The following is a 144,179-nucleotide window of genomic DNA, read 5'->3' as shown; positions in this document are numbered from 1 at the left end:
GGAAAAAAAAAAAAAGGAAGATAGAAATGACATATTAGCAATGAAAAATGTTACCAAGAAATATATTTTTGCTTGGCACAAAAATGAGGCTTCTTTTTCATTGCCAAAGTAAAGTCAGATTACTTTTCAGAGTTATGCAAACCTCAAAGTTTTGCCTGGAGGAGATCCTGAAAGAGAATTTGAGGAAGGTTCATTCCAGTTCCTGCTATTTGATCCACAAAGGAGAAATACTGCTGGCGTTAGGCTCAGCACGCCCTGGGATGCTATTGGCCTGTCATCTTTGAAAGAAGAGAAGTATTGCTGGTAGAGATCAAGGCAAGTGGTCTCCACGCGTGACTTCCAATGAGTCCCAGACACAGGTTATGAGAAAAAGAGACCTTCACCAAACAGGATTCAAAATCCAGTGTGAAGTTAGTTGGCTATTTTACATCAGTGCCGCTCTCATCTGCAGTATTTTTCATATTTCAGCTCCAGTTACGGATCAGGATCCGTTCGGGCATTTGATAAACATAACAAAAACATCGGTTTCTGTGCAAAGAGCTAGAAGTGACCTTTCCTTTTTTACAGTTTTTAGTACCAGCATGGCAGGCTTTTGACAGCAACGGAACATATTGTGTTTGTTTAGCATTCCAGTACTTTACTGTGTGACACAAAGATGGAAAAGATGCTTTTGGCACTTGCATACTTGTATCATGCTATAACTTGCCAGCAGGAAAAGAACAGAAGCTGAGCCTGCAGGGACAGCCTGTGTTAATGGACTGTTAATCCAAAAAGAGTTATCAGTTACCTGTCAGACAAAAAGAATTTTGAAAACATTTTAAGTAGCTTCTCTGCTTAGCAATTGCATAATGAGCACAAATCTGCCATTTTCTGCAGCCTTCTAAACCAAAGTAAGTCCACTGCACTTAGAGCAGGAGAGCAGCCTTTACACTTCCAGGATTGTCTTCATATAACATTAGTGCTCCTTAAGCAAAGCAACATTTCCCCAGAGCACTGACCCCTGTAACTCTTTCTTCTCCCCGACAGAGTGGATCGTTATCGTGTCCCTGACTACAATTTGAGAACAATCTGCCAAATGTAGAGACAAAGAAATCATTTAATCCTCTTATTTCCTTTTCATCATGCTTTTAGAATTATCATTCTTTTCTGATTTGCCTTTGTTGTGGTGTACAGCACCGACTGTAACATTGCCTATAGTCACATCATCCCAGGAGCGAGAGCGAGAAGAGATCCATTACTGCTGGGACACTGAATTCACCTCTGCCACTCGAGAGATTAGTCTCTGGACTGTAAGTTCTGTAGTGTTTTACAGAACACAGATACATAGCACTGCACACCTCTTCTTTCTGTAATATAACAGAAGTGGGAAGGCTACCTGAGAGAGAAAACTTTGAGAAGAAAAATTCTCTGACTCCTGTAGGACGGTGAAAATAGTTGAACAAATCACAATATATGACTTGAACCCATCCTAGAATGGGAGACAGACATATACTCTGTCTTCTCTCTCGTTTCTTACAATGAAATCTCAATATAGAGCCGTATGTGACCTTTCACTATGAAAAGAACCCATGGAAGAAAACTTCAAATGGTTAGACATTTTTGATCTTTTTTTTTTTTTTTTAAACCTATCAGAATCCCAGGGTTTGTAAACCTCCCCTCAGCCTCAGATGTCATCTTTAGGTTTTTCAATTCTGTAGTTTTCATATTATTCCAATAAAAGGAGGAGATTTTTCTTTTGCTGAGAAAACAAATGTAAAACAGTAGAAGCTCAATGACGTGTGTCACAGTGCGCTTCTGTGAAAAGCAAACTTGCAAAAATTTCATCCTGGGGTTCCCTATTTATTACCTTGCAATTATTTCTCAATCAAACCTATTCAGTTTAGCACTGAAAGGATATTTTTGCTACTACCTGTCACTGAGAGCTCAACAGAGGTAAAGACTGATATTTTCTGGGTCATGCTATCTGAAGAGATCTGATAATGAGAATGTAGAAAAAAATCTCCTTCACAATATGTGAGCCAGAACCCCAGTTACCTTCCACTTCTACAGGACTGAGAAAACCCCCTAAAGAGTAGCAATAGGTTGTTTAAAGACCAAAGTAAATAGATCTAAGTAGATGCAGGAAACAGATCAGTGTCTCATGATGGCAAAATCTGTACAGTCAGTTTTTGACAAGAGCCCCAAGCTGGGTCTCCTCCAACAAGAGTATGTCCACCAGCTGTTTGTTTAAGCCTATAAAGATGCAGATTAACTTCGGCCAACACAGGGCAGTGATGTATTTTTGTATATCCTAGAATCTTTTATTGTTGGGGGGCGTGACTACATAGTGTTTTTGTAGGCGAATATAATTCAATTCCACCCGTATCCCAGTCTCTCTGCAGTTTTTTTCCCTCAGAATTACTCCCATACCAATCATGGCTGCATGACCTCCAGTTTGCTTGGATCGGGGGGAGAGAGAGGCCATGTATGCTAGTAAAATATGACGCAAATACATGCTAGAGCCTGCAGCTAGAGTCCAGGAAAAGGCTTTTGACAAAACAAAAAACGCGATGTGGTCCAAGACCTCTACAGCTCCAAACTGTATTACTGCCACTACTTCGGACCACTGCTGTGATGGGTTTTATAGGGATGCAACGACATTAACTAGGATTGTATGTAACTGTGGTATTTTCCTAAGTTGTTACAGATGTAGATGAGTTAAGTCAAACCTTTTCATAGCACTGGACCTGCTTTGTGGGCACGGTGCTCCTTCAGTGCGATTCCATTTATTCTCATTTTCTGTACTTTTGGCTGTGTTCATGAGGATTGGGACACCCAGGAGCTGAGGGAGAAGCGGCTGCCCTGTTTTTCTTTAATTTCTCCTTGAGCCTGGGGCTGCAGCAGAAGCTGCCTGGCCTCGCCACACGTGTTGCTTCTCATGGAAGCTCATCAGCTGGGAAGGTGTCAACCATGTTACAACCAAGGGGCAAGTTTATTAAGAAATGTAGAGGGAATAAGAAATTAAACGACCTAATCTGGAAGAATTGTGTGTACTGCTTCTGTTATTGAAATGCTGGAGACAGGCCAAAAGACAGATAAAAGAATAATACAACCTCTGGAAAATTTGGAATAATTTGAGAAGCTAGATCTATTTAAACTTCCAAAGGCGACCTGCCACTATCTAGACCCCAATCTAGAATGAAATGGATAAAAAAAAATCTGATATTAGAAGATATTTTTAAAACATGTCAGATGAAGCCATATGAAGATTGAGAGACTGGAAGCTGAAGCTACATAAATTCAAACTGGAAAAAATGTGACAACTTTTACTCGGTAGCAGTCAATCACTGCAAGAACTTCTCATGCATAGTTTCCTCACCACTTAAATTTTTTAAACAAAAGTGGATGTCTTTCTAAAATATACCCTTTTGTGGAATAATGCAGTCTGCCCTGTACTACATAGGAAGTAAAATATTCCCTTCTGGCCTTAATCTAAAAATGATTATAAACTTGTTATATAAAGTTACTTGTTCCTATAGGACAAGTTTGTCCCCTTCCCACTCAAGGTGATGATATTTTCAAGACATCAGATGAAACTAGCCAAGACAAGGGGTGTTTGACAAAAACGTGCTGTTAGCTTGACATCTGTGAATCACAGCTGTACCTGTGGGGATGTTAGCAAGGAAATCTTGAGGCTGAGATCTTAAAACACACTAGGTAAACAGCCAGTGCTGTGTCACAGGTGTGCCATCCTGGTCTGGCTTGGAGGGGACAACCACCCCCTCTGGCCCTTCCTCTACCCCACCCTCTCCCACTAATAATGGGGAGGCAATTTGCATTCACATTTACAGTGACTATTGTGTGGACCCAAGCTCATTTTCACAAACAAAACATGCCCTATCCATAGGTGCATTTTCTTTCCTGCCTTGCAGATGGTGTTGCAAGAGCTTTGCAGAGAAGTTACAGGTGGTCTTTGCACTCCCATTGGGTCCCGCTGTAGAGTCCCATACAACAAAGGCGTGCAGGTGTTTCCCATATCTTTGTGGTTATTCCTTTTGAAACGCATCTGTTGAAATGCATCTTGCCTACTGCTTAAAAAAAATATTGCTTGGCAATGCGGAGTGTTTACCTTAGCTTTAACTGCCCACCCACACTGAACCAGAGGGCGTTTTATGCTATTTAGAACAGCCATGGGTATAATGCGAGCCTTTGAACAGCAAGGCTTCCCTCCAGAGTGGGAGGCTCAGAGGAGAAAGGTGACCCAGAGATGTGGTAACATTTTTCACCTTGACTTCACTTTCCAGAAGGGCAGCGCTGTAATAGTTGGCACCAACTGCTTTACCACCTGCCGCCTCCTCAACATCCCAGCAGAAAACTGCACAAAACCCAGCTTGTCTTTAGGTAATTGCACTTGTAAAGTAGAAGGAGGTCACTCCAGCATTACACATGGCATCTTATTAAGCACCTCATGGTACATAAAATTAAGACAAATGAAAGAAAATTTCCTAAAACACTTCTGTGGTCACAGACTGTATAATTGACTTGAATCTGGTAAGGTTTTCTGGGCTTTGAGTCCATACTTCCCATAACCTTTTGGAAAAAAATTGATTTAATTTCATTTTCCTTCCATAATAATTACTGATCTCCTGTGAAGCAATCAAAATAAACAAGCGATCGAAGTTGGGCACAGGAAAACAGACCCAAAATACATCTAGTCTAATGTAGATGGAGGCTGTACGCAATTTGCTACTGAATTCTTAACATGAGCTAATAACTAAGTTGGACTTGCAAAGTGGTATGGAAAGGACGTGGAAGTCAGAGGGTTATATTGGACAGTACTAATCTACTTCGCACTGTTAATTTTACTACAGGAGCAGCATAAGGGTTTGGGTTTTTTTTTCCTCCCAAGATACAGTTTAGAAACCACTGGGAGTTATTTGGATGCTGCCTTCCAAATTCAATGCTTTTATTTTTTAATATCGTCATTCACTGCATAGGCCAGCCAAATTCTAGCCAATTCCTTTAGAAGCAGTGCCCAAAGCAGGCAGGACCTCACTAGCACCTAATTGCTTTTGGAAAATAAACATTTTACCTCATATTTCCAATGCTCTGCCTAACAACATGGTAGGTCCTCTGCTTCTCATGCATGAAGAAAGATTAATGAGGACTTCAGTATCCACCCCCTCATCAGTCAGCCATCTACAAATAAGTGGGAAGAGTTGCTACCGGGTGTCTACCTCTTTCCGTTGCCTAATCTAGCTATAGGATCCGTACTTTTAAACAGTTAATGGCTAGTGCAATAAATCTCATCTCTACTGTGAAGTTTAAAAAGTTTTTTCACAGAAAAGTTTTGCACAGAAAACAGCACTGGTAACTATAGAAGTCTACCAGTGTGCTCCTGACCTGGCTTGAAGAGCAATTCTTTAAAGCTTCCATAGCACAGTACTCTACACTTTTTTTTTCCTCATTGCCTGCTAAAAAAGGAAGCTCTTTATATTTTTGGTACAATAGATTCCTTGAAGTGTGCTTTCTAGCCAAATGCTCTGTAGAGCACATTCTTGCTATTCTGTGCAAAAATTTTATTTCGTTTGCTTCCAGTTCAGTTAACTCTAAGGAGCAGTAAGACCTAAGAATGACGATTTTTAATGTACTGGTATGTACCTAAATTCCCTAAGTCTTTTATGATTTCCAGTATTGTAGTGGCAGTAATAGAAATTTCCGAAGAGTTGCATATGGGCCATTCTAAGCAGACAAAAATTCTCCCAGTTGTGCTAAACTGTTGTAGGCTGCTACCACAGAGCAGTGGGTCTGGTCCATATTCCTTAAACTAGGCTACTAACTAAATGTATATACTTAATTACATTACGTGCCTGAAATGTAAGCTTTCTTATGTATTTTAGTATTTTTCGTATCCTCAGATAACATCCTATATAATTTCTCTTAAGAAAGCTCAAAACTCTTGATGTGTGGTGATAGATTAATGAATGACACTCTAGTTTTCAGTCTCTCTTATTCATATTTTCCCCATAGGTACCTTGGTCTTCATGCCACAGGTACTCAAGCAGTTTTCATCTTTCTTCTGTTTTCTTACTTCAGGTATAGTAAATGATTTTATGATAAGATACACTGTCCTAGTCCCTTATTTAGAAGCTTACTTAAATGTACTTTTACCCAAAAAGTACAAGTCAACCACATTCAAACTAATTGACCTTAAACAAATCCAGCATGTTTTAACAAAGTTGTTCTGTATCATTGTTAATGAAATTTTGGAGGGGCAGGGAGAAATAATGCACTGCACAAAATTTTGAGCTACAGAACCACACACTTAACGCCTCCAGCTATAAACACGTTACCTCATTTCTAACAACTGGTGACACAGGGCTGTACCAAACGTTATGCAGGGCCATGTGATTACCTATTCAAGCAAATGAAAGGTAGCGTTCATAACCAAAGGCTCTTGACCTGATGATGACCCACTTACTCCCTTTCTTAAGAGACTTTTACGATGAAAAAAAAAACACTAGAGTGCTTGTTTGGGTAGTTTCTGCGGAGAGGCAGAGAGAACCTCGTTAACCTTGAAAGAGATTTTCCTGAATCTAAGAAAGGCTCCTTCATATTTTTTGGATTCATTATACTGCTCTAGTTAAATTAACCAGAATAGCTTTCAGATGCCTACGCAGTCATTTATGAACAACACTGGTCATTCTGTCCTAAGATGCACTAAAAATGTGGAATGGCTCTTTCTATAGAATGAAAGCAAACATAATGCTGAGCAGTCTAGATGAACAGAGAAACATGTGGAACAATATAACCCAAGGGTTACCTCAGTCATCTTAAATATTGCAAAATGTGTTTTGGATGTCTGTGATGGGAAAAAGAGCAGAAGACAAAGAAACTGAAGAACTATCAGTGGGGAGCCTAACTCAGGTAAAAACAAATCTAATAGGAGAAGTCAGAACTGACTTCACTGTAAAGCCAGATGATTTAAATCTTCTGCTTTAAACTCCACAGATCTCACTGGTGGAACAACAAGACAGGAAAAAAAAATGAACGAGGAAATATATGAGTTAATGAGGTTTGAATACAAAGTGAAATCAGGCATCCAAAGGCAGTGGTGTCATTGAAAATGGCATTTTTACACGTGTCACCTCAGAGGACATCCTGTTGTTATTTCTGAGTGAGCCACCCAGGGCTTGTTTCACAGAATGAGCACGTACCTCACAAAAATCCTTTCCAGTAAAATGCGATGAAAATAAAGTGAAGTGCTCCACCAAAGGAGTACTGATGGACACCAACTGAGGTCCACCCCACACAAGGCAGTTTTAGCTCTGGGCTGATGCCACCCAGGTCCACCTGCACCCGGGAGCCACCCACACTGATTATTTTTGTTTGGGATTTTTGACTGATGGGCGCTAGGAACAGGAGGTCTCTGTTAAGGCAAGTGGGAGACAGAAAAGGAATGAAGCAAAAATGTAAGAACCTTAGAGGCTTACAGTAAAGATTTAGTAGATAAGAACGGAAAAAAAAAAGACAAGAAAACTCAAAATATTAAAACATATCAAAAGATCTATAAAAAAGGATATAGAGACATTGGATGGTTCAAGTTGGTGCCTTTGTTCAAACTTTGGTAAGAACAATGTCACTTAAATGATATAAAAAGTATATTGTCTAATGCTATTGAAATCAGTCCAGCTGAAACTTCATGCTCAGTGTTGAGAAACTGTGAACATATTTTTTGACAAATACTGATAGAAAGAAAAACAAAACTGAAATCTGGGTTGATGTTTATCATTACTAGAGAGTAACATCACTTGGAGGTCATCAGCATAAAATAAAAATAGTCCGTGTAGTGTTACCTCAGAAAATTTAGTTTATTTATAATTGCACTTAAATTTCACCTAAGTCTTTAGTATAGACACCAAATTTGCCTCCCTAAATGCCAAAAACATAAATGAAATGTTTTCAAAACAATTTTTGAAATAGTTGGGACAGAAAAAGATGATCAGTAATCAGACAGTACAAAACCAAAAGGAATGGTGAGAAATTTGAGAAAAACCCTTTTCTCAAAGAGTTTTTAATTTGGCATTATTGCCTAGTCACCCAACCATGAGCCTCGAAGACCAAATAATTAATAAACCAAAGTCCCTTGGTCTTTCAAAGCCCTTTAACTTTGTGAAGGATACATTTCACGTTAAGTCCTCTACACGATGATGTTACACTCACGTTGTATTGGAACTAGAGCAACATTTTGCTTTTTCCCCATTTCTGAGATTTATGAAAATAACAGCTGGATCTGCAGACTCTTACCCTCCCACGAGTGCTGGCCTCTTCAGCAAGTTCTTGTTGCTGTCTTGTGTTCAGGGAGAGCCTTAGATGTACAGGCTTATCTTAGTGATTTAAACACAGCTACCTAAGGATGTGATGGATTTCCTTTATTTGCAGTCTTCCAGTCAAGACTAGATGGATATCTAAAAGACATGTTGTAGCTCAAACAGAGAGAGGTGCCTGATGCAGAAATTACAGGGTCAGATTCAAAGGCCTATGTTATGGGGGAGGTCAGGCAAGGTGAGCTTGTACTTCAAACCAGTGCATCTACACTATAAATTTCAAAGATGTCTGTAAAAGTACAAAATGCACAAGGAATTTCATGCAATGCATTTACCTTTTTCTTTTATCCCAGCTGTAACCCAAGGCTTTGCCTTTCCACCACATTGTTTTTAAAGGAAATTAATTTCCCTGCTCACTGGTTTTACTGAAATTATTTAAAGCAAATTCTCAGCTACAACTTACTTGAGCATAGAAACTTTCTTAACCCCAAAGCTCTCTCATTTCAACACTTCCCTCCAACAAGAGCTCCACCTGAAACAAAAATAATTTCTCTCCCTAACCTTTCAACCCAGAACTCCCTATTCAGCTCTAAATGTAACCCTAGGGAAGAGGATTTCCTTCTCCTTTTTCTTCAGATTAGATATTTACTCACTTACCTGTTTTCATCTATTCTTTCCTCAGACTCTGATCCTGAAAGCAGCTGGTTCACAGGACAGTCATGGAGCATCACTGAAAGTGAGGAGGGTCTGCCTGTGGGGAAGCTCCTTGAAGGGTAGGTCTGCATTTGGGAAATCTTCAAAGAAAGGATAGAGTGGATATACACACACATATAGCACACTGGCGTTATGGAGCTTCTGCCTGTCCAGGACCTCTTGCTGCTATAGGAATATAAAATTTAAAACTCGTTATATGGTGTTTACTACATGGGTGTGGAGCAGAAGTCCTCCATAACTGCTCAGGCTCCTCTAGCCTTCTCAGTTTTCTATAACTTTGTGGCTTTTTCTGTCTCTTGGGGAGGGGTTGGAGAGAAGGAGGCAATAGGAAGTGGGTCCACTCCATCAGACTAGACATATTCAAAGGTGATAACTAAAGGCTGAATGAACTTGGCTGTTACTGTCCCCACCTAGAGCCAAAAGCTGCATTTCATTACTACTTTCCTCACCTAGAACCAGTCTTTGCTCTATAGCCAAGAGTATCAGCTCAGGGGAAACACTGACAGTGTCCTATTAGTACATCAGCTTCTTAGGTCCTAACGTCTTATGAAGATCAAGGCAAGGACAGCATGTGCCACATTTAACTTCTGTACAGCTGCAAAGGAAGTGTAGGCACGCAGCATGTTGGGTCTGATTGCAGGGTCATTTCTGGAACCTGAGGAAGCTTGAAAAGAGAAGGAAACAGCACTAAAAAAAAAAAAAGTCTCCTGCTTTGTAACAAAACAAGCCGAGGAAGTACCAGGTTATTGTGAAACAGAAGCAGCTGAAAAATAGTAAAAGAACTGATACTTGCAGTATCTAGAAAAGAGCTCATTCAAAATACAGTGTTGGTGGAGAACTGGAAACTGAAGTCATATAACTCCAAATAGAAATGCGATCATGTTGGCTGCCTGCAAAAAATACAACTGCAATGCAAATCTCGGAAAGTGCGAGCTGAGAAAGCCTCGGTGGGGGTGCCAGCGGCTGCCCAGATCTCTCAGCACCGGGCCTTTATGAGCTGAGCACTTTACTGAGCATGTTTTCTTTAATATTTATTTTCACAGAATCAGCCTGATCTCATGTTCCAAGAATGAAACCCTGGCATGAAAGTGGCATATCTGCTAGTTACTGTCAACATTTGATGTGCAATCAGGGAGCAAACAGGATTTCATATTGTGGTAAAAACTGAGTTACTGTTTGCTTTAATTCTATCTTCTTTGTGTCAGATACATTAAAGTCTCATAAAATAGTAAAAGAATTTCATTCTTACTTGGAAAAACAAAAAAAGAAGGTACTTGCTTGTACAAGTTCAAGCAAAATATTGTAATATCTAGCTAGTAATGAATAGCTTGAAACATCCCTTGCAGAAAATATAGTAAAAGACCCCAGTGATTTGGTCCTATTAAGGAGGGAAAGAGCACACTTAACTGTGAACGAACTACACTGTAGCAAGAGGAAATTCCTCCCTAAATTAAAAATAGGCAAGGCCAGGCCAAGGTATCATACTGAGCGGGTACAGCTAGCTGTCTAACTCTCACCAGCTATAGAAACTATGCCCTGCATGAATAACCCAGTTCATCCATGTGTTTTATTGTCCTCTACTCTTCTGGACAAAAGATCACAGGAGATCACGTTTCAAACCATGATGTCCCAAGTCTGGGAAGAACTGAGCTATTGGGACTCCCAGTGCTCTAAGGTGGTGGCTCAGAACGACCAGGATTTAGTCTTAGACTCACAAATAATTAATGACAACCACCACTGGCACAGAACTTCTGTAACTCTTAGAGCAGACACACCTGTGGCATATCCCACCCTGGCAGGGAAATGGAGCTGGTGACCTAACAGTCTTTTCCACCTCTAACTTCTGGGTTTTTATGAATTGTCAGTCACACCTAAGTGTGATATTGCTATAAAATCCCAGCCGTGTAAAAAAGCTGGCAGAAGGCTTTGGCTGTGCAATTCTGTGGTTTTATGCTTAGCTGTGTCCGAAAGACTGAAAGGAGGTAGAAGACTTTCAAGGATCAATGTTGACAGTTGCCTTCAGATATATTCAAAGACACAAAATCCAGTTGCATAGACAGCAAACTCACCTGCAGTTTGGGCTGTAGGACAGATGCAACTTTGAAAAAAAAAAAAAAAGGGAAAAAGAAAAATAGAGCCAACTCCCTCTAAGCACCACCTGTATGGAGGAGAGACTGATATGGCTTTGGTGTTCAAAAGGTTGGCAAGGACTTCTCTGTGTTGCAGGAAGTCTGGAGAGCAAGGCAAGGGAGCAAACACAGACCCTGTACCCACTTCTGGCTCTCTGCTGAGAGACGACCACATAAGCCAGTGGAAGTGATTGAACATGGGTTATCCATGACACCTACTTGGCCACCACTACCCTAACACTGGGGCAGATCTCATTTTCAGTGCATTTTTCTGCATAATATGCTGCAGTAGGAAAGTTGGTTTTTTTTTCAAGTACAATAACAGTTTAAAACAGCAATAAAAATATGTACGAAAGAGAGGCAGAACTGTTTTCTTCTCCCCCTCAAAAATCCTGTAACGGGAAAAGCAAACGCTAGAAACTGGGTCTTCAAATGTCTTCAGTACTCTAAACCTGGGACTGTCCTTCATCTGACTGTGTAATCATCAAACAGATTTGGTTGTATACTGTATATATGTATATGCCATCTGTATTTTTCTGGAATTTGGAAGTGGTTGTTCTACAGCATGATTTAGAACATGCTATAGAAAAGTACCACTCAAAAGGTAGAGCTGGAAAGCAGAACTCCTGAACCGTCTGAGGTATTTTAAATGAGGTTTTGGTCCAGGTCCCTCTCCACCATGTCCTCATGTTGGGAAACTCTATTCAGAGCTGACATGGCTTTCCCAGGTGTTTTCTACTGGGACAGAGTGCAGAGTGTGCAGTTAATCATGAGTGCATTCAAGTGTCCTAAGGTCTTTGGGTGAAAGCTGTTAATAGACATTGAAAAAGTGTTTAATAATCAGAGCCCCATGTCCTGAGCGCAGGCTGGGTTTGCAGAAGTTCACACACCTCTTAAGAAGTTTAGGCCAAAAGGTAAACAGGCTGGAGTCAAGCTGAGATTTCAAATGACAGCTGGGACTCCCTCCCAGGAAAATCATGGCAAATGCATCCAAAGTCTCAGATCTCAGAAGGTGCATAACACCCTCCACCAAGAGAAACACTCATTCAAATCACCACTAAGTGATCTCTACCCAGGGGCACTCAGCTTGAGGGCTTTATTTTGGTTTGAAAGGAGAATGCATACTGAATTTCCAGGTTCACGACTACATTGTAGGGTGCATGCTGAGTACTGCTGCTGTTATAAGTTGTGGCAGGCACAAATTTACTGTGTGCAGTTGCTTACAGTTGGCAAAAAAATACTTTTTTTCACAACTACCTCACTTTTAAATAATTTCTGTTGAAAATACATATAATGACCATCCTCATGAAAAATCAGCATAGGGTCTTTCAAGTAACTGGAAATGCATTGGCAAGTCAAAACGCCCTGTTCTTCCTCATTTGCTGTATGCTCTCATAAAAAGAAACTGGACATATGAAGGCATTTTTCCTCTGGAGGAGGAGGAGTGAGGATGAAGACTTTGCCTCTCTCTCTTTTCAGCTGAGGGTGAGACAGATTCAGTAGGTTCTTCTCACAAATACAGACAAATGCAGCGCTCTAGTCCAGTGGGATAGTAATGAAATGGACACTGTATTCCATGCTATTACACTGTTATGGCATAGCAATCAAGCTGTGAAACTCACTTTAAAAAAAAAAAAGTATTTTTGCCAAAATAAAGGAAAAGATTATTTCTATTTGTATTTTATGAAAATAGAGGCAAGGGGAGAGTTGCCTTGTGTAAACTTTTATTCTTAGAAGAAGGATAAAATCACCATAAATGAAATTCATACCCACTTTAACAATTTCCTAGGGTTTTTTCCCCAGTTTTGTCTCATGTTACTTTAAGACTATATTTGCAAAATGTTTTTGTATTATGTAAAAACCTTGGACAGGATTTTTTGCCTCTTATTAGGCAGGAATTACCCAAACCTTCCTTGAATGGCTGAAGACAGGTTTGCCTGCAGGTCCATAGCAGTTAGAGAGAAGATAAATAAACTTCTCAGTTCTCCAGGAAGCAGGCGTGGGAACAGACTATTACCCTATACAAATTAGCATATATGCAAGGAAGTATCTGCATAAGGCTGGCTTTGAGAGTCATGTCTAAAAAGTACAAAATTCCCCTGATATTGTCAAGTTAGAAGTTCCCCACACAGGCAGCACCTCATCCCACCAGAGCAGGGGTAAAAGCAGTCCTTTTCCTTTCCCAAACTGCTGGCAGCTGTCTGGCTGTCCCACTCTGCTGAGCAGGAACTCTCCTGCAGGTCTGCAGCAGGGCTGGGACAAGCAGGACACTGGCCTTGAGACAGCAGGACTGGGGGGCCAGGGAGGCGGCACGGCCTGGTGCGAACATCTCAGGTGCACAAGGACCTCATGGTCTGTGTCCACTGTGCTCTGCTGCAGGGTGGAGGCTCACTGCTGCCCTCCTCATCCTCCTGGTTTAAATGCTTTTGAATATTGCTTGCATATATTTTTTTAAGTGTATCATATATGCGAAGACCTTCTAGCAGCCTTCCAGTACCTGAAGGGGGCCTAAGTAAAGCTGGAGAGGGGCTTTTTACAAGGGCATGGAGTGATATGACGAGGGTTAATGGTTTTAAACTGAAAGCGGGTAGATTTAGATTAGATATTAGGAAGAAATTCTTTACTGTGAGGGTGGTGAGACACTGGAACAGGTTGCCCAGAGAAGCTGTGGATGTCCCCTCCCTGGCAGTGTTCAAGGACAGGTTGGATGTGGCTTGGAGCAACCCCATGGCAGGTGAGTTGGACCTAGATGATCTTTAAGGTCCCTCCCAACCCAAACTGTTCTATGATTCTATGATTCTCTTGTACACCAGCTGTATACAGTCTTTATATCACTTTAGACAGTGCAGCAAACTCCTTAACACAATGCTGAACCATGCCACGGCACTGTTTTGTTTTTTTTTCTACCATAACCTGATTAAGTATTAAGGGAAGTTAATCATTAAACAGCTAGTTGTACATTAAGACAGACTCCCTTCTTTGTCTTTCAGCATTATTAAATGCCTTCTTTGAAATGCCACATAAAAGTGATAGATGCCCTTTCTTTAAAAGTCAGGCATCTAGTCAAGTTATGTTTTATATTAGTTCAGTGACAAAGAGCCCTCCTTGTTTAAATATAGAAGCGTAAAGCAGATAAGGTTAAGTAAGCTGGCTGCCGTGAGAGCGCCAGGTCTGCTCCCTGCTCAGATAAGCAGCTGGAGGGGCAGGGGAGTATTCGCTGTGCAAGATTGCACCGTATGAGTTACAGCCTGGAGACAAGGGTACGAGGCGAAAACAAATTAAGCCGAGGCCAAAGATGCAAATGGTCAACTATATTTGTGATAACACGATGGAAGGCTGTTGGCATTTCCTAAAGACATTTTCGAAGATAGTTTCTGCTTCTTAAAACAGCTTCAGAAACAGAGTAAACTCTCCCCATGAACACCGAAAAGGGTGTGCACGTGTGTGTACACATGTGCCTGAGCACGCTTGCTTGCATGTGTGCGGGCGTTTAATCCTTCTAGTTAACACTTGTGATTATAGAGCTTCAGGAGTGCTTTCAGAAGTCATGTCTTCTCCTCAAAAACACACATGCATGCACAGTGCCAAACAAGGGATAAATGAACAGGGAGGCAGAAAAGCAGGACTGAGCAAGACAGTAAGCAAATCCCCTTCCCGAATCACTAGAAAAAAAGGTTTCTCCCTAAAGGAATGATAAACTATATTTTTGCTTACCAGCTTTTACAAGGCAAAACCATTGCTCAGGGGAATAAACTCCCACTTTGTGTGCCCCCCGTGGAACCATGGGGCAGTCAAGTCAGGGCTCAGCTAATGTGTAATCTATATTTACATGTCAAAAAAACCCTTATTTAGGTTCTTGATTTACAATCCCTAGTTTTCATAAAAGTCAGTCATTCCCAGTGAAAGAATGCAGACTAGATTTATAGGATTCTACACTATGCCTTAAATCTTAATAGCATTTTTAAAGCACTTTTATGAGTCATTCTAAGCAGTTCTTTCCCTCTGTTTTCAAGACATTACTGTGTAAAAACAGATCTAAGTCTTTACCTTAAAAATAAGATCATTTTAGCCGACCATGCTGGCATCAACTCTACTGCAATGCTAAACATTATCAGTTATGTCCTTATAAGCCTCTGTTTTCAAGAGTTCGTTGCGTGAATGTAAAATGTGCTTTGTACTGAGGCTTGTCTGATAAGATCTCAACCTGCATGAGCAGGGAACTTGTTTTTCCCTATCACAGTCAAAATAGAATAAATCTCTGGAGGCTTCTGTAAGTTAGATGAAGGTAAAGGACCTGATTCGGTGCCTTCTCCCCCCCCACTCTTTTCTTTGAGAAGTCTGCTTGAAATATATGTCAGCTCAGGTTCAGTCTAGTTAAGTGTAGAAATATCCCATGTACATTAATCATATGCATACATACAAAAATGCTGGCTGAGCACGTGTTTGCATCCATGCACGGACACAGCAATGCAGTGACAGTTGTTAAGCAGCTCTCTCAAGAACTGATGTCCTTTAGACAGAAGTTTAAATATTATTGAAGAAGTAAGTAGTTAAGTGAGTGTAGTGTCCTAAAATGGATTTGTAGAGAATGAGTTTCTTAAACATTTTTTTGAGAAAACAAGCAGCAAGTACATCATGCTAATATGCTGTTAGAAAATATAAATATATGTGCTATAGTTACTAGTAAGATCTTTCAGTGGGACTACTGACAGCAAGCACAACATTTAGGCGATATATTTGCAGAAATTATGTCCTTAGTTAATGATACATTGCATAGCACAGAGATCTTCATATCTTATGTAAACCATTGCTGCCAAAATCGCCTAAGTCACAATGGTTGCATCTTTTAGAAGAGTCCTAAGAGAGTTGACTCCACCTGACAGAAACAACAGTAATGGGGACCAAACGAGTATCCCCAACATCTCCTTGACACAAGCCTCCTCTGTGAGTGAGGCTTGTGTTCCTGGCTGCACAATAATTCACCTTCAACGAGAGAGATGGGTGATATCTCCACACTGAATAGTCAAGAGCCTGGAGTGATCTGCTCAATTTTGGGAGAACCAGGAGCTGTGGAGCCAAGAAAAACCAGTTCACCTACCTCTCAGCTGATGCAGTAGTCATGAGTCAGCCACGGAAGAGGTGAGTATTAGTGACACTGCCCACAGCTACAGCAGACATTGTGCCATCGCGGGAGGAGGCAAGAGCTCCACAGAGGCAGCTTGGCCAGGAGCTGGGCACTTAATTTTCAAAACCTGGGTAAGATACGAGAGGCAAAAACAAACTATCCAGATCACTTTCTTGGAACAGGTATATAAATTCCAGCAAAATGCCATGTTAAGTACATAAAATTCCCCTAGGTTTTGCCATGAGGGTCTTCAAAATTCCTTTTTGGAAATACACTTATAAACATTTCAGAATCCATTTTATGGCTCAGACTAAACTTCAGTGCTTTTATTTTATGTTTTATCTTGAGATCTTTGTCTTTTCTTCATGATGAAAGAAACTGAAAGGGTTTGGGGTTTGTTTTGATTTTTTTTTTTAAAAAAAGAATGTGTTCTAACCTATGGTTACTTAATCTGAAATTGTTCAAAATGATTGGAAAATATCTGTTATGCACTGGGCTATTACAAGCTAGACTAAGTATATATCAAATACTACCAACAGAGAAAGAAAAATAGGTTGTGAACAGCAAACATTTCCAGTTAATTATAAATATGCTTTAAAGTATCCTGAATAACATTTCAAAGCACTTAGAATATTATCCCACTAAATCAAGCATTTACTCTGGATCCAGTCTTGCAACCTTCAGTAACGTGAGCGGTCTCATCCATAGTAACAGGATTGTGAAGGTAAAGACCACTCACTTGAGTACACACTTTTTAAAGCCTGTTTTTATTCTCTCAAATGCTTTAAAATTAAAGTTTTCCATTTACAACACCATTTGGTATGAAAAACAGTTTTTAAAACATCAGTCTCCATTCCAAGATGATCAAACTTTACAGGGAAAATCAGTCATAAACACAGCTATTACCATGGTAAACATTTAGATTTGTCAATAGTCTTGCTTCAATTGTCAGAAAACAAATTAATTAATATAATTTTTACGTGTAAATGATAATAAAATTCCAAAGAGAACATCAAAATATACCATCCCATCGTGACACTTTATATTAAAAGTACCTCATAGAATCATAGAATGGTTTGAGTTGGAAGGGACCTTAAAGATCATCTAGTTCCAACCCCCCTGCCATGGGCAGGGACACCTTCCTCTAGACCAGGTTTCTCCAAGCCCCATCCAACCTGGCCTTGAACACTGCCAGGGAGGGGGCAGCCACAGCTTCTCTGGGCAACGTGTTCCGGTGTCTCACCACCCTCACAGGAAAGAATTTCTTCCTCATATCTAATCTAAATCTCCCCCTTTCAGTTTAAAAATGTTCCCCCCTCGTCCTGTCACTACTTGCCCTTGTAAAAAGCCCCTCTCCCGCTTTCCTGTAGGCCCTTCAGATACTGGAAGGCTGCTAGAAGGTCTCCCCAGAGCCTTCTCTTCTCCCGGCTGAACAGCCTCAACTCTCAGCCTCTCTCCATAGCAGAGGTGCTCCAGCCCTCTGATCATCTTCATGGCCCTGCTCTGGACTCGCTCCAACAGCTCCATGTCCTTCACCTCCTCCTCAAAGAATTTATTTATCAATAGCTATAAAGCCTAAGGACTGGTAAGTGTTAAAATGTAAATAATATTTTGGATACATGCATGTCATTTCTAAAGCCACAAAAGAGGACAGTATCAACAAATAAAAGCAAAATTCCTACCTCCTACATTCCCACCAACAAATAAACACTGATATTTTTATACAATCTATGAAGCTAAATTCTAGAATAATAAGAAAGAAAGAAAGAAAGAAAGAAAGAAAAAAGAAAGAAAGAAAGAAAGAAAGAAAGAAAGAAAGAAAGAAACCAACCCTGGGGGACTTATCAACAGAGCTCAAACTACTGCCAGACATCCAGTATCGATAATATATACATACTTTAACAGGTATCAACATGAGATGTGATTATACAATATTCAGAGTTCTTGGCTTTGGTCAGCCAAATAGCTAAACAGATGCTTAAAGTGGCACATGTGAAGAGCCCTACTGAAACACTGTGTAACTGCGTGCCAAACACTTAAGCTCTGAACACTGCTACTCTGGAGCAGATTTTTGCTGCTCTTCAGCTATTTTCAGTGTTTGAAGTTGAAACTTGGGTGCAGTTTCTGTCCTTTGCTGTATCTTTGCAGCATGGGAGGTGAAACAAATAGCAAAACTCCTCTGCTGTCCCCTGTGCAGACCAGACAGCGAGGTCCACGTCCTAGCCTGAAAACTCACAGCTGGTAGCTCACAGAAAGCACAGGCTTAAATCCTCTGAAACCCTGATCAGCTGTTCTGCGATGGGGAAGGTACCTGCAGCCTCTAGGAAAGCTCCTTGAGTCTAGACAGGGACTAGACTGCAAAAGCTCCATCTGGCACTAGGAATCAGCTGCTCTTTTTTCCTGCGCTACCTCATGGACTCCATCTAACAGGCAGTAGCAGAGCACCCCTGACAGGTAGGACTGCGCACAAAATATTGCAAAGCAAAACACTGGCAAAAATTCCTGTCTGCTCTCCTCAACAAGGGTCCAACCAACAGACTCCTACTCACTTTATCTCCCAGAAATACCTTATGTTAGTTGGAATATCTCCATCAGGGCTGATTGGGCAAATACTCTCCCAAAACAGAGTGCTCTATGACAAATCTCTGCCTCCAGAGACCAATGGTGTATGTCACCATCTTCCCACAGAAACAGAAGTGTCTCAAAGGCCACTAGTGGTCACATTTGTCTCATGATGTCAAATATCTAGAGTCAAGTGGCTTAACATGCTGATAGAAAAGCTTTCCCTCGTAAGGCTGGTGGAGCAGGTTGCCCAAGAGGCTGTGAGGTTTCTGTCCTTAGAGGTTTCCAAGACCAGACTTCAGGATGCCCTGCATAACCTGATGGGACCCCAGAGCTGACCCTGCTCAGAGCAGGAGGTTGGACTAGAGCTTTCCCGAGGTCCCTTCCAGCCTGAATTACGCTGGAGCGCTACAAATCCATTCTCCCTCCTTCGTCCTCCCTCTGCCCCAAAAGTTAAGATTTCTCTAGGAATATTTTCATTTGTGCCTTAATGTTTTCTTCATAAAGCCTGCTGACACCAAAGAAAAGCTCAGTTTAAGACAGAATTACACCTGTATGACTATTAGCTATCTCATACGTACACTATTATTTTGCTGCTGTCAAAGCCACAACCGTTTTTCCCCCAAAGCGAGAGCTGCCAGCTGCAGCTTCCAAATGACCGTTGTAATGAAACGCAACGTGTCATTTATAGAAGCAGGAAATGTTTTTCACCTCCTGAACTTTCCAATAGCTCAGGAGTGTATTTTTTGCCTCTTAACAAAATCTTTTAATAGTTCAGATGTATAAACTATCTGGAGGAGTTTATGGCTGCACACACTGGAATACCTGGATGCCAATTGAAACTCAAAAGGCAACAACATCTTTTAAGCTAAACTAGAGAATGTATTTTATACGGACAGTGAAAATATTTTATACAGACAGAACACTTGGTGTAAGAGACCATAAGCCAGTCACTTAATCAACCTGTGCTGTTCCTAGCATATGTGTTCCCGGGTTTCCTTACAAACAAACCTTCCCTGGTGTTGATTCCAAAATCTCCCTTAGCAATTTTTACTTTAAGATGCTCAATGTCAAGGATATTATCACATGATCTGATGGTTTTCATTCTCATTGTTATCTGAAACATGTCTTGTTTCCAATCTGATTTTTTTTTCCGTCATGCGTATAGCATCCAGCTGGAGCTTGTACACCAACAGACCTTGTGCTAAATAGACATGTTCACATGCTACCTCAGTAACCCACACATGTGAGGAAACGTTATCTGACAGCTTAGGAGTTGTTCATTAAACATTGAATCTCTTGACCACTAAGAGCTGAACATTCGTTTAGTGGGAGATAATTAGCATTGACAAGCAGGGGCAAGTTATCAGCCACAGACACAAAAATGCATATAACTTGTTGAAGCATGAGTTACTCTTGCTCTAGGATCGCATTAGCTCACACATTCCTCTCTTGAAAGCTTCCTTTTAATAAGTATATACTGTGTATGCCTTAAAGCTAACCCTCCCTTTTTGGCTTCATCCAGTTTGGAATATGAATAAACCACTTCAGAGAAAATTTTTCTGGAAATGATGAGAATAGTATTGGCTAATGCCTTGTACTCCCTGCCTTAACTTCATGTCCCAATTCTGGCTCAATGTCTGGTGATCTGGTTACCTTATTGCATGATCATAAGCAGATATTGCAAAGGTCATTTGTGAGATACTGAGTCAGCAAAGATGTAACAGGGTTTAAGCCTGAGTCTCCGTCCCAGCTACAGAAAGGCTGTTGAAGGAGATGGGAGGGGGAGAGAGAGGTCAGGCAGGGGATTTTGGATTAGGAGTGACAAGACAGCAGGAATTCATTCTGCAATAGTTTGGAAAAACAAAAGGTTATATGTGGATTTTTGCCCTAAAAAAAAAAAAAAAAAAAAATGTATTAGGAAAGTAAATAGTTCTGGATATTTAATAGCTTGGTGGCCAGCTGCACACTTGGTGGACAGGCTCTCACAGCTACATATGGCCTCCAGGCTGCTGACTTGACTCTGATGGCCTCATCTGACCAAGTTCCATCCTAACCATGACAATCTTAGCTGTAAGATCTGCTTTTGGAATCAGATGCACTGCTATGAAAATTTTAGTCCAAACAAATTGCATTTTGTAGTGAAAATGAAACCTTTTATTCACCTTTCACCTTCTGATCTGCTCCAGGTGAAGTCTGGTTACAGGAAAGATGACTTCTTTATCTGGGCCACGGGATCAAACAAATCAAACAAATTCAACAGAAATGCAGGCTCATGGACTGATCAGAAGTTATGACTACTTTCCAGAGCAAAATGTAAGAGGTAATAACTTGTTTTTAGAAGATGGTAAAGAAATATGTGAGACTTTAGCAAACTGAAATGGAAGAGTCACTTTTTGATCAAATAGACCTCTATAAAACTCTTAGTGTGCTGTGGGCCAGAAGCTGTCTGAAAGTCATGCAGCTTCTGTCCTGCCGAAACTTAGAAGAAAAAGTATAAAACAACACTGTAAATCAAACACACGTGGACGGCAAACATTGTTCCTCCATATCACAGCTACCACAATAAATGGGAAACGTCACAGTATGTTACGGACATCCCTGACAGGAGAGATTATTTCTGTTTCCTCATGTGACAGGGTAAAATTCTGGAGTGAAGGCTTAGTAAAGAGCAGCTCTTAGGATTTCTTTCCCCACTGACACACAACAAAGTTTCATTGACTTCAGCTGACCAGAAATGAGATTACCAAATACCTCAACAAGGACTAATTCATCTTTTTGTGCCTGTTAATTTTGTGATTTTTTAATTGAGATTCTGATTTGTTACCTTTTTTAGAATAAAAAAGTCAAAACATATGAACAGATTCTCTAAATTAGGCCTGGGTCTGCAGAGGGATCAAAGGGAATCTAAAGCAGTCATCACCTTAAATAATTCATAGTTTGGTTTTGTTTAGAGGGTTCTAAATTTGGGCTCAAACAAGTATAAGGAGCAACTCCCAATAAAGTCAAATCTATAAAGATCATCCTCGACAACTGTAATGTATTCCACTCACAATTTGTTTGTATGAATACAATTTCACATATAGAGGAAAAAAATGGAAGTCAACAGAGGAAACCAGACCTGGTTTAGGACAAGGTGTTTTACTGGATAAGGTGTTCTACTAAATGCAATCTTTGTTTTTCATCGGTATTAAAATAAGTACCACTAACCTGTTGTGCATTTGTGTACACAAGAATTAATGATGAGAAACACAAGTTAACTGCCTGTATTAAAAAAAAAATAGCCTCAAAAAGCTTGAGAGGGGTAGATAATCTCTGAACAGCAAAATACCAAGACAGTACTCAGCAAGCTTCAAAAAGCTCACCAGGCCCCGCTGACCTGTCTACATGGAAGTTTTTACTGGAAAAGTAAAAATTTGTTGCTTTTAGTGCATATGCCATTTTGGTGAATTTTGTGTATTTTTTTTTTTTTAATCAAAGTTGAGCCAGACAGCACTGGAAGAGTCAAGGAGAGTTTTCTATGTACGAGTTCTTCCAACTACTTTGCCTTGCCCTAAGATGATCCCTGTTGCTTATTTTTAGTGAAATTGTCCTGTTTTTCAGGAAGCCAACCTACCTTATGTCTGTTTGGAAGAGCCTGACCAGTCTTCTCCGAAGATCGTCCTGCTTTGGAAAACTCATCTGAGCAGTGCTGGGTGTTTCGATAAGAAGAACACTGCCACTAATGGATCAGAAACAGCTCGTATATTCAGAGGTGGTTGACATTGCTTTCTTATGTTACTAGTTTGTTATGGAACCTTAATTTCTTCACCTTGGGATGTTTTAGGTAGCATTTAAGTTTCTGCGTTGCAACCTGTGTGTGAATCAACGGTGGCAAACACGTCATGTTCAAAAGAGACGCCCACTGCAGGATACAGTAAAGGTTCAGTAAATACGACCACTGCAGTATTTTCTCATCTCATGATCGGTAACAACCGATTGTACAATAAAGTACATTATATGGTTTTCCATTTGTTTGTCCTTTCAGTGCTGCATCTGCCACTGGGCTCCTGTAAACTCCTAGTCTGTTATGTAGCATTTTTTAACCTGCAGATTTCAGAGAATTTGCTATAGGAAGACAAAAATCACCCTCGCTTCACAGACAAGTAAGCACAGGAGAAAAAAAAGCAAGTGACTTTCCCACACAGCAGCTCAGGTACTGAGCAAGGTGTAGAATCCAAGCTCCTGCTTCCTCCTGCTCCTGCCAGGAAAGGCTGGGGCATTGCTTTTGAGATTATGCGGTCAACAGTCCTAATGAGAAATCTTCCTACAGCAAACTTTTTATTGATCTTTGCTCAGTTTTACCTTGCTTAAACTCCTGTCCTGTTATACGTAACCTAGATCAGTGAGTCCAGCCTTTCAGACGAAATTGCACTGTGCTGTAGGCAGAAACTAAGCACCGCACCAGAAGTGCTCCTCCAGTCTCTTTCTTTGGCTTCACGTCTGACTGACTTAAAACATGTGTTACAATTTTCCTGGAATCTTAAAGTTTAATTTGGAAGACGGTCACGTTAAAAAGATTCTGACGGGTACATAATGTGAAAATATGATAGCTAATATAAGTTGTTGATGTACCAGCATGAAGACATGACAGCTTCTGCTTAAAAAAAAAAAACCCAAACAAAACAAACAAACAAACAAATCCATCAACAAACAGTAATGATTCTGCAATGGTTCCACTCAGTTTGAATTCATGCTCTGGATTTCACTCGACAGCATGGGACAAAGTGAGTCTTTGCAGCATCCTGCCAAACGCGCTTTAGATTCTCCATTAAGCGGTCTGTAAACAGTATTTAAATTGAACCATATTCCTTATAGATATCAGTCACAACTGCCACTGGAAAGTTTGTTTTATTCTCTGACCAGCAGTGTTGAACACACAAGTAATTTGCTGCCTCATAGAAGGGAGCAGTGAAGGTTGCCTGCTCTGAACATCTAGGACATCATGCAGAAATGGAGAGCAATGTTAGAGACACGAATTTAGCTTTCTTTACCAACACTGATACCCATTTAAAAAAAAACAACAGGTCAACATTATTTATCTCCAGAAATATCACCAGAATGTGTGACTAAGGACACATTAGAGCAATCACTTTCTTTGAATTAGCAGCATGGGGAATATTTTTAGTGTATCCATGTCTGGATTTTTCTGCTTTGGGTAGGTACCTTGCCTGATATTACAAAAGATTGCTTGATGAAAGTCTTTACTGCAGGAATCACTGCTGCTGCAAAGTTCAGAAATGACTTTCAGAAACTGAAATTTGATCACAATAAAATCTGCGTTCAGGTCTCAGAGAGACAGCGGTAAAATGAAGCCTTCGTGAAAGTGCTTCGAAGTGGGAAGGAGATCAGCAAGCCATTTGGCAAAGCTGACACGCAGCGTTTCAGCAGGGGACTTCGAAAGAAATAATAGAATCACTTTGTTACACAAAGGCACAAAAAAATGCTGAATTTCACTGCGTGCATTGTTTTAGAAAACAGCCCTTTGTACTTTGCAAAGAACTGTAGTGGACAATGATTAAACCGTGTAACCAGGGGGAGAGAGCAGTGAAAACCTTGGGGCACGTACACATCCCACTGTGCCCACACTTTACGCCAGCAGAAAGCAAGTCCGCTCCGAGTCGGGAGCTGGGTGACCCCGATAGCTCAACGCTACGTCCGAAGCCATCAGCTTTGCTGAGGGAGTTGGACCTGGCTGGCACCCAGCAGCTCCCTGGCTCTGACATGCAGAAACACCCTCAGCTTGACTTCGTGATGAATGGCTGGAAGCTGAAGCTGGGCTAATTCAATCGGGAAAATAGAGCACACAGTTTTTTAGCAGATGCTGTAATTTTAAATGAGACCCTAAATTCATCTAAGAGGGCATCTAAGAGATGGCCTCCTGCCTAACAAGCAACCGTGGGGCAGATGCAGAATCACGTGGCATCTTGGAAGACAAGCTGGCTTTTCTACCTTCAGAATTCACATATATCATGTACGAACTTCATTTTATCCTTTCCCACTGTCCAGAGATGTCAGAAATCAGTTTAATTGCGTAGACTGTCAAGACTCCCTGGGAATTATGTGTATTTTCTCTCTCTCTCATACAAAATCCATCTTTGCTCTGAATAATTACTGCCAGAGCTGAATCAGAACCTGCCAAAGTTGCAGAAAAGAATCCAACCCTTTTCTACAAACTTTCAAAGCAAAAAACAGAATTTGCTTTGCCTTTTTTTTTTTTTTTTTACATGCAGTTATTTGATTCTCTTTGAATAATTTAGCATGAATGAATTTAGTGAAGGCGTAGTACATAAGAAATCTTTGGGCAGATCCTCAGCTGGTATACAATTGGCTTCAGAAAAGCTATGCTCAGTTACATCCTGAAGATGCATCACAGTGAATTTGAAAAGCTCTCTTGGAGATTATTCACCTCATGTGAATGCAAGTGTTCCCATCAGCTATCTCATTTTAAGGATTTTAGCTATTGAGTCAGAGGACAGACAATAGTATGGGATTGAGCCCAAGTAATTAACTCTTCACTCGGTTTTATTACTGAATCCTGCACTGGACTCCCACAGAGAACATGTAACACTGTTAGTCAAAGAAAACAAAGCAAAATTGTAAATAATTAAATTTTGGAAGACAAAATTACACAGTAGCCCATGATTTGCACATACAACATTTTTAAAAAACACAAAACCAAAAGGACATTAATTGAAACCTTCAATCCCAACAAAGTATTCGTTCTCAGATAATTACTATCATCAAATCCTCTGCCACAGAGACACTGACAAGAAAACTATCTTCAAAAGTTACCTACGTAAGCAGCATGGAACTCGAGGAAAGAGTTGGCAAGGATGAAACCCTACAGGGACGTGAAAAGAAGGAAAGATTGTGGAAGGAATTGAGCCTTTCAGCATAAGTCATTCCTCTGTGAAGATACATTATCACTTAGAAGACTCTGAAACAGGAAAAGGATGGGGAAGGTTTTCAAGCAGAAAGCTAGTTCCTCTTATAAATAAGAAAACAGTGGGTAAAAAAAACGAATAGCAACAAACTGGATATTGAAGTCACCAGTCAGCCACACAGGAGATTAAAAGTGAAATTATACAATTTCTTACTCATGGCGCATGAAGTGCTATAATATGAAAAAAAAAAAAAGGAAGGTCGTCTGCTATTGAGATTCCTCCATTCTTCCCAGCTGAGACGCACAACATTAAAACTGTCACTGTCCTTTGCTCCAGTCATGCATATTTTGGCACTTATCCAAGGATGAGAACAGCTCTTGGAGCACAGCAATGTTCAGTCCCTGCCATAGCCGTGCTTCCTAAATGTTGGGTTTGGTTTATATTAGTGGGGAAATGACACGTGCTTTTTAATGTACACAAGATTGGCCAGTATCCTAAACCACTTTCTCGCTCTCTTTAGACTGGCTAAGAAGCTTTAGACTGACAAATAAATACATTTGCAAAGATCTCCAAAGTGCTTTTTTCCTCAAAACCAATATTGCTACAAGCCCCAAAGAGGGGTGTCCATCGGTACTGTACGTTGTGCCAACAGCTGGCCCAGGGAAACGCTCCAGTCCATGCACTATGGTTCTTTCCTACTGATTACTTATTCCTACATACATTCAGATAAAGATGTCTTGACAAGTTTTTACTGAAAATTCTATATGACAAAGGGCTATTCTCATCATGGATAATTTTGTCAGTATATTTTTAAATGCTTTTAACATTTGCATAGCTAGTCAAATGTCTCTACAAACAAATGTAATTGTTGAAATATTGAAACAAAACAATTTTGACTTTTTTTCCCCTTTTTTCTCATCAAGTCTAATTTTATACTTTGGAAGACAGATATATGCTTGATATACAGAGAGGTAGCTCTCTGAAAGTTATATTTAGTTACTGTGAAAAATATTCTTACTCTAGTAAGGCCAAAAATACATACAATATAGAAAAAGTTAGAAGATTTTTTGTTTGTTTTAATTTTTCTGATTCTCAGTATTCTGAACATTACGCCAAGTTATATGGGTGGGTCCAGAATTTGTTAGTCATTCCTATGAATTTAATGCAGAGCATCACACAGTTGCACTGCACATTATAAACAAAAATTGCATACGTCTTACATCCATAGACCCTTTCAGAAGTCTGCCTAAAGAGACAAGATGTTCAACTACCAGCATCGCTCTGAACATCCATCACAATGAGAGCTGGGGAACAGAGACAAAAGTTACTTTAAACTCTGGAGAAAATTGCTTCAGCTTCCTCTGCCACAGGCTCAGAGATGCAGAGACTGAGCAGACAAAATCAGGAAAAAAACTATTCCCTAACTTGCATTTCTTACTGCTGCTGGTGCAGGGGAACTGCCCTGATTCCCTGTCTGCAGACAGCCCTGCTTCTGCTGACCACAGCTCCCCAGGCGTTGCACTGTGCAGGCTCTTCTCCAGGGACACAAGCTGCTGTCCCATCCAACACGTGCGTGTATCAGATACAGTGTTCAAGCGGTGTCCACGTGTCCATGCATTAGATACAGTGTTCAAGCTTGGTTTAATTAGTCTTGTGGAAGTCTCAGTAAACTGTTTTTTAATCAGGCTGCTTGTCTTCATGAGCCTTTGGGCCTTGCCAGCAGCCAAGGATGAATCGTGACATTTATACTTACCTGTGAATAAATCTACCGAAAGGCCCCTTTAGAAGTTCTCACCAACAGAGCAAGAAGCCATCAGAAATATAAATGCTAAAAAGAAAATGAAACGGACTCTTTCAGAGCAGATATTCCTGATTCATACGAGGATAAATGACAGAACCCCAGAAACCGCCAGACCGATAAGCACAGACCGGGGGAATCGCTGTCGCCCTGCCAGCAGTGCCCCAGCTTTGCTGCTGGGAGAAGGAAATTAATTTCTCAGGCCTCTTATAATAGGACAGCTAAGCACAGACTGCATCAGTGAACCCAGAACTGCTTTTGGGAGGCAGTTCCCCTGACATCGCCAGCGTTTACATCATCTTTACTCCGTAAGCAATTTATCACTCTCCTGGGGTGCAACTGCTGTCAGTCTGAGCCAGCTTCCAACTAGACCTGCGAGTGAAAGATTCGGTAATGCTCATTACTCAGAGCATCTTACCACCTCCTCAGACGCCTGGGCAAACAAGTCCAAAGCGAGCACAGCTCCTGAAAACAGAGTGAAAGCAGCCCTCAAACCCGTGGGGCAAGGGGGCACCTCTCCTCCCTCCCCGCGCTGTGGCGGGGCCAGCTCCAGCCAACAGCCGCAAAAACCAGCCTCCCACAGACAAGTGATGCTCTTACACACTGCCGTCCCCCGGTCCCTCGGGCAGGCACCAAACAGGACCCCACAGGGAATTAAAAGCTGGGAGGAGGCCATTTCAATAAGGACCAAGAGCTCCGTATATATAATCTGTTCTTAAATCCCTAGATTCAGGGTGTGAGCATGAGCAGGTCTGTGCTTTAAAATAGAATTACTTGCTTCATAAATTAAATCATCTGTATTTGAAGAAAGCACCAGCCAATACTGACCTTCATGTTTGTCACAAACCCTTCTTCTGTAAAGACATTGCACAGTACGTGTCCTCAGGTTTTTTGGTGCATTTTCTTCCTGATAAGCTACGCTCTTTCGTGAGAAATGGTGTGAATGACATGCAAGATACAAATATACCTCCTTTCATCCCCAAATCCATAAAATTCCTAAGCCTGCAACATGAAAAGGGCAAGGAAATTAAGGGGTTCTGGAGAGGTCAGAGGACGGCACAAATTCCTCGAAGCCAGCAATTTACTGTGGATTATTGGCACAAGCGTCCTCTGATGCTCCAGGTAAATGCAGAAACAGTTTACTTTCGTCACCTGAAGCTAGGATACACTTGCTGTAATTTCTGTGTGCATCAGATCCGCTCTCAGTATTTTCTAGAAAGAAAATCTCCCCTGTATTATAAATCATGAGTAATTAAGAGGCAATCCTTCAACACAGAAATAAACCGAACGAGACTTGACCACAGCCAGCCACCAAGTTTTAAAGCAAACTCTACCCTGCCTGCATTAGATGCAAAATAATGTTTTAAATTGTACTTTTTAATGCATTTTCAAGCATTTCTTACTTGTCAAATTAAAACAGATTTCAAGTGAGCCGTGGCCTCGTGTTTAATAACAACCCTAGCTCCTATTCCTGATTGCCTTATGAGAAAACTGAACACTCTCAGTGTCCTTCTTTCCCTTTCCAAACAGCCTGCAGCTATTTATAAATGACACTAAAATCCATAACTGAGCTATTGCTCCTGCTTGGGTAGTGCCTTGGAGCTGCCACTCTTTAAGGACTGAATATAAGGAAAGAAACCCCCAACCCTTTGGTTCAGGTTATTTCACTGTGCAAGTGGCTGTCCCCCAGCCTCTGCATTTGCTGATCTCTGCTGCCCTCTCCTGCAGGAGCTGGAGACTCGCCTTCGAGGATTTTAATGAAATAACACGTTATTAAGGCTATTAATGGTGACTCCTTTAGACCCTGAGAGGATGAGGCAGAAGTTTTAAGATTAGGGAAAACTGAAGCTGAAAAGGGAAAGTGCTGATGAGAGCTAATTGAATGGAGTGAGGGGCAAAATAAAGGAAAAAAAAACCAAAATAAATAATAATAATAATAAATGAAATAAGAAGAAATGAGAAGCAGACTAGCTGCTTTTCTGCTGTGACTTTCTGCTCTTTATTTCTCCCCTCCAGTCTCAGCATTTCATCATTCACTGACTTCCACTCTGCATACTGGGTGTGGTATTTTTCATTCTTTCTACCTTTTCTGTTATTGTTCATATTTTCTTTGAATAAAGGCTGATTGCCTATGGAGTCTTCTTGGGATAATAATTTGTAAGACTGATTTCACACTACCTCTTAGGTTCGAAAGCTGAAGTCACATAAGATACTATCACAAAGCACTGTAATTTCACAGCAACACAAAAATTTTAAAAGTTCATCAAAAATGAAAATGTGGTGGAACAGAAAAGAGAAAAATGGACCTCGCAAATCATTTTGTGGCTGAGGAATTTGCCCGCAAAGCAGTCAGAAAGGATAAACAGATTATTTCAGTTCAGTTCAAAGAACGTGTCTTGGCTTTTTGATGAGACGGTTGTGGCATAAAATAATAACAAACCTCCCTACACATTGGCTTAGTCCTACTGGGAAAAAAAGTTGCTACCAGAAAACATCATATCCAGGACCAGGCGACCACTGACAAATTACCTTCCTGCTCTCTTTCCATATAAGCCAGGCTGCTTTTTCTTGCAACACATTGATCTGCCTTTCAGCTTGCTGTTAATCAAAACCAGGCCTAACTTTGGAGAGTGGAAAAAGAAATCAGATGCTGAGGTAAACCACAGAATAGAACTGGAAGAAACAGCCAGAAAGAAAAGTCTCTTTGGCTTGATAAGTATTTAAGAACTATTTTTCTAGAGGGAAGGAAGAATGAAAGCACTCCATTTTGTTCCAGTTTGAAAAACTGGCTATGCCTGCCTTCTTTTCCCAAATGTAGGAAGAATGAGCTGGTTTGTACAGTATTTTGCATGCGGCTGATCCTATGCAGTTGTGTAACATACGAAAAGCAAAAACCCCATGTTGATAATTTGCAAAACAGTCCTCTCAGATTGTGGAAATAAAATTTTGGGGGTGTCAGGAATTAAAAACCAAGCAAACAAGTACTTCAAATTAATCAGGTGTTCTATGTGCTAGAGAGGGGTTGTACGCAAGCAACCAAAAGTCAAGATATAATACGTCAATTACTGTAGATACCAGTTAAAATTTCAGATGCAAGAAATGACTAAAATAAGAACATGGTAAGGTAAAAGAGACTCAGATATTTGCAATTTCATACTTTGTTTTTTTTGTTTGTTTGTTTGTTTTTTCCCTTTTAATGACTTCCAGCTACTGATGGTGCACACCATGAGCATCTACCTCCAATGCAAATGAGCAAATGATTGTGTTGGTACCTTCAAATACAGGTGTTGCAAGTCAAATTTTGTAATTCAAAATAACAAACAAACCCCTCACATATTACTCTCTCCCCAGAGGTTTCAATCAAGAGTGCGGTTTCATGTCTGCACAGGCAACCTGAAGCCAGACTACCCTAACCCCAAACCCTCACATCTGCATTCACCTCTCTGTGCCTTAGCACTCTGTAAGCATATGGTGAACCAGGCCAGGGAGCCGATCCAGCAAAATGTTAAACTAAAAAAACCCACAAAGACCTTAAAACAAACACAAACCATTATTTTCCAGCCAGTTCAGCCTCCAGACATCTCTTGGGACTCTGCCACACAAGCAGCAGCGCAACATAAGTGAGAACATGCAGAGACGAGCGTGGGTGTGAGGGAAGTGGACATGGGCATGAGAGCACGTCATTTACTGATCCAGCTCACCAGGGACTGACTTAGCCCTGTGCTTGTGCAACTACACAGCTCCTAGCTGAGCAGATGGACGGTACACGCTCCTTTATTCCTGAAAAAGACATTAGACATAGCCAAAGCGCCGTAAAGATATGCCAGATTATTCAAAGAATTAAGAACAGAACAGAAAAGGCATTTGGGGGAATTCCTTATCAGTCATGGGAAAAAAGACTAATTAATACTATTTATATTCAAGAGAACTGGCTTATCTCAACTTGTTCAGGAGAAACTGCAGAGTAATGACGGGGTGTTCTTGGCTCAGCGGAGATGTGGACGCTCAGAGAAACCTTTCTTCAGCACATGGCTTTGGCTTTAGGTTGAAACCTTTCCAACCAGGGTGATTCTGCCAAGTCTCCTCTCTCCAGCCAAAAAGCACGTGCTAACAGCACAGCTCAGCCCTTTTTGTCTTTGGCCCCAAACCAGGGAGCAGAGCAACAGATACGTAGCAATACAAGCATCAGAAGCCACTGACCTCTTTAATTAGGAAAAACCCCGCCTTGTCATCCTGAGAAGCCAAGAAAAGACTTTCTGATTTTGTTTTCAGTTGTCAAAGGCCAAAAATAATTCAGAAGTTGTAAGGGTGCTTCTGATTATGATGAAAGATCAAATTATTCTTAAAATATGAACTTATGTTCATATGACTCTAAACATGCATAATTCTCTGGTTTCAACAATACTTCCTCTGGCAGGACAAGGAGTGGAAATCCTGTGCAAAAAGGGGTCTAAAGCAGCTGTACTCATAGCTGTGTACAAGTGCCCACGATGCCCTTATCACCCAGAAATGAATTTGAAACAGCTTCTTTGCAAGTATTTTCTCTGGCAAATGGAATTCTGTAAAGTGGACAAGTAACAGTCTCTTCCCAGGGTGATTTTGCTGCCATTCATCTGCCCATAACTTCTCACTTTGCTCTTCATCTTCTTTGTAAAAAAAAAAAAAGTGGGGGGGGGGGGGGGAAGAAATACTTTCTCCCAAACATAAGAAAACAACATCAAAACTCATAAAAATCAAAACAAGTGTTCAGAGGTGGAGTCCTGAGGACTGAGACTGGAAGATAAGACCAATTTCTTGATGTGGTGAATAAGAGCACAGTGATGTGATCAAAGCTGTGGTCTTGGAAAAATTACACCTGCAGCAGCGGTCTTGCTAGTTTTCCATAACACAAGATAATGCCAGGGCTGAAGCAAGAGAAAAGAATTACACAGTAAATCCAGACGACATACAGAGCCTGGAGAAGATGCATTATATGGAAACCAGCAACAAAAATTTCTGACGTAACTTGGATATGAAGACTAGATACTAGTCCTGCAAGTAACATAAAACACCAGATTAATTTACTGCATTACTACAGACAGAAACCAAAAAGGGTAAAATGAGATATATCTAAATAAGTGGTAGATGTAGAAACCTAGAAAAAGAGAACATGGGTACTTGACAATCACTGTTACGTGCCATATTGAAAAAAAAACAACTCAGTAGTAGAATAACTTGAGTATTTGGAAATGTGCTGAAATGAGTTAATATTTTAGTTCTATTTAAGTATTGCTCAGAAGAGACAGGTATGTGGAAACATGGTAACCTTTGCCTTTATGTCAGTGAGCCTCTCGATCCTGCAATCATCAGTGATGAGAGAGCATCCCTCTGAAGAGGCTAGCAGCTTCACCAGAGGGGATTATGAATACTATGCATTATACTGCCAAGGAAGAGTGACCCATGAAGACATACACTGTGCACATTTTTTTGAGTCAAGATCTGTGCCTGCTTGTTACAGGCTACTGTAAAATTTCATTCACAAACAATGCTAGAGAAAATATTTTCAAAGGGGCAACAAAGTAATATTATTAGTGAGTACACGGTTGGATTCAAAAAGCAGGTCTCGCAGCAATGAAAGATTGACTCACTAGGGCCATAACTATGAAACAAGTGTTTGAAAAAAATGCCCACTCACAAAAAAAGCACAAAGATGACCACCTTTTTGCAACTGAAGTATGTTGCCTGTAGCTTTTTATTAGTTACAACAGGTGAAACAGGAGCCAGACAAGTCTAATATAACTCTATTATCTCCTGCTACTGTAAGGTGAAAAGTAACGACAAAACACTGCCTTTTTTTTTTTTTTTTTTTAAAGTACCTGTTGGCATCTGGTTTGAACAATATGTAATGCTATCACTCAATAACCCTCTGGAAAGCAGACACTGAAATGGAGTTTGTCCGTGGGAGCCGCGCTGAACTACAGTCATTATTTGCCAAATGAAGTAGTGGTGACAATGACATGGAAAAAAAAGTATTTTCAACTTATGCACCTGAATCCCAGAAACAAAACCACTAACTTGAGCTAATAAAGTCACTCTGAAGAAGTATTTAAATGCCTTTACCACCCACTGAGTTTGGAGTCTGACAACTCTTGCTTTACCTCCAGCATCTGCTGCCCTGCTCACAAGCCGTTCTGCAACGTGAGTGATTGCAATCCCCTCCCATCATCCACGATTCCTCCTGCTGCTGCTGCATTAACAGGCAAGGAGGAGAAAACAGGAAAGTAAAGGGGGAAGTTTAACCTATGAAAGGGGATCAACAATTTCAATGAATACCATGGAAATAAACCTAGTATCATAGAATAGAATCATCTGATCATCTCAGGTTTGCAAGCCTGAAATCAAACTCCAACTTCCCTTCCTCCAGCAGGCACGGGGGACACCCCTTACCTGCTGTAATTGCATTTTGAACATGTTAGTTGGTTCACTTCTCTGGTTAAACATGGTTCTTTTCTTCCAGAACTATTGTGTCCAAGCTGGAAAGCTATCTAACAAACACAACGAATTAAAAGCAAGTTAAACACAAATAAATCTAGAATATTCAAAGAATTAAAAAAAAATCTAGATGCTCTAATTCAGATATATTTATATGTTTTCTATTGTTATTCTGCCAGAGCAGATGGAATCAGATGGATGAGGTACCAGTTGTAATCCCTCATAAGGTGTACTTACAACCTACACCAATACGTTGCATTTTACTCTTTTCAGCATTTCACACGTTAGTTGTCTGGTCATTCCATTTACAGCTCATTAGAACTTAATTTGTTCAGACGGGTGGAGGAGACAGCAAAATAAGAGCCCTGAAAAGGTCGGTGTTCTCTCTTACAGGAGGCTGGAAGCCTTCTGGTAGCTGATTCTTTAAAACAGACTGTATCTGTGCATTGCCAGTCTCTCTTCATTGCTTGTTATGGTTAAAATTTGCAGGAAGTAAATTAGTGTCTTAGATTTAACTTGTCAGCATGTACTTTCGTAGGATCTCTTCATTCATTGCACATCATAAATACCTGTCAGAAACAAGGCATTTTTAAAAAGGTAGACCTTGTCTTTTGATCAAAGAAGAAAAATACAATACTTTGCACATGGACAGCAAAGTTTAACTCTATGTACTGCCAACATCTGCCCCTCCTTTAGGGGAGCTAGGTTTCAGATCTGCAAAGAAAGTTTCTACACGGGTAGCACAGAAAATAAATTCGGTGTGTCCAAATCCACCCCTCTGCTTCAAAGAAAATTAACCTCAGATCTTATTAAGGTCCCTCTTCTCTCTTTGAATCCACAGGTGCAGACAAAATACGTTTTGCCTGTGGGGTAACTTCCTATTTCTATGAGATCCCACCTACACAAAGCAACATACGACATGCCAGCAGCTTGTGCTAGTAGGTATGAAGTTTGAAAGCCTGAATTGTTTTTGTAGCTTCTTTTTGGGAAATGAATACGTACTGACTTTGTTATTTTGTTTTTTAGTACTACAACTTTTGGAGAGGTGAGCGCACAGTTCCACTGCATCTCTTTATGAATAATCCTGTATTACATGTCACTTTTAATCAAAATGCCTTGAGTATCTGAAAATACACCATCACCATCCATCCCGATTTTGTTTTGCCATTCTCCCATTCCTACGTTTTAACAAAAGCCTTTTAAAACGCTTTTTTCCCCAGACATTAATAAAAGGACTTTCAAAGACTTTTCCTCTCCAGTTCAATTTAAGAATTGTCAAGTTCTCCCTTCCCAATTTGTTAGTTTTACTCATTCTTCTCGGAAACTTATGCTAAGCTTTGATGTCTGTCGCCACCTGCCTCTATTGAACGACGAGGCAGAGACTGTTCTTTCTATGTTGTCTCTGTGCAGCAAATTGCTGCGATATTCTCTCATGAATACAGCTCAACGTGTGAAATATTTTGCTAAGGCCAGAGCACAACCAATTCAAGCCTATTTGTTTTTCTCCTGATTTTTCTGACTTAATACAGGAATTTTCGGTGTCAGTTTTCACTAGTCCTCATACAGTGGAATGATGAAACATGACATCTTAGTGAAATTACGTTACATGCCAATACTTTCTAATTTTGGCTCTTTCCTTTTTAATTCTGCTTAACATTCCTGCCTTCCAGCAAAACCAGATGAGATACTGAGGAACTATCACAGCTGTGGCTCTTATCTTCAGTGTTTAAGTCAAAACTGAAAAACTTACTATCACGAAGTCCCAATTCAAAAATACTAATGGGTCAGTATCAGCCTCATAAAAGGTTTAAATCCACAAATACAAAATGTTTACCCTGAACTCATTAATGAATTTTCTTACCATATTCACACTGATGTCAAAGTTGTGCTGAATTCTTCTGAGAAAGCAATAAATAAAATAATTATTTTAAAAAAAAAAAGCCCTTACTTTTTGCAAAGCTGTTATTATTCTACTGCTCAACAGCAATTAAACTTACTTGAGCTTTTAGAAAACAATTTTGTACAGCTAGTGATCACCCAAACCAAACCCATTTCCCATTAAAGAATCTGTCATTGTCCTTGTTTTCTGTCTCTAGGGTCTACTGCTACAAAACATCATCTCTTAGATTATTTACTCACTGAACACATCAACATTCTGGACCAGATTTCCTTCATGTATAATATATGCCTCTATCTGTCTGCGAAGTCTCTAAATTGGCAGACTCTTTGCATTTTAATGACAGTAAATTATAAGTAATTTGCAATATAGTACTAACTATTTTTACAGTGCAATAATTCATTTTGTAATTTTCCATAGATTATTCCCCCCGAATCAAATACATGTATGTGTGTATGTATATATATACACACACACACACACAATATCTATAACTAAATTTTTGGAGAAGTACTTCAGAAACTGATCCAAGTTAGGCAATTTTAGATGCTGTTAATCAATATGATTAATTTACAGAGACAGCCTTTATTGTGAGGCACACCATGCTCCAATTAAAACTCTAATTAGGGTTTGCTTATACTGAAACTAAGCTGCTAGACTATTTTCTAGACCTTTTTAACAGCTAGAACATGTACATCCATTATCATAAAACTGAAACAATTTGGACTTTAAGAATCACATCAGGAATTGAAAAAAATAACCCCATTTTCATAATTAAGCACTACCACAAAAGTCCCATGATAATATTTACCATAAGCGTCTCTCATATTGTAAAACCACTAGTTGAATGTGAGCACACAGATATAGAAAGAAAACATCTGCAGGACTGAGTGAGCTTCACACAGCAAATGTACAAATTTCAGAAAGCTTCACTGAAATGAAGACAACTTATGCCTCCTTGTAGACTCAATTGTATACATGGGTTTTTCTTGCTCATACAAGTCCAAAATGATTCATATAACATAATGAAAGGGGTAACCATCACTAGTTATGCTATAAGATGTTCTCCATCTAGAAGCTCACCATCTAGACAACCCAAATGTCCAAAATACTCCTTATTTATGAACAAAGGTCCTGGCCTTTTGCAAATGAATCTTAAAATAGCTACCGAATAACCTGCTCCGATAATCAAACATCACGCTTAATTAATATAAGAATCATGTTCAAAGGCACATGAATAAAGAATCTCTATACATTGGCTTGCAAACCCAATTCCTCTACCGCTTTTTCATTGCCAAGAATGGTCAAACAGAGGTTCCAGAATTACGGCTGTGTTACAGACTTCGCTGTTGACAGAAGCTTCAAAATGCAAAACCTGGCAAATACAGATTATAAACTTCAGCTGCGACTTGAACTATTCACAGTGGTTTGAGGAAGGAATTCTCAAAGGGATTTAAAGGGGTTAAAATGGTATTTATTGAAAAAGTTTTAAAATTCATTCAATTCACTTTGTACGTTCCAAACTCTCAGGCTTGTCCTTCAAACATACGAGAAGCTTCTCACATTTCATTCTGTACAAGCCAATTATACATCAGATGTTTATCTGTATTTTAAGCCCAAGTGACAAAACCATCCTTAGAGCCAAGAGGAATGTTATGCGAACTAGGGAGGAGAAAAACACGACTTCACTACACGGATCGCAGCATTGCTGAATGCATTACATACTTCTGAGAAGTTGATTATCTACATTAACGCAAAATGTGCAACGCTCGCTGGCATCAGCTGAAAAGCAAGAAAAAGTCACTTATTGCCTACGGGGTAGCATGAAAGCAGAAAGGATGTGTTTTTTTTTCATCACTTATTTCCACGCTTTTAAAAAAATCAGAAAGTGCAGGCAACATCCTGCTCTAATTTAACCTGTACAAATTTTATGTTTGCTAGTAAAGGTTGGGAATTAATCGTACTCAAACCCAACATTTCATTAATACTAATATGGAAAACGTGACTAACATGTACAAAGGATAATCACTTCCTCTACTAAAACCAGCCCTGAGCATCGTGCTGATCCAGAAGGAAAAATAACAACGACAGAACCAGCATTCAACTCCAGTGCAACAGATGGCATTTTTTTATTGAATAAAGACACACAGAGATTTTAAAATTTTGTTTTTATTATTGTAGTGTGACTCCATTATTACCTAAATAAACTTTTCAATCACTTTTACACTCTATTTTAATCATAAAGGTTTCAATAGGGAATGCCACACAGTATTCTGCAACCTTCACACTTAAAAAGTACATAGAAACATTCAGTATTAAAAGGCCTTTGCAATGTGTTTCTTTTAAAAACTTTAGATTTATAAATCCAAGTGTATATTAAAGCAGATTTTTTTTTCCAGAGACCCACTGACAAACAATTCTACATGATCTGTCAAAGAACAAGTTTGCATGTGCTTACATTAACTCTGTAGTAGCTTTGTCCATGAGTACTGCCACCAAAAACAAGAGCAGGAACTGAGAAGTGTTGTAGTAGTCATTGTGAGCCAGAATTTAGCCCATGTTAATTACAGTTAATTCCGCTCAACTCTGTTGCTCACCAGTTAAAGCTTAAGGCAAATTTAATTGTATACCTATTTTCCCACACTAAAGTAACTATATAAGCATCGTTCGTAATACATTGGACAGGAAGTATTTTATGGCGTATATAAGATGTGGCGAGAAGAAATAAGATACATTGCAGTTAAAACATTTCTTTTTCTATTTAGAGTAACGAAACTCACGTTTTCAATTTGTATAAAAACCATCATTACTGAAAAGCCTAACCTTTCAAATTTTATCAGAAATGTTATTTTACATTTGAATTAAAAGGTTTATGGAGTTAAAGAGATGTCCTGAATCTGGTGCTCCTCTAGGAAGGAGTGTAGAATACGTATCCACAAATACTCAAACATAAGGAGAATCCAATGCTCTACTACTTTAAGTAGACAAGGCATGAATTACATTCAAATGAGAGACCTTTTACATGATATGATTCTTTTCACTACTGTGTACTAAACTTCAGCAGCTCCAACAACTTAGTAAAAAAGAATAGTTTTATTTTTTAGCCAAGACTAATTTTCACATGCCACAGTATTCAATTTGCAAGGGCAATCTAACATAAGCATCCACTCTTCAGCTGTAAATTTTCTCAGTCAATCAGTAATAAATAGAAAAGATATATCTGACATAAGAAACAATAATGAAAACAAGTACTTAACTACCGAAATACTGGCACAAAAATGAGAAAAGATGTTATTGGTGGTATCCTTAAGTATCTGGACCATAAGATGTGTTAGCATAAAAAGTATCTAATTAAAAAGCCAACATTTTGGCTTTGCACAATGCTTTTTCTACCTATTGTTAATCACATGTTCAAATAACAAACAAGACAATAACTGTGGAGACAGCATTAGCAGTCTCCTGGATATTCTGCAGGAGCCTACCTTGCTGCTATTGAGGTAGGAACTTCTCCCATCCTTTGATCCCATGAACCAGTAAACACAAGGCAGAATTTAGTCCCTAAGGAGCGCAGGGAGCGCACACTTAAGAATAACACAGGAAAATCAGTACCTCAATTGAAAAAAAGGACATGTCATGGATTTTTGGAATGTTAGGAGACCTTCATAAGTAAATCTGTTAAATATTCCACTCCAGACAGTTATGAAAATGACAATAGAGTGAACTGATTTAAAATAACAGCAATTTTAAACAGAAAAATTGGATTGAGAAAACACGATGTTCCAGGAAAGAACTGTGTTTTGTGATCTATATTTATTCTTTAAATATATTTATATTTTTATAGTACAGATTGAATCATTTATACATATAAATACAACAGTAGAGAAGAACTATGAAGATTTGATTTTTAGAAGTAAATGGAGTAGACTTTTATGCAGCTATAGAACTCTTTCAGCATATTTTTACATTTGATTTCTGCTGTAGTTGAAAAAGTTGGAAATATTCTTGTATAATTTTATTATAGGCTTCTTTCTCCTCTTGTGAAAGTGAAGACAACTTTAACATAAAAAATAAAGACGAAACAGTTCTTAATCTTGCCTCCACATACATTTAACAATATTTGCTCAAATACAGTGATTGAAGAGAAAAACATATTTTCATACAGTGGAATCTCAGTCTGACAGACAACCCAAACCTTCTCATAAAGTTCTTACTCTTGTGTTACTTCCTCTTTAGGCTGTTTGAGCTCCACCAGTAACTCTTTACCAGTTTCTCCTGCTTTTGAGGCGAAGAGAATAGCTCCCTGTTTAAAGCCCAGGAGCTTCAAGCTTCTGGCATAATCTGCATATACAGCATGGACCAGTTTATGTAAACGAAGCATTAAGGAAAACACAAATTAACAGCAAAATGAAAAAACTCAATCTTTTTTTCCTTCTTCTCACTCCTTATCTCTCCCAAGATGTAAATGCTGAACACTGCTGGCAATTGTGCTAATCTAGTATTTTTCAGCATGAATAAAGACAAAAAAGTTTCTTTAAATTCTACTATTGAATGCGTATTAGCATTTATCAGGCAACATCCAGAGTGCTATAAACTCAAGCAGACACATTTCAGATACGTGTAAGTACCTACCATAATAGCATGTCGTAACTTGCAAAAGAAATTAAGAAATTGTAAGGTCATGCTACAAGATTTGTTCGTTAATTAGATCTGGAGTTATATACGTGACGTATTAGTGGCTTTTTTTATCGACAAGCTGACATCAGTGATGACTTCATAAAACACAATCAGGTATTATTTACATATGCATTATTATTTATTGCATATAATATTGTTAGAGCAACTGTCCCGAGTTTCCAGAACACCAGGTTAGATGTGCAGACTGCAGTGAGCAATACTTTAGATACCTTTTAAAATATTTACTACATTTTCAGCTCATCTGACCTTGACCTTTAATTTTCTTTGTTTTCACTATTTCAGAACTGACTCACTCACAAAGGACTTAAATCACTAAAACAGTCTGTTGGTGTGTAGATGGGTTCAATGTAGGATTTTTTTTCCTGGGATAGTGTTTAAAAGATAACTGAATCACTGATTTCACTACACAGACTGCAGTCATAATTCCCAAGTTCTGCAAAGAATATTTTATCATCTGTTCTTTTCTCTATGTTTATTTATTTCACTTTCAGTTTGTTTTCCAGTTCCACTGGCCTCACAAAGCATCAGGAGGAGGTAATGTTATGGATTCACGCAAATGACTCCTTTTCACTTGTTTCTCATACCTCCTTTAAACTACACAACCTGGAAAATAAAAATAGGAACTCCTATGCCTGTGCAGACTAGTTCATCTAACATTCGCTCTTGCATATTCACTCTGTAGAAGTACAGACATTCAAAACCAGGCTTTCAGAAAAAGGATATTTGTATCATCATTAACTTCAAATGCCCCATACTTCAGACAAGCTTCAACAAATAAAGCCGCCCTATCGAAGTACCTCATACTGTTACATGGAAAAAAAGAGAATTATTTGTTAGGACAGGAAAACAGAGAAGTATTCCAGGACATTGCATCCAAACACTTGCACACAGGCTTTCTAAAACTTTGTACCTAGGCGTGGAGTGGCAAATCTCTTCTGCACTGAGGGCTGAACAAGGCTTCCGAACATCGCCAAGGTTAGACAGTATCACCGTTTAGCTGCCACTATGGCACATATTCCCACTCTCACATCACACACTGCTCTTAGTTTCCAATGCTGCTCTACCTTGCTCTCTGTGCCTTCATGCTTCGTAGGCCTTCAGCATTCACTACATCACAACAGCGCCGAGGGCTTTACTCCTGGCAGTGAATGCTGCTACCCTGCTGCCAGGCAGTAAGCAGGAACTGGTCACACTGTTCCCATGTACTGCCTCGTGCTCCCCTCACAACCATTAGTCTGGCACTGCCCTCTCCCCAAGCTTCTTACATTCCCTCTTCCTCCTTGAATGCAAGAAACTGGCATTTGATGCAAAATTTTTGAAAGATTAAGGCTCAACTCACCCAGAAACAATCATAGCTACTATAAATTGTTACTGCTTGGTCAATGGGTGCTAGCAATCTTAAAGCCTGCAGTAAATTAAATGCCAGTATACTTACTGAAATTACAACAAGATCAGTTCAAGCACACAGAAATGATGTACTAATGAGGTTGAAGTTAATTAAAGAAAAACATCCTAAATTGGAAACAAATGTCAGAAATCAAACTGCAGACCCTCTCCCTCCCCCTTGACTTCTGAGTCACAAATGCTTAAATAACAATTTTGGACACAACAAAATACAGATTGTGCTGTTTCATCTTTACCTGTGCAACATTTCTGCGACTTTTGTAAAGCACCCAAGTGACAACAGGACAAGAATGGCTTTGGACTTCTGGTTGACTTGTGGAGAGCAAAGGTGATCTACCCAACGCTTTAACACATCAGCACACTCCTCCGAGTTCAAACGAACCTTTAAGAGATGTGGAAGTCAGTTATGAATTCTCAGCTGCCAACTAAAGAGAGCATTCTCCTTCTGCTTCATTTGTTTCAGTGAAACACTTTGGGCAGAAGTAAAAGCATCTGAAGTTACCAGTTTTATTATAAAAAGTACACTTATCCCTTGAATGAATACAATATAAAGGAAAATTAGAAATATACAGGTATAAAAATACTCCACTCACGTCACTCCACATTTACATGTGATTAACATTATTTTTACCACAAGGCTTTTCTAAAACCTCAAGTATCAAGAAGTTAGAAAACTTTATGTTTTACTGAAGACTTAAGGACAGAACATCTTTATTTTTCTTAAGAGTTGGGATTCACTCATTTGCAAAATCTGAGTACGCCTTTTTCCATACTTTCTGCAGGAAACGTAACAGAAATTTTACTTCGAGACACTGAAATATCATCCTTACCGATTCCTGTCCATTATAATTTGGAGAATTAATGCTGTGTCTTTGGTAGTTTTACTGTAATTACATCTGCATACCAAAACAGAAGTTGATGCAAATTTACGTGGTTGGTGCTAACTTTAAAATCAGCACGCATGCTACATGGAGCCCAGCACAAAGTCACTGCCTAATCACTTAACCACTTCCAGGAGTGGTTTTTTGTAGTTTATTATGAACTCTGTACTGCTGCAGCTATATGTAACTTCACAAACCACTGCTCAAAAATTAGAAAAATGAGTATTCCAACCATTTTTAGGCCCAATCCTGACATTTGGATGACCAGGGCAGAACTCTGTAGTCAAAAGGCTGAAGAAGGAAGAGTCAACACTGACGGAATGGACTGGCTTGTTACAACTTAACACATGGAAAGAACTGATGATGGTATCTCAAATCGATGTTTCAGTTTTTTAACTTTGAAGAACTTTAGTACCCTCATCAGCCTTCATACCTACACGTACTAACTAGGTCATTTATGCTAGCAAACTGAAAATTGAGAAATTACCTACCTTCGCAAGCCATGCTGCACGATTCCATTCACCGTAAGTTTGCAAGTAGCGACAGGCATCAGCAGCCTTATCAATCAGACACAGTAACTGTACACCTTCTGGAACATAAAAAAAGCATGCTACATAATAAGTTAAGGAAAAAAAAGAGTTGCTATATAAGTATGAGCAGATCATTCATCCCCAGAAAAAGGATCTCTCTTATATCCTTAGCATATGAAGATGTTGAAAACCCCTAATTTCTACCACCTGGCTCTCCATATAGGCTGGGTGTCAGTTATCATATCTTTTTCCTGGGCTACAGAACTTAGAAGGACCTCACAAAGCTCTCATTTATCTTTGTCCTAAATACAAATGACAAGGAGTTCACTGGACTTCTCATCATAAAGAGAGAAGGATCTTTATAAGTCAAATAAACAGATTTCATAAATAATCCTTTATTTTAATGTAATGTTGTCCATAGTGTAATTATTAAGAGTGAAGCGTTAATTGTCCACAGAGTGGGAAGTATTTTTTCCAGGCAAGTACAGATATTTGTACTTTCTCTGCATGTCTTTGAATATTTCAGTCAATCATCATATTGTGAACAACTTTTGCATTAAGCAAAATTAACCTGTACATGTAAGAAAACACACTTTTTGAAACAAGTTCTGAACTGGAAAGGAAACTAAGTCCATATTTCAACTTCAGTAATAAGAAATAATTTTCTAATTAATTCTTTAATCAGGAAAGTGGAAAATATGTAGCTTTATGTGCTCAGCCTCTTTTAGTGCAAACAGTTGCTAAGAGAATTACTCCAGTAATACATTTTCCAGTGAAAATGAATCAAAACAAGTTGAGCTTTACAACTGAGTTACCGCTCATTTTTCTGTTAACTACTGCAGATAGTGCATACTATAACATATGCAAAATATAGGATCTATTACAACTTTCTGCTCTCCCATCTCCATCAGCAGCCTTAATAAGATCAGAATTACTAGTTTATAAGCAAACGTAAAATTAAAGTCACATTTTACCTGCGAGTTTTCCGTTGGCTATCATGTTGGTTGCTACCAGTTTAATGGTACTTTGAGATGGACCTGACGAGGTGACAGTTGTGACCAAGCAAGCTTTGAGTGAATCGCAGTAATAATGTGCATTCTCTGAACTTGTTTCTAACAATAGTTGTACTGCTCTGTCAGTCTGGCAAGAGAAAAAAAATGCAACTTTGACCACAACAGAGTAACTTTTAAACAAAAGTCTTTATATTTTTACCATTTTAAGACATGGAATGAATAACAATGAAAGTTATTCTGAAACAGACTAAAAAAATATTTACCAGTACAGTAATAATTAAGATTCTATTTCAATAAAACATCCTTAGTAAGGATAGCATTTAAACACTATCATGAATATAATGTTTAATCACAGACTAATATTTCTAGAAGAGGAGAAAATAAAAATTTAATTCAGAATATTTACTTCCTTGTTTACATAATGTTTTGCAGAGTTATAAAAGAAAGAGAAGAATTCAAAATATGCAGAGAAGAAATAAAATTGTAACGACACAAAAACTGGCCAGGATCTCAAGGACTGATTCAATACTTGGTATTTTAAAACAAAGGTAGAATTCATCCATTTAAAATGTTAGCTACAGCTGAGCACCTAACCAGTGGGGCTCACGACACTGGCTGCAGACACCTATCTCCAAATGGAATGAATCACTGCAGGCATGTTGTATCTGCCTGTTATTAAAATGAGGTGCCTAACTTTTAGAGAGGTCAATTTGGTGAGGTCAGTCAAGCTGATGGTTTAGATAATTACAGAAATAACGGAAAGTCACATTAAATACATATTAAAATACAGTGATTCAACAAACTGGCATTTTTAAACTTCTATAAACTGGCATTTTAAACAGACTATCTACAGATTAAATATTTCTAGCATCTTTTACTGGTAACATTTGTTGACACGCTCAAATGCACAGTGGCACACATTTCAGTTCGAGCTAGTAATACCAAAGCTATTTTTGGAAATGGATACAGCACAACTGGGGGTGGTAGCTGGGCTTGCACCACTGGGGCAATGCTCTAGTGTTGAGGTAGACCAGGAGGCCCCCCATCCCCCTGGGGTGAAATCAGGGGGTGAATCTGGGATGAAATCGGTGTGCCCAGCTCGCTCCCTGAAATGCCTGTACACCAATGCACGCAGCATGGGGAATAAGCAGGAGGAGTTAGAAATCCGTGTTCGGTCGGGGGGCTATGATCTAGTGGCAATTACAGAGACTTGGTGGGACGCCTCGCATGACTGGAATGTGGTCATGGATGGCTATGTCCTGTTCAGGAAAGACAGGCCGCTAAGGAGAGGTGGTGGAGTTGCTCTTTATGTGAGTGAGCAGCTAGAATGTATTGAGTTCTGTCCAGAGGCAGATCAGGAGCGAGTTGAGAGTTTGTGGGTGCGAATTAAGGGGCAGGCTGGCAGGGGTGATACTGTTGTGGGTGTCTATTATAGGCCACCGGATCAGGATGAGGAGGGTGATGAGGCCTTCTACAGGCAGCTGAGAGCAGTCTCGCAATTACAGGGCCTGGTTGTTGTGGGGGATTTCAACTACCCTGATATTTGCTGGGAGGCCTACTCAGCCAGCCATCCCCAGTCCAGGAGGTTCCTCCAGTGCGTTGATGATAACTTTCTGATGCAAATGGTGGAAGAGCCAACTAGGAGAGGAGCGCTGCTGGATCTGATCCTCACTAACAAGGAGGGTCTGGTGGAAGAGGTGAAGGTTGAGGGCAGCCTTGGTTGTAGCGACCATGAGATGGTAGAGTTCAGGATCTCATGTGGCAGGAACAGAATAGCTAGCAGAATCACAACCCTGAACTTCAGGAGGGCCAACTTTGGCCTTTTCAAGCAATTGCTAGGGGAAATCCCATGGGACAGGGTACTAGAAGGTAAGGGGGCCCAAGATAGTTGGTTAGCGTTCAAGGACTGCTTCTTCCGAGCTCAAGATCAGAGCATCCCAACAGGTAGGAAGTCAAGGAAGGGTACCAGGAGACCTGCATGGTTGAACAGGGAACTGCTGGGCAAACTCAAGTGGAAGAGGAAGGTGTACAGATCATGGAAGGAGGGGCTGGCCACTTGGGAGGAATATAAGTCTGTTGTCAGAGGATGTAGGGAGGCAACTAGGAAAGCTAAGGCCTCCTTGGAATTAAACCTTGCAAGAGAGGTCAAGGACAATAGAAAGGGCTTCTTCAAATACATTGCAGGTAAAGCCAACACTAGAGGCAATGTAGGCCCACTGATGAATGAGGTGGGGGTCCTGGAGACAGAGGATAAAAAGAAGGCGGAGTTACTGAATGCCTTCTTTGCCTCTGTCTATACTGTTGGAGGCTGTCCTGAGGAGCCCTGGACCCCTGCGGCCTCAGAAGTCAGGATAGAGGAGGAATCTGTCTTGGTTGATGAGGGCTGGGTCAGGGACCAATTAAGCAACCTGGACGTCCATAAATCCATGGGCCCTGATGGGATGCACCCGCGGGTGCTGAGGGAGCTGGCGGAAGTCATTGCTAGGCCACTCTCCATCATCTTTGCTAAGTCGTGGGCAACAGGAGAGGTGCCTGAGGACTGGAGGAAAGCGAATGTCACTCCAGTCTTCAAAAAGGGCAGGAAGGAGGACCCGGGTAACTATAGACCAGTCAGCCTCACCTCCATCCCTGGAAAGGTGATGGAGCAACTTGTTCTTGGTGCTGTCTCTAGGCACATCAAGGATAGGGGGATCATTAGGGGCACTCAGCATGGCTTCACCAACGGGAAGTCTTGCTCAACCAACTTGATAGCCTTTTATGAGGATGTTACCCGGTGGATAGATGATGGTAAAGCTGTGGATGTGGTCTATCTCGATTTCAGTAAAGCGTTTGACACGGTCTCCCACAGCATCCTCGCAGCTAAACTGGGGAAGTGTGGTCTGGATGATCGGGTAGTGAGGTGGATTGTGAACTGGCTGAAGGAAAGAAGCCAGAGAGTAGTGGTCAGCGGGACAGAGTCCAGTTGGAGGTCTGTGTCTAGCGGAGTTCCGCAAGGGTCGGTTCTGGGACCAGTTCTATTCAATATATTCATTAATGACTTGGATGAGGGATTAGAGTGCGCTGTCAGCAAGTTCGCTGATGACACAAAACTGGGAGGAGTGGCTGAGATGCCGGAAGGCTGCGCAGTCATTCAGAGAGACCTGGACAGGCTGGAGAGTTGGGCGGGGAGAAATTTAATGAAATATAACAAGGGCAAGTGTAGAGTCCTGCATCTGGGCAAGAACAACCCCATGTACCAGTACAAGTTGGGGACAGAGCTGTTGGAGAGCAGCGTAGGGGAAAGGGACCTGGGGGTCCTAGTGGACAACAGGATGACCATGAGCCAGCAGTGTGCCCTTGTGGCCAAGAAGGCCAATGGCATCTTGGGGTGTATTAGAAGGGGTGTGGTCAGCAGGTCGAGAGAGGTTCTCCTCCCCCTCTACTCTGCCCTGGTGAGGCCGCATCTGGAGTATTGTGTCCAGTTCTGGGCCCCTCGGTTCAAGAAGGACAGGGAACTGCTAGAGAGAGTCCAGCGCAGAGCCACGAAGATGATTAAGGGAGTGGAACATCTCCCTTATGAGGAGAGGCTGAGGGAGCTGGGTCTCTTTAGCTTAGAGAAGAGGAGACTGAGGGGTGACCTCATTAATGTTTATAAATATGTAAAGGGCAAGTGTCAAGAGGATGGAGCCAGGCTCTTCTCAGTGACATCCCTTGACAGGACAAGGGGCAATGGGTGCAAGCTGGAGCACAGGAGGTTCCACTTAAATTTGAGGAAAAACTTCTTTACTGTAAGGGTGACTGAACACTGGAACAGGCTGCCCAGAGAGGTTGTGGAGTCTCCTTCTCTGGAGACATTCAAAACCCGCCTGGACGCGTTCCTCTGTGATATGGTCTAGGCAATCCTGCCCCGGCAGGGGGATTGGACTAGATGATCTTTCGAGGTCCCTTCCAATCCCTAACATTCTGTGATTCTGTGATTCTGTGAACTGCACTAGTAAGGAACAGCTCATGATATATACTGTACAAATGCAACAACATTCTTATCAGGGTGTCAGTGAGCAGCTCTATACAGTGTTTCACTGCTCAGTACACATCTGCCAAAAGTTTAGACATGTCCTCTGTTACCTAAAACAAGAGTACTAAGTGCAGACTGAGTTATCCCAAAGATATTGTTTTTAAGTTATTGCTGGGAAAATCATAATGTAATTTTTATTTTCTAGTCACCACATGGATAGAAAGATTTTTATAGCGTTCTCAGAAAAACTATACATTCTGAAGCAGATAATACCAAACATTACCATATACCAAGTCATTACCCTGAGTCTGCAGTGTAATAACACATTAAGACAGCAAAAACTATCCACTGAGTGAATAAAAGTATGAAACAACACATATGAGTTAGACAAATCTTTAACTGAATAGGGTAAGTACACAGAACGGACAAGGAAGAAGAACAAAAAATTAAAATATTACCCACAAACCTGGCCCAAGAGAAGCAGCTGATCAGCACATTTCCTGGTATGATCATACGTTGATCTCTTCACCTCCTGGAGATTTACCCTTTCAAGTTGGAATTTCTGCATGAAGAAGGAAAAATATTGTAAACATCAGACTACCATAAGAAATAAAAATAAGCATTTGAAAAATATGGAAGTAATTTGAGAGTTCCAAAAATCTCCCTATTTTTAAATAATAGTGAGTCATTTAATCCAGAGTTGTATGTTACTAGTAAAAGTGAAATACGTATGATGAAAAGCTCCAAGACAATAAGAAGGATACAATGCTGAGCTTTTAATGTTCTGATCACGTTCTTATGAAATTGTCCTGGTTTGAACCCCTTGAAATACCTGGAAGTAATAATTTTCACACAGTATGTCATAGCATATATCCAATGGATTAACCAGATGTTCTTGAAGGACAGGTGTGTCTGTTGGTTTTGCAGGCTTTTCCTGGGATAAACTATGCAAATAGTGGGCAGCAATAGTCCAGAAATGCAGTTCAGATTCATCCCCATACAGTCTGAGAAGATACAAATCAGGATGTGAAATACATTTGTATTTTTTCATGTGTCACATAAAATGTTACACATTCAAAATATCTTTTTACAAAGACCATGCATTCTTGCGGGCACCACAAGTACTTTGCATTATCAATGGGACAAACTACAAGAAAAGATTAAGGAATGACATTCAGCAAGCTAGATAAGTAAGAGGTTGGCCAGAAGACAATAGCAATTAAGCTGAGTGAAGGTTCAGCATATAAATATGTGGAAATTGATATTCTATTATTATTTACACTTAATCACTAATATCCTCTTTCAACTAGAAGAAAGTTACCAAGTTTAAAAAACATCTCTGAATATAGACAGACTAAAATTAGCTACAGTTTAGGCAGAAGAACAACACAGAACAAATAAATTTGAAATAAAAAACAGGCCTTCACCTGTCTGCGTATAATGAATGTATTGTGCGTTGTGAAGTTCTGAATTACATTTTTGGGCATTGTACAAATAAATGCAATGTAGTTAGCAGAACTGCATTTATGAAAGTATCACCAAGACTGAAGGAAGTTCAGCAAGCAAACAAAACTAAGTGTTTCAGTAAGGTAACATTTCCATCCTCAGTCTCAAAAACACTTTAACAGGTACGTAACAAAGCACTTTAGGAATTGCACTGAGTTACAGGAGAATTAGTTGAGTACTTAAACTTCAGCACATTCATATGCATTAGTAGGATCAAGATTTTATTAGGAAACATTTGATATAGTTATCTGAATCTCTACTACCTGGCAACTAGCAGACATCTTTGCAAGAGTGTAAAATCTGGATCAAGCAAAAGTTTCTTTATGTCACTGCAAAGAGAAAGACATAAATAATCCGTAAAACGCTGTGCACGTTTGTTTTTGAATACAAATAGGACATATCACATACAAATTGAAAAAAAAAACAACACAAAAAATACACAATTTCTTTTCTGATCTTAAAAAATGCATCTATCAAAACAATTACAACTGGAAGTATACATAATTGGACATATAACTGATCTCAACGAGCAAGTCACCCTACCAGTTTAAATACCAATAGTGAGTCTGTCAGGAACCCCTTATTCTTGTAATAAAGGGAACAACCACAAGGGTGTATGCAAAACTATAAATTAGTCTGCAGTGATTCTACAAATTACAAGATTAATTTAATCACAAATAATTTTGCAGCTACGTAGGGCCATAGTGTAAGAGATCCACATGAATGAATTTGGGGTTTCTACATATGTTTCAGACTGGATAAAAATACTCTAAGCTAGCTTTTCCATCCTACTAAGTGAAAGGACAAAAGGAAAAGGGAAAAACTTCTGTTTACTAGCTTCAGATATTATTTTCATAGTTTACACGGAATATCAAAATCTGTTTTCTGTGTAGGCAAAGCAATGAGCATGAACATTACTCTGGAAGTATATCTTCAATAAAAGATGTTTAGAATTGTTTGTCTTTTCTTCCTCAGAGCTTAAATATCTTAACAGGCATTGGAGTATTTAGGTACCAGTGTTCAATACAGTCCGGACCAACATCAAAGAACCATACATCAACGAGAAGTATTGCCTAAAAAATTACAAATGCTCACTGGTCAATTGCAAATTATATACTAACTCTAATCAGTATCTTTAAAACTCTTGTTGTCAGCCACTACTATGATAAGTCAATGTTAAAAATTCAGTATTGACTTCCATCACACTTTATATGTTCAGAACAGTACATTTTGACTGTTGAGTCAATATTTAACAAACTACTTTCAGATAGCTTGCTTACTTAAAAAAATATTTTTGAGATTGTATTATGGTTTATTTTTAATTAGAAAAAACAGAAATAAAAATTTAAGATCTTCAATAAAATGAATAAAGCACCACCTTTAGGAGTTACATTAAAAAATTAACTGTGTTTGAAATAAAAGCTGTCATTACTCAAGCTTATCTTTAGAGAGGCAAAAAGCATTCTTTCTTCATTAAGTTCTGAATTGCCACAAATGTCTTTTTTTTTGCCTTCTCTGAATTCACTAGCTTACTCAAATATTAATAGAAAAATTCTTACTTGGACAATGAATTCAACTGCTCTTGAAGGAGGTTTTTAATATTTTCATTCTCTGGATAATCACTGGATTAAAAAAAAGAAGAAAAAAGAAAAAGGTTTCCTATATTACAAACGACAGAATTATCTGAAATGGAAGAGTATTACTTGTAGTAGAAAAACACAAGAACATATGTGGAACCAATCTTTCATATTTTTATGGTAAGCCATTCATGCAAGATTCTTTGTCTAGTTACTAGTTCCAAAACAGTAATGAAAGACTGTTTTTGCTTTCTCTCAACCTCAGTGCCACCAATTGTTCTTTTCTCATTTTTCTTTTATTCACTAACTTTGAAATTAATGAAAATGACAATGCCTAGCTCATTATTATCTGACCACCAACAGCACCCAAACACAATAAAGGGTACAGAAAGGTGAGCCTACTATCATGTGAAGCATGGCTGCCTAGAAGTAAAGACAGGCCTATTAGACAATCAGTTAGACTATCACTTTCTATTAACCTTTAGGAACCAACTCTGACTATTCTTACATTAACTTCTTGAACAAAGAGAAGACACAGTTGTTCTCTGAAATAAAATAACCTGTAAATATAATCTGGAAATGACATAAAAATATTGCCAGTACCTTAGTCAGTAGTTTTCAATAGCCACGGGCTACTGAAAGTCAAAAGAAATGAAATACTTGACCTTAAATACTTTCCTATGTACTACTTTTAGTAATAAATAGTGAAGCTATTATCTTTGTGAGTGTCCAAAAGAGTGAGGAAACTCATACGTCTAACAGTTATTTGCACAAAAAGACTAATAAAAGATGTGGGGCTTAAAAAAATAATAATATTTTACATCAAGAAATATATTTCTTCTTACATGTTTATAATATCTAGAGAATATTTCTCATTCCACGGCTGATGCAACAAGAATGCTTTTAAAGCTAATGAAGCCCTCGGAACAAGCAGATAGGGACACCATGCAGGTTCTGAAACAAAAGGAAAAGATTCATTGCTGAGTGGCTAATATGCAATAACACTGTGTTCGGTAACCATAAAATGTACCACCTTGTTTGCAAGCACCAGAAGAAAATCATAAATCACAGTCTTTTCACATACACAGCAAGGGTTACTAAACATAAAAGCTTATCTTTACACTCAAGCAAAAACATTTCATAGAAGGTACAGGGTTATCAACCATGCTCAGATGATAATTTCAGGACATTCCATATTGAATTTAGCCACAGACTCCCGGAATACATTATACTGGCCTTAAGTAGAGCTGTATATGATGACTATTGCTACTACAAGGACATGCTGGAAAATAAGTACAGCTATACCAAAATGTACCATAATGTATGTTTTAGTTTTACTTTGCAATCGTAGTTTCTACAGTATAATACAAGGATTAACACCCATCATCCAAAAGGATGTTGTGAAGTTTAATACATGTCTATATTAGCAAAGAAATAAGATGAACATTATAGTACTAACTGTTGTCACAGAAATTTAAAAGTCAGTAAGTCTGTATTCAGTACAAGGTTCGGGTGATACGCAGTAAATGCTACCCAGTGACTTAAAAGTAAAACAAGTACCAAGCAGCTACATTATTAAATATTCAGCAATTCCCTGTACTTCATATGCACTGAATGATGTAGGAATCTTGTAAACGTGACTCTGTAATTAAAAGATTATCACAGTGTAGAGGCAGAAGGACAGCTAAATCACAGGCAACCTTAACCCTGGCATATCCTAATATCAGTGTGTTTGGTTTTAGAACATTAATTTTTATAGCTTAATATAACAAAACATTTGATAGTAAAAATAGCTGTGATAAATGACGTATTTCCTCAAACGTCCCAGACCACAGCTCCCAACATCACAATTTTGTTTATTACATATGTCTTAATCAAAATCTACATGTTTTAAGGAAATTTTATGAGTAAAGGCAGGATTGACCAAAAAGACCAAAACAAAAAGCAGTTATCTGGAACACCAGTAATAAAAAAAAACAGAAAAATGTACCTTAGTTAACTGTTTAAATAGTTAGATATTTAAATTCCCTTCTTAAACACACGGCAGAGAAAGTCAAATAGCACTAATATTGCTTTTAGAGTTTAGTGGGAAAATCTACTTTGAAAAGCAATGACTCAGTCTACAAACTGCCTTTGACATCTGGAAATATCAGAAAAGACATTTTCACACATTAACAAATGTTTCAAAATCATGTAATGAGTATCAGTGATGTGGATACTGATACCTTATTGATGTGCTGATCCTTTTTAGGTCAACTTGCGAGCCATCTGTGCAAAAAGCTTTTATTTTCTTAATTTATATTCCATTTAAGATATTAAAAAGTATAGTTTATTTAGGAGATTAAATTTGTAGCAAAAAAACCCACCCATATGACCTCAGCCTAAAAAATTTATCTGCATCTATGAAAACCACTACAGGGACACCTAATCCTCTCCATGTGACAATTCTCTGTTCTAATAGAAGTGCTGAACATTTTTTGGTCCACTTTCAAAATGAGGTATCTAGTAGTTAATAGCAAAAAAGAAATCAACATACCTATTAAGTCTTGTTCATCCATTCTAAAACACGACGGTTTCATGGACCAGTCTAGAACTCTAATGCACCCATCATCTGATGCGAAGACCACTTTGTCTGAAGTGCACCAGTCCACATCCAGGATGCGGAAATTGACGTTTCTTCCACTTCTTAAACTGCTCACCATTTGTACCTTGAAAAGTTGAGTTATTTTTCATTTTTAGTAGGCTCTCCATCACACAGTGTAAGACTGTCACACATCCAAGAGGCATACCACAAAACTTGCAATAAAAGGTGAAGTTAGTCATAAATCATTTTAATGATGGTCTCTTCTGGAGAGTAGGGAATTTAGAAACCTTGGAATAGGGCACATGGTTGCCCTGAAACAATACTTTTTCCCAATTGAGAGCGGAGAAAAGATCCTTCTGAGCACAACTGCACAGCTGCTTTTTTGTTACCTTTTCTGACATAAAATTTCCATGGTAAACTGGTGGAAATTTATATTCCCTCTTTAATTCCAGTCCCTGATCTAGCATACACACATGAAGGGGAAAATACTGAACTGGTCTAGAAATACATTTAGATATACTATTAACATAATATTATGGGAACGGGATGTTTTATTGTCCACAAACAAAACAGAGATAAACAGAACAACCTAAACTGCACTTTTAACCACAGGTCAGTAGCTAGACATTTTATAACCCTTCTGTAGCATCACAGAATATTACAGCTGTTAAGGGAGTATTAACAAAGCCTCTGCTGCAATCAACATTCTGCTGTTTCCTTTCACTTGTTCTAGAGCAAAGCATGGCATTAGAGAGATGTACAGTGCAACAGCTCTAGAGCATGATTACTCTTAGCACTGAGGGAATTAGAGAAAAATGTGGAAATACCAGATAACTGGTTGTAGGCAAAGGTGAAATCCTAAGGACAGGATTATATGGATAATAGGACAGACTATAAAATATTTCTACAGATATTCTGAAAGAATTTTGGCTGAAAATGTGAATTAATTTTAAATGCTTTCACGTAGGAAACTCTTTCTCTTGTCCCAGAAAAAGAGAGGGAACAGTTACAGGAGGAGCATCCCATGGCATCAAAACTATTCAAATGTTCTTGAAGGAGAGACTCATGGGATAATATTCTACCCTGCCTCTATAATTCACAGTTGTTGGTCGTATCTGCTGTCCAACTCTTATGATCAATGGAAAGTTTCATATTGCTCAGATTAAGTGTCTGAGTCAGGAACTGGTGCTCACTACAAAGTTATCAGAAAAAAATTAAAATTCCTATTTCATACCCTCATACCATGAACATACTCCAAGGGGCTAAGTTAAAATAGTACAATCATCTCTCCTTCCTCATGGTACTATAAATCCCTGAAAGACCTATGAAGCAAACCCCAGAAGATTTCTGAACATTACTACAGAATTTCTGAGTAAGATGAGAAGCTAGACAACATTAATTAACAAGTGTCTAGCTTTCTGGCATTCCCTAACAAATTAAATCCGTGCACTGAAAAATACATACTCTTTAATATGCACAGTAGTTAAGAAAGCTGTAGCAAAAATACTCTCTTGTCCACAAATTAAATTCTAAGCTTGAGGTCTCCCCATTAAACTTTCAACGTCTGCCTCAAAAACATTACAAGAGAATGACAAAGAGCATCTCAGAGACATTGTCAGCTTTATGAGTGAAAGGTACTTTTCATTGATGACAGCTTAAAAAGGCTTTACAGGAACTCAAAGTCCTGTGAGAAATGCCATACAACTTTATTATACAACTGTCAGCAAGAAGTCATGACTAAGTAAAACTTAATCCCTGACCTGTCATGATTTTCAGAAGCAATATGTGTATTTTGCAAAGACGCGCATATCAAAACAACAGATATTTACCTCTTTTGAATCCCAAATTTCTGCTCCATCACTGTACATTGCAAGAAGTTTTTGATTTCCTTTCCCTGGGGCAAAACGTATCTTTTTCACTGAGCTTCGGTGCGTAGGAATGCCCCTAAGGAAAGAAAAGCACAAGATTACTATCAATCATTCTATACCTAATATTGTGGGTAGTTAAATCCTTTCCATGAACATTGTAGATCCTGATATTGTACAGTTTGAGAAGGAGAACAATCTATATAGATACATACACAAATGGCTATCCAAATTATTATGAAAACTAAAAAGATTAAATACTTGAAATAATTACTACAATACTTAATGTTTTCTCAGGAGCCATTACAGACAAAGTAATAAAGATATCTACCTGTTTTAAAAACTTTGATAAAATGTTACTTTATCTGAAAACACAAAAGAGAATTGTAACACAGCAGGCATCTTCTGAAATTTTATTTCAAAATACTTGCATTTTTTACCTCAAACACCACAGATGACCTCCTATAGTGAAGAACAAAAATGATGGAGGAAAAAAACCATTCTAAAACTCATTATCTGATGTTTGTCAGATTTAATTTGCATTCATACCTGGATACTCTAGCTTTCAAATCCCAGAAGTTTAAGTTTCCATCAACGTCTCCAAGAACCAGAATATCCCCTTTCCAGGCAATACATGTAATGCTACCCATACTTCCCTGGAAATATTTAAAAAACAGAATAAAATATTGTGATTAATAGACCCAAACATAGGAACAAACATTTCAACATTTGTATTTCTTTTTTTTTTTTTCCAAATGTTATATGACACAATAGACCAAATTCTGCTCAGTTAAAATGGAAACAATTCTACTGAATATAAGCATTTATTATGTCAGTCATATTTGCTTCAATATGCTTCAGAAGATGTTTCCTTGTGAGAAATTTTGTGTTTGAAGCAATGGAAATCACTTCTCTGTCTCTTGTTGCAAGGAAACGCCAACATGACAGACCTCATGAAATACAATACTAGCATATACAAAAGTAGGAAACAAAAATAGAAGAATTCCTATTTCTAAGTTCAGTTTATCAAAGCCTTCAAGAACAACTGAAAAAAAGAAAGATTGTTCTTCAGAGCAACTGGAAAAAAAACAAACTTAAACCTCACAAAAGAGCACTCTGGCCCACTCAAGTCCTCCTATGACGTAAGATAAAATCCATTAACAGAGCATAGCCATGTCTCAATAACACTCCCTTTGTTATTCAAGCTTTTTGTATATGCTTTACTAAAATTCTTAAAAATATGTCGTGTTATTTATTCAGAAAGCACGTTAGAGTCTATGAAGATTCCAACTTGTAAAAAAATCATTTATTTCAACATTGTTTTCAGTGGAAAAACTATAAGAATGTGAAAACAGAACTGATACCATTTTTGAAGTTGTAACTTTTATTTCATATTTCAAACTACTGTATTAATGACCACTTGCCACTACAATGCATACCCCTAATTTTTTTTTCTGGTAATCATAGCTAAGAAAAAAATTAAAGCATCAATGATATAGAAAATTGAGTCTCACATCAGGAGGAATTCTTGCGCTGTCTTTTACTGAGTTTCCTTCTACTATGAGATGATAAACCTGCCCATCCACACCTGTAAACACAAAGTGCTCTCTGGCAGTAATGTTCTGGCTCAGCTCCGATTTACTTTCAGCTTCCTGTAACAAACTTTAAAGAGAACGCAATGAGACACAAGTATTTCTTTCTTGAAATCAGAATTGCAAGGCAGTTTCTCCCTAACTAATGCACAGAAGCAGCATAAAAATGCATGTTTCCTTCAAAACAATTTACCAGCAGCAACAGCTAACTCATTTATACACTTGCCACAATGTTCAGGGGGCAAATAAGAGTTTCACAAGAACCAGGTAACTAATGGACTGCTACACACACACACCTGAGAGACAGGTAGACTGTTTCTCTCACTCAGCAGTAAATCAAAGTTTCACATCTAAAAGCTAAAGGGAGGCCCATAAAGTTGCTTTGCCTGGTATGTACTCAAGAAGCAGTTCCAAAATATTCTGTTCTCTAGAACAACGGCACATGGTGGAAAAACAACTGATGCAGAATAGCATTAAATCTGAATGAGAAATACCTGATAACAGAAGATTCTACGCTGCTAACTTCAGTATCTGATGCAACCGTCTGTCGGGCCATGGCCTCACGGGCTGCTAACTGCTTCCTCCTCAGGCTTTTTAAGTTATGAGAAGGTGACCACTCCTGTGACATATTGTCCAGGAAAAATTGAACAAACAAACATTTACTCCCTCAATTTACTGGAGATTTTTCTGTTAATTGTAATGATTTCAATCAAGATTGCTTTCTATGTTACCTCCCCTCATCACTCAAGGAGCAGACCAGATTTTTCCAACAGTACCTCCTTTTTTCTTACGCTACTGATACGGTAACATTTGCTGCAAAATTGTTCATAGTTTTTTATACTATCTCAACATATCTTAACTATCTCTTCACATCTCATACGAAGAGAGGCTGAGAGAGTTGGGGATGTTCAGCCTGGACAAGACAAGGCTCCAGGGAGACTTTCTAGCAGCCTTCCAGTACCTGAAGGGGCTACAGGAAAGCTGGAGAGGTTACAAGGGCATGTAGTGACAGGACGAGGGGGAACGGTTTTAAACTGAAAGAGGGGAGATTTAGATTAGATATTAGGAAGAAATTCTTTACTGTGAGGGTGGTGAGACCCTGGCCCAGGTTGCCCAGAGAAGCTGTGGATGCCCCTCCCTGGCAGCATTCAAGGCCAAGCTGGATGAGGCTCTGAGCAACCTGGTCTAGTGGAAGGTGTCCCTGCCCATTGCAGGGGGGTTGGCACTAGATGGTCTTTAAGGTCTCTTCCAACTCAAACCATTCTACGATTCTATGATTCTGTACTACATTTTACAAAGAGTAGGTAACAGTTTTTATTCCTTACCAAAGCAGTCGCTGTAGGGAAGTTTTTAGACATTTCTCTGAGCAGAGTGCATGTTCTGACATCCCAGATCTCCAGTGGTTTGTCTTTAAATACTACAGCTAGATACTGCCTAAAACAAACAAGAATTTACTGTATCAAAAGTAATCATTCCATTTTAATTTGAGCATTTTACTTCACACGTGTTGTTCATATCAGCACTCCAGAAACCCTCAAAAACTAAGAGAAAGCAGAGTAAATTAATCTGGCTCAAATCCCAGTCTGAAGCTTGTGATTTCCTTGAGTTTCTGAGGTGCACAAGAGTGTCTGAAAAAGAGTCCTCCTTCAACGCTAAAAGAATTAGAAAATTGTTTAGGTGGTACTGCTCAGTTGCTGTAAAGGAGACAAGGGAAGGAATTCAGAGAAAGCAGCAGCACCTCTAATTTAGCCATATTCAGCCTAAGTTGATGACTGAACAAGATACCAGAAAGACATACCAAGACTGTAGGCTGGACAGACTTTTTTCTCTGCTCCAGACACATGCCACTTTCCTAATCCAGTGATAAATGAACATAAAATCCTCTTACACTAAACCACTTGTCAGTCATGTCTTCAGCCCTTTTATCTGTGGAGCTGGACGAGTAAAACACCTTCAATCTACCACTTTTCACATGTAATTTGAAAATACAGAAAGGCTCTGCAGCTATATGTACTCTTCTCAGCTGCATTAATATCTATTCAAATGAACTATCCTTTCTTGTTCTCACTTAACATTCTAGTCTCTTCATCTAAGCCCACGGCTGTTCTTAATTTTTAATGTATTAATAAGACCATTATATGGTTGAACTCTTCCAAATTCTCTGGAACACATACATACTTCTGAAAAGATTCCTATGCAAGCTAGAGAACATTAATTCTTTTCCTTCACTGTAAAGAAAAAAATGTTTAAAATTTAGAGACAATGCCTTATTAAATTCAGCACTACTTTAATTTCATTTACACAGGAAAGTAAAGTAATCTCACATAGTACTACTGTTATTTTTGATACTATAAAGACCAGGGCCTCCTGCCACAGGCCTGATCTCAAAATAAGCAGGATTTGACAGTAAACAATGTGGCCATTTATCAGCTGACTTCTCAAACAACTATATCTCACATCTAGTTTTCCAATAGACAATTATTTATAAAGGTGTGAAACACATACTTAGAAAAATTAATAAACATGAAAGATCATCGCACCTTTAATGCCAACTTTCTGGTTTTAAGTAAGGCTTAAATTATAGAAAAGGGAATTAACTCATAACCATGAAAGTTGACAAAAATTGTTCAGCACTTTTATTCTCCCTAATATTATCAAAATGTCCATTCAGTGAACACAATTCTTAAAAGAACTAAAATATTAACGACTGATCTTACAATGTGATTGGACCCTGAAGTGACAAAGTCAATCACAGAAACATTCACCGCTTTTGCACTTTGAACTGATATACATAAGTATTTTTCTCTTGATGCTGTTGCACATTTTTCTATACTCTCTGGAGTGTTTTTTCCTGGAATTTCTATTACTTCTATTAAGTCATGAGGATCTTCATGCAGTACAGTAAAATTTATAATCTTCACAAGGCTAATCTACTTACTTCAAATGAGACACCTTTATCATTTCAATAGCTGGCTCATCGTTGCCTCGCTCCCCACGAAATGCGATGCTCCTGCCTGCAACACAAAAACAACATGGGGGGAAAATAGAAATAGTTACTAAACTAAATATAAATACAGAAATAGTTTATAAACTATTCTGTTTGTGAAAAGAAATAGTTTACAAACTAAACTAGCACATCTCCAAGTAACTTGCTGTACCTTACATTACTCTTGTCATTGTCGAAGTTTTACTGTGTTACAAAGGACCAAATATAATACAAACTCTAATATAATACCTGACTCACTTCCAAAGCACAACTACTGAAACTGATGCATCATCAGCATCACATAAACAGAGAGAGAGTTCAAAGCGTTATTATTTTCCACTCAAAACCAATGAGATACACTCTCAGTTCCCCAAAGAGAAAAATTCATTAGTAGATTTCAAGTTTCATAAGAGAAATTAACTCTGCCATAAACTGAGTTGGAAAGTATTTCCATGGTGAAGTATTAACTCATTCTACACTTAGCAAAACCATTCCCTCTTTCTTTCCAGCTAAAAGAATAAACCCTAAGAACTTATAATATTATCTTACCCCCAACAAAATTTTCACCCACCTATACAAAGTGTTACAGAGTTAAAGGTGTTATACACATCACACAGAATCACAGAATCAATCAGGTTGGAAGAGACCTCTGGGATCATCGAGTCCAACCTTTGACCTAACACCATTGTGTCAACTAGACCACGGCACTAAGTGCCACATCTAGCCTTTTCTTAAGCACCTCCAGGGATGGTGACTCCACCACCTCCCTGGGTAGCCCATTCCAATGCCTAATAACCCTTTCTGTGAAGAAATTTTTCCTAATGTCTAACCTGAACCTCCCCTGGCACCGCTTGAGGCTATGCCCTCTAGTCCTGTTGCTAGCTGCCTAGGAGAAGAGGCCAACCCCCACCTCACTACAACCTCCTTTCAGGTAGTTGTAGAGAGCGCTAAAATAAATAATGATATACGAGGACCAGGGTATCACAGAATCTCCTATGCAAGTTTCATTCTCCTTAGCTTTCAAGGAAAATTCAAGTCTTCAAACTTTAGCTAAATTACTTATCTTACGCCAATTATGTGAATAAATCTAGTTATCAACAATGCTAGTTAGAGCTCTCATGTCAGAGGTCAGGCTACAGGAAACCTTCCAGCTCTATCTTCTTCATTAATGATCAAACATCACAGGAATGTTCTTCCTTATTGTTGTTCAGAAATGTAATGAGAATTTTGTCAAAGTGTTCATGAAGTAAATACAAATCAGCACAGCTTTCCTAGAGCTAAAATAGAAAGTTGGGCTAATTAGTGATGGAGGACCCAATGATTAAACAGTTAAGTAGCTGTGCCTTTCTTGTAAATTTTAGAAGAGGAAAAGTAACATTTTTTAAGTAAAACATATGCCAAGGTGTCAGATATTCATATTTACTTGGAACTTGGTTGCTGCAGAAATATTGAGCTTTTATCACTTATATTTATACTGATTTACAAGCTGAATGAAAAAACAAAATCCTATTTTACAGGAAATGAATTTTCTAAAGTACCTATCTTTTCTGTTTTGATTTTAAACAAATGAACAAAAGACATTATGAGGAAAAAAATTACAATATTAATATGTTAAAAGAATATCCTCTTTGTGCAGCACCCTGTAAATACAAAAATTGAGTCTTTTCTATAAGCTTAAAAAAACCCCGACACTTTATGCTACATAAAGCAATTCAGAATTAGCCATGTGTTACAAGATTCAGGCTCTTCAATTAGAAATTAAATGGCTCCAGGTTTTCCCATTCAAAAAGAATTTAAAATTATTGAAGTGCTTCCTATTTTGGGCTGTCTAATCCTCCAAATTATACCTCCTACTATCGTGCAAATATTGAACTCAATCACAAATATATTTGTCATCCATTATAGGCCAGAGTAGTTGAAACACACATAATCTGACTGTTAGTTTTGCTATCAACTGTATCTTTCAAAAAGTTTTTATTTTTTAACCCTTCCAATTCTTTACAAAAGTATCCAATTTCATTATTAAAATATCCATTTTACATTCATACACACACTCAAATTCTGGCCACGGGTCTGGCCTACCTTAAAAAATTATCTGTTGCTGATACAAACCACAATAATTGGTTCAACATTATTTCAGGTGCACATGAAACAATGAGTGCAGACTGTGATAAAACACATTTGGAAATACATGCATTTTGTGAACAAGACACACCAATACCCATACTGTGTGAATGCTCCTAAACCTCCTGCTGACACATACTCACTCTTCCAATAAGTCCAAGCCACAGACATCTCTACAAAGGTATTGTTTCAAGTCTGTCTGCAGAGCACCAGATGGAAAAAATTATGTGGTTTCACAAGGACATATGAGCAGAACCAGCTAAAATGCCTCTAATATTTTATTTTGTCATGACAACAGAAGAAAGAAAAAAAGTAGTAAGAACTTCTGTTTGTCACTCCTCAGCAAATCTGTCAGCCTCTTGTACAGATTTCTCAGGAAATACTAACCTGTTGGTAGGTCCACCAGCTGCAGCTCATTCCTTACTAGCCCCAGATTGTTAGGTGTTGAGGTGGCAAAGGAAATAAACCCAGTCAGGCTTATCCACTCGATTCCCCTGTCATCAGAAGAGAGTATATGGAGCATATTAGCCAACAGATTCCAATGGCTAGAAAATAGCTTGGACTGAAGTACAATAATTTTTTTTCATGCATATTCTTCATTTGAAAACAGCACAGAAGTAATTTTCTACTTCTTCTGGAAACACTATATTTAAGCATAAAAAGAAGCTACGCATTTACAACTATGATGTAAATATAAAGTTACCAAATAAAATTAAAGAACAGCTTTCTTTTCAGACTACATTGGTTCTTGTTTGGTTATAACAAAAATTTCAGTTAGAAACACTGGCAACTTTTGCGAAAATCCCTCACAGATACTCAGCACCAGAGTGGACAAAAGCACTGCTCTCATTAAATCAGTGATTTACCACATGGGAAGAACTATCATGTAACTCAAATTTGCCAGCATATAGAAAGAGAAAACTATTCATACAGATAGCAGGGTGAGAAGACGTGATTTTTTCAGTCCAGAGAGAGAAGAAACAAAGATGATAAAATAAAACAGACCCTAAAGAGATTTCAAAGGCTATCATGAACTGAAAACCTGATATTTATTTTTTGTTCTTTCAGAACATGTCAAGGCAGCCACAAACCAAATTACCTTGAAGTCTTGCAAGGGTGTAAAGTTCCACTGTATATAACATATAGTCAGCACATATAGATTCTAAGCAAATTCTTGACATATACCACTGGCCACAGAAGGATAGAAAGCAGCACTAGGTGGTACTGTTCCAAAACGAGAGTCCTCTCCGTCCCCACATGCTTTGGGCCAGCATAAATTGCTGAGTGCTTTATCTGTGAAATAAATCAAGGAACTAATCTAAAAGAAAATGGGGACTGTTCTAATACATACATATGCCCAGGTTCATTTTAACACAGTTAAAAGGATTTAGGTTTTCCTCAAATCCTTCAAACGCAGATTACTTAAGAACTACTTTCAGGACAACTAAGTCTTCTGCTACATCTGTTGTAAAATCATGGTCTGTTTTGCAAGAATATATGTGAAATACGAGAAAGATAAATAACAGTATTTATGATTTACTGTCAGTAAATCCAACTCACACTGTTCTAAGTAGAAGTTCCTTAAATGCAATGTAGATGAGCAAAAGCAAAAAGCACTCCCATAATATTTTCCACATACAGGTTAGAGCCATATTTTTCTATTTTTTTTTTGTTTTGTTTAAGCTTTAAAAAAATGGGAAGCTTTATTCCTAAGTCCTCAAGTAAAGTTAAAAATTTAGGACCCAGTCCTTTTACCACCAGGACCTATGAAAGTTCAACCAATAATTTCAATCAAAATGAGAAGTATTCAATTATTAATTGAAACATTATAGGAATGACTGACTAGAAATCTACAATTGCAATAATGTGTGACACTGCAAGTCTCCAAAGAGTCGTAAATACAGGGAGCTTTCTGAAATGGAAGAAATATGAATTCTGACATCTTTCTAATTTTTATCTATTATTCTACTATTTTTTTGGAAAAAGCACAGACTACTCGTAATGCAGTTATTGCCAGCCATTATTCACCGTTCTCATTCAAAGACCTGAGGCATTTTCTATACTTCTTTCATCAGCTCAGATTTAACAGGACAAGTCCTTTTTCTTCGCTGCTGGCTGGCCATCTGTCAATACCAATAAAAATCTACAGAAACCCAAGACACTTATAACCAAACGGAAACCTTAGCTTAGCTAAATGCTTGCACCTGAAACAATGTAATTTTTTTTTATTGTCATACATGTAAATTGAGGATCTGAAGACAGTGGTTCGAGTTTTCATGAAGGAAACAAGTAACGTCTTCCCTATTGAAACATCTCCGTTTACAAAATTTCCTAATTCTATTAGACAAAGATGTGTTTTATTAAGGGTTACATTCAGCTGTAAACCATTTCTCAGACTGGATCCATTCTTTTAAAATATGAAATTCAGGGATTCTATACATTCAACTCATCTCAGTTACTTCAGGGGTAAGATTCAGTTGTTTTGATTAGTGTTTCCAATGCAAACAAATTATAGAGTGCATTGAAGCGGATAAAAACATAAATGACTCTTCTAGTTGGGAATGGATTGTTGTGACTCTATGACAAGGCAGCTGCTTCTCAAATTAATCATAAGAATAACAAGAAAAAGAGAAAGGTAAAACTGGAAATAATATCTTAAAGAAAACTATTAAAATCTCAACCATATTATCAGAAAATACTCTCACCCTCAAATTTTATTATTTAAAAAGAATTTTCCTTGAACTTCAAAAGTATTTCTATGGTCTACATGTCCAAAAGTGAACGTCAGCAATGGAACAAGTTTTTCTTTTTAAGAAGAGGAAGGTGAAGAAAAAGAACTTACAATTAAGTGCTGAACATGGTACATCTGAGATAATTGTACGTCCTGTAATGAAGACTTCAGAATTCAGTGCCAAATTCACAGGATTTCATTGCAACACTGCTTACGCTTGTCACGCAATGCATATTTGCTAATGCACAGAAATAAATCTAGCATACCAACACCGGTGTGACAGAAGTGGTAGGCATTTTTCATTCGTCTTTCTCTATGTGAGGAAAGTTTTGTTAAGGTGGTGATGAATGTTTGCAAAGCAGTCTCCCAAAGGGGAGTCAGCTTAAATTCAACTGCTAAAACTCGGATGTAATGCAGTAATTTTCAAGTTTTGCCTGCAGGCCACACATATTCGTGTTACAGTCAGTGAGACTTGAGTTTTAAAAATTAAAGCTGTTGCAACCTTGAACTTGCTGAGCTTCAGTGAAAACGAATGAGAAGCACTGCTGTAGTCACAGTTATCTATCTATCAGAATAAGCAAAAGCAGCACTGAGAGGCATTGCAAATGCACCACTTTCACTGAACTAGAAGATACATTGCAGGCATTTTATTTACATGTCTCAAATACATTCTCCTCTTCATTGAAGATCTATTATTATTTCTTGTCTTACCACAATAGCTTAGATTGCTCCAATTAAAAGACAGAACAAGTATCAGACTTCATGGTTCTTCTAATTCCTCTTAGTAGTAAGAATTAATTGCACTTCTCTGTATCCTGAAGGAAGAAAGACTGACCTGCTCACAGCTGCTTTCAGCCAGCACACATTCTAGTCTCCCTGTTTCTTCCCCTCACTTATGCTCCTAGCAGTAGCCTGATTGACTTTTCCTATCTGTGTGCTCTGAAGCATTTCTGCTGCTTCTTGCCTCGCTCTCCCAATAAAAATCTAATTAAACTCAACAGAAAAGTATTTACTCACATAGTTCTAAACAAATAGTGAAATAGCTAAGTAATAACAACAGACAAAATGAATATTCAAGGTTACACAAGTATGAACTATCTTAAATGGAGGACAGAAAAACAATTTGCCCTACTCCTAATCACAATAAAGAACTGCAAAGTTTAAAAATAGTGAAAAAAAAAAGCAAGTGACTATATATGTAGCTTCTAAAAAAGAACACTTTAATCTCAAAAAAAAAAGTAAATTGCTAGCAATTAGACGACTCAGTGGCCATTATTTTCGTACAGTTGATACGTAAAGGACAGCTGCCATTCCAAAGACCTTATTTTTATTATATTCTCTTCTTAAACTTACAAGGCACTGAAAACTCTGCTAGCCTTGAGTTACAATTTCGGGGTATTCTTAATTACATACTAAAATAATGGTGTTCCCTGAAGGTGTATTTTCAGTTAAAACTGAAATAGAAGCATTACCCAATCTGTTTGTGTTTTAGAAGTAAAGAAAGAATTCCCATAGAAAGAAAAACTGTTGCACTCCATGAATATTAATTTAAAAAAATACTGTGCTTTATTCTACATTGCTTAAAGCACTCCCTTGAACTTGTAAAAATTATGCAGAAAGTCACTCAGACCATTAAAAGCAGGACTGAGGCAATTAAAACAAATACTTAAGACCTACCGAGGTAACAGCTTATGACTAAACAAAATTCACAATCATTTAAATTTTGTTCTAAAAATACCATTTGTGCAAGGACAGTTCCTAGACAATGTATTCAAAAGTTGCAAAACCTCTGCAAAGTGAAAAGCCCAAACTAATACTTCCAATAATACACAAAGCCTAAACAAAAGATAAAGAAATATTTTTCAAAAGCGTATTTCCTCCTGTCTCCCCATCTTCTTTTTGTTTTTGATTCTTTAATCTGTGAAATGTTAGTAGTGGTTTTAATTTTGAATTCTATAACCACCTTAATGAGAAAAAGCAGTATCCTCTTGTGCTGCATAACAGAACATAAAATGAAAACAATTTTATTGGTTAATGGTATGAAACAAGTCAAATGGTTTAGAACAGAAAGGGAAATTGTATTCTTACAGTGTCTACTAATCACACCACAAACGTAAATATACTTACGTGATTTTGGTGGTAGATTCAAAGCAGGTTTACATAATGAACTCTTAGAGTTATCTGTTCTCAGACATCTACACTTTTATCTTTTGGAGAATGAACAGTAAAATGAACACCTTACCCTGATGAAAGCTTCATGCCACAACTCTGGTACAAATTTTGACTAATATTACTACTAAAAATAAATATTTTATTTTCCATGCTTAAATCTGTCAAGAAATATGTATCCAGCAAGCACCATCTTGAATGTCTTTGCCATTAGTCATCCAAAAAGTTATGCCACTGCGTACACACGGTACAACAGCTTTAAAACTTACTCTGTTCCTTACTTAGGATGGATAAATACCGAGTCCTGTATTCGGTCTTTGAAATCTTTTAACGATAAAATTATTTTTACTTCAGTTAGGACTAGAACTGTCTCAATAGCAATTTCAGCCCCAAGGTGGCAAAGTAAATAAACCTCAGTGTACAAAACAGAATTATTTCAAAGGACACAATCTGTGAGTCGCAACAGTTATACAAATAAGACACCGTAATAAAGTTTCTTATCCTAAAAAGACTTCTTTGTACTCCAATGCACTAAAGAAACTGGAAGTAGTTGATATGCATCCTAGATCAGCAGGCAGAGATAAAATTCAAATATTTAGTTCAATGTAATTTTCACTCTAATTTAGACAGTGTGTTACTGCTTATACATAGCAAAGACACCGTTAAGACAGACTGCTCAACAGGCAATTTTCTTGAGCGTCATTAACAACGAAACAAGACATCGACATTGCTGGTACAACATTAGTTAGATGTTTTAATGTTTGTTTCCCAGAAGGATTATAGTAGGAATTAAAATTAAAACCTTACTTGACTTCACAGGAATGGATGCTTAACTCTTTGTGTAAGAGTCCACTTGTAAGGTGAAACACCAGGACAGAGCCATTACTTGTACCTATAAAGAGTGATTTTAAAAAAAAAAAAAATATATATATAGACTTGTTTTATTCTTCTCTTCCATACTTTAGTGAAAATGCAGGATTTACAACTATTTCTCTCTTTTTTCTTTTTTTTTTTAAACACCTGTAACTTATATTTTACAATTTTAGAAAAGGTATTTTGATTTCTAGTGCTTAAACCGTAAATATTAACCCCTCCAAGATTCTCTGCAGCCAGCGAAATCTATTTGGATCAAGACATTTTCCTGAACCTACTTGTAAAGCCTGCAGAAAATCTGTTCATTCTTCTTGCATTTTCAAAACATACCCAGTTGCAGGAGAAATGCATGTTTCTTTTTGTTTTGATTACTCAAGATGAGTAAATGCCCCACGAAAGAGTATTAACTGTTATCCACCAATAATCCCAGGGGAGAATCATGGCTAGATTTTACCAAATCATTAAAGCAATTCTGCTTTCTCATCCCTGAAATAATGACCTCTTCAAATTACAAATCAATAACTTAGTAGCTATTAGCTTCAATTAGAGCAAATACCTTCCGAAACACTGAAAGTTACAATTTTCTATTAGACACTGAGAAGACTTACTTTTCCTTCTCTTTTTTCTTTATACTCATATCAACTTCATTAAATACAACAATGGATACCTAACGAGCCTTTCAGGTACCTTAAGTCTAGAATGCTGCAGACCTTGCTGCCTACCTGTTAAGTTTCCTAATCTTTATATTTCACCTGTTTTAACAGCTACAGCTTATATAAAAATCGAAAGTTACATTTTAGTAGCATCACATCATGTAACAATAGCTTGCCTACATTTCGGAGCACTACTATTAATGGTACTTTTAGCTCAGTAATAATAGAAGTATTACGAGAACTGCACACACACGTATGTGGTTACAGCAATTTCACTACTGGAGTGAGATCCTCTTTGTAAGCTCCTGTGTAACATTCACCTTTGTGATCCCCCCCACCCTGTCCAAAAACCTAAGGCTCTATACCACAGGCAACCTTAGGAATAACAAAAAACTCCCACATCTGACTTGCAACAGGCACAGCCTTGACAGGGCAGCCGAGAATCAACTGCTATCTTAGGATATACCAAGATCATGTTTGAACAACCAAAATCTGGAGGTCTAATTTTACAACCTATTACAATCTTTAAACTACAGCATCTATGTGTCTACTGTTCCAATCCGCTGACCACAGAGAAAGACAGCAGCCTGCATGGATACATTGTGAAATCCCTGATGTGGTCTGAAAGAGTGTACCAGAAAAATCAGATTTAAATAGGAAGAACTCAGAGCTAATAAATCAGGTGCTCACTGGCAACTACTGTAATATCTAGATGAGTTAATTACATTTGTAATAAGACAGAATAGATTCATTCAGGAAAAATAACGTGCTTTAAGCATATTTTTAGGTACTCGCATCATAACAAAAGCACAATCTCTGTTAAGTTAATTTAGTTATTCTAGGGACGTAGTGCTGCAGGAGTCCGTATTTAGTGATATTCAGAAGGAAGTGAGAGCAGCATGTAAAACACTGAGCATATCAACGGACCAATATTATAGTAAATGAAAGGATAAATACAAACTTGCTACTATATTGCAATTTTTCAAGTAGCAGCTCAAGGTAGTAAAAAAAGAATCCAAAGACTATCATGTATGGAAACTAATATAAGGGTCACTATTTGAGATGAGTTACAAAGGATCAAAAAAAAAGAATTTTTTTCTGTATTAGTAACTATATTTGTATTTAATCTAGAATTTAATATTTTCACAGCAACTAATAAACTATTCAAGATACTTACCAACAGCAAGGATTGGCTCATACTGTTTAAAGTTTTTTGTTGTAAGAGGTGGGCACATGCGGATAGCAAATGGAGGCAAAGGAAGTCCTGAAAGAAGTCCAGTCAGCAGAAATTTGAGGTGTACTTCTTGCAGAAAAGAACTTTTTAACTGTTCTTCTCCAGCAATTGTGCCTTGCCCTGCTTAAAAATGAAAGTTCTCGTTAGTATTGAATTTTAATCTGAGACGTTACAGAAAGTTATCAAACGCAGGAGTTTATAAAATAAAAATTACACGTAACCTAACATATACATTAGCAATGCTTATTTAAAGAGGCATTCCTTCCTGTTGAACTCTGTATCATAAAACATTTTGGAAGACTGCACTTCAACTAATTTCTCCAATACAACTTTCTTTCCTAACACTAATAAGGGAAGAAAAAAAAAGGGTGGGGAAGGAAGAGGGTAAAAAAAAAAGTACATACAACCATTTCAATCATCTTCCAGAATTCAAGGGTAGTTTCTATTTTTTTTCCTCTTTTTTTTTTTAAAGTTAGTTAAAAATATTTTAAAATGATTAGACCAAATCAAAGACTTATAGAGGTATAATGCCAAATAGTAAAAACAGTGCAGCCCACTGCTAGAAATACAGTGAATTTGCTCAGATACAACAATAAAGATGGGCACAAAGAAAATATAATTCCACTGCTGTACACCTTCTGCAGTCAGCTGTACCAGTCCAAGTGATGTAAAGTACAAAACAACAATAGCTATGATGTCAATGACTACAGGAAATGCAGATAAGAGAAAAATCATGCCCTAAATAACATATTTAAATACATGAAATAAAGGGCAAAGGAACCTCCCAGAGTGGTAAGCTGCCTGCACTAAACAATATAGACAACTTTTACCAAACCAAATGCAAATCTGCACCTTTGTATCTCTGAGCAGCATTAGTCACTTTTCCAATAAAAATTAGTTTTGAAACATAAAGGTAACCATGTTTATGGAACATTTCTCGATACTGAAGTGTTGGTTGCCATCTAGATTTCACAAGGATGGACTGTCTTCATCTGTTTAAGATTAATTTTTAAAAAGTGAGAGAGTTTTGCTCAAATTCCATTTTAAATTACTTTTTTTTCCTCACAGAAAATGAACTTTGAACATTGGTCCTCAACATAATATCCTCAAAAAGATTAATTTGGTAAGAATTCCTGTTTGCTAAGGAAGTTTTCTTTCAGAATTACAACTTAAATGCATAGAAAATAATTCTCACATATGTAGTTCTTAAGTAAACAAAGATGTACAATGATCCAAAAATCCTAGAAATGAGTATTAGTAATATGAGCAAAAGAAATTCTTACCAATCATGTTGTCTAATGAGAGGTCTGGAAGTTTATTTTGGAATGCTCCTACAGGAATTCCACAGAACGAGACTGGGGAATACAAAGGTGATGCACTTGAACTGCTGTAAAAGAAAAGAAAACAAGTTCCTAATACAAACTGGATCATCTGTTGACTTAGGTCCTCGATTTTGGTTTTTTTCCCCAGGTTGTTCTTTCAGTATTCCTATCACTTATTACTTGCAGAATATTTTGAGAAGGTTATTCCCACCATCAACTTCCATGAACAACTGTACCAGGAGATAATGCACACAAAAATGAACAAAATTTAAAATAACTTTCATCTTCCTTACAGTGGTATTTGTAAATAACAGAAAAACAGACAGATGTATCCCTTGCTCTAAAGCATACCTAAACTTTGAATGGAAGCTTTTAAATCTATTTTGTATTAATATGTACAGCTATGTTAATGAATACAGCTAAGGAACAATCATAAATATTTTGTCATTTAAGAACAGATTCTGACTGCATCCAGCTGTACACAAAAATGCAACTTAAGGCATGTACAAAGCCTTTTTCTTTAAAATCTCACTTTAGCAGACTTTGAGTTCAAATTTTAATTAAGACCATCAAATCCAGTAGGATCAAGAGCTAATGGAGGAAGACTCCTTCAAAATCCATTAAGGACTCTGTGCCAACTAGAAATATGCTTTACTTTTCAGTAAAATCCAACCATATCCAGAATCCTCTAGGCTCAGTGGTTCTTATTATTACATTTTTCCTGGTTATACAATCATGACAAAAATCAATGTTTTAGCAATGAGCTTAACAATCCAAGAAGTAAAACCCAGCAACATACAGATCCTAAACGGCTCTCTTGGATACGCACCACAAAAAATCCATCCAACAGTATTTTTGGGAACATCAAAAATAAAAACATTAAATCACTCATGAGCAACAAAAGGATCTATGTTGAAAATCTGGTACTTCTGACATGTAAAAGCCTACTGAGAATTCTGTATTTCTTTTAAGGCAGTAAGTTATTTATTTTATTCAGTAGTAGATTAAAAGTTTATTGCAGCAGAATGACCATAATACACTGAACATTCGAAGGACTATATTACTTCATACAGTACTTTCAGAGACTGCACAAAATCTAAAATGCTAAAGGCTTTGTATATAAAAATATTATATTCCAGCCACCTACTGTGCAGCCTCATATTGCTTTGTGTCAAATTCACACAAATCTAGAGAAAACCTTCCCCCTACTAAAAAAGTAGTCCTTTACAGACTCATTTGCTGTCTTTCCATTCCCGAGGAAAATTATACAGTCTGAAGAAAGCCAAATTAGAAGAAAACATTCCCCCAAAATAACGTGAATATTCATTCCCATCTTTTGTTTCCTTATTCCAACCACTTAGTATGGAATTATTTTTTAAAGAAAGAAGAGTAAATACAGTTCCTTCACTTCCCCAAAGCAAGGGAACTAATCTATTTGGATCATATATTTTGTTCCTCTCCCTTTCATTCATACACGTGTATAGCACGTCACACTACCACGCACAAAAGGACACCACTTTTAGAATATAATTAAATACTACATGCCACTTGTAAATGTAACAGATTGAAGCTTTGATAAGAAAAATAAATGCCATTACCTGTTACGCACATTTCTGCCAGAAATACTGGACTTCAACTCCCAGATCATTACCCTGCCATCACTGACTATGAGAGCTGCAGAATTCTCATTCACTGGGCAACACACCATACTGAAGGGTCGAACTGTTTTTGTGACCCTGATTGCATCACACTGACTTCTTAAATCATAAATCAGCTCCTGAACTGGGTCTTGATCTGTAACATCAATGTCCCACAGGAGAAAGACAATTAGAATGGAAAACATACGATGTGAACAATCAACAGAGGTAGATTTGCAGAATGACTGAGCTCTTTGCTTGAAATCCACATGCTTCCTGTGCAACAATTAGGAAAAATAATCAAAAACTATATATAGTTGATCTTGCTGTATACAACACAGCTTTTAAAAGTTATCCAAAATGTAACTTTGTCTTTAAAATATCTTATTCCACATGAATTTTGCAAAAGCTAAAAAATTACTGTTTCGTATCTGGGCAGAAAGTGCATCTGCTCTCCACAATCCAAAACTCATTTGGTTTATTGGTAAACCTGGAAGCAAGTAATGTAGCTCACTAGAAATCACCAAACTGCCAAAACCAAAACAAACAAACTGTAACCAAAAGAATAATTTCTTTACATTTACAGAACTATGTTTTCCCTTCTTTCTTCCAGTCTCCTCCATTATATTTAAAAGGCCATTCTTAGTAACATTTTATAAGAGACAAAGTTTTAATAATTTAGATTTTCATCTAAGTTTAAGCCCATGTCTTAGTTCTAAAATCAATTCTTCCTACTGACCAAATGACTTCCAAAACCTCGTGTCTGCCTGAAAAATATGTTTTTTCTTAAAAAGAACAAACTAAGCATCTTTTATCTAAAACTTTCTTGTGCATGTGACTGTGAAGACACTTCATAATTAAAGTATTATTTAGTGATAAAAGAGTTTTCAGGATATTAATATCTTTGCACTAAATTTCAGGGAAGTCAAAAACAATTTTGGGAAAATGCAGCATAAATTTAAACTTAATGTATAAGAAAAAAAACTACTATAAGGGCTGTAATTCACCATCCTGTATGAGGTGTGATGGTTAATATTGTTGTTAAAATATTAAAATACCTCAAAGTTCATTTCTGAACATTTTTGACACAAAACTTACCTGGCTCTTCATTTGGAGTTCCAGTTATACTGCAGTTAGCTCTGCGAACTCTTAAAGTTATACAACCATTTTCATGTAGGCAAAATAACCCATCACGCTGAAAACAAGGAATTACCTAGGTAAAGAGATACCACATTATATTGGGTTTTCAAAATCTTATTCTTTGCAAAGTACATTTGCAAATGAACATATAATTTCTGATGTATAAGCAAGTCACTAAAAATGTCACCATTTTTTGCAACACTTCAATGAATTTCTTTAGCTACAGTACTTGTGACTAAAAGTCAATTAATTTGAGAAATTCATTGAAAGTTTTTGTTTGAATTGTTTGCTGATATGGCTGATATATATTCTTTTTAGCTATCACTTTTTTTAAAAAAAAAAACAACTTTCTTTTTTGGTATCAGAATTCATGATTCCAAGAGAATACAGATGCTTCAAGAAGACCTCAGACTAGACTTAGCTGTCTGATTAAGCAAAAGCAGATGCTCAGCGAACTAGTATTAACTTGTGTGTAAGCAGCTTAACCACCAGAGAACAAAACATCCTTTTTCCACAGCACTGTTTCAATACTGGTAACTTTTGTAACACCACAAAATGAATTGGGTTTGCTGCAGAGTTCAGAAAACTAAATTAATGCTTGGTTCAGAGGAAATTTTTCCCCCTGGTGAGCTAACTTCTTTTCATCCTTCCATCAATCAAAACACAACTATCAGTGGGTCATGAACTTACACATGATCTTAATAAACTATTACAATGATAGAAACCAATCAAATTTTCATTACCTGTAGGAAAGGCACACCTGTTCTTTCAATTGCAATCACACCCACTGTCTGATTCACTTCCAAGTCAAGAATCAAAATTTCTCTGGGATACAATAACAGCATGTAGTTTCTTTTGGAAGGCAAATATGATAACTGAAGACAGTCATTGAGTGTTACAGACTCAGCACTGCAAAACATCAGATATAAACTTTAATCAAGTTTAGGATAAACAAATACTTCAAGTTCAAAATAAATTTAACAGTATAATTTTTCCTGCAGCTGCAATTTTTCAAGTATTCCCTATTTTCCTCACTAGGGAACTGTAGATTTCCATTTAATTGTTACGGCAGTGCAAAGCATCACTGACTTTTCTTTAAAAGACACACAGACTGTTGACTTTTGTCTAAATAAGATTATAGAGTGACTTTTAAAATAATATGTAATTCAAATGGAACAAGTGTAATTCTTGCACATCTCAAATACAAAGCAATTAAATTACAAACCGTGCTAGCTGTCACAACATTTACTGGTATTCATGGGAAATTACCCTTAAACATACTACTTACTTCAATTTTTATATTATTATGCATATTACTTCATTTTGAAATGAACAGAACTAGCCTATCCAGAATATTAGTCTCCAAACTCAAAGAAAGCAGCAAAGAGTAGGAATGTTCATCATTTGGTTGATTGTTAACAGGAGATTGGCAGCAACGTAAAGAGGTTCCTTTAGGTACATGCAATCCAGTGAACTGTATTCAAGTCACATAGAAGACAACCATCCTCATACTGTGCTCAGGTTGAAGGTCTCTGAACCGATTTAATGTATCATCCCTTTGAGTGGTTTTGTTTGGTTTTAATCTCCTCATTCTACCACACACTAAACCCTCCTTACACTCTTCTTGAATCTCGTTCCTTGCTTCAGGAGTATTATTCACCTTTTCTCTGCAATCACTTCCCTGACAATCTCCTGCTCCTCTTTCTCCAAGGTTTCCCTAAACTAATATAAAACCAGACAAACCATTGCTGTTACAATTGTTTCTTCCCCTTTTCCCATTCTACTCTTTTCAGGTGTTCTGGATGGAAAAGGAAGGAGAAAAGAGAAGACCATCATACCCTTGGCAATATTCATATACAACTTAAAATGCAATCAGGAGAATGGAGAAAAATAATATCTTTGTTCATCTGCTGTCATTACAGAACATATGTAAGGCTGCAGCAGCATAGGTACTATCTCAGTATTTGCAAATCAGGTGTTCTGTCTGATGCAGCACACATCAGGCATTATAGAACACCAAATGCCAAGATCATGCCTCTTAGCTTCATACAAAAAATCACGATTTCTTAAATGATTACCAGAGGAAGTATCATCAAGTCTGCTCCCCAGTTTGCAATTTAAACACCGTATTAAAACAGAGTATAAATTTCATATCTGTACTAAATTTGGGTATCAAGTGCTAACTGATAATACAGTGTCATTAGTTTGTTCTCGAATTCGCTAGACACTCGAGAAATACTTTATTACTCAAATAGAAAGTACAAAAGGAAACAAAGAATTACACCACACAAAAGAAAGTGGTCTAGACAATTTCTAACAAAAAAAATATTGCAAAATGCAACAACTTTAGTTTTAAAAAGTCAGAAAACAGACAAATGTATGAATTCTAATTTTATTTATACACTATTCACTTAAAAATGCCTCCTACTGCAGTATCATGTACAACATCAGAATGACAACTCTTCTCAGGTATCAGTACTTACAGAATTTTTATTCTCTTATTATATCCCTTCTCATCCTACAATTAAAATGAATTACATTAGCCCACTTTCATCTTTTTTTTTTGTCCCCTAAGATGTTTCTGAATTTACACCTGCACGAAAATCTGTTAGTGAAGGGAGAACATTATGTCATTAACTTATGTAAAACATGCTGGGATGATATGGCTGTTTCTATGAACAGAACTGAATGAATGACCGTCAATGTTACATCCTCACATAATGTCCTCATATAGGACATCCAACCATCCGCCTACCTCAATGAATTTTCTTTTATAAAACGAATTATCTTATAGACTTTAATTTAATTGTATCTATAAAATATACAGGTATACAAAACATTATCTGAGATGAAATATTGGCAACCCACCTTGGTTTTTCATTACTGATTAAGATTTTGACTTTATCAAGGGCCTTTTTGGCCCCTGTGGCAGCAGCCAGCTTGTTGTGAGAAGGACTGGAATGGGGACTAGAGATGTAAACTTTCTTCCCTGAGCTGACAGGAGCTTTGGAAGGAGAGAAGTCGGAGATGAACACTATTCCTTCACTGGTGAGCACTGTACCAAGAAAAACAATTTTTATTATAGCAAAATACAATCTGCAATTTGATTATGGTGTTTCATTTTAATGACATTTTGGTGGGGAGAAATGCTAGTAACTTTAATAATACTGTATTAGGTAGAAAACTCGTAATTCTAGACAACCAGCACCTTCTACTGAAAGAGTTGCAGATGGTCCATTACAATTAATTATATCCACTAAACTAAATTTTTCAAAATTAAGTCTATACTAAAAAAATACTGTGGGTGTTACCTGCAGAAACCTCTTGTTTCTTCAGTACAGTTACTCTCTCTCATCAGCTATCCTTCTTTAAGCTTCAGAATACAAATAGAAGGCAGCGTTGCCCACATTGTCTGTATCACCATTTTTTGTTCTCATACACAGCATGGCTCATTAACTCGCATTATTTACGTTGCAGCATAAAGATTCAGATAAACTGTAAAGCTGTAGCTAAGATTTTACTTCATGTTTATAGAAAAAAAAAAAGGTGTTTTTTTTACGTTGAATGGTATGGTAGATTGAAAAAACTGCACTGTCTCATTATAGATCAGGAGTGATCAAGTTAAATTAAAGAATAAAATGGTGACTCTATTTCTCTTAGCTTCTTTCTGCTAAAATGTCAATAAATCTGCACTACATCCCCCTTGACATTTGAATTGCTTTTGAAACCGATACTCACAGTCTATTCCTTTAAAAAAAATCCTTTCTGTTGAAAATACCATTTACTCTTGGTCTACTCCTCTCACAGGATTCTCCCTCAGCTTTTATAGCTTTTTATGTCAGTTTAGCAAGGCTCTCTATACTTGGCTTCCTCCAGCTCCCTATCTACGTGCTTTCCACCTTCTTTACAAAGTCTCAGACATCTATTTTCAGATCTCTAACTTCTCATGCCTACTGTTCCCCTCCCCTCACACAATGGCATCTTATTTTAGAAGATTCCACATTGACCAAAGACTGCCCTCTCTTTGTTTTGAGACTTCTTCTTGGCATTAATGACATTATTCTCTCCAATCCATTACTTTAATCTCTATATTAACATTTTAGTTTAACACTTTTCCTGATCACCCATATTCATGTCACACTATTTTATACATGCAAACTTACAAGCTAAGTGTGATGGATCAAAGGGGTCAAATGAAAAAGACAGAATATTTTCAGCATAACTTTTCTTCCAAAGTTTGGTGCCTGTGTCTGCATTCCACAGTACAATATAGTTAGGTGGATGAACAGCAAGCAGTAAATCTCTAGAAGCATCTTGATTCCACAACCATTGCATGTCTGTCAAAACAAAGAAGGAACAACAAACAGTGAAATTAATTTTCAAAAAAAAGTTTGTTCTATTTTAAAACTATTGTTCTTCTGTAATATCTCATCTTTAAAGAAATGAAAAGTGACTTGTTAGTAACAAGACGTTTCTATTTCACAATTCTAAAAATAAGTTCCTTTTACAGCCTGTGTTTATGTTTTTAACAAGCAGCAATACATTGGGTTGCGCATGTCCACACACATGCGCACAACCCACTTTTGATCTGAAGAAGCTAGATCTTTTCATCCAGTGACTTCCTACCTGAAACAACATACTGCATTGTGCAGAACCACTGCAGAGTCAAAATGAACAGAACCATACAGCATCCCAATTAATATCTGGGATGACATCATGAACCATACACCATCCCAAATTAATATTTGAGATGGTATCAGTATTGGACCTGGAAACAAATGTCTTCTCCGCTTCAAATACTTTTTAACAGAGAGTCTTAAGTTTAAGAGTAAAATGAAACTGACTGTAACACACAATCAAGAATGCAAGTACAGTGCTTAAATGCTAAGGTCAATCTCAAGAGGTATGGCTGCCGATCATCACAGTTGGGCATCATTAAAACATTTAAGATAAACAGACACAAGAGACTATGTTTTCTGTCAAAAAGAACAGAGAGCCACCTTAGTAACTTGAAAGGAGCTGTATTAGATATACCTACATGCTCCACGAGGCAGTGTTTTAGACAACAGAACGGGTCAGGCAGGCAATGGATGAAGTACCCCCAAGTCCAGCTCCCACCGCTCACTGCATGACCTCACTAAGTCACAGCTTCTCTACAGCATGTTCATATATATTACGATGTTAGAACAACTTCCTTCCTCAGCCGTTCTTCTGTTTTATCAGTTCAGCTTTTTCAGAACTGGTAAGTGATTCTCACTGGGTTTCAGAGAAAAAAAATGCAGCCATGTGTGTCCTATCAGTTACACAGTAAATTAACAAATGGTTAACTCCTTCCCAGGTGAGTGCAGAGTTTGGATCAAATAAAGAAGAGTGCCTTACACTGAAGCACTGCTTTTCTCCTCATTGAAACTGTGAGGCTACAGCTGTTATCCTACAAAGCTCTTGCAGATAATGCGAAAAGAACCAGCAGATCACTCTGGTGCTCAGTCTCTGTATTTGCACCATTTTCTACAGGCTTGTAAAAAACAGCCAGAGGCCTCAGAAACAGATAGAAAGGAAAAGAAGCTGGTTTTGTTAGAGGCTATTGCTGAATCAAACCAGGGACTGAGAAAAGAACAGAATTTTAATTCTGTTGCTTATTAACTTTTTTTCTCACCCAGCAGATTGGAAAGCCTTCATTGAGTCTAAAAACCTGGAAAAATCTTCAAATGACATGGTCAAAACTCCACCAAGCATTCAGTGAACAGGATGTAAATAACACACACAAACACACACAAAGAAATAAAACTAACAAAATTAACTGCAGTCAATAGAATAAATTTTCAGTGTCCCATTATCAGACTTACAATATTTTATGTACTTTCACAGGACTTGTAAAAACAGAAGAAAAAATAAACAACCTAATTTCATAATTGGGTTTTCAAATAATAGAATTCAAAATAAAAAGCAGGTATAACACAAGCATTATCATAAGTTTTTAAAGTAGAAATTCATTATGGTAGTTTCTCTGGGAGGGAAAAATAATAAAAAGAAAAAAAGTCTTCCACATTTTGTTTCAGAAATAATCTGTAGCCATATTGCTAGTATGGGCAGCAGTAGCAATAAACAGAAATCCAGAACATGCAGCAGAGCATGTAGATGATGCTGTACTTGCAGAGTTATCCCTCCCAGCTAATTCTGAAAGAGCCAGTCCGATGCTGGAAGCAGCTCACTCACAGCATCAGGTCGGGTACTGGAAGCAGATCAGCCACAGCAGCACAGCCACAAAGCTAACCAGATTCCAGTGCTCCAGCCAGCTCTTGGTCAGCTCTGTTCGCAGTGGTTCCAATAGACAGAAAAGTGCCTACCACAAGTAATTAGAACCAAAAAAACAAGTTTCGCAATAGTAGGAGAGTGCTACTATCAACTACAAACTGCACCAATTAAAGCAACAGTAAAAATTATATCGTGTGTGATGCAACATGGCGAAGACTAGGTCTTTTGATTCCCTTTTCTGACTTCTAACCACTACCTTAACTTTTCATTGACAAAGTACAAGATGCTAACTAATGAAAGGGAGCATTTGATGGATGATATCTTACTAATAGATGAGCACAAAAAGAAGCAAGCAAAAAGACACTTAATTATTCCTTTCTAATATGTTCTCTTAATTGTGTTATACTTCGCCAGTGGCTACATTTTCTGTTCTCTATCCTCCATCAGACCAATTAAGATAGTACTGACCTCTGTGCCAGGCTTCTAGATATTTCTGCCTCTAGCACAAGCAAACACAAATCTTCTATAGCTTACAACATTATAAATGCATAGCTCCTTTCTCCAGGCTTTTTTGTTTGTTTGTTTGGGGTTTTTTGTGGGATTTTGGTTGGTTGGTTGGTTTTTGGTTTTGTTTTTTACTTCCCCCAGAGACTTGTGAAATTCCCGAACAAGATCATTATTTTTTTTCTGGCAATGAGATAAAAAAAATCTTCAAACATCAGACCTTTCCAGCTGCACTGGGCTACCGCCCACAGAACAGAATCAAAGGCAGCAAATACCACCACTAAACTCTCTTCTCAAATGAAAGCCAAAACCAGTTATTTATACCATCTCAAAATTTCCTCTCTCTCTTGACTGTTTGTGTTAATCCTTACCATTTATGTTCACTTCATTACACTGGAAACCTAATTCAAACATGGCATACTCAGTTTCAAGACTTCCTACCACTAACTCCAACTATGTGAGAAACTTACTTTATTGACAACTGTCTTATATGTTAAAATTTACACAATATCTTGTCCTTTCTCCATTTCACTTTTCACATCTTAATATTGCTATCTATGCACAGAAAAGGCTCCCTGCTCCTACGAATCAAGACAACCGCAGAGATGCTCAAAACCCCTTCTCTCTCTAGTTACATTGCAAATGTATGTTATCACGCTAGCATATTTGATCAGAACTAGCTATATAATGAACTATCTAAATAATTGTCAAAATATATGAGCACAATCAAAACTCTTAACTTACAGCAATGTAACACTGTTAAAATACTGCACCACTACAGATGACATTAACATTCAGGTGCAATGCAAACTACATCCCCAATTCAAAAGCAGGAAGATGTACTTAACACAGCAAATATTATTATTTCAATCAGTAACATTAATAAAAATAGATTGTAACTTTTCTCAGAAGATCTTGGAAAATATTACCATAATGAATTAAATCTCACAGCATCCCTTTGGGAGACAATAAGTCTTACGTTTCCACAGAAAATGAGTAGACAAACATAGAGAATGCTAGTAATTCCAACAGTAAAACTGAATGGCAGAACTGAGCATAATTTGCAAAATCTAGGTGATGGATTTGTACACAATACTCCATAAAATAACTTCCATACAAACGTCATGCACTATCATTACCTTGAATTGGTTTTGCATGTTCCTGTATTTCACAACGAGCTGTTCCTGTTGCCACATCCCATACAATTATTTTTCCAGTAACATCAGCAGAAGCTAAACGTAAAGAATATGGAGAGCCAATATTGTGATGGTAATTTTCTTTAGCCCACTTAACCTGGAGATACAGATGAAAATTGGTCAAAGGAGGCAAACATATATAACAAAGACACCATACTTCATATTTTTCAGATAGATAAACAAATAATAAACAACTCAACAAAAAAGCATAGTAATAGTTAACATTAATAGTATCTGTGTAAGCATACCCTTAAGCTACCATCAGTTGTGCAAATCTAAGGTATGTCGCAACTGTGCTGCATGACTGCATGGTTGGTATTTTCAAATTACATAAATCAACAATCCTTGTTCCTGAAGGTAACTACAACAATCCATAAACACATGCTATGTATATAAGAAGTTTACTCAAATATTCAGAAGAAACTAAATGGCAATGTTTAAGGTTCTGTGCACACCTACAAACCTATACCCACTGATTTCCAAACAAATGAAAGTTGAAAATTTACCATCCAACTTTTATATACATCCTAAACCATGTCATTTTCCTAATCTGTCAAGTATATTATGGTATTGAGGAGGAAAGCAGGCTGCTCTTCCATCTAAATGTTGTCTCATGTCAAGCTATTGCTGACATTTGCTATCTTTTTGGTCCTTTTCAGCATGTCGCCACCACCGATTTCCACATACCACTTTCTGGTTTGGGATTTCAAGCTGCATGGGCTTGCAAGTTGGCAATACTTCCGAAAACTATTTGCTTTGAAATTTGAAATACTCTGTCTGCAAGTCTCCTAAGATTATAAGGAGATAACACCGATTCCTTCCTTATCTACTTAATATGGACTTGTTTTGCTATCTGCTTTAAAGGTGAACTTCTGCCTCTAGCAGAGACTGAAGACACTAACAGAATAAAGAAACCTTAATGCTAAGCTAATGGGAATTTACCTACTAAGAAAATGACACTGTAGCTGTCATTTTCTTAGTAGGTAAGAAAATGACACTGTAGCTAGGTAGCTGTGTGCTGTCACAGTACCTGACAGAGAAAGGGTGAGGCCAAGCACAACACTTTTTGCAGATACTGAAAGCATGACATTAAAAAAATAGAAACAGAATTATCATTAGGCACCACTAACTTTGCAACATGAATTAGATTTATAATAGCATTCAGAGAGCTGTAGCCACCTTTGTGCTACCCCTCTCGGAGGTGTGACCAGGATGTATCTCAAAAGCCTAGCTGAATAAACTAAACAATCATTTCACATGCACAGCAAGCAATCTTCAAAGCGCTCTCGCTATAAATCCGAAGTGTGTTTCTACCAGAATTACAAAGAATTCTTAGGAGAGTCTCCTCTACCTGTATATTCCAGTTTTGCAATTCCTGATTCCCTGCTGTTCAAAAAAAAATTACCCATGAGGATACCTGCATGTAGCTACATAGCTGTTAAAAAAAGTAATTATAGAAACCCACAAAGCTATTTCTTCCTCAGTTAAACATATATTACTTTGAAGCAAATTCCAAGTCTGGAAAACATCATTTCCCAAGGGAGGAGCTGTTACCACGTTAGGAACAACAAAAAGGAGACCTTTAATGTGATCAGTCTTAACCGGAGCTCATGTGGCTCTCTCACACCATAAGCCCTCTCTTCTCATTGCAGTTGCACTGCTCCAACAAAGTCCCTGCACATGACCTGATCCCTCTGCTAAAAGAAATTATTTTGTACTGTACTGGTCACTGCCTCTCTACCCTGACTTCAAAATACAGCAGCTTTGATCAGAAACAGGAACCAGAGGTGAAGTTTTTTTTTTTTAATTTTCACAATCTATCTCATCTAATTTAAAGAACCTTATTCTCACTGTTATATTAACATATCAGAAGAGACACAAATGCAATTTCAATCCTCCATCAAAAAATTGTTCCTGTAATTACATTTTCTTCTGTAACAGTAGTCTTTCAAGTACTCTTTGTAAAGGTACAAAAAAAAAAATCAGATATAATCTGCTCCATACAAAGTCACCAGTATCCCACAAACAAACACCATATGGACAACTAACACGGATCCATTTTCACTGAAACCATTACCTATTCCAGACACAGTTATGACAGCCAAAGGCTAGGAAGTACTTAAACAGACTGCAGAAGGATTATGAAACAATTGTTCTTCTCTCTGCTTTTTTATTGCAGATAGCAGTGTGTTTTGAAATTTTTCAAAACTCAAACACGGGGTTTGGGGGAGAAGATCCCCTGTAGAACTGTGTTTGCTGGTGTGAACCTCTGCTACAAAGTCTTTAAGTCAGACATACACAGCAGACTTCTTACAGATCCCCTCCAGCTTATTTACACTCTTAGCATTTACAAACAAAAAAAGAAATCAGCTAGGAATTGAAGAAAATTTCTTACAAATGCATGTAAAGGTATCTGCAATGATCATTGCCTCATAATAATTTCTCATACAATGTCTACTTCTTAAAGCAGGACAGAATTTCTCTTCATTATTCTTCCTTATAAATCAGTCATTTTCCTACAGTCTATTTCTGTTAATAAAGCACCAGACAGAGGTTTTGAAAAGTTATCTTATAAATTATAAAAAAACTATTTGGACTTCAGCATTTGGTTTCCTATTGAAATAACATTACTTCTCATTACTAGTGAATGTAACTGAAGCACATTAAATGCTACCATTACATGGATCAAAAACTAATTTTGCTACAACTCATCATCTAAGCCAAGTGGAAATTTTAAAGCAGAGTCATCATTATAGCTGCTACCTCCATATCACTTACATTTTGTATTTTTTACACAACTATAGACATTGGAATTGATTTGTTTGTTTCAAAAGGTAGCCTAAAAACAACTGAGGCTAAGGGTATGCTTACTCAAACAAGTTGCCAAAAGGCAAGCAAAGGTATTGGATTCACAGTGTCACTTGTTCTGCAGTTGCTGTCATGTACACACCTTTGCTCTGAGATAACTGAGAAATAATGTCTCCTTACTAAGAGTCAGGTAAGTTGCCACACATTTGTCACCAGAGAGACTATTCATAACAGCAGCACAAGCTCTAAGGTGACAGCAATGTCTGGGCAACCCTGAGAATCCTCAAACTTCACTGAAAGATTTCAGCAAGTATACAAACATGCTGGAAGAAATCAGTTTTCGGTGCCTTGTGACATTTCAGCATTATTTTCAAACAAGTCACAGTAGACAAGTCTCAAAACATGACATAAAATATCTATTTTGAAACTTAATCCTTCCACCTTCATTTGATATTTTGTAATGTTCGTTTGAAATTCTGTCGTGTTAAGAGCTTTCTTAGAAACATTTCTGTCTGTGTTCTATAACTCTATCAAATGTTTCCATATATTCTATACCTTCTATAAAGGTATACCATGAACCTCAGCTCAAATTTCAGTATGTATGGTTTGATTTAGCTGTAAAAGAGATCATGTAAACTATAGGTATTTTGCAACAGATTTTATGTAAAAATCAAGTGCAACATAATGTCAAGTATTCACAGTGATTTAGAAAAATAATATATACAGCAGAATCCAAGTAATACACCTTAAAACACGAACATCTCACCTTGACAACACCAGCTTTGTGTCTTTCCAAAACCTGTAAAGTCTGAGCAGTATTGGCATCAACTATCAGCACAAGAGAATGGCATCCATATGCAATCAAACCTTGCCAGCCCCTAGAAAAGCATATAACATCAAACAAGTGAAAAAGAACAGAAAGCACTTCACATCAAGAACAAGGCTTTTTTTGGTAAGTTACATGCATGCTACTAGACACAAACATCAACCAGTAAAAACTATTTAGTAACAAAAAACTCAAAAGTGTTACAAAATGCCATTGTTGCACTGTCTGCTAAACCATTTGCTGATAGAACCCTAAGCCACCGCAAAGCACCTCTTTGTATCCATCTATAAATATCCTCTTCTATAAATTTAAGACATCACATAGGAATTCATGAAAAGCATTCCCAAATTTTATATATAAGCACACAGGTAAGCAATGTATTTGCAATTATATAATTAACTGCAGCTTGGGGGGCGAGGGGGGAGGAGGTTGGGGGGTTTTTTTGAGCCAAAAAAGGAGCACATGAACAATGATTACAGTAATAGTGAAAATCTGCTGAGGCCTGTCTGACTTCAGGAGAGGTTAATGTGGCCACTGATGACAACTATAAAGCTACAGTGAATACCAAGCAAGTCAAAGGAGAAAAACAAAGTTTCAAACTAAGAAATTCAGAGTACATCAATGGTTACTGCTTTGTAAGCTGACAAAACTAAAGGCCACAGTTTTAAAAAATGACTTGGTCCAGCTCATTCATTTTCTCTCCCTAAGACTCAGGAGTATGAGGGTAATGCTTTACAGCACAGCTGGGTGGAATCATTGTTCAGAACAATGAATACAAAAACCAATACACATACTGGCTTTGTACATCAAGTCTCGAAAATAACAGAAATAGAAACCAGAAGAAGCTGCTCTGATCGCTACAGTTGCACCAACAAGACCTCTGCCCAGAGGAGCAAGGAAGGGACCGGACCATGCTCAGCTATGGCCATAGCTTTGCTCTCCCTTGAGAGCTGGACAGCAGCAACCCCGCCGGGCTCCTGCCAGCCGCTCCAGCGAGGAACGGGGAGAGCAGGGGAACGCCAGCAGCTTGCACAGTGCCTGGCAGAAAAGGACCTGCCTTGGAGCCTTGGGCACAACAGCACAGCACGCCCATTTCCAGTATCGAAAAGGACCCGAGTATTTGCGGTGTCCAGCCAGGCCAAGCCGGCAGGACACGGTTCGCTCGCCGGAGGGAACAGCCAGCTCTGCGAAGGGAGCGCTGCCCCGCTCGACTGCACGCCCGGCAGCTCCGGCGCTGGCTGAGCCTCGGCACCGGGACGCGGGACTGTATGAACGGCCCGGTTAAAAGCGCGCCCCGCCCCTCCCCCGGCTGCGGGAGAGCGGGAGGAGGCAGACCCAGGGCGGGGAGCGAAGCCCAACCCGCAGCTGAGGCGAAGGAGACGCGGAGGGGCCCGAACGACGCCACGGGGAGAGGCCCGGGACACCTCAGCCGCCCCCCTCCGCTCCCCGAGCCCGGCAGACCGCCCGCGGCCCGGCCCCTCACCAGTCCGCCGCCCCTCTGTTCGGTGTGCTGAGGGTGCCCGTCAGGGTCCGCGCCGGCAGCTTGATGTTCACCGTGAAGCGCTGCATGGCGAGGCCGGGAAGCGCCGGGCCCGGCGCGGCGGCCCCAGCCCTAGCAGCCGGTGGCCGTGCGCGCCGCGGCCCTGCCCAGCGACGCCTAGGAAGCGCCGCCCCGGCCGCGCCGCCGGTCCGTGCCGCCGAGGTCCGCCGGGTCCCGCGGCTCGGTAACGGCAGTTCCGGGGCCGGCCCCGCCCGCCGCTGCGCGGAGGGCCGGCACTAGGCCGCGGCGGCTGCTCTGCTCCGGGCCGCTCCGGGCGGCGGCTGCCCGCTTCCGCCATCCCAGGCACCGGCCCGGGGTGTCTACTTTCCAGCGCGCCCCACGGTGCCTCTGGGCAACCCCAGGACAGCCCCCGGGGCCTGGGGACACGGGTTCTGGCTTTAAATCATAGGGCCTGGAAGGAAGACACGCCGTGGGGACGCCAGAGGCCCCATCTGCCTTGGCTGAACAGCTCCAGGGATCTTGTGCTTGTTTAGAGTCTGCGTCTGGGGCACCTGAAGTCACGTCAGCACGCAAAGGGCTCCCTGTCAGATCTCCAGGTGCCTGGATGCTGCAGGACCTGCTTCTAAATCCAGCTAATTTCTTTCATTATAGTCATTTCTGCTCCAAAGTTACCTCTTAAATGGCAAAATGCAAGAGTGACCCTCTTGTGGTAACCACTGCGTTGCTGCTCCATCACTCAATAGCAGCATAAAGCACTTACCTTCCACCGTAAAGTACGAAGTCCTACCTAATGCGACCCGTCCTCCAACCTGTCCGCAGGCTCTCACTCATGCTTGGCAAAGCCACTCAGGCTGACACATCCGTGTGCAAGAACGCTGCACGTTCGCACTGGAGCATACCAGGCTGCAGAGCTTTGAAACATCCAGAATGTTTTTCAGTGCCACAACGTTAATAAGACGGCCAGAATCACGTAGCTCTGGGCACATTACTTGACGTGCATGCACTGTTTGGGGGTTTGCTTCTCTTCAAAGCAGAGATGGTTAGTAATTGTTTATTTGTTATTTTTCATAGTGAAGAAGATGCCACTAGATGGCCAAAGTTGGCAAGATCATAATGCCAGCCACTCTTTTTTGCAGTGCCTCAGTGTCACTTTGTCACAGAAGATGCAATAAGTGCTGTTCCTCTTTTTTTTTTTTCTTTTCTTTTTAGTCACAATTGAATTTGTGCAAGTGGAACTCAAGAAACGATTTGCAGCTGATGTCTTTTCCAACTCTTTGCTAAAGAAATCTGCTTGCGAGACATAATACACAGCTCAATATCATTTTCAGGTCACTTTAATATTGGAACTTATTTCTCAAAACCTCCTCCCAAAATCTCTCTCTTTACCCTTAAAAGCTGAAAAATCAATTTTTTCAAGAAGTAGAATTTTTTGTTCCTTTTTCTTTGCTACCTTTTGAGGACAACATGATCTACACCTCCAGAGATCAATTTTGCAGGAGCCTGAGCACCCACTAACTTCATTAAAGTTAGTTATTTTTTGCAATTTCTGTTTTTTTTTTCTCCCTGTCCTTGGACTCCTGCTGCTACTCATGTTTTCAGAGAGCTTTGATTGTTTGGTTTGTTGGATTGGGGTTTTGTGAGAAGGATGCTTTGGAACTTTTTTTTGCACAACAGAGACAGAGGCTCTTCTTGACAATTTTCCATCCATTTTCTTGACATCAGAAAGCTAGGGGATAAATGAAATGCTTAAAAGAAATAGATACTTTAAGGTAGTTGAAGATAAGGACAAAGGTACCAGAAGACAGGAAAAAAAGGAGGAGGTGAGGGCTGTGTCACCAAATGATAGGTTGAAAAATTAAGAATCTAAGAGTGGTTTTCAGGCTCAGATAGTGGGGTGAAAATCAGGGTGCATCAGTCAGATGAATATGTACTAAAGATTCTTCAGAGGGATAAAGAGGAGATGAGATTTGTGAACAATGATAAGGATGATTGAAAGAGTTGAAAGGAATAGGAATGTTGTGAGATGTCAGAGTGGAAGAAGAGGTGTGCACTGGATGAACTACGTGTGATACCTGGGGTCCAGCCGTAGCTACTCACCAACACAGACTGATGCACAGAAAATGGATGTGAACTAAAACCACAGATGCTATTTTTTTCTTTGAGGTGGTTAACAGTATGCACTCTTTAATATCTTATTTTTCATTTAAATCATTGCTAAGCAAGAACACAAAATACATCAAGGCACTTAGTCCTCTCATTCATCTGTAAATACAGTGATATGCTTTTCATTGCTATACAAACAATAAATATCAAACTTAAAGCTGTTTAACTGCATAGTCAGTAATACTATTAGACCCACTAAAACCTCTGGACTAGCAAATGTCCAAAACATGATACCTAGTGAGAGAGACATCATTCCAGACAGCTTCAGCTCCAATTGTCCTCACAAAGTACCTATGGAGAATGAGGTTGTGGATGATCATAAAAACCAACAGAGCAAAAAAACTTCAGATTGAATAAATAATGAGAACGATGATTTTACATAGCTTTCGGCTCATGTTTCTAAATAATTCTTCTGTGAGTATGAACATGAGAAAGTGGGACCAAGGTAGAGATATGTGCACAGTCTCCCTCTTTTAGGTTTCTCTTTTATATAAGAATAATTACCGCAGGAATAATCCTGTGAAAGCTTCTGGGACTTCTTTAATTTCCATGGCCTTAAGGCAGAGCTCCAGGAGCTCCTGGGATCAACCGGTGAACCACCACGATTCAAGAATGTGTGCTGTTGCATTCCATTACACAAAACCCAGTTTGAAATCAGGATATGTAACTAATTCATATATGCTATCGGGCAGAGTTATATTTGCCTTACAAACTACGCTGCTATTGCCTTAGTGGTATCAGTTCTCCTCCATGCATTTAAGGCTTCTTAAGTTCTCTCCTAGTTAAGTGTCCCTCGTTGAACTGGGGCTGACAGTGAAAACTATGCACAGAACTGATGCCATTCTCTCTAACAAGACTCATGCACAGAGCACGAGACTTGCACGGTTGTCCTTTGCCTCATACAGCCTCACAGCTATGTCTATACCTTACACATCCCCAGGTCCGTGCCGTGTCCTCTGCCCCCACAACTGGAATCTCCTCAAATGGAAGACAGCTCCTCTGAAACAAGCTGTCCTTCTGCACCTGCAGCTTGGGATCACCGAGTGCAAAGGCAGATGTGGTACAGCCGTGTCACATCACAGATTTCGTGTTCAAGGAAGCCATACAGGAAGGTCGTTCCCTTGAGCAGACATGTTCCCCATCACTTGACCTAACCTGACACTGTCTTTTCTCAAGAAGGCAGCTGAGAGGTCTGCGTTCAGAATCAGCAACTAGGTCCTCTTTCAGCAAAGCACTCCTCTCCAACAAAGAAGCATGAGCAATCACTTCCTATTCAGCAAAGCAGGCTGTGCAACGAAACACTTCAGGTATTTCTAAAGCTGCACTAAAGAAAGGGGATGGAAACATCTCAAGGCATCCCTGAATACCGGTGGAATTCGATATGCTCTCCCTTGGTTTGAGTGTTGGTGTGGATAACTTTGTTATTTAAAATCAAGCTTTTTTTTTTTTTTTTGGGAGAAGGGTTGCATCTGAAGTCAAGATTCATTTAATCACAACCTAGCTCTATAACCCTAATAGGGATCTTATATTTCATTTTCTATTTAAAAAAAAATAAATAAATAAAAGGTCTTGCTGAAAGAGATTCTGTTTCTGGGACTTCAGAGTTCTGCTAAAATTAACATAAAAGTAAAATCAATGTATGAATGCCAGTGTGAAATATTTGGCACCTAGAACCCTATCAGCTTTATGTAAAACCAGATGTTTTTGACCAAAGGCTCAAATACTTGTCTCCGTTCCCAAATGCTTTCAGCTCAAAAGCTCAAAAATTATCCAGAAACTCTCCTCCAAGTGAACGTGTGTGGTCTAATCCAGTTCCACTGAACTTGCTGGACATGTAGATGTAAAATTTCAAAGGTAGTGGAGCAAACTATGAAGACAGCTCTAATGACCGCCTGCAGTCTCACTTTGTTTTGACTAAGTGTCGGCAAAGGAAAAGCTTCTCAAATGGTCTGTTTTTCTCTGAAAATATTTTCCTTAGCCTTAAGCATTTCTCTTTTTCTAAGGGTCCTAAAAGATGACAAAATGTAGAAAAAATAATTATTTTATTCACAAATTAAACTTAATTTCGATGGTACCAGTTCTGTTCCATTTCTTTCTGATTTCATCCTAGCCTCAAGTATCCATGACTGCTCTAACATAGTCACTGAGAGGCTTTGGCCCTTATGTTTCCTTTTGTGTCCTTTCTTTGAATACTTCTGCTGATGAGCATTCACCCACCTCCTTGAAATATATTGCTATAACTCAGTTCACAGCTGGGGTAGATTTGCAATCTGCCATTGTTAAAGAGAATTTTCATTAAATTTAACTGTTTGGGTTTCAGGTGTGATTTCAGGAAATCTCATTTAGGGACAGCTATTGAGAGAATAGTCCTCTGACCAGTAATGCTCCTCTCGTGTCTGTAAGAGTGATGCTGGCAGCCTCTGTTAAGGCTTCTTTTAGCCCTTTTGAGGGCAGAAGTCTCACCCCACGGGAGTCTGTTCTTAGTGTGCAGCTCAGTATGTGTCTGAGGATACCTGGAATGAGAGAGGGCATCTGGTCAACATGAGAAGAGCATGTTGAGCAGAGGACAGCATTAGCTTCCTACTGCTGTATTGCTGGTGGCTCTGCGTGACTCACGCTGCCTGTGGTTGCTGGAGATCCTGTGCATAACAGCAACGCGTTATGTCCTTTATCTCTTTTAAATGTGGACACGCATATTTTCCTCTTCTGTCTGGCTTTGGTAGACTTGTGAGGGGAAACTCAAAAACTATTTAGGAGTTGGAACCATAAGGGGAAACTCAAAAACTATTTAGGAGTTGGAACCATAAGGGGAAACTCAAAAACTATTTAGGAGTTGGAACCATACAGTGAAATGATGCTGGACCACAGTATTGGGATGGCTTAATCCTCTGAATGAGGGATGAAACGAATCATAAAAGATTTAAAGCTTCTGTAAAAAGAGGAGAGGATTATTCTGTTACCCAGGCAACATCTCTTCCAAGTATTGGTGCCAGGAAACAATTAACTGCAATAATCTTGAACAGGTAAATTGCTGCTACATCAGCCTTGACTGTCATAATAGTTTGTTAAATACTTTGAAACACAGCATCAGAGAAGTCATAAATAAAACAGAGAGGCCTAATGAATAGGACAGAGAGTTCAGTCTAGTTCTACCACAAATTTATCAATCTCTAAATTATGCCACCTTATTTAATGCTGACCAATGCAGTCCTATGCATTAAACAGGGAGAGCGAGTTTATCAGAATCTACATCTCTCTGTCTCATTTCCCACCCAGCACGAGATAAGGAAGAACGTTTTTTTCTTCCACTTTTCTCTTGTCTGTTCAGCTTAAGAGGTCTTGAGACAGGATTGTCTGTTACTCTGCATTTGCACAGTGTCTTAGGTGCTCAGAACTCATAAGAGTTCTGAGTTAAATTGCAGACTAGAGGCCCTACATGAAAATAGTAAGGCAAAAGAATATCAGCGTACCCATCAATCCTGTAATATCCTGTACACTGACAATGTGAAAAATCTCCTGAGAAATACATCAGATAAACAGACACAGATCTGAGTGTAATCACTCAGACACAAAGAGGGAACGAGAATGCTAATTGCAGATATTCATATCCCATGCCCATTTGATTGATCTGGACTTCAAAAAATAGTTTTTTTTCCTAAGAAGGGAAATCAAAATTTCCACTACCATAACCCTGAGCTTTTTTGGAGGTGACTATTGCTGAAGTTCAGGCGGTGGCTCTTGCGCACGCATATCTGCTGCAGGTAAGCATGGGATGTGAAGCTGGAATTTCAAATCTGTGTGAAACAATGCAGTATACTCAAGACTGATAAATCAATCAGTGTTTCTGGCAACCCGATGTTCCATGACATAAATGTTTAAGAAAGAAGAAATCTCTCAGAAGACACGGTTCATGAAAAAAATCTTGGAAAATTAACTAAGGACTGATACAGCTAATGAAAATGTGAATGTAGTAATCTATTGAATTTGATAAAGTGTATGTTGCAGGTAAACAGAAGCAAAAAATAAAAGTTACAGGAAAATTCTGGAAATATGATGCACAAATCTTGCTTTCCTTCTTACTCGGCACAGTGATGACCTATGAATTCTCTCTAGCTCTGCCATGATTTCTTTTTCCTCTGGAGTAATTATAAATTGATCACAGGCAGGAAGAAAAGATGCGGTTTTTGGAACACAAGGTGTAAGTGCACCAGTGTTCCTGGTCAACCTGATCTGGGATTTGTCACCTTTCCAGTTTAAATAAAGCAAAGAACGATCACCTAGGAACCAGACTGTAAGAATCAGAAAATCATGCAGCAGTCTGGCAGAACAGAATTATAAATTATGCAATCTGTATACTGGCAGCAGAACAAAATATCCAGATTTGTGACAGTCAGAGAGACAGTAATTCTACACAGCTGCTGGAATCCAAACATTAAATAAAAATATTTAAAAAATCAGCTTCTGAAGTTGGTTCACTGATGATCCTTTACAGGCTGCTTCACAGATTGTGGCTCTTGGGTGTGCAGGGGAAGGATGCTGGTGCATCCTGAGGAAGGAATAGCAAATGCCCTTTGAGGTTTGCTTTAAGGATGAAAGACGACTCTAGAAAAGTCTCTGAAATCAAACCAGAGTGGTGAACAGCTCAGAATCGTGGGTTGCTGGCTGTGGGAAGCACTGTGGTTGGGATGGCCTCCACCTCATCAGAGGGGAACACGTCTGTCTGTGGGACAGACTGGCCAGAGCAGGTAGAAGGCAGCTCTGCAGAAACATCACACATGTGAGAAGTGGAAGTCGATAACAATTAGTTTAGATTAGACTCTGGGAACCATGGGAAAGGGAGAAATACATGGTCAGTGGAGTGAAGGCAGGTCACAAGGGCTTTTTCTTCAATAAGGCTGACTTCTGCACTGGCTGTTTTTCACACTTTAAACTGCTTTCTCATGTGGCATTGAGTTGCTGAGAGAAATCAAATGATTCTTAGTACTTTTTCTAGCGTGGTGTGTTACTGCTCAGATTTCAGATTTTAAAGAGCTTATGTAAATGTTTCCCATAAGTACAGTAATTACTTGATCTGACTTTGAAATAGTGCTGAAAAAGCAAGTTTTATGATCACTGATAAAGGTAACATAGAAGTAAAAACACTCCCAAGAGCCATCGCATTTAACATATAAAATGTCCTGTTCTTATAAATGTCTGCAGGGTAGGAAATAACTTGGCTGAAATATCGTATCTATTCATAGACAAATACCATGTATCCATATATATGAAAATCATCCTCTGAAGAGTCCATTTAAAAAAATACTGACATTGTAGTAGGGATCAGACCCCTGCCTCATGAGCTATGAATAAAATGTGTTCCTTCACAGTCCTGTTTGAGCTGTATATGTTGGTTTATATTCTGTGGCATCAGCAGCATTCATCTATTTTTCCCCTTTGCTGAAAGTAGGAGAGAAACTTGTGTCTTCGCTTTATTGGTGATTTTTCTAAAATGTTCACATCCTCTTCTTTAGAGGAGATTCTTTAAAATGTAAAATTGTTCTCCCAATGTGCAGCGGATGTCAGAGAAATAATAACAGCTGTTGTTTTAGTTCATTCTCATATATGCAAGACAGTTTGGCTTTAGCCATGTGATAAATAGACTTTAAGGCCCTCCCATACTGTGGCAGTATTCCCATACTTGATATTATTTACCTTTCCATTTCTTACTTTTCTCTCTTCAGCACAGAAGAAAAACAAAGGTGGATTAAAAAAAAAAACCCAAACTAAAACCACACACACAAAAAACACGAACAAAAAACCCCCCAGGCCTTCAGGGGCTGGCATAAAATTCTTTTTAAGAGTTTTATCAGTTAAAGACATCTCATGCCTCAGAAGTATGATCTCTGTTCAAGTGGGAGTTATGATGAAATGCAGGACTAAGAAATCTCTGAAATCTAGGACTTCTACAAGGATACAGTGTGTTCTTCCATGCTTCATTAAGCTTGCCTGAAATGACCCAATCCGTGTTGAAAAAGTTCAGAAAAAATAAACTGCTTGAGAGTTTATATATTTTCTTTAACTTCACTCATTGTAGGGTCATAGAGCAGAGCTATAAGAAATGCATGTGGGAACTTAAATTTACAGGGCAATTTATAAAGCAATGCACAAATGTGAGTGCTTTTTTCACACAAATAATATTTGGAAGCATCTGAGAAGTGCTTTTTCAAGACAAACATGTGGAAGTAACCTTTAAAAGCAACAATGCATAAGGTAATTTAAGAAGTCAGTTTTTTCCAGAGTGGAATGTGCCTGGGGAATTTAAAATCTGTAGCATTAAGTGGGATTTTGTTACTCGTGAAAATGTACCTCTGTCTTTTTCTTGCAAAACATTTTCAGATTGTTGCCTTGAAACTCTGCTGTAAAGGAGTCGCTGTATTCCTGTACTGCAAATACTGGGGGTGATTTCAGTTTTCCATTGTTTCTCCTCTCCAAAGTAGGACTCCCATGAGATCAAGGAAGGCAGGCATATATATTCAGCTTGAAGCCAGTTCTCTCAAGCCATATTTACAATAATATACTTGACGACTTGCATTCTTAATGGGACATAAATTTTGAGAGTAAGAAACCTTTATTTCCAAATATTGTTATATGTAACCATTTCTTTTTTTTCCTATAGAACAATAAAGCAAATTTCACTGTAAGCCAAATCTTCAATTCTGACAGTGCTGAGTGATAATGAAAGTACTTATTTCCATTAAAATTACAGCTGAACTTTTGCTTCTGTATTTATAATTCCTGTATCTGTATCCTAGAGAGAGTTCTCTTTGTGCTGCATACTTGGGTTGGCAAAAAGCATCCCACTCCTGAGGACCCTACCACTGGAGCTTGCCCATCCAGCTTCCAGTTTGTTTTCCTAAATGATGAAAGTGCTGACAGTAGGTTGCATATGAAGCAAAGTTGTTTTTCTTCCTCTGTCGAGTAAGGGGATATTTTCCCTAATTCAACAAATACACAGTTCACTTATGTCTGTTTTCATCTCTCTTTGTGATGCATTTGTCTGTAAACTTTACCAGACCTGGCAAGTTTAGATAAAATATTTTGATACTTCATTATGCTAGAACTCTCCAGATCCTTTCTAATAGGATTTTCACAATATCTCCAATATGGGAAGCAAGAATATTCTTTTACTAGGGACATGATATATACTCATCTTCCCTTGAGAAGGAAGTAATTGAAAATAACTACTGCCAAAATTCGTATAGTTTAAGGACTATCTATTCCTTCATTCTTAATGGATATGATTCCCTAGTCTGGAGAAACGCTCATGCTCTGTCTGCTGAGGAAGCCATCATTTTCATTTCAATATGGAGCTAGTTGCCTATAGCCTAACATTTCCCTTCGATCATCATTTCATTACCAAAAGAGACTGATGTCATGGTCCATGGTTAGAACTTTGCACTTATTGTTCAACAAGCCAAGCTGCAAAGCTTGGCTTAGGAGCCACAACCTGAGCTCCTAAGAAGGTACTGAAGTATTAGACAAGAAACAGCAAGGAAATTCAAGAGATGGACTACAAGACGACAATGAAGCAATGCTGATCAACATGACTAAGAGCTCAGCTGCCACCAAATCAGGGGAAACATGAGTCTGTGGTAAACATAATTTTCACAGGCTAAGTCTTCAGCTACTCTTGAAAGGCTTCCTTCATTTTATTTCCTATTCCTCTGCAAACTGTTTCTTCCAACAATTTTGGAATTTCTGCCAAGAGAAGAGATCTGATATTCAGTTTTAATACAAATTAAACGGACACTTTTTCACTGACAAGATAAAACAGATCTAAAACCGTGAGCCCAAAGCACCTTTTCCATACTTATCAATTCTGTTCCATCTTCATCCTTGCACTTCATGTTCCTTCTCTTTGCTACATTTTGCACATACTGGGGAATACAGATGTTTTTCGTGTAGTGGATTATTATAGATGAGTTTTCCATGGTAAAACAGTACTCTAGCTCCCTATTCTCCACAGAACTTCCAATAAAATATCCCCAATTTGAGGACAGAATGATCAATCTGAATCATATCCCAGACATGCAAGCTTCAGAGCAGAAAATATTTTTTAAAAAAATTATATATTTAACATGAGTTATACAATATTAAAACCAAAGGAGATTTGAAGTCAAAGCAGTGATGTTTAGAAGCCATTCTTGATTTTTATACCAAAAATGTTTAGCCTGTTAACAAATAACTTTTCAAATAAAACCACAAATTCCTATATCCAACTTTTTGTTTAAAGTATCTCTGAAATTTGAATGCATACTGCTCAAAACTTCTGACTTGCATTTGGACAGATAAAAAAAACACATTTTGCATTTAAGTTTCTTTTTCTTCATAAATGTGAGCTTGCTGACTTGTTAAGGCTCTCTAATAAAAAACCTTTTTTTGTTATATCAAATATAATACATGATAGCACTTGCAAGGCCATTTTCAGCCTAGTGGGAGCCACAACCCTCCTGTCCCTAGCAATCAACCTCTCAATGCTTACTTACCCACCAGTTGGTGCTGAGGTTTCTGCTTCAGAGAGCTCAGGTGCAAAGAACATTCGCTCCACTATCTCTCCAGTAGAATGAGAGTGGCTTTCTCTCTGCAAGAGGAAAGGCAGCCAAGGTAGGTTGCCTTCCATCTCCAGGAAAAGAGGAGAAACCTTCCAGTACTACCACAAGTTAATCCTCCTCTTACTTGGCCTAAATATAAGAACCTTTTGTGCACACTATACATGCAATATTGTTGAGCACACAAAGTGTGCTACAGAAATTAGGAAGACATAGATCCATAAGGTTTTGTATTTGCCAAAATTGTTTTAAGTATGAAGTCTTAAATTCCAGAAGATTTAAAGTCCCTTGACTTTCCAGGGTGTAGAAATGCTGATTGGCACATATAAGTCAACTAATTGGATAGATGCAGATGATTTGCATGGCCAACGGTCATGATTTCTTGCACAACTTTAAGGAAGATAGCCAGTTTTGAAACATAATCTTGTATTTTGTAGTCCTCTGTAAAGTAATTTAAACACAAGTAATCTCAAGGGCTTGATTTTTACATGGTATCGATAAGCATGTCTAATCCATTGTGCTACAATTTACTAAGGGATAACTGTTCATTTACAGAGGAAAAAAAACACAAAAAATCTTAGCCAATTTTTCCTCTCTAAATGGTATCACATTTCTTCAATTTTTGCTTTATTTTCCATGTTTTTAAAACTTAGAAAGACTAGTTGTGTGACTCAAGAAAGTATTTTTGCAACAGATAAGACTAATTACGCTGGCACTGTGAATGTTTACACTGTTCTAGCCCTCTTCATATCCTTATTTATGCATTAAAAGTTGGACAGTAATTTGACAATTATTTTAGCAAGATTAGAAATTACACAAGGATGGTGGCAGGGAGGAATAAGAAGAGAACCAAATAGAAACTTGATTATTTCAGATATTACAATTGGGACTGTATAATTAAGTGCATTCCTCATTTCATTACGAAGTTCGATGAAAAGAACAACTGCATCATTCTTAACAGTCAGCAACCTTTTTTTTCCAATTTTCATGTTGATCTCCTCAGTCCTCAGAAGGGCTACTGGGCAAAATGAGTTCTTGCATCTTTGATTAGGTTGAAAACAATCTGATTTGCAATTTTTCAATATCTGTTCAGTTGAGTGAGTCACTGTCTGAGACACCTTAGTGTACAACAAAATTTAGTAATAGGCAACACTGTCAGATTGCAAATAGATCACAAAATACTAGTAAATATGTGGGGGGTGGGAAAATGATGGGTTTGTTTCTAAGTAGCTCTGAAGCAGGAACAGGAAAACTGTGCTACCCATAAACTGTGTTTTCCAGTAACATAAAGGAAGCCTTGACTGGTCAAAACTCAGTGGTACCCCAGATACCAAAAAGTTTGCCTTTGGTTAATTGTGATTCCTCGCATGGTATGAAGTGGTAACCGCAGGGGCAATTGGTCCTGTTAAGTTTTTGCTGCTGAAGTCCATCACAGAATCAACCAGGGTGCAAGAGACCTCTGGGATCATCGAGTCCAACCGTTGCCCTGACACCACCCTGTCAACTAGACCATGGCACTAAGTGCCATGTCCAGTCATCAGTGTTAGTGGCCTGGCAAAGGCATTCACAGGGTGGGAACAGCAGCGGACATCTGCTTTAAAAATAAAAGATTTATCTTCTTATAATTGAAATAAGAATACTTATGTGTTGTACTGCACTTAATGTTCCTCACCACACACCTTCTAAAGGAAAGTATCATGATGCTTATTCTGCTGTAGGAAAAACTGTCTCACAGGAAGATGAAGAGGCTCATCCAGGTCATCCAACAAACTGATGGCACAGCTAGGAGACATGCGAGTCTCTCACGTCCCAGTCTGATGCCCTATCCATGTTCCCTCAAAAAAAAAGGATGCACAAACAGCAGGAGACTGCGTAGCAAAAACTCCTCATTAACTGATACATCGTGGATTTCATATCAACTCTTTGAAAATCACTGTTTAGATGTAAGTAACCCAGGCATTTCCCATAAAAGCACTTGCAACACTGAAAGCACTTGCAGCTACTGGGATACAAAGCACATCTGTCAAAAGAAAATCCTCATTAATAAAGTATAAGAATTCTGGCTCTTTTACAAAGCATTAATGTGATACCAAACCCCTTCTCACTGCTTGTGATAATTTTGCCTTTGAAAAGAAGGAAGTTTTCTGATGTGAGCTCACATCAGTGGATTTACCACAAGGATGAATTGATCCGTTCTTTTCTCTCTTAACAGCAATAAAGAAAGCAGCTGCAATGAGAAGAAATAGTTGCAAAAGACATGTGAAAGCAAACAAGCTGTTCTAGCTCTTCTGTTTTTTTTGCACATAGTGTGGAAGCGGAGCTGATGCTGTGCACAGACTGGGATGTGAACGTTCTTGCCATGCACTTTTGGCCAATCACTCGCTCAAAAAAAGGGATGCTGCCTGGAACCAGCATTTGATTCATTCACTCATGGCTTACCGAAATGCAGCCTACATGTTAATATTTATCATATTAAGTAACCTCAGCCTCAGTATCCTGCTGAAAAAGTACAACAGCAGCAAATTAATGGTTTCAGTCAAAAATTTTTGCCTTTTCAACAAAGCTTCCAAATTTCCACAACAGCAACTGGTGTGCAACTTGAGGCATTTACATTTTTAATTTTCCCTCGCCATGACTGGTTTTAATTAACAAAAATTATGGTGCCAGTGACTGGCACAGATAGATGCTGGAACTAATTACTAAGATGGCATGAGTTAAGATTTAAAATGTAGATTTAATTTTAGAAAAGAACAATATTAAAAAAAAAAAAAAAATCAACCCTACAGCCTTTATGAAGATGACAGATTGCACCAGTGAGATGACCTGTCTCTTCAGCTGACTTACAGGAGAGTGGATTTTGTCAGCGTATTTGCATGCAATACTCTGCCATATTTACTGTAACCTTTCCCAAAGGCAGTTGCTCATACATTTGCAATTCCTATCTCTCTCTCTGATTACAAACAATCGAACCCCTTTGTAGCTTTGCTACTTTTACATATTTTGATCTATGTAGTCACTGTAGGGATACATTTTCGAAGCTATCTAGAAGTATGCAAAGACTTTTGGAATTTTGATTTTACCACTTGGAGTCCTTCAAGGCACTGACATCTCCTAATTAACGAACGGCTCTGAGTATATTAAAAAGAAATCCCCACAAGTTCATGGTTGAGAAAAAAAAGATTTAGAAATTATTTTTACTTGGTTTTTGTTATGTGTTATTGCTCTTGTGGTTTTATATGGTAGGTCTTTTCCAAAAGTTAAAGAATGGGGGAAAAAAAAGACCAGAAATGGGGCACAAAGGAGAAATGGAAAGAAAAAGAACAGAGAAAGGATGGGAGAACAGGATTTCAGTTACATCTAGTAGTGATAAATCAAAGGTTTCCAAAAAGCTAGGTCGAATATGTCTGTTGTTTTCCCCTGCTATATTTTACCCATACAGTCAGCAAGTGGCTGACTATTTTTCTGTGTAATCAGTGTAAATCATTTGGGTAACAATCCTGGTTTGTGGACTAGCCCTCTGTTACTATTTCTTAATACCTTAAAATTAAAAAGTTTGGATATTAGAAGTCTCTTCTTTTTGTTCAGTTTAAATTTATATTCTGCTTATATATTTTGCAACACCTATTGCAAAATGTTAATTTTGTATTAATGATTTTTAATTAATTTTATGTGTTCCATAGATAACTTTTTTAGTAATGTCCCTTTTAACTCAGTCTTTGAAATAGTTTATTTTTTAAAGTGCAAGTAGCAGATTCCCCAAATTCCTTCTGTTTCTAGCTCATGTTTAAGGTCCTTGAGGGGATCTGCTTTGTCATATGCTCATGCCAGGGGACTTCTTAGCCCTAAGGCTAAAGCCTGGATAGTCACAAGTCAGAACGATGGAGACTCCAGACTTTGTTTTGAATGCAAACTAAACATCTCTCTTCTTAGCACCTCAGAAGAGAGTTTTCTTTGAAATAATGGAAAAGTAGCCAGGATAGCCTTCAGGCCACAAACTATTCTAGAAAGTCTCATTCTAATATTGCCCAAAGCACTAATGGTAAAGCCTTCCCTCTGGATTGAAGCGTATCTTTGATGAATTTTAACCAATTTCTCCATTTCATTACACTGAAAAAATATAACATTTAGATTAACACTTATCATTATCATAAATTTCCCAAAAATCAGAAATTACGCCAGTAATTTCAAACTTCCAACAATTAACATTATAACTGATATATATGCAAAAGCACTAGGTTTAATAAAAAATTCTAATCTAGCTGTAAAAGAAGGATGCAATCAACCTGAAGCATGACTGTGTTCTTTTTGGCTTAGCATGATTTCATATATTTACTGGGATGCATGAGAGTTAACAACCAAAGCATGACCTACTCATTTCTAACGGAATGTAATCAATGACCTAATGGTAGGTCTCTGGCAGTTCTCAAACGTCTCTCTGTGGACTTCAGGCACAGAGGAGCTCAGGCTTCTGGTCCATAGTGCAGCAAATGTGCGTTCATTTGTTGACCCATTTGTATATATCCTGCCATTGCCTAATACTGGGATAGTGTTTCCATAAGCAGCTTGTGAGAAGGAATTAAACAATGATACTGTGGGGATGACACACACATCTGAACTGATCAACAGTATAAAGCTATAATTGATAGGATTAAGCAATCAATCTTTCAGATCATAGACGGGATATATAGTAATGTATCGTGAATTCCAGAGGCTTTCTGAGTAGTTTGGTTCTGTCAGTTTGGACTAGTAAAACCAATGCATTTTTAAGGAGAGTGACAAAAACATATTACTTTTTATAATACTATTATGAAAAAAATACAGAACATACTTATTCTTACTGTCAGTAAAAGAAAGTGCCTTAATTCTGCAGACCCTAAAGGGTGCAAGAAATTACATTGTAGGATTGTACTGTCCTTTCACCAAAATGATCAGGCAGAGGAAACAACCTGCAGCCCACTGTAACAGTACCCTGCAATTTCTTTATTAATATTACCATTGTAATAATAAAGTATAATAAATCTTCTCAGCCAGAGAGAATTTGATGAACTGATGCTTACATAGTGTAAAATGATGCTCCTCTACTGAAATGAATGCAGCTAGGCAGAGTCATATGTGAAGTGTAAATTAGCTGGCTATTGGGAAAGTGAAAAAGAGATATGACAGTGGTGTTTTGGGCAGACAGAAATTGCTCAGGTTTGAGGGATGCGGAGTTTAAGATTCCGGCATGTGCAAAAAGTGAAAAATCAATCTTTCTTAACCACAGCCCTGCATGAACTTGGCTGATGCCTCACACAAATGAAGACACTTGCTAAACCATGTTAGATCATTCTCTCGCAGTGGGAAGGAGAGTGAAGGGTGCTGCCCCAGACCTGACCCCAATATTAATTACAGTGTATTTCCCCAAAAGTCACCCATCGCATTTTCACTCCAGAAGGTGGCTGCAAACGCCTCACTCTGCCAGGCAAATAGCACTTTTGGGGTTGAGACGGTGTTTAAGTAGGAGAGTTTATAGCCTTCTCAGTTAGGGATCACTAGGCACTACTGGAGAGCTTTAAGAAACACAAGCTTAGGAAACTCAGGATATCTTTAAAAACACATTTTTTTTTTGCCTAGAAAGCAAATCCCTTTCAAGGACATTTGCTCAGTGAGACATCCTCTACCTGCATCCTCTTGTCCTCTGCAGGCAGAGCTCATGGTGCTAATGAGGACTACAGCCAACCCTCTAACCCCCCATAGGTAAAAACCCAAATTTCCACTGTTTTGAGATAGAGCAGAAACTAGTACCATTCACCCTGTGACTGGAACAGAAAGGAAGTTTTCCTTTTGCTTTCCAAGTGTTCCCAAACTTCCTTATTTGCCTAAAAGAATCCCTGTGAAATAGCAGTCTGTGCATTCATGTTTGTATTTGTCATTCCTTAAACACCTGTAATGAGGATAGGCATCACTTGGATTTTATTTTTAGATAAGACTTACTCAAATCCCAACGTTTACTCTATGTTACAGGTTAGTTTATTAAGATGTCCTTCCTTAGTGGCTCTCCTAAGGTGTACAGGTGTGCTCACCAGTGCAAACTCTGCCGTTATCTTCACTTATGTTGTGCAAAATATTTTTACTTTCACCACAGAGCTGAAAAACAACATGTCTGTCTGGCAAGTTCAGTTGAAACATCCCAGTTTCCTTCCAAGAACATAGTTCTCTCCTCAGATTGCTGAAATTGCATTACATTGAGGACTAAATTACAGAAAGTGCTAAGAACTGCCAACAGCCAGCACCAAAACCTTGCAAGCCCCCTCTCTTACAAATGAAGATCTGAAACTCCTCCAGAACAATAAATAAACCCAGAACTCCTACTGCAGATTTTAATCATCTCAGAAAACTAACTAATTTCAAGACTTTTGGAGATGTTTTGCGCTGTATTTGCATTTATTACTATTCCTGAGAAGTAGTTGCTCCCCAGTTGCAATCCACCAATAAAAACCCGCTCGGAGACATTGGTAGAATACAGAATTTTGGTTAAGAAAATAAGTTGACCTAAATCAAAATACATTGCTATAGCTCATCAAGTTTGTTTTAATATGCTACTAGAAATTCAGCTGGTGCACAATGCTTTTTTGTTGTTGTGATTTTCAAACAAAATCAAGTATAAACTTTATAACTGCATATTAGTTCCTGGCCTATGTAATTTGCTGAACTTAAAATTTGGAGGAAGGAACTGTATTCAGAACTGCTGCTTTTCATTTTGAAGGTCTCCTGTAAGGCCTTCATCACTTTGTACAGCTCAGGACTGTCAGCCCTGACACTGATTACAGTATGAACAAGCCTTGCAAGTGAGGATGACCACGTTCCCAGTGACCCCTGTGCTGCTGCAGCGTGCACCCAGGTGATTTTGTTCCTATTTTATCTTTTTCTCTGCCCTTTGCTACCAACTCAAACAGCAGCTGTTCAGGCTGGTTTGCCTAGTTAAGTGCTCAAACCCACTCCTGATTCCTGAATGCAAATGACCTGATCTTCCACACACATTAAAAGATACCGAGTTTGCTTAGTGCCTTTGGAAAACACACTATCCTGACCCAGTGTGTATTTATAGGTCTTCAGTACACAAGTCCGAAAAATGTTGGCTTCCTTCTTTGGCTGAAAACTGGGTTAATTACAAGAAGCATCTGCCAATCTTGAGAGCCCAGTTCTGTAGTCCTGGCCACGTGGCACACATGTCATTAAAGACAAAATCCAACAATTCAAATTAGGAATAACATTAGGAAAGAGAGTTATTTAATTCTAACAAGGATTTCAAGAACAATCCTTTCCTTCTCTTTCTGACACGAGCTGCTGAAAGTCTCAGGACATTATTTGCGAGACACAGAGGGTAATTCGGGTGAGCTGGCTGAGATTTCCTCTCTTTGTCACTACCAGACCGCAGATTCCCAGCCAGTAGGTAGGATGAATGGCAACCGCTTGAGGCTGGCTGCTCTGCAGTTTGTCTCCTGCTGCTTCTGATGATCAAAGCAATCAGTGGCCTCACTCTCCAGGACCCCACTTCTGCACCGAGGGCAGGAAATACCGAGAAGGCAACAGCCCAGGTAACAGCCACAGCCTACAGTTTCCCTTACTCGAGGTCTGTGCAAACAGGGAACATAGGCGGAAGAGATGATACTGATAAGTTATCTGTGAACAGCAGTACAAACTCTACGTAGCGGTGGGCATTTGAAGCCCCCATCTCTCTCTGTTTCCTCTCCTGCAAATTGATAGCACAGTTCAAGGAACAGAACAGCGCTCTCAACTGACAACTCCAAAACCCAGTATTTTCTTTTATAAGGGATGAGCAACAAGGTGCAAATAAATGTTTTAAGTTCTCTAGAAATTCTTCATAACCTTTCAGCAAAAGAACACTTGTACATCCCCAAGCAGCACAGGCTTCTTTATTAAATTGCTTGGTTGAAGTTTTGAAAAATCAATCTATTCCTTCTGAAAGATTAACAGGTGAAAATATCATTCAGAATATTGGCTAAAACCCATGGGTGATGTACAGATATCTTGAATTTGTGTCCATTGTAATTTCATCTCAATCTGAATATTCAAGAGAAGTCCATTTTGAAAACCAAACAGCAGATTTATATTTCTGAAACAATTCAGATTCAAACTGAGTTGCAACTTTTTCATGCTTAAGCATTTTTTTATTCTACTAGCTAGGCAGGAATTCATGGGGTGGGCGGGAAGGCAGGGGTGGCAAGGGGGATTTACTACAGCTAGCATTTCTTTATACAGCCTGCCTCAGGGGACGTCACAGTGCCTGAAGTGGTAGCAGACATGTAGAAGCTGCAGCTAATGTACAATATTTCCCATGTACGCTGTAGCAGTGCCATACTGTGCTATTAACGAGTAAATGTTATCCAGTTCATTGGGATTACCCTTTCTTTAAATAATGAAAGGAGCTCTTTTATGTCTACTGAAGCAGTCCCAAGACAGCTCTGCTTAATTAATTCATATCTTTTCTACTATGAGTCCTAACCTCCCTATAATAAAATGTAATAAGATTAAACTATGCCTTAATTCTTTGCTAAAACATATAGTATGGGTAAAAGATGCTAAATCTTTATTTTGAAGAAGTGATACAACTGCTATTGAAATAAATTGTAGTCCCGAGAGGTTACAAAGTGAAAAAAAAAAAAAAACAGAAATATTAGCCTGATACTTATGCTAGAGGGCTATCATCATTTAGATGCTTATTCCTTTTCTAACCATTTCATTTCCTCCTTATCAGTGACATGTTAAACATACACCTTCCTGAAATGTGGAAGGAGGTTGGGGCAGGGTGGGGGGTAGAACTGCAACAGTAAATCATTTATGACAGAAAATTTCCTAGCTTCATGCTACGAGCAAAATTAGGGTTAGTGGGAAACAAATATCCCTATGGGTAAAATGAAAACTATTTCCCATAACCAAAAAACCATATGCTGTTGGAGCACTGACAGCCACTGGGCAAAGCTTTGTTTCAAAGGTGATTATTTTGGCAGCATTTTAATTGTGCCCGTCATCCATGGGTGTGTATAGGCTAACAGACCATATACGATAGCTGCATGAACGTTTCTTGAAAATCTTCATTAACTGATGACATTAAGCTAATGATAAAATAATGGCCTGTGCAGGACTAATGTTTTTACTGTAATTTAATAACTCAAGATGAGTATATTTTGGATCACTTTGTTATTTCCTTTACATACTTTCTAACACACTTTGATTTTTGCTAGGCTATTTTCTTCTCCCAGAATGCTCAGTGAAAGCAAATACCATAGCATGTTGCCTTTCCAGGGTGCAATGGACTGTGCTTTGATAAATAGCTGGTTGTGATGACATTTATGGTAGTAAGCCTCGCCCATTTTTCAAAAGCCTGAGGCTTGAAGGGACCTTCCTACCCCAGTTACGTGTGGGCTTTACAAGCTGCAGTAGAACTAGACCCTGTGAGATGCTGAGTGTCACAAAGCTTCTACGGCATCCTGAGACCACGGGTAGGCATGGAAAAATCCTGGTGCACTCCAGAAGCATGAGAAATTCACCCTATCATAATCCTTAGCTTTCCTCAGCCCTTCCAGAGGATGTATGTGCCTCACTGATGCTGAGCCCGAGTCTTTCCTGACTCCCTCTAAAGTAAAGGAGAGCCAAGGAGCAAAGTGACTCGGGCTGCAGGGACTGAGACAGGGCAACTTCCCCAAATTTCCACCAAGCCTATAGCTGGGCAAGGAGTAACTGACCTCATTTTCAATGTCTGCAAGTCTCCCAGCATCTTCATACTCTCTGCCAAAGCTTCCTTTAAGCTTTTCTGATATTCCTAATCCAACAGTCCTCCACCCATCCCTTCTTCATCAAACTAGACAGAATGTCAGACAGACAGTGTCACAACAACTCCCTCCCATCATATTCTCATCCCAGAAGCTACCCACTTAGCAGAACAGCCTGGCCCAGCCTGAATCTTATGGCATACCCAAGTCCGACTGGCTGCAGGCTTGGCTTGTTTCAGGGAAGTTTTCTATAAAACATTTGATTTAGACTTAGGTAAATCTCCCTGCCTTGGATGTCCTGACTGTGAGCTGTAGATAACAGTTAGATACTAGAGCTAAAAAGAATAAACCAAGTAAAATATTTTCCATAATTCAAGGCATATGCAACAATGAATTATTCATATACCCTTCACAAGGGTCACAGGACACTTAACATGGCAAATACTTAAAAATACTAGCTACATTTTTTTAGGTAGGCTGAGTAGTTTGAAAGCATTCACTGTTTGAAAAAGAGTCATTAATTGCACAAACTAACTTATATTTTTAAAAGTAAGTGAGCAATCCAGATGTGAAAATTTTGGGGTGGTCCAAGGAGAGAATAAACATAAATGGTTTAAGAGAAAGTCATTCATGCAATATAAGCAAATTTTAGCTCTTACTCAGCCTTTATTGACTCAGTGTGTTCAGTGAGCCAAAGGATGCTCTCAGCTGCCACATGGTAAAGTTATTAGACTCCACATTTGCAGTAAAGCAGAACAGGTTATTGCTATTGACTCCTGTGGGTAGTTTCTCTAATTATATGTCAGAGAAACATGCCATAATGACAGAGAATTTGGTAGCAGATATTTGTTCCTATTCCATAACCTGTTATAAAACTAACTAAATTCAGCAGGAAGAATTTCCTTTACGTAATAGGCTCCATATTAGGATTTTTGTATGCTTATTATCTAAATGTACTATTTGGAAAGATGATTTATTGCAGATCAGCTTTTGCTTATTCTTATGTACTTGCAGAATGATGTGTTACTTGCCATAGTCAAGTGAAACATATGATCATGCAACTCTAGTGATTTCTTACAGAAACATTAACTTTTCTCAGCACAGCCTGAACATATCTGAAGAGGAAGCTCATTCCCTATGCTTCAAATCACAGGGGGGAATGAAGAGCATGAACTATTTTACATTTTGTCTCAAGACATTTATAAATAATGAATCCTCTAACAGAGGGTCACTGGATGTTGCTATTTCTGGTTTTGTCTCTAGGAAGATGGCAAAACCCATTTTTCTTCCTATGTATTCTCTCTCTCTCTCTCACACCACCATCAGAAATTCAGCTTTTGCCTAAATGACAGCAATCTTTCTTCCTCATATAATTTTGCTTTTTTTCACAGAGAAGATTTTTCTCCACAGTTTGGTGGTGACTGACTGGATCTTTGGTGCCTTTTCCTCAAGACTCCTTGCTAATCCCTAAAGGCATTCTCCAGTTTCCTTTCATCTGCTACCACCTCTTTGATCTTGGGGACTCTTTTCTTTATCTGTCTTGAAGCTTATAAGCCAAATTTTCAGAATTAAAGCTGAAACTGCAAAGGACAGCATGGAATGAAGATGTGCATTGTTAGCTCTGACCATGCTGGAATGTAAAATAAAATTTCTCAACCAAAAATACACTGCAGAACAGGACAACAGAAAATAACCTGAATAGCTGAAATCATACATTACTGTAAACACTGGATTTTCTCTGCTGTGAGCCATACTAAACATTAGCCTTCGCTGCCTGGATTGTTTTATTTCTAAATAGCCCCTCTTTAATGGTATCCAGCTATGACAGGAAGCTGAAGCCTTAAATCTCTCCCAACAAAAATGCATCTTAAAGCTGAGTATCTGTATAGTAAATAAAAGGTGCTAAGAACTTTTCTTGACAAAGAGTTTTTTTAAGTTAGTTACAGTTTGTCATATGATTCGAAGTCTGCCCTGGGAGCCGGTGTCTTTGACATTGGAAACGTGAACGTGGTTTGAAGTGCGATCCATTTAATGGGAAGTTATACACTCCTTGTTATTGATCAGGAGACAATCAATTGCTGTTCATCAAGGGTCTTTTGTTCTTCATTTCTACAGATGACAAAGTCGAGAGCAGAGGTGCAGAGGAAATGAAGTACCACAAGTAAAAGACATGCAGAAGAGTTGCAGAAATACTTGGAGAGTATTGGAGAATACTTGGAGAATACAGAAGAGTTGGAGGGCTGGTAAAATGAAGAAGACAAACGTCTGAGTGCTTTTCCTTTTCCAGCTCAGAAAAAGCCAGAACACAGAGCTGTTAATTTACGACTGTAAGGACTCAGGGCATGGGCTATACCCAAGGTCTCTAAATTGCTAATGACCTTTCTGATTATCCAGCTTGAAGTCACTTTAAAAGTCTGATTTTCAGAGGATGAATTTTCTGCATCTTCATGCCCCTCTAATGTCTCTCTGTCTGCAAAAAGCTGAGGCATCCAAACCAGCTGATATACACTTGGTCAGTTGTCTTTCCTGTTGCTTTTGACAGAGGGACAAGGACCTTTGAATAGGTGACAGGACAAACAGCAGGAAATCCCACAGCGATTCTCTGGGGAGAACAGGGACAAGGAAGGTGGAGATCAGCCCTTATCTGTCCCAAGAGGCAGGGAGGCAGCTGGGCAAAGACACAGCTTTAAACCAGCCAAGCAAGCTGGTCCCAGAGAATATTAGGGAGCAGGGAAAGGTGCTTGGAGGTGTTGGAAGAAAGTGGAAGCTTTCCTGCAGTACAATCTGAAAAGGACAGTGAATAGGATGAAGAAAATTTGAGACAGCTTTTGGAAGAGGAAGCTGCGAGCTTTGTTCACTATTTTAGTGGAAAATCCATATTCATCTCTATATGCTTTGTTAATCTGCCCTCTCACTACTTACAGAAACACCAGGCTGGACATCTTCCTTCCTCTGTGCAGACTGAAAGTCAAACACAAAGAGAAACCCACTGTGGAACAGCACAGCAAAGCTGAACCTAGTGCCTACGTGACCTCCTGGGCACCTCTTGATGCATGCCCTTCGCTCCCCAGTTTTTTGAATGTTTCCGAACTGGCTGCCTTTTTTATACAGTGTGAAAACCTATATTTATAGCTACTCACAGAGAAATCAGTTACTTCTTAGATTCCATAATAAATCACCTTAGTTAATAACTTTTTTCACAAGAATTATAGCCTCCGATTTAATAGAGTTATAAAAGCATAACTTGAGCTCTGTTGATTTCATTGTAAAGCACAGAAATTTGGAGAGATTTAATAATTGATAAGACTTTTTGGGCTGTGATAAATGATATTTTTTTTCATCAACTTTTTATGCTTGGCAGATTGAAAAATGGAACTTCAGTGTTCTTCAGACATGTATATTTCCAAGTACTATGAAACAGTAATATAAAAGCATTAAAGAGAATCATAAACTAGACAGACTGAAAAATATGCTTACAGGTTAAGGGATTCTGATAAGCATAGCATTATATTTTGTAATACGATGAACATTCTACAACGAGATGTTATGTCAAAAATCAATGCTCACTGCTCAGTATGCAAGTGTTTAATGTGGAGAAGTAAAACTTGTGAAGATCCTAGTCAGTTCTTAGCGATATCCACGTGACTGTAATAAATTACACAAAGTCATTCATGCAGGAAATTACTCAGAGATTGCTCCCTATCTCAGTTCTCCAGAATGTCTCTTGCATCAACAAGTACCTACACAGAGGTATCACTGATAAAAGGCACTGGACTGTGAGTTTTGGAACTAAGAATTTGCTAGCCACAAGTACAAAATGCTACTAGTAGTGAAACCCATCCTGTTTTTCCTCTGATACACCTCAGCTGTCATGTAGAAGGGCTACATAAAATGATCAAGTAATTCTACTTCCCGTCCAGGGTTCTTTGGGGTGATTGCTCCAGCGCGCTGCTGATTTATTTTATCTGTGTCTGTGCATGTGTGTAATAACAAAGGGTCGGAAGCTAAGCGTTGGTTAGCTAGCACAGCTCAAGCCCACAAACGGTCTGCTTTATTTTATCCATATAACAGTGGTATCATTAATTTTGCTACATTGAGCTTGGTGAAGGTAAGATGTGGTCTGTGGCAGGTTTTGATGAAATGGTAGGTATAAGCTCCACTACTGATCTGTGCTTTCTCACTGGTGAGATTTCCCAGTTCATAACCAGATGTGGTGTTCCACAGACAAGCAGGGATCTCCCTGGCAGCTCACTGACCCTGAAGCTATCCCCCTGCACAGCATCTTGCTCTGGACTAGATACTTCCATGCTTACCCCGAGTTTCTCTTTAGAGCTCAGAGTCTGAGGATGGCTTGCTGAACGGTGGCCTTTCTGGCACGAGGACCACACTGCAGCATGAGATATCTTTGGGGAATTCTGCAGGAGAATTAAGATGGGGCAAGTGCGGGTCATGCAATGGACAAACCTGTGTGTGAGCTGGATGGATCTGCACAACTTCAGTTTTACATTGGGATAAAGCCATGATACTGGGGCAGAACTATTTTTATGGCAGGAGTCATACTAACTACTGGCAGTCTCTGGTAACCTGAGCTGATTATCTACCACCTTCACTTCTACTCATTTTTTTAGTACTTCTAGTTAAAATTTTTATTCAAAAACTTCCGTTATGTGAGTTACAGCCAAAGTCTGTAACTAGTTAAAGAAAAGGAAGAGAACATGCATGACAGTGTTGGGGTTTCCTGACGTTCCTCCCCGATCTGTGTTTGGACAAAATTTGAAATTTAAAAGTAAAATTATCAGAATATTTCAGAATATTTTCATGCTTAAAGCAGACAAGTATATATTCTGTTACCTAAGAACCTTCCCCACAGCCTGCCTAGGTCAGCCTTTTTCTCAAAGACTTGCTTTATTTGCTGTCATTTTTACGGGGCTAACACCAGCACAATTCTCTGTGTATCAACACTGATCTTTCTTTTCCTCTCTCAGGCCAGTTACTCAAATCATTAACTGTTAGTACTTAATGAAATGTCTTGCTTCCAACCACCTTAGGAGTCGATATCATTTGTCAGCCAGGTCAACATTCAATGCATTTTCTAATTAACACAGCTCATGCCAATATCCTCTTTGGTGGAATTCTGCTTAACAGAATATTGAATATATATTCACTGCAGAGGTAAACACTGACCAACACATTTCTTTTCCTCAAGAGAGGAAAGAAATTCTGACGCTTTCAACATAATCAAACTCTGAAGACATCTGCATAAAAACGTTTGCATTCAGGATTGCTAGAGACAGCAAGGACTGAACTTATAACATCTGAGAATTGGCAGAAATTAAATATTGAATTACGTAGCAGAACCAGAGAAAACACATACATTTCCACCCCTCCTCAGTCTGTAATATCTGTTAGCATGGTGCTTAACTGAGACAATGAACCTTGTCCTTGCAGCTATACCTTGTCACAAAAGTACTTTCATGTCTTCTGGGTTGTGGATGTCAATAACGCTCTACTGATGAGTGGGCTTAAGAGTGCTCATAAAGCACAGAGTGCTCTGCAGTTCATCTGCTTCCTGACTGCAGAGCTGATTTTTTTTTACACAGCTGTGACAGCATTGGCAAACTGTCAGTAATATAGTTGTGCCCAGTATCTAAAAGTGTATTAAGCTGCTGATGTGTGAGCACTTGGGAGCCCATACGATGTGTGAGAACAGCCATGGGCCACGGCTGGAGTCAGCCTTGCTGGCTGTACGGACAGCAAAGCTAGCCTTGCGGCTGCCCTCCTCAAGCAATGCAAGCACACGGTGTCAGACTTTTAAGTCTCAATTGAGAGTTAAGCAGTTGTGTTTTAAATGAGCCTGGTTTCCCAAATCTGGCTTGCAGAGTAAGCCCCACTAAGAATCAAACACACAAAAGTATTAGACTTTCATACACTTCCATTGACTCTAGAGGGCTTTAGATTAGCTTGTAAATATACATAAGACAGCTGAGAAATCCTTATTTAGTAAACAGAAAAAAAAATTAAAAGTAGTCACCTGCATCCCGAAATCAGGACGCACACAATAAAATGCTGGCTACAAGCATCCTTACTCCATCAGCCTCAAGCCTGATCCAAACTTTGTGATTGTTATAATATTTTAACATGCTACAGCTCTTATATACAACATTTATTATAAATACCACCTGTTATTCATAAATTCTATATTTTTGTCATTTCCTCCAGGGCAATTTACTTAAAACAATGTATTCTTTCAACCTTAAAACATTGTCTTGCTCTGCAGGCTGATGCATTACCTTGTAATTTCAGACACACGTGACTTTTACTACTATAGTTTCCTTTAATCCCTATTATTGTTATTATTTATGCAGTTCCCAGTAGCACTCAAGATATTTGTTAGTATTCTGTGCTTTCAAGTACTGAATGTAAAACAGGTTACCCACAGGAATTTATTACTTAAGCTTCCTATTTCATCATATCATTTTGAAATCTAGTATTATTGTAATACAATTCTCTAAATTACAGATTCATAGAGGATTATGTGGCTGTAAAGAAGTTTCCAGATAGAATGGCTTTTTCAGGTGATAACTCTTAAAATTCTAGAACTACTGTGAAGAGAACTTAAAGGTACCAACCTGTCCACAACCTCAATGCCCTGTACACATTGTCATTTTGGTCAGGACTGCAAAGCCCTAGCCAGTTCCCAATGGCCAGCCCACCTTTCTGGTGGCAGAGTTCAGAGACAGAAGAGGCCCAGTGGGGAGGTTTGTTGTAGTTTGCTGTGGAAGGGCAAGCAGATGGTCCCACCTGTCCTTCTCACCTGACTCCTGTAGATATATCAGATTAGTTTTTGAAAAATATAGCCCAAAGGATGAATATACTGATTTATGGAAGCATCAAAATAATACTTGCATGTTCCTCTATTTCTGTCTTCTTTGGATCAAAATATTTCTTGCATTCCAACTTTAGTTAATGGCTTCACTAGACAGTCTTTAGTAAGAGAATGTCTGCAATCATTTAAACGTAAGTTTGAGCTCTTTTCTGAGCCAGCTACTACTTATTACCTGCATCAGATGTAGTAAGTACACAGGACTGACTGACTGAGCCTTCAAGCTTACTACAAGGGAAAAGTTCGAGGTCTCTGGGGGCAGCTCCACACCCTTTCATACAACCTGGACAGGCCAGATGATGAATAGGCACGAAGCCTTGCACCTAATAGATATCCTGAGCTGACTTTGCTTTAACACAGTATGGAGACTTCAAGCCTGACCTATGAGGGTTTTCAGCCCCACAGAATCAACCAGGTTGGAAGAGACCTCTGGGATCATCAAGTCCAACCATTGCCCTGACACCACCATGTCAACTAGACCATGGCACTAAGTGCCATGTCCAGGCTTTTCTTAAACACATCCAGAGATGGTGACTCCACCACTTCCCTGTGCAGTCCATTCCAATGTCTAATAACCCTTTCTAATAAGACCCTATTTTAATAAGCCCTAATAAGCCCCTATTTTGTACAGGAAAATGTGTTGTTAAGGAAACAGCTTCTGCTGGAAACTGCTCTTTACATGACTATCCATGCAGCCCAACAAGCTGTGTAAGACATTGACCATGTTCAAATTCACATCAGACTGAAGTAGGAATAGGTCAGGTGCTTTTTTTTTTTGCACAGTGTCTGTGTTTTCATTAGCGAGTAGAATAAGGACGTGGGAGATGGTCACCAGAGCAGAACGTTTGGTCTGAGGATCTGATGTTCTCACTCTGTGTGCTTTGGACTGGTCTGGTCCAATGGACTGGACACCTGTTAGTGGTAGGAACGCATCTTCTGATTTTAGTTCTTCAAAAAGGATCCACCTGTGAACTCCAAGACCATTCCACAACACAAACTTAAAAGGGGTGAGGGTGGATAATTCTTGAGTTGCTCCAAAAGCTCACTCCTGACCCAAACTAAAATGATACTGTTGACCTGCCCATAAAAAAAAAAAAAAAAAAAAAGAGCAGCGACTATGGAAAGTTTTCCTTTTGCTGGTGGAGATTCTTCCACTGTTAGTAATTTTCTGGACTATTTACTCTACATCAACTTCTCTGAAATGGGAAATGTCGATGCATTACAGTCCAAGTCAGGGAGAATTGATTTAACAAAAGGTCAGCCTCAAAGGGTAACTGTCAGCCTTCAGTGAGTGATACCATTAGTGGCCTTTTTCATAGAGGCTGAATGGCATGAGCGATGCTGCAGAGTCATAATTTTAACAGGACAATCTAACTCCAGATGTAGTGATTTTTTTTTTTTTTAAATCTCTTAAGTACTTCCCCACCCTCCATATGTTCACTTTCTCCTTGACCTTGGAGAAATCAGCACTGACTGTATCTTTATTTTCTCTCCTTTTAAGAAAGTGGTAATAATACTTAGCTAACTACAGCCTTAGCTTTCTGCTAAAAGCCTTGATGAGCAGATATCATAGGGATATGAATATTAAAGAAGAATCACAAGGTAATATAAAAGCTACACTTCCACCATTGACACAGAAGAGTAAGTACCAAAAGTGCTGAAATGCTTGCTATATAGCAAAGGATAGTCAAGGAAGAAATTGCTGTTCAGAAGAGCTTCATAGAGCTGATTAGGATGGAGGACTTTCAGATCCCAGTACATTTGATTGACAGAACCAGACAATTTTAAATCCCCAAATGTTGTGTTTGAAGGTGTTTTCAGTAATATTCACTGAATTAGTTAAAAAAAAAAAGCACAACAGAGCATCTTCATATTTACCAGATTGTAAATGGACTTTTGTGCAAAAAAATATTCTCAATCCTCATTTTGGCCCCATTACATTCAATATGACATAGAATCTCCTAGTGGGAAGAACACGTCTGCATTGTTCAGCTCTGACTAAAATCAAGAATCTTGTACTCCAACCATATAGTGATGAGCACTGCCGTATTTTCTCTCCTTGACAAATATCCTGGTCCTGTATAGTGCACAACAGTGGGTGTTGCCCTTCCCATGTAAAATAAGTTGGAGCTATTTCTGTTGCAGCACTCCCCCAGCCTCAGACCTTTCAGAAAGGGGGGCACTTTCCATATGGTCAACATATGGGTGGTTATTCAGTAGGGAGCAACTTAGACAATTTAGAATAATTTTTCCTTTGATCATGAAAACATTCCTGAGGAATACACTTTAAATAAGTGTGGGGGTTTTTTTGACACAAGAAGTCCCCACAGAAAACACAACCTGATGATGCTTGTGATAGTGTGGGTTAATTTGAACTTCCAGGGCAGAAGGTGTCAAGATGCTCGAGGATAAAGATTGTCATGAAGGAAGCCTAAGCTCACCAACCTTTGTAGGTTTAAGACCTGGGTTCATCCACGGGCTAAGCAGGGAATATCTGTGGCAGCTTGTCAAACACCACAATCTGGCCACATCAATAAAGACACAACCATGTCACATTTCAAATAACACAGTGAAGGACAGGCCGACTGATGCCCAAATTACATATATTAAAGAGAGAGATTGAGGTGGAATGTCTTTTCTCATCACACAGGAATATCCACGCAGGATAACTAAGGAAAATTGATCACCATAGATGTCTCACAACCTAAGGTGACATTTATAAAGCAGGTAGAGGAAGAATCTGATCATGACATCAATTATTCTAAAGGAAGAATCTGATCATGCCATTTTCAGAGAAAAAATAAACAAAACAAAACACAAAACCAGAACCAACGAAGCAAAAAAAATAACACCACACACCACAGAATTGCTTCATTTGATATGATCCCTGACATCTACTAGATGCCATGTATTCACATCACTGACTCATGCCATATCACAAGGAACCAATCCTGAGGTGCTCCATCTTGGAAACTTGCTCAGAGACACTTTGCCATTGTTTTCAGTAAAGCCAAGATCAGAACTTTGGTCAGATTTTGATACATTGAATGAAAAACAAAATAATCATGTCATCTCTTAGATATCAGACCAAAACTGTTTCTTTGATTTTAGGGTATCGAGTCTGCATCTGGATCCTTAAGCTCTCTTTGTTACATATCAAACCACCCTGATTCATCAGCCCCATTTTACAGCAGCAGGAGAAACCTGGATTTAGCTCTAAGTAAGACACACTGCTCTTTTTACGATTAAGATTACAAGAGATTTCTTCTCCCCAACTCTGCACCTGCAACATTACGCTTCAGGCTGCTGGCTAACCAATCCTTACTGGTTTACAAAAGACAAGACAACTGTCATTTGTCTACAATTTCCAGTTTGTTTTTCCCTTTTTTCCCCTCTCCCGCCAGGATAATTTAGAGTCTCAAAAGGCCATCGCATGAATGGCCTGAACTAGGTGCTACACACGCTCTGCTTCATGGTTGGCTTTGAGGCCAAGAGAGACACAGATGAAGCATGCTTTAGGTTATAAGGATACTAAAGCATCCTTTAGCTAAAAAATAGCTATCTTCCTTGTTAATTATAGCATAGGATAAACGTAAGGACAGAGGGCAGGAAAAGCAAGTGGAATTCAAAATAATTTTTAGCTTGTTGAATGCAATTTCCATCTAGGATGACCATGATGCATAATGAAAGAACATGGGAGTTACCCAAGTGCAGTGAAAGGAGATAAATTAGGTGTAGACAAAACAAACTCACATGGCAGCAGGGGGAGAAGAAAAGGACAAAAGGGAGATGCTAGAGTTAGAGGGTGAGAGAAATATGTTACATGGACAAAAGCATGCTTAGTAGAGCACAGAGAGGAAAAGGGAGGGGATCTAGACTAGAAGCCTAAAAATGATCATTAAAAGAAATATCATTAAAGAAGGAGGAGGAAATACTTGAAAGGAAAAATAGCTGCTAAAAGGACATGAAAAAAATCACAAGAGAAATCATATGTACTTGAAAGATTGTGAAAAGATATGGTGAAATAACAGAATGTACATAAGATGAAAAATAGCCTGAAGGGGAAATTAGACTGAAAAAGACAATTGGAAATTAAAACAAGAGAAAGTGTTCAAGCAGAGGGGAAAAAAAAAAAAAAGATCAAACACATGGACAGAATGTGTTGTACCATATTTTATGAAAGGATGGAGCACACTTGCCACTTTCTTAGTCTGAAAAGATTTAAACTAAACTCAGTGCAAGTAGTTTCCTGGAGCCTGATCATGGACTCCTGTTGTGCAAAGATGTCATTTCTCCTCCTTGTTTTTCTGTTTTCAGATGTTGCCCCTTTCCATTACCTTAAAACCAGCTCTCTGAATCCCGAAGCAGCTGACTTCCTAACACCAGCTCCTGTTCACAGCATCTGTCTTTGTGGGCATCAGTGAAGATAAAATATGGCCCAAACAGTGTTGTTAGCAAAAACATCCATTTCTTGCCTGACCCCCAGCACCACTTGCTGCAAATCTCACTTTATTACCTGCAATTAGGTTTCTGCCCTTTAAACATTAAAGTGTATATGCGGGATTTTGTTTTCAAATTAATGTGTGGAGTCACTGTAATTAAGCAATAAATAAAATTTAAAAACCCAAGTTTCAGCTTTCACTGGTGCTAATAAGAATAACGTGTAGCTGCAGTGGCATTATTCCAATATCAGATAGTTACTGAAAGCAAAAGTCACATGCAATTTGGTCTTGACTACCAGGCACAGTGCCAAGGACATATGAAAATAATTTGCCTTTGGGTTTAAAAAGGTACTTCATTTATTTTTAAAGAAATATCTTTGCTTATTTCAAATATTCTTAGTCACTATTTACTTCTATTCTTCAAGAAAATAAAAACAGCAGTCTCTTTCACAGAGCAACAATGTGCAGAGATATTAAACCTGAGGTGATCGAATAGTGGGAGAGTCATAGAAGTACCAAGACAAGGAAGAAGCTGTGTTTCAATTAACAGTCGTTGGTCATTATCAGTTTAAGAATTGTATTTCCTGAAACAGAGAAGATTTTCAGCATATCTTTAATTTAAACATGCTGAAGTCTGCTGGAAGCCAAAATTGACACAGGCAGGTATAGGAGTGCTCTGCTGAGGGATTTTGTAGTCTGGTATACACAGATTCAGAACTGTAAATATCATTATTTCATAACTCAGTTACTTGCTAAAATTGATAACAAAAGAATGCATGAGTTCCTTTATAGCTGCAACGTGCAATGGACCCAAGTAAGTAATATAAACCAGAGCCATATTTTATTTTCAAGCTTGCATAACATCCTGTCTCAAAGAAGTTGTTTGCCATCTTCACAGTCCTCAGACACATACACGCATCTCTGCAAGGAGGTATTTTGGACTACTAGATGAATGGAATCATTAGCAACACACAAGAATAACCTACAGATGGTCATAGTAGGCTTTAATGGCAGAGTTTAAGCTTTTAGTCTCTCCTGAATCTCCTGCAGGCATCCATTTTTTAAAAAAAAAAATCATCTTTTAAGATGTGTGATTAGGGCTTTGGTTTATTTATTCTCTAGGTATCACAGATTTTCCTGTGATGGCTCATTTACTCTAGGAGATTTCTCTTCTGGACTTCAAAGATTCCAACCCAATATTTGCAGCTCATGGTGGGGAACCCAGAAGGAGTTCAATGGTAAAGTGGTTTTAGCAGTGCATGGTTCTGTAATCTTAACTACTTCTACAATTTAAAATGGATAAGAAACAGCATTTCCTCTGTACTATAACCCCACTCTTCCAGGGAGACAAAACTGATTAGTAAATATCCCCTCCCTGACTTTTGGCCATCAGTGCCCCATGGAAATATTGGGGTGGGAGCACAAGGGTTGCCACTCTAAGATAGCCCCACGAGAAGGAAATCATCACAGTCATTTTTCAAAGTTCATTTAAAACTACTTTCTCTGATTTATCCACCAGTGTCTTACTAGCCTGCACCCTTCATTGCTCTTCTGTGCTTCAAACAGCCACCGTTCCCCAATTTAGATGCAACACAGCAAAGTTTAATTGTATGCCATCCCTGCTGGCCCCTAGTTACTTGGCTCAGGAAAGCTATAAACTCTAAGTAATTTTGATATTTTAATTGCATTTGGAAGATTTTCCTTCCAACGTGCTCTGACTGTGGCAGTGAAACCATTCCAATGGCTAATTAATGCATTTCCTTGCCCCTTGTTATTACGTAGTAAAATATGCTTTTCTGAGAAAGGCACATTCATCTGGATCCATGGGAATCACTGACAAAGAGCTTTTCCCGTTTCAAACAGCACTGAATGAGCCAAATTCAATGTGTCGTGCACAGCGCTCACAACTACCTTGGAGATTTTTGGAATATTGTTTGATTGCTCCTCATAGAATATGTATTTCTATGGTTCATTTTCTCCAGGATATAGCTTTTGTTAATGATGACAGGCTTTCACTTTAAACAAAGTGAGAATTTCAGTTCTCAGGTACCGATGCAATTCATTTCAACCTGCCTGTCACAGAAAGCAAATGCTGAGGCTGTGCATGGATGAAATCCAACAGCACACACCTATCTACAACAGAATGAAAAATGCTTGAGACAAAAAGCCCCATCTCGTCGTATCAGTCTGTGTTTGTTTGAATAACCATTCACATATCACTGCCTGGGGCTCTTGTGCCACCATTTTATAACCCTCTGACAAGGACCATTTGGATTTTTAATGTCTTCCCTACGCAAAGTAATTAAGGTGGATGAAAAACTTTGTGCTGCAATGGTTTGGGGCTTTTCTTTTGCTACTAATTATTTTGATTGAAAGGAAACCTTTGTTGCAGCTCTTGGTACAGTCGGTATTTTATAGCTTTTCCTCTATAGCTGCTCTGAACATTCATATTTGCTGGACTAACCCCCACAGTTGACGATTGCCATTATATGCAGGAGAAGGACTTAAGCAGTGAAGGAAAGCTGCCCTGACATTCCCTTCTTTTTCTCTTGCCTGCCTGTATGTCCTACCACAGCTCATGGCTATCTTAGGCAATGTTACTGGAAAAGTTAATATAAGGAACTTTTTGGCTAGATGAGGAGGTAAAAAACAAATAGAAAACAATCTTGCTTTTTTTTTATTCTTCATTGCACTTTTCATTCACCTGGTTGTCCTTAATATATTTATATCTGAATATTAAATTTTCTAATCAGGGTCTTTCTGTACACCTATCAGGATGTTGTTTTCATCGAGCAGCCAATTAGAATTAGTTGTTTCGTCTGGCAAAAAATAGAATGCTTTCCAGAAGGTACTGGAAGGGAACAATTAACAGATGATCTTCCATGACTGCTCTTGACAACAGTATATATTTCGTTATTGTTTGTCATCTCTTGTCTTCGGTACATAAGAAGACAAAGATATTCCCAGGGGCACATTTATGTCAGCATGTGGTGCTATGCTGACAGGTTCAAATGAGTAGTTGACATGAATTACCATAAAACTTGGCATCTTTCCTCTTCATCACTGAAAATGAAATTTAATTGAGTAAAGCAGCAGCAGGTGGAATTAAAGCTTGTCCATTTAGAGCTCTAGTGATAAATACTGGAGATTTAGAAAATTAATACTGAGTTTAGAGAAGAGCTGGTGTGGAAGAGGAAAAGATCAGAACAGCAATCAGAGAACTTGGATAATAGGAGAGTCCAGTGTTTTAACTATAGAGATGAGTATGAGACAACAGCAGACAAAGTGCCTGGCTGAAGGCTAAAGAAGAGGTTTTGGCATGGTGAAAAAGGATGGAAGGAAGATTTGACTTTAAAATGGAGAAGAATAAGGTAGGGCAAGATGGTTTAGATAAAAACAAATGGCTTGTATCCAAACTATTCATATCCTTTCTGTTTCCAGACAAGTTTTGGTCAATGTTTTTCACCAGCTATTTTTTATTTCAAGAGGAGAAGGATTCTCTACCCCAAAAGCAGGAGGCAAAGTGCTTGGAAATCTGTGCTCATTTCCCTCCTCTGCCATGAGCTGTTTATGTGCCCTTGAGCCAGCCACTTGTGCCAACACTTTCAAATGCAGTTGTCCTAACTAGACCATGACTTTTAGATGGTCTATTGAGCATTCACAACATCTACAGCAATAGGCACACACTTGAAGCAAGGAAAAGAGAATTCATTAAGCCCAGAAAGCCACTGAAGAAATCTACTTTTCTGCGCTACCTGTTAATTAAGAAGATTAGATATAGAGCTGTAAACAAGCTCACTCAGCATCTTTCTTTTTTAGGATTGTTTTAGTTTGTGTGGATGTTAAAACCCAAACTTATGCATGTGAATTGAACAATAAATCTTCAAAAAAAGTTCAAATAGGATTAACCAGGCTAAATCTCATGCTTTAATACTCAGTTCTTTTTTGATACACATAGAACATTGCCTGTTGATAATGGCTGGGCAGATGGTACACAAACCCCCTGTCTCCAAAAAATCGTGTTAGCACAGCTTCATTTAAGAGGCTAGAAATGTTTGGTCTGCATTTTCATACCCTACAACTTAATCTGTTTAACATGGCTAGAAGAACAATATTTTCCCCTCTGCATTCAGAGTAACTTTCCATGACAAACACTGAAGAAAAGGTTTAAATAAGTCATGAAGAACTGGGGTTTCTTTCCCCTAACTTGTTCCATTTTCATTTTCCACCATTTTAAGCTAGGCAAATCATACATGCATTTTCACTGTCCGCTCCTCATTTTGTTGCTTCTCAGCTTGGGAGCAAGATTTGCAGAGATGCCATCACTCGCTCTGTACCAGGGTGACCTGGAGGATTTGTGGGACTCTAATAGGAGTCACAGCCAGAGCTGCTTAAACCTGCTCTATTGACAAGCAATATCTGCTGCAAAAGGAATATGTAACAGCAAAGATTTTCTGTTTATTTCTTGTAAAGGGATAAAATATATCATGCAGTAAATGTACTTATTCTCTCATGTGCTTAATACTATCAATTAAACAAACATCCTGGTCATTCTCTCTCGCATGTACTTCAGACAGTGACACTAGGCTATAACATCACATTTCTGTGATCCTTCATTTTGGCTGAGGATTTTTTTAGCAAATTCTCTCATCATTTTCACAGGATGACTGAAACACTGTGGCCTAAGTCAGATCTTTCCCCTTAACATAAAACATAAGCCACTTTGCTTTGCCCTTATTTTTTTATTTGTATTAAGAAAGATCAACCTAGGACATCTTAGGTTCTCATAGGTTTCCAGTTTATTCTGCTTAGAACTTACATAGCAAAGTCCTTCACATTACTTGCACTTTTAAATCATTATTCAGGTGGCTCTATTTTCAGTGTCCAGCAGAAGCAGCAGTTGGTTAAGGTGCCCTGGCATTCCAGTGGCAGAGCAAGGATTCAGATCTGCAGTTCCTATATTGCATTGCCAGGTCTCTCTGACATGCCCTAAAGACACTGGCAGGACAATTGGGTGACTCTATCCCATGTCACAGACACACAGTCTTCCTGCGCCTTGGAACCAGGCAGAACTTGGGTTCCACCATCATTACATTGGACAATTCTCAACAGAAAAGGCACACAGGTTGTGCTTTTTCTGTGCCATGCAGTGCAAGCATTGCAGCCACGTGCTGTCCGCTACAACTGAAGCCAGGTAAAATGTGTAATGCCCTTGTATTGCATCAAAAACGTCCTTTTTAAGTATTGATGTCCTGTATACTTGTCTCAGAGGTGACTGATGAGAATTAGGTAGCTGCCAGTGGTGGCTCAGTTGATAAATTGGTTCCCATCTAAGGCACTACACCATGAGATCAGGTGGCCTCAGACTGGTATTGCACTCCTCTTAATTAGCCAGCAGATTGCTGGATTAGATAATCAGCATGCACAGGAAAGAGAAACTTACCAGTGAGAAAGGAAATGGAAAGACCTGGCAGGACAATACTGAAAATGAGCACAGAAGGAAGTGGGTGAGAATGTCTGATGAATCAGTAGGCAGGCTCAAAAGTAGACCAGGGGAAGCAGATTCATGAGGGCATGGAGCATTTGTTTTCCATCCTTCGTTCCAATATTTTCCCTAAACTGGTCTACTTGCCATTACAAAAATGTCACATACTTCTGTGAATAAAAAGCTCTGTAAGTCACAATAAAAAGCTTGGTGCAACAGTGTTAGTTTTATATTTGTAAACTACCTTCTAAAAAGTTACTTTAAAATTTTTTTTTCAAGTCAAACCCAGTATGTCAGCATGGTGAGTTTTACCCTTCCAAAAGGGAATGCAATGTGAAAACAGAATGGATCCTTTTTGTACCTTAGTTGTGTTATTTTATTTTCCTTTCAAGCAATGGCTAATCCAGCCATCATCTGCTGCCTTGCAGGTATGGATCTCCCCAGCTCTCCTGTGCCAGTGACTCTAGCCAGACCATTAACAGCAAAGCCGATTGTATGCTTCTCTAACTGATATTTGGCTTTACACCAGAGGAATCCTCATGCCCAGTCATGAGCAGCACACATAATATTAGACAGCTTTAACTTTATTTTGTTTCTAATAAAATATGTTAGCCATTAAGTCCAATGATGGAAGCCAACTGTGTTCTCTCAGCCCACCATTTCGCCTTCAGTTTTTCATTTCATCTGTTATCTGTTCTAATACTTTGATTACAATCAAAACAACTATGTAATAGCTATTATTACATTTTCTACTATAATTATTCCCAATGGCCACAGCCAGGATTCAGGACTTTGGTGTCCAAGACACTGTGAGCTGTACTCAGATGGTATGATTTCTGGACAAGTCCCTGAGCCTACAGTTATATATAAGATAGGAGACACTGAAGAGCTGGGGCCAGACAATAGGGTGAGAAATCATAGGGTCAATTTTGAGAGTCCTAGAAGACAAGTACAGAAATGATGGAGAGAAGAGAAAGACAAGACAAAACAAACTGAAGCCATTAAACATGAGCACCTTTCTGACCAGCCTGAGCTAGCTGATGGCTTTGCAAGGAGTTGGGATCTCTGCCTGTTCCCACTGCCATATAAAAAAAACAACAACCATAGGGTGGAATTTTGAATCTAAGTCCCCAGTAGTCCCACTGAGCTCTGAGGCATTAGGAAGACACCTAGGACCAACAAATAGAGTATTTTACTATTCATAATAATCCCCTGAAGTGCACTGGTGTTTTATCGGTTTTGACACTAAAAATAAGAGACTTGAGGCAGCTCATAGCATTAGTGCCACTATGTTTCCACCAGACACTCACTAGCTCTTTCATTGTATACAAATTTTTTCTCAGGCTGCTGCAGCTCTAAGTCATCAACTACTAATTTAAAATGTTTACTTCACTTTCCAGTCTCTTATTTAACATGCCACAGCAGACCTCAGCCATATCTGGTAGTCTCACTAGCCATTGCCAGTAAATATTGATAAAAAAAAAATGGTTTATCACACAGAAACACACTTCAGGCTCTGATCTCTGCTGTGTGCAGATGTCACTATGCATTCTGCTCCACAGTGCTCTACCATAGAGGGGCAGGAACAGATTAGCTTTCAGGAAGAGGACACAGTGCCCCAGAGCAAGCATTGGGAAGCATCCAACTCCTCTCAAGCATTCAAGGAATACAGAAGCAAGCAAGGATATTCTCTTAACATCCCAGTTTTCAGATGAGACCATGTTAGTGAGACATATAGAAAAGGTAGCTCAGGACACAACACTCTGCAGTGGGGTCTTACTCATGCACCCAACACAGAAGCCACAGAATAAACCGTAAATCTGCTGTCTGTACATTGATGGAGGGAACTTCACAATATCTTACGGGAAGAGATGGGCTCTCTAATCATACCTGACACTAAAAACATCCCTGTGACTAAGGCACGCCTACAAGGCTGGCTGCACACATGCAATCCATACAGAAGCAATGATAAATTGCTTGACATAGCATATAGAACCATAGAATCGTTTTGGTTGGAAAGGACCTTTAAGATCATCAAGTCCAACCATTAACCCAGCACTGCCAAGTCCACCACTAAACCATGTCCCTAAGCACCACATCTACCCATCTTTTAAATCCCTCCAGGGATGGTGACTCCACCACTTCCCTGGGCAGCCTGTTCAAATGCTTGATAACCCTTTCAGTGCACAAGTTTTTCCTAATATCCATTCTAAACCCCCCTGAGGCCATTTCCTCTCATCCTATCACTTGTTACCTGGAAAAAGAGACTAACACCCACCTCTCTACAACCTCCTATGTAGACAGCGATAAGATCTCCCCTGAGCCTCCTTTTCTCCAGACTAAACACCCCCAGTTCCCTCAGCCACTCCTCATAAGACTTGTGCTCTAGACCCTTCACCAGCTTTGTTGCCCTTCTGGTGTATTTCAGAAAGAATCTCTTCATAGGTACATGTACCAATATGACCAAATATTTGGGATTGTCAATGGTTTCTTTTCTAACAAGTTTGTTTTCCATTGTATATCCAGAACAACTATTCTCCAACCAAATCATACATCTCTCTGCCTATTTCTAACAGGGAGAGCCGAGCCCATTCGTAAGATGATGTGCAACCCAGGACAATATTTCCTGGTTACATTAAATGTCAGATAAATCTGTCACCAACCTGAGCTCACAAGTTTCCAATATTCTCATCATACTGAGTGAAAATGAAGGTTTTAAGCACGCATTAGATAATAAGAGTTACACAGATATTACATCTCAAGAACTTTAAGTGTCCACAAACACATAGAACAGTTAGGGTTAAATTTACTCAGACCCTTAAAACCCTGGAAATGTGAAGCATCTGCAACTAAATATCAATTTTACTCCAAGGAAAAAATATGTAGAGAAGAAAAAATTTTTTAAAATATGCTTAACTAGGACTAGTTTTCTAAGTTAAATTTTCCCCTGCTTTCCATTCCTTATGATTCTTAGCTTCATTCATCATTGAGCAAGCTCAGGTTTTCACTTCAGCTTTTCCCCATTTTGCTCCACAGCTTCTATCTTATCAGCTGCAAGTGCTGCAGACTTAAATCACATTCAGTATCTGCTGACACCAGAACACATAATGAGCAAACCAAAAGTTACAAGATAAATCAGAATTTCTTGATTTGAAGAAAATAGAAACTCAGTGGGTGGGGGGGATAGAAGTGTGGAGGTGAAGAGTATGGGGAAAAGCAGCATGAGCTTATTTCTTCACAGGTCTGTAGAATTTATATAAAGAAAAAAAAGAATATATTTCCTTTTTTCTGTTCAGTTCTTACACAAGTCACAAGTGTAACATTTAAAAATTAATAACTAGCTTATAAAATTTAATTCCCTTTACCCCTGACAGAACTTGTCTTTCCCCCAGAAAATTCACAAGGTTCTGTAGAAGGAGTTGCAGAAAGGCAGTATTTTTTTTTAAGCTACCATCAACATACACAGTATTAAAGCCAATGAAATATATTTTTTTTTTAATATAGGAAAAAATTTCTTTTTAACACATGCAGAACTCAGTAGAAAAATAAATACCATCCCTGTTGCTTTCAGATTATGTATATATAGAATTAAAAGGAACTTACATTTTTTTTGTACTGCCACATCAAAGTTGCGTTGTTAGACACAGTCTTAAAGGAAGCAGGAGGGTGTACTATTGTGCTGATTTCAAAATAAGCAATAGTACTCAGGCTAGTCAAAGCAACATTTAAAACAAAAAACAAACAAACCAACCAACCCCCTCAAATGTTCTAATTAAAAGCCCCCAAAGAAAAAAAAAAAACAACAACTAGACAAATACATATAGCTAAGAACTTTCTCTGTGTAAATGATGTCTTTGAAGTAAGAGCAATACCTCCTGAAGAGCTCTTTATATCCCTCTTCTGCATGCTCATTGGCACAGGTGGGTTCCTATTGACTTCAGCTGCCCATTTTTATAGCAGCTGTTTCCTGCACTCTACGTTGCAAGCATGCCTCTGCTTTGGGGGGTTTTATCCCTCCTCCCTGGCCATGGTTTACGAGCTCTGTAAGATCAGCCATGCTAAGGTGTCTAGGTTTGCCGTGAGGAAAGAGGTGAGGTGACCAGACACTGTACAGAAACACTCTATGGCAAAGCTTTAACAGTAACTCAGTGCAGATGGGGTTTAAATCAGACATTGACCTTAAGCATTGCACTGTCTATGGTCTGCAGTGGGTCTGTGGCTGAAATTCGGCTTTTGCTGCAGCAGGAAGCAAGTACCTTTTGATCTGGTCCTCAAAACAGTGGCATGAAGACCCCTGCTCAAAACTGCAAAGAGCATCCTATTTCAGGATTAGGTACTCTAGTGAGAAAATGTTTGGTTATGGTAAATACAGAGGCATTTGTAAGAAATTCAGAGGGAAAAAGATGAAATCCTAAATGTAACTTTCTATGCACACACTGCACTGCATAGCCAGAACCCAAAAGCCCTCGCCCTAATACAGTAAACTTTCCAGCTTGCATAAATACAGGTATAAGTTATCCCTGTCCTTCCTGCTTTTCCAAAGGAATCAAAAGCACTCAGTGTGGTTGTATTAGGAGAACAAGAGACAGCTTTACAATTTTTTAAAAAAGAAATCTGGCAAAGCCATGCAGCTTTAGATGTAGATTAGTGGGTTATTTGGAGTTCTCCAGTGTGTGTCTGGCTCACAGAGAGTTCACATTTTACTTAGACTAGATTTGCTTTAGTAAATACTTGCTATCAAGGGTAGTGGAAAGGTGTAGTGCTCTTACAACAATTTTTGTGGCTATTTATTTAATGACACACCAAGCTTGGCAGGTGTTTACTGATGGAAATATGTGGCCCAGTGCACCAATTTTCTAGAAAGAACCAAGTCTGTGATTAAGTAGAATTGATTTTGAAGCTAATTGTCTAGAGGACCTTCCACTGAACACAGAAGAATTTTCATCTCCATAAAAAAGAATCACTGGCTGGTTGTCACGTGTATAGCCACATGGATGGCTACTCCTCCAAGGCACAGCCAGTATCTCTGGAAGGCTTTTGTATTTAAGAAATATCCCCTCTCAGCCACTGCTATCTGATTCAATCTTCTTCTGACTGTCTGCCTCTGGGACTTCTTAATTTTCCAGGATGTGGTTTTTGTCTTTCAGCACACTACCACTTGTCACGGGGAGCTACCATCCATACCTTTGTGTGCAGTAAACCTTTAGGGCTGACGAGGAAAGGCACTGAGCTCTCTGTAACATTTTATTTCACCAGCTCGGCCAGATGTTTAAATATCCAGAGCACTTAGCTCATATTCATAGAGTCCTTCCAGCTCATCAAGGGTCTGTGATTCCCTCACAACCTGGCAGAAGGAATATGTGCTTTGAAAGATCCACTTTCCTCTGTTCTCTGCCAGGTAAGACCAGTTTGCCACAGCTTTCTCAGCTTTTCACACAATTCCCCTGCTCTATTAGAGTCAAATATTGCCGCAAGCTGTGGTTCTAGGCTAAAAGCACTTCCTCTCACTTCCACCATACACAGAGGTATTTTTATATCAGTGGTAGTTTGAAAAAAAGATTAATTGAGGGGGAAAAAAAAGGCTTCTGAAAGGTTTGTGTTCTCATCACATTTATTTGCTTCCAGTCTCTCTTGTGGCCTGCCTGAAATGACAGTCACCTGCTGCAGTACTATTTTGTTGTTAATGCTTGCTTCGTTCCTGGTTTTGTTAACACTTTCAGAATATTCAGGTTTATTTTCCCCCGATGGAGGGCTCTGGTCCCCACTGGTGCAGACTGATCTCCACCAGCCAGCTCACTAGCAGATCTAAAGTCATGCCAGCAATTCTTTAATATCTATTTGTTCCTGCTTGTGCCCACAGCAGATACCTCCAAAGTTGTATTGTTTTGTTTCATTTATGTTAACTGAGTCTCCTGAGCTCCTGTGATGTATTCAAGCAAATAGTGTGCCACATTTTCCTCTGACTTGCAGGAGACAGGGAATTAAACAACTTGGTCTCACCAGATTTCTTTATTCTTATAGCACTGACAAATTAACACTGCTTGCTCCAGTTCAACCTCCTTCCAATCTTTCAGTTTGAAGGCAGTGGATCCCCATTTCTTCTGAAATAAATACAGATGTATGGGGGATATACTCAGGGCTATCACCTTTGGCTTTCAGCAATGATAAACCTTTGGCAGATGCTCCTGTGGAAGCCACGTTGCTGCTGGCTCTACGGGGCTACCTGAGGTGAAAGTTGTCTCCTCAGATGTCTCCAGCCACGATGGTTTGGAACAACGTGTCTTCTGTTTTGCTGCTTCAGACAGCTCCAGATTGCCATCAGAAATCTTTTTTACTGGCACAGATAATGAACAATTTCTATTTGGAAAAGCAAAGCAGTGAGAAGTAGTTTTTTTATTTTTGTCACATTTTGCACTAGAGCCAGACAGAACTTTTTTCCTAGAGAGTAAACCAATTTTGATGAAACCTTTTTCATGAAGATTTTCCAGATCCAGAGTGGAGTTTATAGGAAAGATGAAAGAAAAAGGTAAAATAATCTGACCCCAGAAAAGCCAAGACTATTGATGCCTGGTCAAACAGGGTTTGACTGTTAACACACAAAAAAATCTAAATAGGAGCAAAACACCTACTTTGTTTTAAACCACAATTTGTTAATTTGCTATGTACTGTAAGAAACATAATTCACTGCAGAACCTTATGCAAGTGAAGGTAATATTTAGTTTAATTCAAACTCAGTTATCACACTCCTCTTGTATGCATGTATTCACAAGCACCAAAATGTGTGCATCAAAATTGTCTGGCCAGTGTCACTGGTACGTGACGCAGAGAGCAACGTTTATCAATACACACCAATCTTTTAAACCTGCTCTATTGTTTCTTCTGGAGCTCTTGCACATGAACATTTCCATCCATACTTTTATCCAGACCAATTTTAACATTTCTCATGTAAATCTCTGCAATGCCATAGTTTTCGCCATTAGTCAGGGCCAAATCACGACAAATAAGCAAGTCATATCTTCCTTTAACTGCTACAGAGAATTGTGAAACTCGTTTTTTTCCTGATTTTAACCAAAGGTCAAGTGTTCTGCGGCCATAAATCATTGCCGGAATATCTTAGTCCTGCTTATTTGCTTGGGATGAAGTTTTCTAAACCTAAATGTATTTAGAAATTAATTCCTGCTTTTAAGGCACTGTCGTCTTCAGGAAAATTAAGATCTTTTTTTCCCCCATTCTACAGTTGTACTAGTAATTTTTGAGTTCTCAAAACACATACTGTATTGTGGCATTTTTCTATCTAAACTGAATCAATGCCATGAAAGTTTAAGCAATTCCCTCCCCGTCACAAAGTCCTCTGACCTCGAACACAGTAGGAACTAAAATCTTGTCTTAAAAACCCCGAGGCGCTCCAGTGTGTTTGGTACCAGAAGACACATCCTCCCACCTGCCATGCATGCTCCCAGCTGCATCACCAAGAGCTCTACCAGTTTCCAGCCCAACACACCCAACGCTTGACCTCTCGGATGGACAACAGAGGGTGTTCTCACACATCTTGTGACTGCAACTATGCTGGGTAAAGAAAACAGCAGCTATGACCTGTCCTCTGACACTAGTTGCTATGCAGTATGGTTGGTCAGGCCCTGCATGATTGCTTCTTGCCCGTTCTGAACAACAAAAGTTTGGTGTGTGAAGATCCAGCATTTAACTCTGACCCACTCTTGCAATCCACAGCTGTTTTTCCTGCAGAATGGGCATTGATTGCTCTTTTTCTTGAGCTGGAAAGAGTGCTTGGTATTTCCAGCCTTTAACAAGGCTTGGGTCCGAGATGGTCTTTTCATTCAAAAGTCCCCTAATGACAGTCATCAAGGGCTTTCAGTGTGACAATCACTTTCTAACATTGAAAATCCAACTTAAATATTCAGGATGTGGAAACAATTACCCAAATTGTCCTAGCTACTGAAGACCAGTTTGTCCAGTGGAAAGAAAATGCCTGTTATGGTCAGTGACTTACCCTAACCAAGGTTCATGTTGCACTTCTGAAAGCCCCTGACAGCACCCCAGTTGAATGCTGTGGGAAGATGGATGGCTCTTTGCACAGCCAACAAAGGAAGGAGTGTGTTCATGAGAATGCTCTCTCCTACAGGTTTGCTGAGAGCAGCACAGCATTGCTTTTACATACTGTGAGAAACCACAACTTTTGCTTTAAAAAAGGGTATCTGGGCTGTCTTACACTCTTGTTCCCTGCCCATCCTTCTGCTGTATGCCCATCCGAAGCCACATGGTGATCTTAATCTGAGGATAGTCTTGACTACACCTGGGACTCACTAGTCACAAAATACACCTTAAGGACCCAATCTGGTGTCCTTATTTAAACAAAGTACATCACACCATATTTATGCTTCAGATTTGGAAGCTTTATGTCCTAAAACCAGGTGTGGTAGGGTGGGAGTGAATTATTCAGCAGTCCACATCTGTTTCAGACACTGGTGGCTCAGATGTGGCTATACACTGAGCTAGTCTGGAGACTGCAAACAGGAGCTGTAAGTCAAGAAAATGAAACAATTCCACATATAAGCATGTGCTGAAGTTACTCGTCTCAAAATCCATTGCAGCTGTTGCACCGAACTCAGTAGAGACTGTATTAACAAAGCAAAACCTCCTCCACATCCAAAATTTGGATATTATGATTTTAATATTCCAGATTCAGGAGGGGTCTTCAGAAAAAAAGTATTTAAAAATTTCCCACCTGACATAAACTGAATATTTAGTATTTTTTGTATTTTTGTCATTTTGTTTGGATATGGAATTGAAAATCCTAGCCTAAAAAGTTTGGAAAGATTTACACTGCCATTGGCAGTGCAGGAAAAACTTTTTTTCATGATTGGTCTTGATTGATCTTGAAATGGGAAAGCTTAGAGCTAATTCGTTTAATTTTAGCCCACATTTATTTCATCAGGGGTTATGTCGAAATGGGGAGTTATTTTTTCTCTTGGTGATTGAGAAAGCATCCCAGATAATCAGCAAATCAGGCAGGTTTGTCAAGGAGAAACTCTGAATTCCTCACATTAAACCAGACCAGGCATTTCTGAAGCCCAAGAGGAACACGGGCTAAACACTTGGAAAGGAGGATTTGCTATTTGGAATTGACTTGTCAATGATGAGCAGTATGTTATTGTGAAGGAAAATCGATGCGGAGAGATTGCAGTGGAGCTGGACAGTAATCAGTCGGTGAATGAACGCCTGTCTCCTTTATGGTCTGATCCCAAAACCTCTCTGATTTTTTTTTCTAGGAAATCAGACTGTGTTTATTCTTAATTTGATTCATGATTTCCTCAGGTGCCTACAGATATTAGAAGCATTCACTCACCTTTGAATAAAAATCCTAACCTGAAAGTAAAACTACCAACAACACACGTTACAGACAGTCAGTCTGACTAGTGGATGCCTCACTAGGTTATAACAAATTTATGCCAATGAATTTTTATTGTAGTGTTTCACTATAAGGTGAGCAAAATTATGGTAGTGTTGCCCTCTGTGTTTAATAGAAGCTATTAAAAATAACATGGTCTTTTGCAGAGTCTCACAAATTATGCATCACTTCTGAGAAGACTAAAAACAATCCTGATATAGGAAACTGCTAGCAGTTAAATTAACATGGAGATGAAAGTAAAGTTTTAGGTATGAAAGAGGGCAGAGAAAAAACAAAAAAAAGAACCCAAACCAAAGAAAAAAAAACTACTTGCAAACTGCAGCAGAGCGCACTGCTTAATATCATCCAATGCCAAATTCAGATCAGTAGTCCAAGCCAGAAACCTCCCTTGGCTTGTTGTAGCAGTGCTGCCTTGCCAAGCAATAATTAACAATGCTGGTTGTACTCTGCACAAATATCATCATCACAGGCTCCTGCGTGCCGTGAATCACCGAGCGCTTCCCGAGATGTTCAGCACAGCTCTGGGAGCTCATGCTGAAGCTTCATTGCGCCTCGACAAACTCCAGTACCCTTGAGGTGTTCAGGGTGGCCTTTCATAAAACAGCTCAGAAACACAAACACATCCACAGAACAGGTTCAATCAACAGAAGATTGTTGTTGGGTTGTTTTCCTTTGGGGGAGGTGGTGGTGTAATGTAAATTGGCTTTCTTCCTCACTGTTGGTGAAAACTGATGCTGAAGCAAAGCCCAGAACATTTCATTAACTACAAAGGTGCAAGATTATCAGGTGCTGCAGAATTGCCCTGACTTAACTAATTTTCTTAAATAAACAAAATAGAGCGAAGAAAACATTTTAATGCAGCTAGTGAAGCAAAAAGGGCTTTTACTGGAGGAGCTAGTATGATGCGGTGATTTTAATCCCATATTTAATATATTTCCTCTATTCTACTGCCCTCATTAACTGTTACAGACAAATCTCTGCACTGAATTCAAGCGCTGCTTGAAGGAAATAGAGCCAAACTTTCAGAAGATCTATGTTGTTGCCTTTCAAGTTTTTTGTCATGCAAAGGCAGCATCTAGTTATATGAATACATAAGAATAGAGTCACAGCAGCTTAGACAAAGCAAGCAAAGGATACTGCATGTGCATTTTGCAACTGTGGAACCCATCGAACTTGTTACCATTCAATTTTTGAGATTACTTAGTACAAATGTGTCCTGATCCATGACTGGGATTCTTGGGTTTTAGCACAGTACATCATCCTTATTGATACTAACACAAGATGTCCTTTAGCTACACATGCAGCTTCTCCTCCCCATGAGGCAGCCCAGAACCTGGACAAAACCTTATGATTTGTAATAATTAGCTCCAAATTTCATGAAAAGTACGAGCAACTGAAAGGATGACTATCGAGAACCTCTATTTCCTGAAACAGAATGATGCACTTTGGCATTTTATTAATGATTGTAATTCAGCTGAAAGACTCTGGCTTTATGACCTTGTATTTTTACTTTCAGTGGCAGAGGTTCTATTCTGAATGACTCCAGAATATCCAGTTATGTCTTTGATTTTCTGTTTATAAAGTTCAACATCAAAAGAACATGGGAATCCTGATATGTTGTTCTAGGTTCAGGAAAATAATTGATCTGAAGGCAGCATCTAGATATACGAACATGTAATAATAGACACACAGTGCCTTAGACAAAGCAAGGATTTGATATTGCATTCCCTTTTTGCAGCTGTGAAACTGAGGTATAAAAAATTAAATTAAATTCCTTTAAAACAATTCAGCCCCTGGGTGACAAGATCTTCCTTGGATGAAGACATGTAATTTTTGATCATGTGCATATGTTTAAGACACATTTCTTCTCTACACACTAATGTGATTACTTTTAATGGATATCTGTGTCAGAAGTTGAAATTGAAGGGACGGGGGGATTTCTGGATGTTGTTAATATTTGCACTAGTAAGTCTAATAAGTCAGACACTAAGTGCAAAGCACGTTTATCTGCTTTAGTAAATCCCATCACTGCCAAGCTTGACTACCAGAGAGAAAAGATGAAGTACAGAACGAGTCAGAAATGGCATATAACTGACTGTGTACGTCCTGAGTTGCTATAAAGTGTTTGAAGCATAAAAACATTTGGCAGCAGTTGACAGCAAGAGGAATTCATTTGCAACCTGAGCTTGCTAAACCTTGTTCTACCAACCAGAACAAAATTGTCTTGCCACCATTTGCTTAAAAAAAATCAACTTTGCTCCTGTGGTGAAGAGGAGTGAGAGGTAGAAAGGTTATGCTTTATAAAAAAAAAAAAGATGCAATGGCACAGGGGAATGAAGGGGGAGAGGATCCTAACCCTGGAGCAGAGAGCAGCTGAGTACATGTCATGGGATTTAGCCCCAGGACCAGTGGTCTGGACAAGAGCACTCACATCCAGTAGAGAGGGCACGAAGGTATAAAGACGACAAAATTGTATAGAGTTTGTGAAAAAAAAAAACAACTTTAAAGATTTGCCTAAAACTTTCAAAGAACTTATTTGGTTTGAAGTTAGGCTCCAGTATTCCTGGAGATATCGGTACAGGATCAGGGACTTATTTGTAGGTGAGGCAGTCTAAAGAGGCTTGAAAAATCTGCTTAAATTTAAATACTATATGGCTAGATTTACAGTTAGATGAATTCAAGCTAAAACCAGAATTTACCTGAACATTGAAGACTCTACATGTGACTTCCTTATAGACAGAAAAAAAGGGAGCCAAGTTTGCACCAAAACCATAGAAAATTTATTTCTTTGAGAAAAAAAGCAAAAGTACAAGTCACGGTGATTCCTTCAGAATAGAACACGTCTGCTCTGGATCTTGGTTCTGGCTCTTACAAATTAGAGAGAGAAGTCACAGAGATTTCAAAACCTATACAATTTCAGGTTCTAAATGTAAAACTGAAAACTGAGAGTTTGATTATTTTAAATCATGGGGTGGTTTAGAGAAAAATAAGACATCACGACTTGTCGAAAGTAATTTGAAGAAATCAGACAGAGTCACATGCATACTGCAGGCAAAGCTCTTGAAACAGCTTGGGTAATGTTTCCAAAACTAATCTGTAGGTAAGACTGCTAATTGCATTTTTGGTAATCTAAATAAAAGTGATTAAATACTAAAACATATGCCCCAGGTGTCTACTGGAATCATCTTTGAAACCAAGCCATTTATGTGTCTAAGCATGGATTTCAAAGTCTTCATAGTGTTTGAAAAAAACTGATGAGCAATTTTTGCTTCCATTTTTAAGAACCTAATAAAGCTAAACCTCTAATTCTACAGAACATCTCAAGATCTTTTTTATAAATATACTGTGATGAATAAAAAAAACCCTAAACTCAAAGATTTAAATGACTCTATTAATTATGAGAGATAAAAGTACATTCCTCAAAGGAATTCATTAATGTAGTAAAGTTACTATCATACACTGAACTTTAATGGGTCTTTGAGCAAAGAAAGAACCTGATGTTTGGCACTGCTATGTATATTTTCATCTTTTCAAATAATGATTTTTTTTTTCTGTTGCAAAGGGGAAAAAAGGTGATCCTTTCATGCTGTTTTCCTTCTGTAGTCATCAAGTTTTGAGCTATGTATATTTAAATGTTTATTATCAGACAGATGAAGTTAACAGAAGTATAATATTTTTAGAAGTTTATGGAATTGCTGACAAATACCTGATGCTAGCTCGGGGTTCAGTGACTCTGTGTAGTGGTATCCTCCATCTATCTTCAGCAGGGTGAAATCAACACCAAGTCATCAACCCCATTGATTAGATCATCTTGATGTAGACCTGTGAGGAACTCCTTCATGAGAGAATGAAGAACTAGTTTATTCGTCTGTGACTTTCAGTGTTTTGGCACCTAATGTTAGCTCTAAAAGCGAATGTGACTATTGTAGTAGAAGCATGCAGCTCCTATGAACTGCAGCAAGGTAATTTCCAAGCAGGTACATATGTACCCTGACTGGCTATATGGGCTATCTTTGACTTGAGAGGATGTCTGATTGGGCTGTTAGTCAAAAATCACCATCTGGAGATATCTTCTGCACCCACTGACCTGAAGGATTGATAAGCTATTTTTCCAAGTCCTTGAGAGCCTGGCTGAACTAAGCTGTAGTTTAGCTAAACATAGTTTTAAGATAGGACTCAGCTGGCAGACACTGAGTTAATTTTCAGATATAATCATTTTGCCATGCCACAGACACAAAGTGAGACAGTCCTATTAGGGCTTTCATAGACAGTTATTTACTTTGCATTATTCACCTTGTCCATTAGAATATAGGAAACTGTTTCCAAAATAATCAGTCTGCCCTCATTTCTATTATTGATCGTAACTTTTGACACTACAGTATATTAAGTCAGTGACATTTTGCCCTTTTTCAGTTTTCTTTTTGAGACAAGAATGAGAATGATGATAAAAACATGGAAAATAGTCTGGCCATGAAGATTCAAAAGAGTTCATTCTCATTCTAAAAGACAGCACAAAATCTACTCAGAGAGCAAAAGGAAAATGATAATATTTAAGGGTTAGATTATTCTTCTGACGACCTTGGCTACAGGTAGATAGTACAGTTCAGCTGTACTGAATAGGCTGTGACACTTCATTGTGATACCTTTAAATAAAAAGGACAAATACAGATTCCCCATTTGAAATGGGGATATTACAGATAACCCAAATGAAAGTTTACAATAGAATTTTTGGTGTTCAGCTGAAACAGCTTGAATATGTATTCAAGTGGAAGCAGATGAGAAGAGTTTCACTCTTAAATTGCGTTCTCATAAAGGCCATTCGATCCTCATTAGTCTAAAGAGGAAAACTGGCAGTGTACACAGACAGTAGAGCCTTTACCCCCTAGAAGTAATAAAAATTGATGACTTGACGTTCCTCATAGACCTTTGTCTGCTACAAGATATTTGGGAAATAAAATACAAAACAAGTTCAAACTGCTTAGAGCAGCCAGTTATCAGTGAAAGGTAGTTAATTTTTCTTGCACGTTTGTTTTCTCCTTTGTTTTGGTCTGCTTTTTAGATGGAGACATGTTAAAATAAGTTCTTGTTACACAAGAGGTAAAAGAAGAACATTACCATATTCAATTTCCCAGAAATGTCTATTGTAGCAGTAAAGGCAGATGGCACCAGAAACAAATGAACATCAACTATTCTTGAAGGGAAGTATGTCTAATTAGAACAGGTTGTTTTTGATGAAGATAATTACTTTTGAAAATTCATCAATTTTTATGCAATAAAAAGAAATTGCAGCAAACATTTTCAATAGCCTGTAATACTTGCATCCAGGCAGAGAGTTAATTTAATTGGTCTGCCAAGGGTTGATCTTGCAAAGGCCTGAGCACTTTTTTGTTTCTTGCTGAACTGACAGAGAGATAAATGCACTTGAAACTTTTTCAGGAGCCTGCTGGCAACATACGCACCCAACTGAACAGAGCTCAATTTGGTCAAAGGCACGGCTGTAACACTGCAGTGCCAAATGCTTTTTTTCACCTATTAGCTGGGCATTTATTGCTGATCATTCTGAAAGACACGTACCTCCACTGAGTTAACTTCTGCCCTGGAACCGCTTTGTTTATGCTGAAAATGTAATACAGGGCTGTAGAGGCTATGGCCATGGCTGCAAGTGATTTGCAGTGATCTGGATTTCAAATATCTATTTCTATATCTTTTGCACTTATATGGAGCCAAGATTTAAGGATTCCATTACCACATGCTTTTGAATAGAGAAAGGGTAGGTATAAGGCAGGACAATAAAACATTACCATACCTCCACCTTGTATTGAATAGCTATTAAGAATTTCTCCTTATCTGCCTGGGAGTCTTATAGGGATTTCCAGAAGATTCTGATTAAATCATTCCTATTCGAAGAAGAAGTTATGGCTATGATTTTTAAAGCTCTTGCTTATCTTTTCTATTATTTTCCTACATTCAGCTCAAAGAGAGCTTGGATTTTCCATGCTTGACTTCTCTCTCTCTCTCTGCCCTGTTGTAACTACAGTCACTTTTCTCTGCCTTTTGCTGTGAAATTCCAGGATAGAAAACATAAAGGTAGCCCCATACTGCATCTAGGTTTCATCATTTTGTTATTCTGTGGGATTTACAGTGCTTCCCCTTGAAAAAGCCTCCCTAAAGTCTCCAGGAATAATTGGACAGAAATGCCATTGATAACAAATATAGACATTAGGACCATTTTGAAACCCCGTGTCTTTAAAAAAATTCTATTCTTGTTTCTTCTACAAACATTAAAAATCAGACACCTGGAGAAAACAGATAATATTGTATTCTCTGGAACAGTCTTCTCCTCTCAAGCACTTCTGAGTATATGCAATTCACACCAGAACCAAGCAAACTTGCAAATACCTTGTCTCTCCTCATGGACATTAAAGCATGGATGAATACGGACATTAGCAATTCATCTCAGGTTAATATGCCTGCTGTCTTTTAATAAAAACTAAAAGAAAACCACACCACTGTCCCTCCAAAATGGCCCGATATCATTGAATGACAAAGTTTAATAGGATTTGGCAGTTAAGATATAGAAAAATAAGCACTTGATAAATTGAGGAAGGTCCAGCTTCAGCTGCACAACTCTAAATAATAACTCATTGCAGATTACTTCTGAGTGTTTACCCAAGAAAAAAAATGTATGAACTAAATTCGTTTCCAATTACATTAAGTACAAATGCATTTAATTGCATCTAAAATATTAAAACTTTTTAATATATACCAGAAGTCAAAGTAGTATTTTGTATGAGTTTGTCTCCGTGCCTCACAAAAGTATGTACATATTATTTATGATTGGAACATTTAGATACAACTCAAAATTTACAACACCTCTAATCTGAGGTTTTGGGTTTAAACGAAGTTCGATTTTCAAAATATTGCTCAAGACATTTTCAAAATACAAAATAAGTAATAACATAACTGGCAAAGGGAAAGCTCAATAAAAGAAAGATAATTTATCAAAAAATACCTGCCTCTAACATAGGATGAATATACACAGGACATTTATTAGGAATAGAGCTATTGTAATGATAAAACAGGACTGATGTTCAGGAATAGGCTTTTGTCAGTATGAATAGAAAAAGAAAGGAAAGCAGCTTGAAAACATGAAGCCACTAGAGCATTACCATGTAATATGAATATATTAATGTATATCAGTGAATTTTGCCTAGCTGAAGCATACTCATTTACATATCACTTACTGGAGATAATTACTTAACACTTTAGTTAATATTCAATGTTAATTAAACAGACAGGCTGACAGGAGAGACATGGCTCAACATCTTTTGCCTCTTCTCTCTCCTTTATTAAAGCAACTTCGGCCTCAGGACAGTAAAGGATTTTGCTACTTAACACCAGCATCATTAACTGTATTAAGCATCATCTCATCAAAGAGACTGGGAATTTTCAAATGGTTTTCTATGAAGTTTTCTCAGTCTGCTCCTAAGTACTGTAAGTTATTTCATTACATTCAGTAAAACTTTTCTGGGGAGAAGAATATCTGTCAGATTGACGTCCAAGACGTTAGAAAGCTTCAGCTAGAAAAAGTTCTTTGATGTAGACATTTTGCTCCCTTACTTTGATTTTTTTTTTCTTTTGCTTACAAAGGTTTGTATAAGCCATAAAATACTTCACTGATTCCCTAGGCTTACACAAGTCTTGTTCTTTTGTAATTTCTGACAGCTGCAACACTGGCAGCACTATTCGATTTAATTAACCTGACAAAATGTCTGCTGGCCCTCTCCCTCCAGAAGAGGAGCTTTTGTTCACTGAAGAAGACTCAAATACTAGGACAGGTCTGTGAATTGTGAAGGCTGAAGTAAACTGATGGGTGTCCTTGTCCGTATCCACAAACAATAAAGCACTTGATTTGCATCTGTAACCTCCCATTGAGAGTAGGACCTAGACAGTTTAAGCTCATGCACAACACAGTTGGTGTAAGGTGAGTAAATACGGCAGCTAATCGTGAATCATCCTGCTCTCTTCTTGGATGCTCTCTTCTGAGCTAGGTTGTAACATGCCTCACTGTAGTCTGACGGGGATCATTGAAATCTTTCTGTGTAATATGGCTGGCTGAGATTTTTCACTTTCAGAAAACTTCAATCACCCATAACACTTTCACAAAACGCTGTAGCTGGGAGCCTGTTGCAGGGACCCCCTGGGTGCTGTTACTCCATTCCCTCATTCTCTGGGCACACAAAATTTTCTCTCTCACTTTCTGGCTGAATCAATATGGGAAAGCTACCTAGATTTTCCCAAAATACTGCTAAAAACACACTTATGTGCAGACATGACTGCCACACAACCATAGCTGTAACAGTAACATATAGATGAGGTCTTGGTAAGTGTTTTTCTGCTCTAGTCCCTGTAACGATTACTTTGATCTCTAAAGGCAATGGAAGCACATTCATAAGAATAGGCATGTAACAGTAAATGGGATATGACAGCATCTTTCTTCTCACAACAGGATTTCCTTGCTTATGATCTCTCTCATCCCCTTTTTCTTGGCTCTAACAAAAAACTGCAGCTGGGAGGTTCAACATGTTTATCACCAGCACTTCTAAACTACAGCTCTCTGGATCCATGGCTTATAAATGAAAAAATCCTGACTAACCCTCCCGATCTCTGCTCAAGCCTACAGCCAGTGCCTCTCAGCAGTGTGGGGTATGATAAGATGGAGCTGCCAAGTCCCATTCCTGGAGAAGGAGGTTCCCACACCAGCTGTCTCTGTGCCAGGCTCCCCCTTTACCTGCACAAATCATGATCCCTGCTGGAAAGGCTGGATGAAAACATCAGTAGTCTTGCAGTCCTTCAGCTTCAGGCATGGTGTTTTCTACCCGTTCTTGTGCCCTGGTGTTAATGAGCTGGTCCCATGTTTTCTGTACTGGTTTCATCCTACCTAGATGTGCTTAGAGTGAGGAGCTGGTTTCCCTCACAAAAATAATTTTGTTATGCCCAAAAGGGAAAGGTCTTTTAGGCTTCCCCCATAAATCAAGCTCCTTATTCCTACTCCTGTTCCAACTCACGTTCATCTTCCTTTGCCCATTTGTGTGCCCAGATTTGCACAGGGAGCTCCAAATGAGGCTTCATTGCTGCCCGCCATAAGACATGAGGATCTCCTCACCTTTACACTTCACGTGGCTGGGTACATGAAGGCTTCTTCATCAGCTGAACAAGGAAAAAAAAACATCATGAAGTGTCCTTGGTAATCTAGTAATTAAAATTCAAGATTCTGAGATCATGGACAACTGCAGACCTGTGAAGAAGGAACCCCGCAGCCTCGTGTTTTTCCTTCAGCAATCACAAAGCACAGCCTTTGCCTCACAGGAAGCGGACTGTTTGAAAGGTGGGCTTATAGTCCTCTTCCAATTACCCCCAGCTGCTACCATGCATTATGAAATCTAGTTTAAAGTGACTCAGCTGAGCTGGGAAGGAAACCAGCTCTGGATGGTGGAGTATATCTATTGAGGCCGTGCATAATGCCACAGGGAAACATCATCTAACCTCCAAGGAAGACCCTCTAATACCAGGAGGGGCTGGGACAAATTAAAGTGATATAAATCAACGATCCAGTTTCTTCCATAAGCAATTACTGGATCTTTGCTTTTGCCTATGCACAACACATGCATTTATAAACCCATGGCAAACAGAACAGAGACTATTTGTGTGCAATAATACAAGGAAATGCAAATATCATTAAAAAACAGTCGAAGGATTTATTTATTTGTTTATTTTCACTAGTGTAAGTTTTGTTTAACTAATTGTATTACAAGCTGTGGAGAAAAAAAGTATTAAAAGCCCACCTCCCAGAGTCATTCCCAATGCTTAGAGAAGAACAGGACGTTTAC

The 144,179-nt window shown here is 38.7% G+C and overlaps 1 protein-coding gene across 5 annotated transcripts; it reads right to left on the bottom strand.

Annotated features, from left to right (window-relative positions):
- Positions 1-38,081: 38,081 nt before the first annotated feature.
- WDR11 (WD repeat domain 11) lies at positions 38,082-87,664 on the bottom strand. Of its 5 annotated transcripts, none has more exons than XM_068399632.1 (29): positions 87,511-87,664; positions 85,968-86,079; positions 82,337-82,490; positions 78,602-78,775; positions 77,307-77,493; positions 75,182-75,347; positions 74,397-74,511; positions 73,260-73,455; positions 71,623-71,726; positions 70,283-70,462; positions 68,387-68,471; positions 63,067-63,173; positions 60,508-60,583; positions 58,895-59,003; positions 58,064-58,188; positions 57,492-57,639; positions 56,527-56,633; positions 55,942-56,056; positions 54,065-54,236; positions 52,374-52,482; positions 51,511-51,573; positions 50,215-50,280; positions 49,278-49,449; positions 48,912-49,007; positions 44,413-44,578; positions 43,400-43,497; positions 42,264-42,409; positions 41,347-41,426; positions 38,082-40,293 (listed from the first exon to the last, which is right to left on the bottom strand). In XM_068399632.1, the coding sequence occupies exons 1-29, from the start codon at positions 87,594-87,596 to the stop codon at positions 40,136-40,138; spliced, it is 3,672 nt and encodes a 1,223-aa protein (XP_068255733.1). In that variant the 5' UTR covers positions 87,597-87,664; the 3' UTR covers positions 38,082-40,135. The 5 variants fall into 5 exon arrangements, with proteins under 5 accessions (XP_068255733.1, XP_068255734.1, XP_068255736.1 ...); XM_068399633.1 differs by having other exon boundaries at positions 70,283-70,459; XM_068399635.1 differs by having other exon boundaries at positions 71,623-71,723.
- Positions 87,665-144,179: the final 56,515 nt, after the last annotated feature.

Source organism: Nyctibius grandis, chromosome 4 (genome assembly GCF_013368605.1).
Source record: "Nyctibius grandis isolate bNycGra1 chromosome 4, bNycGra1.pri, whole genome shotgun sequence".
NCBI lineage: Eukaryota > Metazoa > Chordata > Aves > Nyctibiiformes > Nyctibiidae > Nyctibius > Nyctibius grandis.
This window is presented reverse-complemented; position numbering and strand designations above follow the sequence as displayed.

Excerpts from the sequence above, each read along its gene's own strand:
- WDR11 (XM_068399632.1), bottom strand. The coding sequence starts at position 87,596 with ATGCAGCGCTTCACGGTGAACATCAAGCTGCCGGCGCGGACCCTGACG. Across the intron at positions 63,174-68,386 it reads ATCCATTCCTGTGAAGTCAA|GGGAATCGAGTGGATAAGCC; the intron begins GTAAGGTTTTAA and ends TTCTGATGACAG. Across the intron at positions 58,189-58,894 it reads TCCCTACAGCGACTGCTTTG|GAGTGGTCACCTTCTCATAA; the intron begins GTAAGGAATAAA and ends AATATGTCACAG.